The 142,904-nt window shown below is 43.8% G+C and overlaps 1 protein-coding gene across 3 annotated transcripts; it reads left to right on the forward strand.

The window, feature by feature from the left end:
- The first annotated feature begins 6,887 nt into the window (after window positions 1–6,887).
- CORO1C (coronin 1C) lies at window positions 6,888–112,938 on the forward strand. 3 transcript variants are annotated; one of them, XM_074295818.1, is made up of 11 exons: window positions 6,888–7,344; window positions 67,685–67,884; window positions 95,180–95,302; window positions 105,138–105,267; window positions 106,161–106,342; window positions 107,353–107,472; window positions 107,921–108,025; window positions 108,963–109,108; window positions 110,042–110,099; window positions 110,184–110,432; window positions 110,895–112,938. In XM_074295818.1, exons 1-11 carry the CDS (start codon window positions 7,008–7,010, stop codon window positions 111,012–111,014), a joined length of 1,770 nt encoding a protein of 589 aa, XP_074151919.1. In that variant the 5' UTR covers window positions 6,888–7,007; the 3' UTR covers window positions 111,015–112,938. The 3 variants fall into 3 exon arrangements, with proteins under 3 accessions (XP_074151919.1, XP_074151928.1, XP_074151937.1); XM_074295827.1 differs by lacking the exon at window positions 6,888–7,344 and adding an exon at window positions 24,940–25,079; XM_074295836.1 differs by lacking the exon at window positions 6,888–7,344 and adding an exon at window positions 24,973–25,075.
- The last annotated feature ends 29,966 nt before the right edge of the window (window positions 112,939–142,904 follow it).

Raw genomic sequence — 142,904 nt, forward strand, 5'->3', positions numbered from 1 at the left:
AGGGGAGGGGGTGGAGGGAAGGAGAGGAAAATTTGGAACAGAAGGGAGTGCAAGGGATAATGTTGTAAAAATTACCCATGCATGTGTACTGTCAAAAATGTTATAATTATACAATTAATTTTAAAAATTGGTAATGCAAAGAAAAAAAGAAAGAAAGAAAGGAAAAAAAAAACCCTATATCAGAGTGCTTGCTTTCTTGGGGAGGAGGAAGAAGACAAAAATTTGGAATACAAAGTCTTACAAAAATGAATGTTGAAAACTATCTTTACATGTATTTGGAAAAATAAAATACTATTGAGGAAAAAACATTTTTAAATGCATCTTTCTTAGCAGGGATGAGGAAACCTTCCCTCTATCCAATGCAGACTATTACCTGTCTTGTAAATTCTAATCTCAGGAAATGTAAGCCTGAAACAGGAATAAGTTCAATGACTTGCCCAGGTTCATATGTCCTGAGATGGAATTCAATCCTGCTTCTTCCCATTTGCAAATAGTCCTCTCTGCTCTGGTTCCCTTTTGCTCCTTCCCTTCTTTGGACCCAAATTCCTTCCTTTGTGGAAAGGGGGAGGTGATCTCTAGAAGGTCCTTTCAAGTTTAAATCTTATGATCCATTCAGTCCATTTTGTGTTACATCCTATCTCCCTTGAGGATTTAAAACTGTTTTCTCCAGCACCCATTTTTTTTTTCTATACACTTTCCTCCAGCAAACAAAGCCTTAACAATATTGCCTTTTATGCTGAGATCTGGGAAGCTGGCTCTGACTCATAATGGGAGCTCTCCTGGCAAGGGAACCAGATCCCTACTTCATGGACTCCTCCCCTTAGAAGAGACGAAAGGACATCAAGGAAAGTCAGGGTTCACATTTCAAGACTCAAAAAATAAAAACAATGAAATTCATGCTTCATGGTCTGATAAAAAGGTAAGATGGTTAGATGTGGAATCAAAACTCAAATTCCATTCAACTACTTTCATCCCTGCTCCCCTAATAAAATAGTCACTTTAAGGTTTGCACTTTCCACACAGAAGGACAAAGAAAGGTAGATCTGTGTTCAGGAAGACCTGAATTCAAATCCTGCCTGAAACACTTAGTTAACAAATCACTTCATTTCAGCCTGTGTCAATTTCCTCATCTGTACAATGGGGATAAAACAATCTCCCTCTCAGTATTGTTGTAAGGATCAAATGAGGTCATTCTAGTAAAATGCTTTACAGACTTAAAGTGTTATTAATTCTAGCAAGTATTAGTAGGAAATGAGCTTTATAGAATTTAAAGGGCTCTAGAAATATGAGTTATTAATGTTATTTTGTTTGATTCTTTTTATATCTGTATCTCATTCATTTCAAAATATATCCCTCCTCTTGTGTCAAAGATTTAAAGAGTAAAGTCAGAATGTGGATCAAAACATAGTATTTTCATCTTTTTTGTTGTTTGTTTTTTCTTTCTTGTGGCTTTTTTCTTTTATTCTCGATTTTATTTCATTTTTTTTTTTAACTCAGCATGATGAATATGGAAATGTGTTTAAAAGAACTGCACATGTTTAACTTATATGGGATTGTTTGCTGTCTGGGGTAGGAGGAGAAAAATTTGGAAGACAGGCTTTTGCAGGGTTGTGTTGAAAACTGCATATAATTGAAAAAACAGAATACTGTCAATTTAAAAAAAGAAAAAAGAAAAGTTTTTAACTAAAAAAAAAAGTGAGTAGAGTCAACATGCATTTATTTAGCAGCTGCTGTGTGCTAAGTGATACAAAGAAAGATAAAAGACTGCCCACACACACAAGTGAAAATCTAGTGAAAAAGAAAACAAGAACAGTTCCACAAAGCCAAACAAAACTATATTCTCTTCTTCCTTACTAAATTTAGTCATAATTATACAGAATTCAATTTCAATTATTTTGCTCTTTCTGTTTACATTGTAGGAGTTATTATTGAACCATCCATCAACATAAAGCACCTACATCACATTGTGTATGTAATGATCATTACATAAATCTTATATGTACAATAATTTCTCTTTTTATATGTCAGGTATTTGTATGAGTGATAGTTACATAAATGAATATAATAAGTACTAATATATTTTTCATGTCTCATTGCCTGACTAAAAACTGTTTATCACTGTTAAAAAGAAAACATTAAGCACCTACTATGTGTCATTATGCATATTGTTTTCCTAGTTCTCTTTCATTCTGTTCATTTAAGTCTTCCTGTGCTTCTCGGAATCTTTGCTTTTGTCATTTCCTTATAGTAAATTAATATTCCATTAAATTCATATATAACAATCTGTCTCACCATCCCCCAATCAATGGGCACTTCCCTTTCCCACCAGTTCTTTGCTACCACAAATAATTACATATATATATATATATATATATATATATATATATATATATATATATATCACACCACTGATCAAGAGGAAAGGCACTGGGAGCCATTGGGTCCAACACAGAACTTGGCAAAAAAAATCCTTCTGCATTCCCAACTTGAGATCAGCTAGACTTTGCTGGAACATAAATGGTGAGCAAGAATGCGTTTCCTCTCCAAGCAGTGTTTGCTTCTCCAGGATAGTTTTTACAAGAAAACTTGTTCTGATATCAAGTAGAAATTTGTCTCTTTGCAACCTCTATTGTTTATTCTTGGCTCTAACTTCTGGGTAGAAACAGAACAAATATAATCCTTCCTCCAGATGAATAGATCCCTTCAAATATCTGAAGACAGATATGTTCTTTGCTATTCTTCGGAGGGCATATAAATGTGGAGTGGTTCCATGAAGGGTCTTTGGCATTCAAGAGTGTCACTGATCCCGTCTATTAATTGTGTGCTAACATGATTAATAAAATGATTGTTATTCAGAAATTACTTCTTGAACTCTTTGGAAATAATCCTAGGAGGTAGGTATGGTTTTTTATCCCCATTCTACACATAAGAAAACTGAGGAAGGGAGGGGTTAAGTGACATGTTCAGAGTCACACAGCTAATAAGTGGACGAATCTAGATTTGAACTCAAATCTTCTGAAGTATTGTGTGAATAGTGAAGTCAATGATCCTTGTTAATTGCAGATATTACCTTGAGAGGAGAATATGAACTCCTTAGCTAGTTACTTAGAATCATAACATCGAAGATCCTCTCTCCCATTTTACAGATGAGGAAACCGAGGTCCAGATGGGACAAGTGACCTACCCCCAAATCACAGTAACATGAAAGGCAGGCTTGGAACCCTTTTGTTCTGAATCAAGAGTCAGATTTGCTACAAGATAGAGTACTAGAAGGCCAGGGCAGACATACATGCTATAGCATAGTAGAGAACATCAAACCTCCATATCAAAGCACATAATGTCAAGGCCAGGAGGGTACCTCAGAACCAAGAATGTCAGAGCTGGGAGAGAGCTTAGAACTGGGAATGTCAGAGCTGGGAGAGAACTGGGAATGTCAGGGCTGGGAGAGAACTGGGAATGTCAGGGCTGGGAGAGAACTTAACTGGGAATGTCAGGGCTGGGAGAGAGCTTAGAACTGGGAATGTCAGGGCTGGGAGAGAGCTTAGAACTGGGAATGTCAGAGCTGGGAGAGAGCTTAGAACTGGGAATGTCAGAGCTGGGAGAGAACTTAACTGGGAATGTCAGGGCTGGGAGAGAGCTTAGAACTGGGAATGTCAGAGCTGGGAGAGAACTGGGAATGTCAGGGCTGGGAGAGAACTGGGAATGTCAGGGCTGGGAGAGAACTTAACTGGGAATGTCAGGGCTGGGAGAGAGCTTAGAACTGGGAATGTCAGAGCTGGGAGAGAACTGGGAATGTCAGGGCTGGGAGAGAACTGGGAATGTCAGGGCTGGGAGAGAACTTAACTGGGAATGTCAGGGCTGGGAGAGAGCTTAGAACTGGGAATGTCAGAGCTGGGAGAGAGCTTAGAACTGGGAATGTCAGAGCTGGGAGAGAACTTAACTGGGAATGTCAGGGCTGGGAGAGAACTTAACTGGGAATGTCAGGGCTGGGAGAGAGCTTAGAACTGGGAATGTCAGGGCTGGGAGAGAGCTTAGAACTGGGAATGTCAGAGCTGGGAGAGAGCTTAGAACTGGGAATGTCAGGGCTGGGAGAGAACTTAACTGGGAATGTCAGGGCTGGGAGAGAGCTTAGAACTGGGAATGTCAGGGCTGGGAGAGAGCTTAGAACTGGGAATGTCAGAGCTGGGAGAGAGCTTAGAACTGGGAATGTCAGAGCTGGGAGAGAACTTAACTGGGAATGTCAGGGCTGGGAGAGAGCTTAGAACTGGGAATGTCAGAGCTGGGAGAGAACTGGGAATGTCAGGGCTGGGAGAGAACTGGGAATGTCAGGGCTGGGAGAGAACTTAACTGGGAATGTCAGGGCTGGGAGAGAGCTTAGAACTGGGAATGTCAGAGCTGGGAGAGAACTGGGAATGTCAGGGCTGGGAGAGAACTGGGAATGTCAGGGCTGGGAGAGAACTTAACTGGGAATGTCAGGGCTGGGAGAGAGCTTAGAACTGGGAATGTCAGAGCTGGGAGAGAGCTTAGAACTGGGAATGTCAGAGCTGGGAGAGAACTTAACTGGGAATGTCAGGGCTGGGAGAGAGCTTAACTGGGAATGTCAGGGCTGGGAGAGAGCTTAGAACTGGGAATGTCAGTGCTGGGAGAGAGCTTAACTGGGAATGTCAGGGCTGGGAGAGAGCTTAGAACTGGGAATGTCAGTGCTGGGAGAGAGCTTAACTGGGAATGTCAGAGCTGGGAGAGAGCTTAACTGGGAATGTCAGGGCTGGGAGAGAGCTTAGAACTGGGAATGTCAGGGCTGGGAGAGAGCTTAGAACTGAGAATGTCAGGGCTGGGAGAGAGCTTAGAACTGGGAATGTCAGGGCTGGGAGAGAGCTTAGAACTGGGAATGTCAGCTGGGAGAGAGCTTAGAACTGGGAATGTCAGGGCTGGGAGAGAGCTTAGAACTGGGAATGTCAGCTGGGAGAGAGCTTAGAACTGGGAATGTCAGGGCTGGGAGAGAGCTTAGAACTGGGAATGTCAGCTGGGAGAGAGCTTAGAACTGGGAATGTCAGAGCTGGGAGAGAGCTTAACTGGGAATGTCAGGGCTGGGAGAGAGCTTAGAACTGGGAATGTCAGGGCTGGGAGAGAGCTTAGAACAGAGGATGTCAGAGGTAGGAAGGGCCTTGGAACAAGGGATATCAGAGCTGGGAGGGGCTTTTTTTTTTTGAACTTCGAATGTTTCAATATAGGACGACAGAATCCTAGATTTAGCCTTGAAGAGACCCTATAAGTCTCTATTTGCATTTCCCAGACCAGTAACTAGGTCTGGGAGAGGCCCCCAAACACGCCCACGTGAAAGTATTAGGTTTGTACCCGGGAGCCCGGACCCCAAAATCCAACATCCTTTCTGACTGCGTCCCTCCAGTTCTCCCATTTAACAGAAAAGGAAACCGAGGCCCGGTGGCTCCTGGGAAAGGCAGGCCGTTGCAGAAGTAGCCGAAGCTCTCCCGGGTGAGTAAAGTGCTGGGGGAGGGGAGGGACGTGACCGGGAGGGGGGCGGGCAGCGGCTCAGCCGGGCCCCCCAGGGGAATCTCCTCGGGTGTCCGGCTCGGGGCTGTGGAGAGCAGGCTCTGGAGCCGGTGGAACCGGGGGCAGGACCAGGCTGGAAGTGAAGGAGAGAAGCCTGGAGGCCCCTGCAGGTTCCCCGAGTCCCCGTGAGGGGCTCACTCCCCACCCACCTCTGCACAGGCGCCACTCTGCCCCCCCCCCCCAAAGTCAAGGACACCTCGCACACCATAAAAGGCCCTGAGCCGGGAATTCGCTGCGCCGGAGAAGCCTCGGCGGGGGTGGGGGAGGGGAGCCCAAAGCACCCTTCCCTGCCGCCCCCCCTCCGTCCTGCAAGGGATCCCGCAGCCCTCGCCGGCTCCTCTGTCCGCTTCCCGGTGCGGCCACAGAAGTTCTGAGCAGCGGCCCCCGCCTCCTGGTGCCCGGGAACCCGGGGCTGGGGGCGCTCCCGTCGATGGCACCTGCCTAGTAGAGGTCACCCCTCATTTCCCCCTCTCTTCCTCGTTAGAGCTAAGCTTCAGTCCCGGAGTCTGGCGGGGAGCAGCCCCTCCTCACCCAGCACTCCCCCTCCGGGAGCCAGCTGCTACCGCTACGAGGAGGGGCTTGGGGGAGAGCCTCCCTCTCCCTCCTTACTCCTCCTCTTCTCCCTCCTCCGCCCAAGGGGCAGCAGATGGTCCGCCAGGAGCTCCGCGGCCACCCCTCCCCCTTTTAAGCACCCGGAGCTCCAGGGCTTCGCCCGGCGCCCAGAGGACCGAATCTAGGGGTAGAGAGGGAGGGGGTTCGGGGCCACCGCTCCTGTAGCCCCGCCCCCTCCGGGGATGCGCGACTTCGGGGCGTCGACCCGAAGCGTTTGGCCTTGACCGGCCCGGGTGCCCGCCTGGTGGAGCCTACGGGAGCAAAGAGAGGGTGCCTCCTATCCGTCCCTTAGCCACCTCATGCAGACCTCGGTCTGGCCCCCCCGGGGAGGCGCCCCGAGCGCTAGGACTCGGGCGGGTCCTAGGCCGGACGAGGAGCCCCCCGAAGCCTCCAGTCTGCTGCAGGTCTCCAGTGAGACGCTGTGGCTGAGCCGGCCCCTGAATTTCCAAGGGGCTCCCCGGCGGGGCCCCGTCGTGTACGTCCGGGAGGAGAGCGAGCTCCATGTGCACAGCCTGGCCGCGACCCACGAACCCGGTAGGCCAGTGGTGAGCAGCGCCCGGGGCTGCCTGAGCCGCCAGGGGAGCAGCTCCTCCGACGGGGGGCCGGACCCCGGCCGCCAAGTGAGCCGCCTGCCGTGCGCCCTGGCGGGAAACTGGACTCCGGAGCCCCGACGGCTGCAGATCTCTGTGACCTCCTCCGTGATCCGGGGCTCACAGAGGCAGCCAGAAGTGACCCCGCCGCAGCCTCTGGCCCAGACTGAGAACAAGCGGCTCACCCCGACGCCCCCTCCCTCGGCCTTGACCCAGGACAAACGAGTCACTTCGATGCCCTCTCTCCTGGTGGAGACCAGGGACGAGAGGGTCACATCGACGCCCTCTCTCTTGCCCCGAACAGGGGACGAGCGGGTCACATCGACGCCCTCTCTCCTGGCCCGAACCGGGGACGAGCGGGTCACATCAACGCCCCCTCTCCTGCCCCGAACCAGGGACGAGCGGGCCACTTCAATGCCCTCTCTCCCGGTCCGGACCGGGGACGAGCCGGTCACATCGTCGCCCCTCCCCCCGACCAAGACAGATGACAAGCCAATCAAAGTGTCGGACATGAAGAAGAACTTTGAGACCCCCGCAGCGCGCCCACCAACTGCACCCTTAGCCCGGAAAGGTGAGAGGTCGCCGAGGGACAGGGAGGGGTCAGAAGGGAGGGGTTACTTATCAGGTAAACGGAGGGAGGGGCTAAGCGGCTAGGGGGAAAATCATTGGATTTAGAGCTGAAAGTGACGGACAGAGAGCTTCAGGCCCGGGGTTCTTAACCCGGGCTCCGCGCTTCCTCTAGCTTTGGGCCCAGTGTTAGAGGCCAGGGGGAGGGGGGATGCTTTGGAGGATGCTTATTTGCCCTTCCTTGACCTGCAGTCTATGGACTGATTTTTTTTTTTAATATTCTGATAACTATATTTCAATATAATTGCTTTCTTTTGTCATCCCATGTATTTTATGCATTGAAAAACATTTTGAGGAGTCCATCGATTTCACCCATATTTCCCTGTGGGGGAGGGGAAGGAGGCGTGGCCATGAACCCAAAAGGTTATATCGTCCTGTTTCTGACCTCCCACTTTTTCTGGTGGAGGGAACGGAAGCCCGAAGAGGTCAAACTACACGGGAGGCAATTAAGTGAAGTAATTTGAACCCAAGACTTATCATCCCAAATCTTGGACTTGCTCCATTGTGCCTGATTGCCGAGAAAGGATGGATAGGTTAATAACTCTTTCTCCTTTAATCTTTCATTTCTCCTCATTCTTTTCTGGGAGTAGAATCCTCCGAGGTGGGAGGCGGGGAGGGGGAAGGGAAAAGGGGGGAGGGGGAGGGGGAAGGGAAACGGGGGGGGGAAGGGAAGGGCACTTTCTTCTCCATTCCTTAGCAAGTGGTCAGATTTAAAGGTTAGCTCTCTTTGGAGATTCTCCCCCTCGCCGCCGCCTCCACCTTGAGGCAGTTGATCCGAAGGCCTTTTATGTCCTAATGCTGAGGATACAAAGCTGAGAGAGACAGAAAAAGAGAGAGATAGAGGGGAGGGAGGAGAGAGGCAGACGGAGAGATAGGTAGAGAAAGACAAACACAGAGAAGGAAAGAAGGAGGGAGAGAGGGATGAAGGAAAGGAAGGACAGAAAAAGGGAGGGATGGAGGGAGAAGGAAGAGAGAAGGAGAAATCGATGAAAAAAAAAGCCTTGGACAACAGGGGAAGTGGAGTAAAGGCAGCTCAGGCCATTATGGCTGCTGTGGGACAAGTTTATCCTTTAAAAAATAAGAGCAATGGGGCCTAGCATACGAATGGTTCCAAAAAGGTCTTGAATAGACCGAATAGGGTTTTACTCTAAGTAAGATAATTGATTTCGACTCAATAAATCCTGGTTCTACCCCATGAATACCTCATGCTCCCTATTTACCTGGGCTACAGATCAAATGCAAATAAAGAGGCAAGTCCAGGTGTCCCTAGGTGTCAGCTGGCAGTAGTTACCTAGAGATTCACCTGGGCCTTGTCAGGTCACTGAGGAGTTCTCCAAATTCAGTTTCCAAAAACAGGGGCATCTGAATCTGAATCCTTCCTGAACTCTCAACTCCGTTTTAAAGTAACGTGCAAATCTAACGGAAAGCTGATCTTTAAGCCAGACAGCTCCATTCCATGAACTTCCTATTTGTCCAGGAACAAGTAATATTACTGCTTTGGTCTCAGCTTCCAAAGAAATAATTAGAAAATACTGGAGCAAGGTGTCTAAACTGCTTCTGGGCCCCGTTATGCCCTATTCTACTTCCCTTCCCAGCCCTGATATTCCTTGTTCTAACCCACATCAGTGGGTTGCAGAGTTGGAAAAAAAAATTAATTTAAAAAAAATGTTGGCAAAGAAAACAAAATCAAACTTCCCAAAGCTGTTCCAAGGTCCCTCTCAGCTCTGACATCCCCTGTTCTAAGCTCCCTCCCAGCTCTGACATTCCCTGTTCTAAGGTCTCCTCCCAGCTCTGACATCCCCTGTTCTAAGGCTCTCCCAGCCCTGACATCCCCTGTTCTAAGGCTCTCCCAGCCCTGACATCCCCTGTTCTAAGGCTCTCCCAGCTCTGACATCTCCTGTTCTAAGGCTCCTCCCACTTCTGACATCCCCAGTTCTAAGCTCCCTCCCAGCTCTGACATCCCCTGTTCTAAGGTCTCCTCCCACTTCTGACATCCCCTGTTCTAAGGTCTCCTCCCAGCTCTGACATCCCCTGTTCTAAGGCTCCTCCCAGCTCTGACATCCCCTGTTCTAAGGCTCCTCCCAGCTCTGACATCCCCTGTTCTAAGGCTCCTCCCAGCTCTAACATTCCCTGTTCTAAGGCCCCTCCCAGCTCTGACATCCCCTGTTCTAAGGCCCCTCCCAGCTCTGACATCCCTTGTTCTAAGGCCCCTCCCAGCTCTGACATCCCCTGTTCTAAGGCCCCTCCCAGCTCTGACATCCCCTGTTCTAAGGCTCCTCCCAGCTCTAACATTCCTTGTTCTAAGGCCCCTCCTAGCTCTGACATCCCCTGTTCTAAGGCCCCTCCCACTTCTGACATCCCCTGTTCTAAGGTCTCCTCCCAGCTCTGACATCCCCTGTTCTAAGGTCTCCTCCCAGCTCTGACATCCCCTGTTCTAAGCTCCCTCCCAGCTCTGACATTCCCTGTTCTAAGGTCTCCTCCCAGCTCTGACATTCCCTGTTCTAAGGCTCTCCCAGCTCTGACATCCCCTGTTCTAAGGCTCCTCCCACTTCTGACATCCCCAGTTCTAAGCTCCCTCCCAGCTCTGACATCCCCTGTTCTAAGGTCTCCTCCCACTTCTGACATCCCCTGTTCTAAGGTCTCCTCCCAGCTCTGACATCCCCTGTTCTAAGGCTCCTCCCAGCTCTGACATCCCTTGTTCTAAGGCTCCTCCCAGCTCTGACATCCCCTGTTCTAAGGCTCCTCCCAGCTCTAACATTCCCTGTTCTAAGGCCCCTCCCAGCTCTGACATCCCCTGTTCTAAGGCCCCTCCCACTTCTGACATCCCCTGTTCTAAGGTCTCCTCCCAGCTCTGACATCCCCTGTTCTAAGGCTCCTCCCAGCTCTAACATTCCCTGTTCTAAGGCCCCTCCCAGCTCTGACATCCCCTGTTCTAAGGCTCCTCCCAGCTCTAACATTCCTTGTTCTAAGGCCCCTCCTAGCTCTGACATCCCCTGTTCTAAGGCCCCTCCCACTTCTGACATCCCCTGTTCTAAGGTCTCCTCCCAGCTCTGACATCCCCTGTTCTAAGGTCTCCTCCCAGCTCTGACATCCCCTGTTCTAAGGCTCCTCCCAGCTCTAACATTCCCTGTTCTAAGCTCTTTCCCACTGTTCTAAGGCCCCTCCCACCTGTCATCTTCTGTTCTAAGGCCCCTCCCACTTCTGATATCCTATGTTCTAAGGCCTCCCCCAGCTTGAACATTTTCTCTTGTCCTAGTAAATATGCAAACTCCTGGAGGATTTGGAGCTGTCACACTTTTGTAACTGTATCCTTAGTTCCTGGTGATTACCTTGTTTTATTCTGGCATTGTAGTAGATACAATGCTGCTGGCAACCTCAGAGGATACCTTCATTCTTTCTCTAAGGGGAAGGATCCATGGATCATTCTCTTTTCTCTTCCCAAAAGAAATGATCTTTTTAGTAAGAACATTCTTTGATCAGACTAGTCAATCTCAACTGAGTAAGCAGATGTACCTCCTTGCACCCAAGTCATCACCAGAGCATTGTGCATCCTAAGAAATTTGTCCAAAAAGGTGGAATGATCCCAGAACCAGATGAAGATCCAAAGGGTCCTTCTCTCTCCTTTCTCTCTTCCTTCTCCCTCCATCTCTCCCTTTTTCTGACCTTCCTTTCCTTCATCCCTCTCTTCCTCCTTCTTTCCTCTCTCTTCCTTCTCTCTTTTTCTTTCTCTGTCTTTCTCTACCTATCTGTCTGCTTCTCTCCTTCCCTTCTATCTTACCCAAGAGGAAGGAATCGAATCCTATAGAGCTGAGCTAGAGCCAGTCTGCAGTTCAGAGGGCAGCCTGAGTATCGCCGGAGCTGTGGCAAAGAATAGAACTAGCCAAGAGGGTTCACAGTGAAGCTCAACACTAGCAGCCTCTCAGAGCAGGAGGTTAGAACTGTGGGAAATTCTGAGAAATGGGGCAGCTCCTTGCCCACTTCCTGAGTATACCAAACCCCTCTAGGAACTGAATTTGAACTCACCCACGAGGTCAGCTAGAAATAGATGGATATTAAATAAAGCAGCAAGCCCAACTTAGTACCCAGAGCCTAGAACTTTTCCTATTTGGGGGCTTGGAGTCACGTGGCTTGAATTTATAACTTTGCACACAAATAGCCTCCATCTTATGTGCTGCTTACCTCCAGACAGAAAGACGATAGACCTGGAGACGATTTGTTGGGTTGGGAAAGGTTGGGTTTTTATTGAAACAAATTAATTTCAAAAAAGATTTTCAAAGAAAAAAATCAAACTAATTTCCAAAAGCTGTGGGAATATTGGGCTTAAATGGGCTAATTAGTGCAACTTTCAAACGAAGGTGGTATACAAGTCCTGGTTGACATCAAGAGTTGATTGATGGATTTCATGAAGAAGTGTTCTTACTTAACAAAGTAATTAATTTAAAGTAGGAGGGGAGACATAACTAATTGAGTTTTGTTCAAGTTCAGATAAAGAAACTGAGGCATTGAGGCTTGGGGAGTTTAAGTGATTTACCCAGTTTCCACAGGTAATAAGCATAAAAGTGGTGTTATAATGGTATCATAATGGTACATCCTTGCTACATCTTAAGGTCCCTCCCAGCCCTGACATTCTATGTTCTAAGGCCCTTCCAGCACAGACATTCCCTGTTCTAAGGCCCTTCCAGTACAGACATCCCCTGTTCTAAGGCCCTTCCAGTACAGACATCCCCTGTTCTAAGGCCCTTCCAGTACAGACATCCCCTGTTCTAAGGCCTCTTCTAGCCCTGATATTTTCCCTGTTCTTAATCACCTTCTGATATTCCCTGTTCTAAGGCCATTCCTAGAATTGACATCCAGTGTTTGAAAGTTTGTAAAATTTCTATGTTCTGACACTTCCTCTTGATCCAACATTTTTTTGTGAGTTTTTGTTGTTTGTTTTTAAGACAGGATGTTTCTTTCTGGTCTTAAGCATCCTATGATTCCTTGCTCTAATTCTATGCTCCATCATTCTATGTGCTCCCTATCTGTCTTTCTTTCTTTGTCTCTCCTTGTCTCTGCTTCTCTATCTCTGTCTCTCCCTTTCCCTCCCTCTGTTTCTGTTTCTCTGTAAGATCTGAGACCTTGATCCTCCAAACATCTGATGCAGGAGGGCCAGGAGGCTTGGGAGCTGCCTCCTTACCTGCCTTTGGTATTTGGGTTGTAATTCCACCCTGTTTTCATCCCCAGAGCAGTCTAATCCCCTTTGAAGCAGTGTCTGTATTTGCATATGTGAAAAACACTGTCAGAAATGGAAGCCTCTGGGAACTGGGAGCAGATGGGGGTATGGGTAGCTTGGAGAATTGAGCTTATATTTTCCTCCGTCCCAGAATAATGAACGCTCCAGAGACATGAATGGCCCATGGGGTGGGGGTGGGAGAGACAAATGAGTGTCAGTTTCCTGCCAACAGATGGCTCCTCATTCATCTGGTCATAGACTTAGAAATGGAAAGGACCTTAGGGACCATTGAGTCCAACCCTCTCATTTCACAGATTCAGAAACCAAGGCCCAGAGTGGTTAACTCACTTGGCCGGAGTCACACAGCCAGTAAATATCTGAAACAAGATTTGAACCCGTATGTTTCTGGCTCTCAAGGCCAATGTCTTTCGACTCTGTCCACTACGCTGGGGTGCCCCCATTCCAGGACATTTATTAAATGTATTCTATAGACAGGGGCCTATGTTAGGAGAGTGAGATACACAAATAAATGGAATTATGTCTGCTTTCAGGAGGAGCAGAATGTCAAAGGGCAGGGCTTGGGGATCCCAAGCTGGAATAGGCAGTGATTATACTCCACAGATGGATGAAAGGACCCCGTTCTCTCCTCCTTGCCTTGTACTGGCAGGAGAGAATCCAGGGTCAAAGCTCAGCTCTGCCACTAATCGTGTGGCAAGATCCACGTAAATCCCCTGTGCCATAATGATGGGAGCAGTTTCAGCAGTCAAGTCAGAAAGACCAGGGACCTCATGCAAGACACTAGATCTTTCAGGCTTGGGCAGTTCTACTAGGACATAAATGACAGAGCAGGTACCCCCTAGCATTGGAAGAAGGAGGGACTCATTTTGAAAATCAGATGAAAAAATGGAAGTGATAGTTGTTTCTCTAGCTGGCAAATGAGGAGTTGGCCCTTTGTTCTAAGCTGTTCCTAACTCTGACTTTCTCTGTGTTCTAAGGTCTTTCTCAACTCTAACATCCCCTAGTCAAAGGCCTCTCCCAGCTCACAATTTATCTGTGTTCTATGGTTCTTCCCAGTCCTACCATCCCCTATTCTAAGCTCCCTTCCAGCTCACAATTTCTCTGTGTTCTAAGGTCCCTCCCAGCTCTGACATCTCTTGTTCTATGTCCCCTTTCAGCTCAGACTTTCTCTGTATTCTAATGTCCCTCCCAGCTCAGATTTTATACTAAGGTCCTTCCAAGCTCTTACATTCCCTATTCTAAAGCCCCTCCAGTTTTGACATCCCCAGTTTTAGGGCCCTGGCCTTCCCAGTTCTAAGGCCCTTCCTACCTCAAATGGAAAGAAAGAAGGAAGGAAGAAGGGAAGGAATTCTGTGTGTTACACTTCTGTTCTAAGAAAGGGTTTCAATCCACTTAGGACAATGGGGGCCCGAGAGGGATATTTTGGAAATAGAAGCTAGAAAGAACAGGGATTGGCACTATGGCAAGGGATGAGATGTTGGTCCACGCCAGGATTTTCAGCTCAGATAATCCGGTGACTATTCCAGAGTTGGAAGGGGATATGAGAAAGGGCAGTTCACAGGTTGTGTCTCTTATGATTCATTCTTTTTATAGATGAGGAAGATAAATCCCAAAGGGTGACTTGCTCAGGATCCCACAAATCAAAAGTGATCACAAAGAACCAAGAAGCTTGAGAGAGCAAAGGACCGAAGGTCAGTCTTAGGGTCAGGAAAATCACTGGAGCCGGAGTCCTGATTGCCTCCAGTTGCTCAAAAGCCATATACTTATGTTACTTTGAGTGAATCATTCACCTTCTTGGTAACCCAAAACAACTCTCTAATTCAGTTGAAGTCAACACACATTTATTAAGCACCTACAGTATGCAAAACTGTGCTAGGTACTAGGGATACAAAAAAAAACCCAAATTAATCAGTTCTACTGACATATTCTGCAGGACACTCAGGTGAAGAGAAGCACAGATGGAGGGAGATGCCATACTGGGTGCTCCACCCTCTGGAAAAAATAATTCCTTAGGACAAAAATAAACCAAAATGAAATAAAAAGAATGGGATTGAGCCAGTTGCTCAAAAGCCATATACTTATGTTACTTTGAGTGAATCATTCACCTTCTTGGTGACCCAAAACAACTCTCTAATTCAGTTGAAGTCAACACACATTTATTAAGCACCTACAGTATGCAGAACTGTGCTAGGTACTAGGGATACAAAAAAACCCCAATTTAATCAGTTCTATTGACATATTCTGCAGGACACTCAGGTGCAGAGAAGCACAGATGGAGGGAGATGCCATACTGGGTGCTCCACCCTCTGGAAAAAATAATTCCTTTGGACAAAAATAAACCAAAATGAAATAAAAAGAATGGGATTGAGCCAGATAGTCACTGAACTGCCTTTCTTCCTCTGGTGACACTTATGAGGGTGATACACTTTTGAACACCTTTGAGTTTCCCTGGTAGAACCCATAGCTTTTCCCCACATTCAGGGACTTTGTGTAAGAGCTTGAAGTATTTGGGAGCCCAATCCTCCTTTGGTACAATCGCTTGATCTAGAGCAAATAAAACCAGTCCTTCCTCCCTCTGATGGAGGTAAAGGGGGAGATCATATCCCTCTGTTCAAGTGCTTTAGATCAGGTGAGGTTTTAAAAAGAGAAAAAGAGAGAGAGAGAGAGTGTGGTAAAATCAATATTTGGCTTTGGAAAGTGAGCATTAATAATAGCCTTGAAACCTGGAAAACCTGAATTGATGGGTAATTATAGTGACCTGAGCTTGACCCTGAGTTAGAGAGGAGAAAATCCACCTCCTTCCTTCCTCTTTGCCGAGATGTGGTCCGGTGGGTGCTTAATAATAGTATGTGTGCTCAAAGACCTGAGTGGGTGGCTGAGTTTGTAGGATTTCCATCTTTTTTCTTACTTTTTAATTCTTTGCTACAGAGCCTGAGGCAGGCTTTCCAGGGTGTCCCCAAAATCTTAGCACAGTTCACTTATCTTTTTGGGGAGATACCCTATATTTGGTGATGGAGAAGATAAACTAGCAATTCAAATTCAAAAAGGGGAAAATAACAAAAAAGTAAACTTGGAGCTATATTATTTCAGAAAAGAGAAATAGTATCTTGGAAAGGATTGACATGGAGTTAGGAAATAGCTGCGTTCATTTTTACCTCTGTCACATTCTAGATCACATTGTAATCTTGGGTAAATTTGACTCTTCAAAGCCTAATGTGGTACAGAAAAATGAATGCTGCCTTTGGTGTCCCAGGAGACATAAATCGTGAGCTGGAAGAGATTTTAGAGGTAGTTCAGTGGCTAGCAACCAAGGACCTGGACTCAAGAGGAAAGACTTAAATTCAAACCTAGTCTCTGATCCTTACTAGCTAGGTGACTCTGAGCAAGTCATTTCATGTCTGCCTCAGGTTACTCCTCTATAAAATGGGGATAATGATGCACCTACAGCCCAGATTTTTGTGTGCAGATTGTGAGATAAAATTTGTAGAGCACTTTGTAGACCTTTAAAGGGCTCTATAAGTTCTAACTATTATTATTAAGCCAACCTTTTGTGTAACGTGCTCTCCTGGCAGTTACAATTACTAGTCTGTCCTAGACCCACCAGAGTACCTTTGACCACTGTCCTTTGCAGTGTGAACTCTACCCGGCTCGCCTCTTCTGAGGCCTTCAAAGGTCTCTGGCCACAATCTCTTGAATCTGTAGCTTAATAACCGGTAGCGCACTCAAGAACAACCACGTGTAATCTTAAAAGCCTTTATTATACCTACTCACATAATGCCCTGACTTGATGCCCTGACTTGTTGGTTCCCGAGTGAACACCTGGTCAGAAGACCCATGTGTTCACTACCAAAACCCTTACCTCTTTTGGCTACCCATCTTGGCTTGGCCACCCAGGCTGGGGAGCCAGGGTGAACAGCACGAGGTTAAAGAGGGCGGTTGCTGCCTGCAGTGGGCTTACATAGGGCCTGTGAGGTCACACACACAGCCAATCAGCGAGAGAGTCACCCATTACAAAACTATCTCAATATGGCCAGGATCCCGCCCAAGGGCAGTCCTAATATCCACAGAAATTATTTCCCGGCCTCAATCTCCCGATGCACTGTGTCCTCCCATTTAAAGGGCCCTTACACTTTTGGATCTAGAGAGGTGACTAGTGAGGTGACTAGATGTGTCCCCAGAGATGATTTTTGAGATCTAGAAAGGTGACTAGTGTAAAGTCATCCAGTCAAGATCCTTTGATTCCTAATTTTTCATTGTAATCACATCTTAGAAGTCAGTAATATTACAAATCAGTGCCTGATTATTGTTTTTCCTGATTGTTAAGACTTAAGAAAGTGTTAATCTTGCAGATGAAACTTGAAAGTTTGTGATGATACATTTTTCCTTTCTAGGGAGAATGTTATTAAACTTTGACCAGCTAACCTTTATCTTACTTACTTCTTGATGGAAGATGCAGATTAGTGAGTGATTACAACAGCAAAGGAACCTAACTTGTTCCCTTCAGTGCTCTCTCCCTCTCTCCTCCCCTCTCATTTTACCCAAGGATAAATTTAAGGATAAATCTACTCTCCAAGAAAGGAGAGTAAATTATACACACAGCTAATTAGTGATAGATCTAGGAATAAAAATCAGATGTCACAGAATCCCAGAAGCTGAGTGTTAGATAGCACCTCAGCCTCCATCTTGTCCAAACTTGACCCAGAAAAGAACAATTCTGGCAAGTGTTCAGTTAGTTAATACGCATTTATTAAGCACCTATTAAGCTGGAGGCTGAGCTAAGTGCTGTGTGAAGGGGAGTGTCAAAAAAAAGACAAAAGACAGTTCCTGCCTTTAAGCTGCTCCATTCAAAGGTTCCATATTTACAATTAGACGGCCTTCCTATTCAAATCTTTCTTTTTTTATAGAGAAGTAACTGAAACCACATTTTAAGTAGGAAGGGGGAAGGCAATAAACACTTATTAATCACCTACTATGTGCTGGCTTTGAGCTAAATTCATTATATCAATTCATTTGGTCTTTAGGATAACCCTGGAAGATACTGCTATTTTCCTACCATTTTATAAGGTAGATTTCAATTCAGCTCTTCCTGATTCCAAGCCCAGTAATCTATTCACTGTGCAACCCAGGGAGGACAATATATAAATAACTATGTACTAATAATTGTGTAACTAAATAACTGTGTAACTATGTACAAGATAAATGCAGGATGATTTCACATTTATAATTGATATTATATTGTTTACTTTTTTCAATGGATTGGGGTGGGGCTGGAGAGAGCAAGAGAGAATTTAGAACTCAATTTCTTTTTTGAAAAATGAGCGTAGGTGGGGCAGCTAGGTGGCTCAGTGGATAGAGCACCAGCCCTGAATTCAGGAGGACCAGAGTTCAATTCTGGTCTCTGACACTTAACACTTCTTGGCTGTGTGACCCTAGGCAAGTCACTTAACCCCAGCCTCAGGAAAAGAAAAAAAAAAAAAAAATGAGCGTAGGGAAAAAAAATTCCATAGAGCAAAACAATTCATTTAGAAACTCAATTGGACACATACAAAAAGAAGTAAAAAAAAGCTAATGAAGAAAATAACTCATTAAAAATCAGAACTAAACAAATAGAAATGAATGATTCATTGAGACATCAAGAATCAGTTAAGCAAAACCAAAAAAATGAAAAACTAGAAAAATGAGTGTAGGGATAGCTAGTTGGTGCAGTGGATAGAGCACCAGTCCCAAAACCAGGAGGATCTGAGTTCCAATCTGTTCTCAGACATTTAATATTTCCTACCTATGTGGCCCTGGGCAAGTCACTTGACCCTGATTGTCTCAGTAAAAAAAAAAAAAGCATAAAAAATTTTTTTTACCCATCCAATTATAGTTTACTTATATAAATTCAATTTAAGTAAACAAATACCTACTAACATTTCACAAAGTGCAAGGCAATGGATGCTAAGGATATGATGATTTTAAAAAGTTGCTATGCTCAAGGATCTTGTATTCTTTATTTATTTTAATATTTTTTTATTAAAAATAATTTTTTAAAGAGCTATGCAGGAATAGATTGGAGGCAATCACAGAAGGAAGGTAGTAGTAGTTGAGGGTGTGCCAAGAGGGTAGGATTTGAACAGAGAGGAAGCTCTACTTCAATCCTGCTTGAGAGAGAACTCATCATCCCTTTTAGCAGTCGTGGCCATTTTGGACAGCTCTAATGACTGTGGGAAAGTGAGGCTATGCCCTTGCACAGCCCTCCCTCATTTAAATGCAATTCACCTGCATGGCATTGCCTCCCAGATGTCATGGTATTCTTCAAGAACAAACTAGCTTAAGACATAGAGCATAGAATGTTGGGACTGGAGTCAGGAAGACTGATCTTCCTAAATTCAAATCCAGCCTCAGATACTCCCTAGCCATGTGATTCTGGGCAGGTCACTTCACCTTCAGTTTTCCTCAGTTTCCTCTGTGGTAAAATGAACTGGAGAAGGAAATGGCAAACTTCTCTAGTATCTCTGACAAAAAAACCTCAAACGGGGTCAGGAAGAGCTGGACATGACTGAAAAAAATGACTGAACAACAGCAAGATTGTTAGGGGAAGCTTCCCCTTGACATCCAGCCTAAATTTCCATTTTTTTTTTTTTTTTTCTGATTTCAAATCCAGAATGTCTGTACACAGAATGTCTCCACACCAGTCCTACTTCCAGATGAAAATGGAAACATTCACACAAACATCCAGCTGTTTTTTATGTAGCGTTTGGCTTTTTTGTTGTTGATGGGACAGGACCAGGGTGTGTGCATGGGGGAGATTGATGGACATTTCCCGTTCTATCTTTCTGCTGCCATGCAGCCAAGGTCAGAGGGCCTTGTGAATTAGGAGCTTCCGTTGTCCAAAGTACATGGAGTTCACTGCATTGATTAGAAAGCCTCTTGGTGGTTGTGAGCTGCTCTGGTGCCTTCTATTTCCTGTTTGTGAGGAGCTGGGACGGTCTGCTGTTCACAGGGGAGAGGACTTGGCTGGCTTGGATGTCGTGAGCTCGGGCCAACCCAGATGCAGCTTCTGGGTCAAGGGCTTATGAGCCCAATAATGATAGATCCATGCATGAAAGAACCTTCTTCTTTGCCAAGATGGATCCAAACTGGAGTACCACCTGGCAGGGATTCATCTGAGTTTATCTAGAGTGTCATTTTTCGTATTGGCATTTATCAAACACCTTAGATTTATGTGGGATCTTCTTTTGGAATGGTACCAGGCCCTTAACTCCAACTCTGGCTGGCTTTTCTTTGGGGTTCTGTATCAGGTGTTAGGGAGGGAAGAAAACACCCCTCCTCAGGTGGAGGCCTAGAAAAGGAGGATGGGAAGAGCCTAGATCTGGAGCTAGAACCTTGGGAACCATGGAGTCTAACCTTCTGGTTTCAGAGATGAGGAGAGTGAGATGACCCAAGTGTCTGACCTGAGATGACACAGTTTGTTAAATTTCCGAAGGAAAATAGTCTCTGGTTCCTAAAACAAGCTCACAGTAGAGTTTGAGCAGGTGTTTTGTGAGGGAATATTATCCCTGCTGAATCCCTGAAATTGAGGAAGATGGGAAGGAAGAGGTGAGGGAGACAGATGGCACCTTCACAGTTACCTTAGGCCCCATTCTCCTTTTCCCTCAGAACTGACTCCCCCTTCTCCTTTTCTAGGTCATTTTTCAGTATTGGTAGTAAAAAGCAGAGATTCTGTGGGGTGAACACCAGACATGCATGACAAGTGAACAAATATCTGAGGTCTCTGGAATTTCATCCTGCTCTCCTGATGTGGAGACCCTGACCTGGGGCAGTACTGCTTGGCCTTTACTCTGGCTCCAGTGGGATGTTTATTTACCCCCATAGCATTCCTTTAGAGATAAAAATTTCCAACCTAGAAGTCCAAGGATTGGTCCCTTTTATGGCAGGGGGAGGGGGGAAATATAATATAACAGAAAGAGCTGGATCTGGAGTTTTGTTTTTGTTTTTGTTTTTTTTTTTTTTTTCCCTGAGGCTGAGGTTAAGTGACTTGCCCAGGGTCACACAGCTAGAAAGTGTTAAGTGTCTGAAACCAGATTTGAACTCGGGTCCTCCTGAATTCAGGGTTGGTGCTCTATCCACTTCACCACCTAGCTGCCCCAATTTGGAGAAGTTATAATCTTGCCCCAGACACTTCACTAAGTCACCAAGCTTCTCACAGGCTTAGTCATCTCATCTGAAAAATGGGAATAATAATAGCATCTACTCCACAGGGTCCTTCTGAGCATCCAAGGAGATGATCCATGTAAGGCATTTTGCAAATCTTCAAGTGCTATGTAAATGCTAGCTAATATTATTATGATCTGTTTATATTTTTCCCACTCTGGAGAATATAATCTCCTGGGAGCTGGAACTAGCACAGCGCCTAGTTAAACTGGATTGAATTCCCTTTAGTGCAGAAAAAGGCCGTGGGGAGGTTTTTTTTTTCTCTCCTTTTTCTCCTTTACTTGAGGCAATTATTCTTCCCTGCTTACAAATTTTTCACTGGCTTAGCCACCATTGCCCATGCCCAGGGCATGCTGTACTGGAGAGCAATGCAAAAAAATCAATATTCCTGCTAGTGCATTTTTATTTTCCCCTGAGAGTTTCCAGGCCCTACCTCCCGGCGCTCCCCATTTTGTTTTCTTTCCTTCTGGGGGCTTGCAGTTCCTTCTGATTTATATGGTTTCCATAAATGTTTTAGTAGAAGTAACTGACTCCTTTTTTTCAGATTACTCATGGCAAAACGGGGATCATGGCTTTCTTTCCTAGAGAGAGAGAGCTGGGGGTTTTGGAGAAGGTCAGCAAGCATGTCAGCTTTAGAAAGTGTTCATTCTGCCCATCTCCACTCTGGGTTGCTGAAGCTTGTGTCTGGCTAGAGCATCTTGCTTGTTTGTCTTTGACGCTCCAGCTTACAGAGTGGGAGCGGGACCCTCAGGGGCCTCCTTGCCAACTGTCACTTCTTCTAAGTGTTTCCTTCCTCCCAGTTGCAATGGAGGCTTTGCTGGGAGGCTGGGAGGCTGGGTGCTGTTTCCGCTGGTGTGGCTGATTGTGCAATCTCTTCCTGCTCTCTCTGTAAGTAAGCAGTCACTCAGCTGACCAGCTGATGAGGTGGCACTCTGATCCTTGGGCAGCCGCCAGAGCCAGGAGTAAATCACCAGAAACGACACTTATGTCCTAAAATTAGGAGTGAAAACATCTAACTGAGCCTTTCAAATACCATTGCCATAAATGTGAAGCAGGTAGCCTGGAAGGGTCAGTAAACGTTTATTAAGTGCCTGTTATGTGCCAGCCACTGTGCTAAGCGCCAGGGATACAAGGAAAGCAAAAGACGGTTCTTATCTTCAAAGAGCTCATAACCTAAAGGGAGAGGTGACAGCAAACATTTATTAAACACCTACTGTGTGCCAGAACTGTGCTAAACCTGGGATAAGAGGAAAGGCAAAAGATAGTTCTTGTCTTCAGAGAACTCATAACCTAAAGGGAGAGGTGACAGCAAGCATTTATTAAACACCTACTGTGTGCCAGAACTGCTAAACCTGGGATAAGAGGAAAGGCAAAAGATAGTTCTTGTCTTCAGAGAACTCATAACCTAAAGGGAGAGGTGACAGCAAACATTTATTAAACACCTACTGTGTCCCAGAACTGTGCTAATCTGGGAAAGGAGGAAAGGCAAAAGACAATTCTTGTCTTCAAAGAACTCATAACCTAAAGAGAGAGGTGTCAGCAAGCATTTATTAAACACCTATTGTGTCCCAGAACTGTGCTAAACCAGGGATTGGAGGAAAGGCAAAAGAATTCTTGTCTTCAAAGAACTCATAACCTAAAGAGAGAGGTGCCAGCAAGCATTTATTAAACACCTACTGTATGCCAGAACTGTGCTAAACCAGGGATTGGAGGAAAGGCAAAAGACAGTTCTTGTCCTGAAGGAGTTCACAATCTAGTGGGAGAGATGTCAGTAAGTAAGGATTTATTAAATGCCTACTGTGTTCCAGAAAAGTTCAAATCGATCTGTGCTCTCAAAGAGCTCACAATCTAATTGTATAGAGATCGGAATTGTAGATTTGGAACCAGAGGATTAATTTCCTATGTTACATTGGGCAAAACACTTAGGGGGGGAGGGGTTTCAACTACATCTCTAGGGTCACTTCCAGCTCGGAATAGAGTATCTTTTAAATAAAATTAATAAATAATACATCAATAAAACCAACATCACAACATGAATCAATAAATGGTAAATTAATAAAGTGGTTTTTAGCATTTTAAAAATTTCCCTAACTTTTCCAGTATAATTGGTGTCCTTTGTGATCCTCAGTATTTTATTTTATTTTTTTATTTTTATTTATTTTATAATTATAATTTTTTTGACAGTACATATGCATGGGTAATTTTTTTTTTTACAACATTATCCCTTGTACTCCCTTCTTTTCTGAATTTTCCCCTCCTTCCCTCCACCCCCTCCCCTAGATGACAGGCAATCCTATACAAGTTAAATGCGTTAATAGTATATCCTAGATACAATCTATGTGTGCAGAACCGAATTTCTTATTGCACATGAAGAATTGGATTGGGAAGGTAAAAGTAACCTGGGTAGAAAGACAATAGTGCAAACATTTTACATTCACTTCCCAGAGTTCCTTCTCTGGGTGTAGCTGATTGTGTCCATCACTGATCAGCTGGAAGTGAGTTGGATCTTCTCTGTGTTGAAGATACCCACTCAGTATTTTATTTTGGGCCTTAAAAACCATCCTTCTGAGAAGGGCTCCGTGGACTTCACAGACTGAACTATGATACAGGGGAGCCTAAGAGGCCCTGCTTTAATTAATGATTAGATGGGGGTTAGCCAGCGCCGCCAGCCCAGAACAGGCTTTGGCAATAATAATCGGCTCTTATTAGGTCCTTTAATGCTCACCAAAGGCCTTGCGTGGAGCATCCCTTTTCAATCACAATCCAACCCTGGGGATGATCTAGGGAAGGCCCTCTTACAGATGGGGAAAGGGTCAGCTTTTGCCCGTGGCCAAAGAGCAGCACAGGAGAGATTCACACCAGGCTTTCCTGCCTCTGACGCTGCAGCGCACTAGAGCGCTGTAACTGTGCCCTCCTCTGAAGGCCTGGTACAAAGCAAGTCTTCTCTACTTTCAGAGGGATTACAGAGTTAGAGGATTTTTAAATGTCAGAGGTGGAAGAGACCTTAGAAATCATGTTTTGGTCAGTCAAATCACCTACAATGTGCCAGGTTCTGAGCCAATTGTTGGGGGTACAAAGAAAGGCAAAAAAAAAAAAAAAAAAAGAAACCTCCGGCCCGGACGTCCAGGATTTGATCTCGCGGGTCTGGTCCATTCCCCCTCACGTTTACTGAGGCTCAGAAAAAGAGACCTCGCCCGGGGGCACAACTCGGCCAGGCGGTGTGGTGCAGACGGGATTCCGAGCGGCCCGGTCACCCACCCCCCTCTTAGATCGCGGACAAAGAAGCTGAGGGTCAGAGAGAAATCAGGCCGCCCCGACCGCAGCCGGGATTTATTTTCCAGACTAGGGGAAACTGAAGCTTGATTAACTTGCTCGAGGTAACACATGTAGCAAAATAAAACCTTGAAATTGACCTCTGTTGCTTCCGAGAACCCCTTTGCAAGGCCGCAGGTGGCTCGTTTTCTCACATTTGAACTCGGGGGTTCTACAGATCCAGAGCCCTAACCACTGCGCCCTCCAGCTGCCTCGTGGGAAGGCTGGATTCAAACTCTCGGCTTTTCGGGCACTTTCCCTCAGAGTGGGGAATTGCTTCTGGGAGCCTCGCAAAGGAAGAGGCGGCGGGGCGAGGGGGGGGGGGGCCTCCCGGTTGCCCCAGGCTGCAATTAGAGAATGAAGAGGCGGGGCTACAGGGAGGAGTTTGTGGAGGAGTGGGCGGGACCCTGAGAAGACCGAGCGGACTCAGGCTAGGGAATTTCGGAGGGATTGGGCGGAGCTCCACGGCTCTGGGCGTGGCCTGGAACTAGAGGGAGGGAGGACGGGAGAGTGGGCGGAGCGCATGCGCGCTATTATTGGCAAGAGCGTGGGGAGGCGGAGCGCGGCCTGGCTCCTCCCCGTCCCGCGGTCCAGGGGCGAGGCCAGAGCGGGCGCTGCTCCGTCCCGCCCCCTGCTCTGGGCTGGGCGATCTCGGGCTAGGGCGGTGGCCCTAGGGGAGGAGGCGGGGCTTGAGCTGGCGCTGCCGGGCCTCGTCCCTCCCCTTGGGCCGGGCCGGGGGCGGGGCCGGCCGCCGAGAGGGGCGCGAGCGCCGCCGCCGGTCCCGGCCCCGCCCCCGGGCCGCGCGCATCCCCGCGCGCCGCGCCGCGCTCAGTGCCAGGCGGGAGGCGGCAGCGGTTGGACACTCGCTCGTCGGCTGCGGAGCTTGCGGGACTTGGGCGGCGGCGGCGCCTCGGGCTCCTGGCGCGGGCACCTCTAGGCAGGTGAGCCGCGCGGGCTGCGGAGGGGCTGGGGTCGGGGAGTCGGGCCTGGGCGGGGCCGCCCGGCTTGCGGCCGGGGGGTGGGCGCAGGTGGGGCTCCGCGGCCGGGGATCGGGGGGCCGAGCGGGGACGGGGGGGTCCCCCCTTCCCGGCCCGCTCTCCCGCCGCTCCCCTCTCTGGGGGGAAAGCTCCTCACTGCCCTTCCCCCTCCCCAGCGCCTCCCCCACTTCCCTGCCTCTCTTCCCTTTTCCCAGCCTCCCTTCCCCCTCCCCATGCCTCCTTCCCCTCTCCAGCCTCCCTTCCCCCTCCCAGCCTCTTCTCCCCCTTCCTGGCCTTGCCTTCCCCCTCCCCAGCCTGCCTTCCCTGCCCCCCCACCTTCTACTCCGTCCCCAGCCTGCTCTCCCTCTCCCCAGACCCCTCTCCCCTTCCCCAGGCTGCCCTCCCCCTTCCCACCTTCTCCCCTCCGCCTAGCCTCCTTTCCAGCCTCCATCCCCCCTCCTTCCCCTCCCCGACCCTCCTTTCCTTTTTCCTTTCACCTCTTCCATGCCCTCTCCCCTTCCCTTCCCTTTCCTTTCTTCCTCTCCCCCTTCCCCCTTTTCCTATTCCCTCCCTTTTCCGTTCTCCTTCCCTTTTCTCTTGCTTTTTTCCATTCTTTCCCCCTCCCTTCCCCTGCTTCCTCCACCTCTTCTCTCTCCTCTCCTCCTTCCCTTCCTCCTTTTTCCCTCCCATTTCTGTACCCTCTTCTTTCCCCCTCCCTCTCCCTTTAACCCTTTCTCTTTTCCCTTCCGTTTTTCCCTTCTCTCCTCTCTTTCCTTTCTTCCCCTTCTACCTTTCTCCTCCTTCCAGCTCCCCTGTAATAGCTCTTGGTGCTCCTGCTCTCCTCCCTCTCCCCCCCCTCTCCATTTCTCTTCCTAGCTTCAGTGATTTGAATTTGTTCAGGGAGGCAGCTTGACAGGCTCAGCAGAACCTTAGGAGAAAATGGGGCCTTTCCAGGCCTCAGTCCCTCCTAGTCCTTTTTGGGAGGTTTGGAGCCCTGGGAGAGGAAACCCGCTGAGTGTGCGGTGTGCATCTCTGTGCAGCACACACACTCCCCCCCTATATTTGGCTTTACTGTGGGCCGCCCATTTCTGGAGGGTATGGAAGGGCTCAGCATATTAAAGAAAGGCTCTGGCTTGGTTGGAAGCAAATTGGGAGGGGTAAGAATTAGGCAAACTCCCTTTTTTTTCTGCACACATTTTTTTTTTTTTTTTAAGAATTAAGTTTTGGGCTTTTTTTTTTTTTTTTTTTTTTTTTCTTTTACTCTGGTACAGGGGGATGATATTTACTAAGGGTAGGAGTTCTATATAAAAAAAAAAAAAATTAGATCCTTTTATGGTGTAGACTTCATGCCTGAGACCACATTTGTCTTCTCCAAATCAGTAATGGCAGAAATCTTAGGCACTCTAAGAATGAATTTCATTGTCCTCACCCTCCAGATCACTCACTCTCCTGACACCATTTAATATAATGGAGGGGACACAGCTAATATAATAGAGGGGGGAATGATTAAGTATAGGCTGCTGCTTTGTGCTGTCTGCTCAATTGCAGTTCTTGCATTCCATATTCATCTATATTCACCCTAAAACTAAAAGGGGAGGGGGTGGGGGGTGGTTTCTTGATAATCCACAGACCTATTTCAAAAGAAAGTGACTTAAGGAAAGGTTTTATTCTTTTGGAGCTATGTGTGGCCTCGATTCCAGTGATTGTGGGAATATCGGTGAACAGAATGAAATAAAACTTAATGTGATTGAATTGCAAATATTTAACTGAAGTATTTTATCATGGCTTTTTTTTTTTTAACAGATTTTTTTTTAAGTGGTTTAAAGGTCAGATCCATTTGTTATAAATTCAGAATAGAGTCTTGATTGCTTGAAGTAAAGTCAGACCTTTTGGATTTTAATCGATTGCAGAAATACTGCACGTGATAGCCAATTTTTAATAATCATTTTGTTAAATCGCATGCTGATTGCTTTAAGCAGCATTTATGTCTATCCCTTGACGTATAGTTTGGGGTCAGATTTTTAGCAAATAGCCTTTCTAAACGCTGTTGGATTTTTATTTTTTATTTTTTTTTCGTTAAATCTTCATGCTTACTGCATCTGTCACTTCTGGGATCTGCTCCAAGCATGAGGTGGAGATTCACTCTAATGCCAGTGAAATGGAATGCTCAAAAGGAAGGCTAAATGATCAGTTCCTACTTCTATAGCAAGGAATGTAAAAAAGATGTTATTTGATAGTTTCCTAGATGCTAATTACTTAACATTTAAAGCATATGTGGGGCTTTTTGGACACAGTTTTGTCTCTCTCCCCCCCACCCGTTTATCATGTGAAGATGAATTTGTGTTCTTCTTCAGAGCCTGAAAAACCTTTCAGTCCCATTTGGTGATCTCAACCTATGCCACTCCCTCTGTTTAAGAATGCTGTCTCATACTTGAGAAACAGAGCCTTTAAACCCCAAGAACTATTTTCTAGATGAAAGCCTTGAAATCTTTATAAATACTTCAGCACCTCCTAGTACCTTGGATGCTCAGTAATTGCATCTCTCAGGATTTTCCTTGCCCTAGTTCAGCTCAGATCCTTCACAGGAACAGAGGATGATTCCATATTTCCTTTTCCAGGCTCACTTTGTACTTTGGTTAGAAATTGTTTCAACCTTTTAAATCACAGCCTCATCAACCCTTTGAGATCAGAAGCCAAATGTGAACTTCATTAGGGTTAAAGGAGGCTTCAAATTGGTTCATTTTAAGGCTGTGCCGGAGAGGAGAGCTGGATACGTACCCTGAGGGCAGTGGACGTCACTGACTATTACTAATGAATGAATAAGCCACCCTTCTTTCTTAAGGTTGAAGTGGCTTGGGTACTGGGCCCGGTTTTCTTGCCATTTTCTGCCTCCCACCTCACCAGCCAAAACCAGCCCTTGGGAAAAAATCCTTCAGATGCAAAAACCAAACACGTTAGCATTTTCCCTAGGTCGGGGAAGCGGATTTATCCAGGTGTTTTTCACTTGATCAACAGCAATGACTGGCTCGGAGCCTGTATTAGGGCAGAGTGCCAGGGAATACATTGAATGTGACACATTTCAGTGACTAAAGAGAGGCGTTTGTAGATGGCCGTCATCCAGGCCAGCACTGGGGTCGCACCTGGTCTTATCTCCGAGCCTTTTCAGGAGGGATGGAAATTGGATTTTGCAGGGGTATATTTTCTCTTTGGGGGGAAGGAGTGGTTGATTTAGTCATTTCGAAACCATTTTTAGTGTTTTGCTTTATTTTACTTTTTCTATGGCCTATTTTGAAATCATTTCGAAACCATTTTTAGTGTTTTGCTTTATTTTACTTTTTCTATGGCCTATTTTGAAATCATTTCGAAACCATTTTTAGTGTTTTGCTTTATTTTACTTTTTCTATGGCCTATTTTGAAACCATTCGAGAAAGCCCAGAACAACCTATTATTCTTGGGAATTCTGAGAAGCAATTTGGCTTCTTTGGGGTCACATTTTCTTCTGATGGTTCCAGTCCATTAAAGTGATTGGATACCCAGTGTCCAACGTCATTTTGGCAAATTGGGCCCGGTGAATTTTGGGTATTTTTGGAAAGCTTCTTTTTCTGATGGTTCACTAGTTTTGATTGTGATCATACTTAAGGACCCCATTCTTTCTGGGGGTGGGAGGGTGGGGGGTGTTGATGAGTCCTGGGTGTGAATTCTGTCTTTAATATTTCCTGTAGGGATACTCTTGGGGCCATCTTTAGATTTGGTTTTGGAAGGATTTTGGAGGCTATTTAGAAGGCTTCTTAACTTGTGGTTCATAGATGCGATTCTTTCATTTATTTTTATTTTATTTTTTATTCATTCATCTATTTATAAAATAATTTATTAATTTTTTTCATAGAAGTGATTCTTTCAAAAACATTTTGATAATAGGATGACCATGGGCAAGTCACTTAACCCTGATTGCTTCGCCAAAAACCAATTTTTAGAAACAATGACTTCAATATAATTGGTTTCCTTTGATATGATACATATTTTATTTTATGTATTTTGAACCCTTAACTTTCACAGTGGGCTGTGACACCAGAACGGCTAATGATCTGATTTAGACCCACCTGAACCTGAAAAAGAATCCTCCACAGCTGATTTGACACAGCTGTCCAGCCTTTGGTTAATTGTGACCAGTGAGAGGCAGCAACACATTGTCTCCCAAGATAACCCATTTCGGTTTTGCTTCCATCAAACCTGAATTTGTCTCTTTGTACATTGCTCTCCTGGATTTTCCCTCCCCCCAAGTTGCTGACCTCATGCTATAGGTTCAACTTCCTGGTTCCTTCAGCCAGTTCTTATATAGCATGGACTTGAGGCCCTGTATCATCCTGGTGCCCCTCCACCGAACGGTCTTGCCCCTTCCTAAAATATTCCAGAAGCAAACGAGATGCCTTCCTGAGCCTATTTTCTTCATCTGTAATGAGCATCATAGCATCTGTTACACTTGACTCTCACGGTTGTGATGAGGAACCAGTGAGAGATCACGCGTGTCATGTGCGAAGCATTCTGTAAATGCTGGGTTTTGTAGCATCATGATGATAGACCTTTAGGGCTGCAAGGGCCACCTCAGCTCAACATCCCCTCCATTTGATAGCTGAAAAATTAGATGATAACACAGTTAACCCGCCAGGCTCCAGCACCCAGCAGAATAAGGGGAAAATGTCTTTTTTCTGAACCGTGAAATCTTAGCCCTCCTCCTGTCAAAACTGAAGTTGAATGGCTAGAGGATTATATGGGGGAAAGCAGGGAAAACCTTTTAATATGAAGAAGGGGGAGAAATGCGGGAAATGGGGCAGTATATTAGGCATGTCTGCAGTGCATCAGTAGGCCCAAAGGAAAAAGGCTTCTCCCAGACAAATGGCTCCAACTGGGAACGGACATGCATTTTAAGATCGTGGCAAAAGATGGACTCTGCTGTGGTTCTGCAGGAAGTGGCAGCATGGGAGAGATAGTTACACTTGGGGTTTTAATCACACAAGCTTGGTCTGAAGCCTAATATAACCCTGGAGAAATGCAGGCTGGCTGGTAGTGATATTAGGTTCTATGTTCACATCTTTTGTTGAATTCAGAGGAAAAGCTTCAGTGGGAAGGGGTGGGTAGACCCTGTTAGACAACCAAAGGTAGGAGTGCAAACATAAAATAAACTTGGGGGGGGGGTGAGTGGGATTGCCCGAGTACATTTTCCTTTTTCTGTAATGACTCATGTATTGTATCACGTGTATATAAATATTTTTAAGTGAAGGGTTGGACTCCCAGAATGCTAATATGGAATGAGATACTCTGATCTAACCCTTTAGTTTTATATGTATTTGAGAAAACTCAGGCCCCAAGAGCTGCTGCTTGCTTAAGGTAGACAATTAGCCTGTGGTTAAATCCTGGACTACAGGTTCCTGTTGGCCCTACCACTTAGTGCTCTGAAAATGTACCACACTGTTTCTTAGGTAGAGTCGATTCCTTTATATCTTTTCATTAATTCATCATGTGCAGTTTGAATCTCGGTATACTTTTTTAGCTCCCCTCTTCAGAGCATTCCCAGTCCTGGTTCACCTGCTTTAGTTCCTGTCTTTCATTCGGTCGATAATTTTTAGAAAATGACTATATTTTTGTATTTCATTCTAACTTTTGATCCAGATTTTCAAGAGATTTGTTGAATTCTGAAGAGAGATTATTTCAGAAATTCTTTAACATTGAATGAAGACTGTAGATTTTCTCTTACAGGCGATCAGATCAAACAGATATGCCAAATTAGTTTTTTTAATTAATTAATTGATTTTCAGCACATTACTTTCTGAATCATGTTGGGAGAGAAAAATCAGAGTAAAAAGGAAAAACCATGGGAGAGAGAAAAAAAAAAGCAACCAGAAAAAAAGAAGGGAATATAGCATGTGTTGCTTTACATTTAGTCTCCTTAGTTCTTTTTCTAGATGCACAAATTCGTTTTAATGAAGTATTTCCTTAATTCCATATTCTGATCACACACATAGATGGTAATAATTGCAGCCTGTTTGTTACTTAAAGGACTGATGATATTCTTGTGTTCTCTTGAGAACCTGTACAGCTTTAAGATATTATGTGGTTCTTGGATCTCTTTTTAATAGTGCTTGGCAGTACTGTGTCGTATTGATAAGAAAAATATATCAGAACTCAGACAGGAGCAGCTAAAGTCCAGTTCTCACAAACTATACCAGACATAATTAAAACCACCAGAGATTAGTAAAAGATGATAATTGGTTCAAAGCTGGACCAGGCTGGCTCTCCAGGGACTCGGACCAGACTGTGCATAGGAGCACTTTGAATCCAGCAGTTTTCGCCAACATGAAATTGAATGTGTATTTCCAGATCTCAGCAACTGTTGAGGTTGACCAACAAAGCCATAGCATTTGAATTATTCTGAATAATTATAAACACAGACTTAGGTACAGGAAGCAAAATGGTGACATGTGACTTCCAAGTTTGTTTTTTTTTTTTTTTTCCTATTCAAAACCCTAGGAGTAGCTTAAAACAATTCATATTTCCTCTCTTCCAGCAGACTCTCCCCCCCCAAATAACAACAAAACAAAATAACAACAGTAGTTTGGTGTCACTTTAGTGTGGAGAGTTTAAATGAGTCTTAGTGTCTAGGAGTTATTTTTCATTTTTCCAGAGATAGGCATAAAATAGGATTTTTGTTAATAGGTTTTTGTAAAGTAAAAATTCATTCTCTATTTGCTTCCATAGTAAGATAAAAACCACTTACATTCCTTTGTATGATCGTCAGACATTTCTGCTTAAAGATCTTAATTCCTTTCATTCTCAGAAACTTAAAAGAATGGGAAGCAATTTATTAATTAAAAATACAGTTATCCGATGCCCCATTAACATTTCATAGCAGTAACCATGCACACGTGTGTTGTCAGACTTTAAGTAAATGGGGGATCTCTTAGGAAGCCCCTATCCCTTGCCCAGCACCACATTGTATTAGCTTTGTGGTTAATTCCTTTGCTGTTTGCACATCCGTTTTTCTTGGGACAACAAGAGAGAGTGGAGAGCCTCTCCGTGCTGGTTTCATCATTTTAAGGTGGTACTTGAGGAAATAACGTATTGGCTGTTTTGGACATGCACAGCGTTCTGTACTGGGGGGCCCTTTGCTACATGCAGCGTGCCGAGTAGTAGTGTTCCTTAGTCTTTGGATTAGACCTTTTGCATTCCCCCTCCTCACGGCCTACTTTCCTTCTTTACTCTTTGAGCTCTGGAAAGTAGTAGAACTAAAATCTTTGGTGGGGCCGAGTTTAAACAGATCTCCAGTGGCTTTTGAGCTTTTCCCAACACTGTCAGTTTGCCGGTCGGTATGGCTACAGATGAAGCAGCTTAAATTTGCCGAATTAAATTGTAAAGTTTATGGAATGAAATTACATGCTTGTCTGGCAAAGTATGAACCACGTGATTCTTCGGTAAAGATGGACATACTAGAACCCAGATGTAGTTACTGTTTAGTAGGCAACTTGGATAGACAGTGACCCCTCTTGTGTGAATGGGTGCTAAGCCACCAATTTCATAAGCCCATTGTTGAAGACTGAGAACCATTTCCTTTTGAAACCATGTTGGCCCTGGCGGGTAGAGTAGGCTAGGCCACAGGAACTGACTTTACCCCTAATGAGGTTGAAATCTCCCCCTCACATCTAAAACATACATCAATGTTGTACCTTCTGATGGGGGGAGAGAGAAGTTTAATTACAGCATCAACCCTTTCCTCATAGACCTGCCCATTTAGTGGAGGGATGAGCCATACCCTGACACTTTACACAGTGTCCCAGAATGAGAGCGTGAGAAACTTGTCAGAAAAGTGCCTTGTGATTTGCCAAGTGAAGGAAGATGGCCACGAGTGATTAGATTTAGGAAAGCTTTATTAGGCAAGGGGAGTAGCATTGGAGTGAGGAACAGGCAGAAGGCCATTTTGGGAGTGTGGGGAGGAGGCAAGGAATCTCTCTGGATCCCTTTGGTGGAATACATAAAAGATTGAAATAAGAAAAAAGGTGGGAAAGTCGAGCGGGTGCCAGATAGTGGAGGCTGGGCCAGGAAAAGGCTGTTCAGTTGTGGGTTTTTTTTTTTTGGTGTGTGAATTAGTGAAATTTGGGATCCTGTGGCCCATTCAGCACAGGAGCCGCCTCTGAGACCTTCAGCCTTCTGTTCTAGATGTATGGCTGGTCCTAGACAGAATTTTGAACAGGCCAAATTTTTCTCTTTGTTAACCTTTCCACCACCTGTCTTTTTGTGTCCTGGTATCTGCCACACATTCCCAGAAAGCTTCTTGATCTAAAATTACCCAACTCTTTCCCCCTCCCTTTCTTGCTTTCTCCATCTTTCAGACTCAGAATTCTAGCAGTAGAAGAAAGCTGTTTAGGGCAATCTATACCTGAAGAATTCCCTCTACAGCAAACAGTGCCGATGACAGGGAACCCATTGCTAAGGCAACCTCTCGGTCTGCTCAGAAGTAGGCTGAACAGAAGGTTTTTTTTTCCTTCCTATCAATCAGACCTAAATTTGCTTTTTTTTTGTGGCTTCCACTCATTAACCTTAATCTGGTCCTCTGAGACCAAATAGAATAATTCCTTCCACATATCCTTCCTTTAGACATTTGAAGACAGTTGTCTCTCCCTTTTTTACTTCCTCCTCCTCCTTCCCTTTTCTAGGTAAACATCTGCAATTCTTGCAGCTGATTCTTATCTGACTTTGAGCTAAGCCCTTTAATATTCCGGTTGTTCCTCACCGAACACTGCAGCTTATCAATGTCCTTTTTAAAATTTGCCACCCACGACTGAACCTACAAGGCCAGATGTGAAATGACCCAAGCAGAAGACAGGGTAATCACTGCCATATTCTTGGGTGCTCTTGGATATCATGTCATACTATTAGCTCATTGAACTTGGGGTATACAGGTTCCCCCCTTCCCCACCCCTGAAGCACTCACTTTCCTGGAGAGCTGCTTCTCAGTTGAATTCTATACTCGGTTCCCCTTTTCAGCCAACTCTAGTGCTTCCCTTTTACCTCCAGGATCAAACATAAAACCCCCAACTTAGAGCTGCTCTTCCTACTTTTCCAGCCTGACACTTTCTTTATTCCCCTCCATGGACTCTGTGATTAGTGACACTGGCCTCCCTGCACTTCCTACTGGAAGACACTCCATTTCATTTCTCTGCGTTTTCCCTGGCGTCCCATGCCCGGAATGTTCTCTCTTCTCATTTCTCCCTCTTGGCTTCCTTAAACTGTCAGCAGAAGTCTGCCTTCCATAAGTGGCCCTTTTCCCAGTCCTCTTTAGTACCATCCCTTTTAGATTACTTCCCAACTAGCCCTTCTGTATCTTTGAACATCATTTGTATGTTGCTTCCCCATTCATCTGTGAAGTCTTTGAGGATAGGGACTGTCTTGATTTTCTTTGTATCCTCAATCCTTGATACAGTTCCTGGCACATAGAAGGCTGTCCTCGCCTTAGCTTGACCCCTTGAGTCAGGCATTTAGACCTGGCATCTAGGTTTAAATCCATCTGATTTGTGCTGTCTTTTGCCATGTACTCCATCTTTTCCATAAGAACTGAATGAAAGGGGCAACTAGGTGGCCTACTGGATAGAGAACCAGCCTTGAAGTCAGGAGGACCCGAGTTCAAATTTGGCCTCAGACACTTAATGCTTCCTAGCTATGTGACCTTGGGCAAGTCACTTAACCCCAACTGCCTCAGCAAAAAACCAAACCAAACCAAAAAAAACTGCCTGAAAGACTTAAAGTGCTCTGTTCTGAATTGGTAAATTGGCAGAACCCATTTTGTAGATTTACGGGCAGTAATTATCAAAAAGGAAATAAGGTTAACCTGATGGGATTTTGTCTTACTGGAAGTCAGGCTCTTTAAAATCAACACATTTGATTCCTACTCCAGTCTTGGGTTATTCTAGAATTTTGTCTGGAATCTTAGTTGAGCTCATTTTCCTGTGGTGGCAGTCCTTTTTTGAAAGTCAAAACATTATTCTTCTCTAGTCATGCTCATGTTTTCTCTCATGTTTTCCATGATCCCTCAAAGATCCCTAATGATGGGAGCTCAATAATCCCATTTCCAGTTTTTTTTCCTCACATATTGTAAAAAATTAGCGATGTAATAACAGTTTCACTTTAAAAAATGCAGACTTTGCAAAGTGTTTGTTTTGGTTTTTTAATTTTATTTTTTATTCATAATTTAAGCATTGAAAAAGAATATTTCCATATATGAGGCAGAACAAAAGAGGCCTGGATGTGAAACTAATTCTTCATTTCATACCCCTTGCTTTAACATTGGTGAACATTCTGTGTGTTCTTTCAACTGGCCTTTTTGGACTTCCTTTTGTTCCTTTAGTGCATTTTTTTTTTTAAAGAGCACTTGTGGGTTATTATTTCAGCCTCCCCTCATTTCCTTTCCCTCATTAAAAACCAAAAGAAAGGAAAAAAAAAAACACAAATCCTTATAAGAGGGGTAGTCAAGGCAGATTAAAGCTTATATTGTGTCCCAAAATTTACATCTTTGACCCTAGAGCCTATCATCCCAATGTCCTCAGGAGCTGGACTTGGTTTTTAAGTCCTTACAAATTTTTCTTTGCAGTGATTTCCTTGTATACATTCTTTTCTGGTTCTACTCCCTTCACTTTGCATCAGTTTATATTCCCCATATTCAGAATTCTCTTACATTGGCTTGCCTTTGCTTTAACCTCCTTATCTGTTTCCTGAATTTGGACTTTGTGCTCTGCCTTTTGTTCTGAGTTAACTGAGTTCCCCTGAAGGCCTCCACTTCCTGGATTTTTGCAGTTGAACACTGGATATTCTGGGTCCTTCATTGTTCTTGTAGCCCCAGGCTATGCTGTCTTGGTTTTAGTGCCTCTTGTAGCTTTCTTTCTTTCTTTTCTTTCTTTCTTTCTTTCTTTCTTTCTTTCTTTCTTTCTTTCTTTCTTTCTTTCTTTCTTTCTTTCTTTCTTTCTTTCTTTCTTTCTTTCTTTCTTTCTTTCTTTCTTTCTTTCTTCTTTCTCTCTTTCTCTCTTTCTCTCTTTCTCTCTTTCTCTCTTTCTCTCTTTCTCTCTTTCTCTCTTTCTCTCTTTCTCTCTCTCTTTCTCTCTCTCTCTCTCTCTTCTCTCTCTCTCTCTTCTCTCTCTCTTTCTCTCTTTCTCTCTCTCTCTCTTTCTTTCTCTCTCTCTTTCTTTCTCTCTTTCTTTCTCTTTCTCTCTTTCTCTCTCTCTCTCTCTCTCTTTCTCTCTTTCTCTCTCTTTCTCTCTCTCTCTCTTCCTTCCTTCCTTCCTTCCTTCCTTCCTTCCTTCCTTCCTTCCTTCCTTCCTTCCTTCCTTCCTTCCTTCCTTCCTTCCTTCCTTCCTTCCTTCCTTCCTTCCTTCCTTCCTTCCTTCCTTCCTTCCTTCCTTCCTTCCTTCCTCTTTTTTAATTGGTTTTTATTTTTCAAAATACATGTGAAGATATTTTCAATATTCACCCTAGCAAAACCTTGTGTTCCAAATTTTTCTTCCTCCCCTAGACAGTTAATTAAACACGTGCACTTCTTATAAACATTTCCACATTTATCATGCTGCACAAGAAAAATCAGATTAGAAGGGGGAAAATGAGAAAGGAAATAAAAGCAAGCAAGCAAACAACAAGAAAGGTGAAATTACCATGCTATGAGTCATACTCATACAGCCTTCTCTGTCTGGATGTGGATGGGTTTTTATCCCTCTTTTGTAATCTCTTTGGGATACAGGCCCAGTAGAGACACTGCTGGATAAAAGGGTATGTACAGTTTGATAGTCCTTTGGGCACAGTTCCAAATTGCTCTCCAGCATGGCTGGATCATTTCACAACTCTACCAACAATGTATTATTAGTCTTTCAGTTTTCATCCTTGGGGCTTTCTGACTCCCTTGGGCTTCCTCCACTCACTGGCCTGAGACACAGGGTCTTATAGTCTATATGCATCGATGCAGCCCTCGTCTCTGGCCTCTGCTATTTATTGTATGTACAATTCATGCTCTTTTTATGTTTCTCTGGAGGGAGAGGAGTAGTTTTAAAAAATGTATTTTTTTTTTAATTTTTAAATTAATTTTATAATTATAATTTTTTTGACAGTACATATGCATGGGTAATTTTTTTTTTTCCCCAACATTATCCCTTGTATTCACTTCAAAGAATGTATTTCTTACTCATTCATTGGTCAGGTACAGATTTCAGATTTTTGCTGGAATGGATTGGAGTGGGGTGGGGATTTCCTTGGTTCAAATCACCTACCTGGCTAGAAATCTACAGAGAATGTTTCAGTGACATTGGTGGTCTTTTTGGGGGGCCAAAAAGTCATTTTCCTTGTCTTGAATATAGTCTTGAATCCTTGTTTTGGTTTTTTAACAGAAAAGAAACTTAATACAACATTTGAAATATTAAAGTATTGCTATGTATGGTATACTGATTCTTTGGGAAATTTATTTACTTGGCTTATTTTCTAACTTTATAACATGCCCTACACCTGGATCTGTATTGCAAAGTAGATGTTTTGGTAGTTTAGTTTATTATTCCAGTGATAGTTGATGGGGACCTTAAAAGGTTTCAGGCTTTCTTTCTTTCTTTCTTTTTTTTTTTTTTTTTTTTTTAATTTGAGGCTAGGGTTAAGTGACTTGCCCAGGGTCACACAGCTAGGAAATGTTAAGTGTCTGAGATTAGATTTGAACTCGAGTCCTCCTGAATTCAAGGCTGGTGCTCTATCCACTGCGCCACCTAGCTGCCCCTCAGGCTTTGTTAATCTAAAAATAAACTAAAAAAGATGGACAAATGAAACACTTGTATTGCTCCTTTGAATATTCTACTTGATATGAAAAAATTGGCTTTAATAAAGAGAAAATGTCATCTTGCAAATTGCCTGTCTTTATTGTATTGTAATATTTGGAGCAGTAGTGTATATTTCAATAGCCTGTGTACGCAGGAGTCCCATTTCCTCTCTCCTTTTGTTTTGTTTTTGTTTGTTTTTTGTCTTTCTTTATATAAATACCTGCTGTGTTTCCAGCCTGTTGATGAGGCATGAGATAAAAGTCTACTTTAGGGAAAGAGCTTTCAAATACTGTTGCAGGTTAGAAAGCATTTGTATATTTTGTATCTTGTGGTTGGCTAGATTGTTAGACATATATGGTGATGAGATCATTCCGTTAGAGTTTAGTCACATTCTGCAGAGGGATCAGTTACTAAAATTGGAAGGTGAAAATGTGTCAGAATTATCCTTCAAGAGAGCAGCATGTTTTAACTGGAGTCTGGATTCACATCAGGGATATCAGCAAGTGTCAGGATCTAAGAGTATCTTGATGGCCTGGAACATTGGGCTCAGTCTCATGAGGTAAAATTTAAGAAAATTTTACCTTAAATTACAAAATATCGGCTTCACAAGTCGAAGATAGAGGAAATGTGGCTAGATAGTAGCTCTGAAAAGGATTGTGGGATTCTTTGTTTTAGAAGGCTGTGAGCCTAATGTCATTTGCTCTGGTTAGCCGCCTTCTGCAGTTCTGGACTCTCTCCAGGGAAAGGGACCAGCGTGGCGAAGAGCCTTGTGTCCATATCATAGAAGAAGGTTTTTTGTAAGGCATGGGGATGTTTAACTGGGAGAAGTCTATCTGAGAAAAGGCTATCTTGTAGAAGAGGAATTTTTACATAAATAATTTTTTGAGGGGTGGGGTGGGCTGGGCTGTGGAAGCTGCAGAGAGGCTAATTTAGGCTTGAGGTTCAGAAGGGTTTCCTGCAATTAGACCTGTGTCTAGGCTGTCACTGGTGGTCTTCTCCTAAAGTCCATGCTCTTTTTTTTTAATTTTATTTTTTGAATTAATTTTATAATTATAACTTTTTTTTTTTTTTTTTTTTGACAGTACATATGCATGGGTAATTTTTTTACAACATCCCTTGCACTCACTTCTGTTCCGAATTTTCCCTCCCCCTCCATTCCCCTCCCCTAGATGGCAGGCAGTCCCAAACATGTTAAATATGTTATAGTATATCCTAGATACAATATATGTGTGCAGAACCGAATTTCTTGTTGCACAGGAAGAAGTGGATTCAGAAGGTAAAAATAACCTGGGAAGAAAAACAAAAATGCAAACAGTTTACACTCATTTCCCTGTGTTCCTTCTCTGGGTGTAGCTGATTCTGTCCATCATCCATCAATTAAACCCATGATCTTAAACTGTGGATCCTATAACTGAATAGGGATAGCGAAATTACGATTTATCATCAGTAAATGTTTGATTTGCGTGCTTATTTTCTATGCTTCTATGCTTGGAGTCATGTAAAAATTTCTTCCATGGAAAAGGGTCAGGAGTTTAAGAAGCCCTGTCATAGAGGTTATAGATTACTATTTGTTGTAAAGATGGTGATTTCCTTTGTGTCTGGATTGACCCAGATGGCCACTGAGATTCCTTCCAACTCTCAGGTTTTGTGATTCTGTATCTTTAAGAGAAGGCAGTTTATATCAGATTTGTTGTGGTTGCTATGGAAACAAATGGGTATAAATATTATTATTCCCCTGTACCCTACAAAGCTATTGATGAAGAGAAGGGGTTGGGTGGGGGAGACAGGGACTTTGGCTCAAATAAAAGAAAATAAAACCGAGCAAAGGCTTGAGGAGCAGGAAAACTGATGCTTGGGGAAAATACCCTTGAAAGGTCTTCCTGTAATAATATTAGAAAGTGATCTCACCACTATTTAACTCTTAGTTCCTGCCTCCCAGCAGGACAAAAGGCACTAGGAAATATCCGGGAAGGAAAGCAGCCAGGACTTGGCTGCCCCCTCATTAGTTTCCCCAGCCTAAGCAGGGGAGAGGACTGCTTGTGGGCATAGGGTAGAGGAGTTTGGAATTACACTCTGCCAGGAGCCAGGCTCACCAGACCTCGGACAGCGGACACGAGCCAACAGGAGCTTCGTGGCTACTACCGCACCGCAGCCTTGTTCCAGGCCCATTCGAAATCAAATGCTGTGCCAGAATCACCTGTGAACTAAGGCAGCATGTCTGCTTCAGGATGTACAAAGGAAGTTTCTGACCTCAGGAACCTTCCAGATTAGAATAGCACAGAACAAAAGAGAACACAAGAAAGAAAATCGGAATAGGGAGACAGCATGCAGAAGTATCATATTGGGAGGTAGGGGGTTCTTGGGTTCCAGTTTTGGGTCTACCCATTTTACAGTTGGGAAAACTGAAGCCCCCTCCAGAGGTTTAATAAAAAGTAAATAAAAATAATAAAGATAATAAAAAAAATTTAATAAAAATAAAAAGCACATGAGTGGCAGAGTCAAGGTTTGAACGTGAGTCTTTTGATTAAAAACCAGTGCTCTTTGCATTATATCATGCAAAGATTCAGAAAAGGGAACAGTCAGTATGGATGGGCTGGAGTTCTCAGGAACCTAAGCTGAACCTTAAGGGGTAAGTGGGTAGGATTTGTTTAGGTGAAGAGAAGAGCTGGCAACATCTGGGGCATGGTGCTGGTAAACTGAAGCATCCTTCCCCAGAGTGCTTAGTATCAGGACTCCCATGAGCCTCAGTTTCTCTTCATCTCCTGCCTTTCAGTCCAGGATGGGCATCCCCTAGCTTCTCTCTCTAGGGCTTTTCTAGCTCAGTAGTTTCTCCCTTCTCATGCCTGTATGAACCTTGAAGTCTTCAGCCCTAACCTCAGATCTAAATTCCAGTCCTTATTACCAACTGGATATTTCTACATGTCCTTCAGGCACCTTAAACCTCAACATGTCCCATACAAAACCAGGTTTTATTCCTCTCCTCCCCCTAAAATAGTCCCTTCCTCTGTTTCTTTGAGGGCATCAAAGTGCTTGTACATGACCTCCTTTTCCAAATTCCGGAGTCATCCTGCCCTTTTCCCAGAATCCTCTCCCAGTCAACCCCAGTATCCAGTCAGTTTCCACAGTCTTGTCCATTCTGCCTTTATAGTCCTTTCACATCTGTCTCTTTTTTTTCCCCTCACAGCTTTGGCCCCATTGCAGACTCACTCATTCTTATCTGAACTCTTACAATGGTCTCCTACTTTCCATACCTTCCCTCTAATCCATCCATTATTCATTCCTAAAACACAAATCTCACCATATCACCCTCTCCCCCTACTCAAAAGTAATCAGCGGCTCCCTCCCCATCCGGTCTAGGATAAAATACACCCTCCCCAGATTTGTATCTAAGCCCCTCTGCAGTTGACTTCCACCCTTTTTATAGCCTTATTCCAGTTACAATGAAGAAGAAAAATAAGAGGAATGGATGTGGGTGCTCAGAAAACTTATCGGGCTCCTAAAGAGATTTTCAAAGATGGAAGCAGGGCAGGCACCAATACCAAAAACACCTTGGTAGAGAGCCTTAGGAGCACCTCGGCCCAGAAGGAATAATAAAAAGGAGATCGTGATTTTTCTCTATTTTGAAATTTTATTTGATTTTATTGAAGAAAAGGAGAATTAAGGTTTCAGGAAACTGCTATGTGGGTGATGGTGATCAGGCTGATTGTGATCATTAAGAAGGCCCAGTTGCTCATTTTTTTCTGCCTGGGAGAATGAATGACCTTTGGACTGAAAAGAATGAAATGAAAATGGCTTATAGGGAATCGGTAGCCGAGATAAGCTCCAAGGTTGTAAAAGGACTTGGACGATCTTAAGGAGTCCAAGTTATCCTGCCCCAAGGTATCTTGGAGGTCCTGAATGAACTGGTACGTGCAGGGGCAACTCACTGATAGGACAAGATTATGGGGAGATGTAGGGCACACCTGGAAATGGGGCCAAGGGTCTCGGAAGAAAATTCAAGGCAGCAAACTATTGGCAAGTGAGCTTGACTCAGATTCTTGGCAGAATTTTAAGAATGGTGATTAAAGATGGCGGTGAAACTTGTGAGAAGGGGAGGATTCCTAAAAGCCCTCCTGGTGTCAAGAACCCAAATCCTGCAGACTTACAGGCTGGGCCTTGTTGGTAGGATACAAACGGGGAATCCGGGACATGGTCTAGTTTAGACAGAATTTATTGAGATGTTTTTCAAAGTCTTTTTCTGATGAGGCATTGTGAAAGATGAAGAGTGTGGTCTAGACCAAAGCTTCTTAAACTGTGAGTTATGTAACTGAATATGGGGGCTGCAAAATTATGATTTATTATCAACAAATGTTTGATTTGTTTACCTAGTGTATATACCTAAATACCTGGGGCCAACTTCAAATTTCCCAGGTGGAAAAAATTAAGGAAGCCCTGGTCTAGACAAACCCGTCGATTGATTTGGCACTGATTGGCTAAACTCAAAGAATAGTTTTTAGTGTTTCACTGTTAGCTTAGCAAGTCTCCAGCAGAGTGGCTCAGTGATCTGTTCTCATTCCTGTGTAGATCACCATTTTTATCAGTGATTTGGTTAAAGGTATAGATCTGATCATCTGATTTGCAAATTATTCGAAGATAGGCCAAATAGCTATCAAGTTGTATGGAAATTAGGATCCAAAAATACATTGATGTAAGATTAAACTCCTTTTTTCTTTCTCCTCCCCCCAACCCCTTTCGTCTAGTCCCTTAACTTTTGCCTCAAGAGAAGAGAATTAAATTAAAGCTCTCTTAAGGCTCCATTCAGATCGAAACTGTCAGTCTTTGAGGTTTAGAAGCTGAAGGTTAATAGAGGCAAATGCAAAGCTTTACACTTGGGTTCAAAAAACTAACATACTCAGAGGAGGCAGTTTATTGAGTGGAATTAGGAAATGGAGAAGTTAGCTATGTAGGAGGGGCGGTGGTTCATGGAAAGTTTTGAAGACCTAGAATGAGAAACATTTGTCCACCATTAGCCTGCAAGCATTTATTGCTGTTTGATGGGTGATACAAAAAGGGGCAAGAGCACAGTTCTGCTCTCAAGTGCTCCCTATTAATGGGGGGAAAGACTTGAATTTAACAAAATCTTTATTAGAGAGGTTTAGAAGCAAATAGAAAATGGTGGGGCGGGGTTGGGCCTGGGGAGAGTGAGAGAGCAAGAGAGCACAAAAGGCCTCTGCCCCAGCAGCTGAGACAGTAGAGAGAGTTGAAGCAGATAGAGCAATCAGAGCTGCTGCAGGAGTCTGGGCCTAAGGTGATTAGGGCCTGTTAAAGCAGATGAAAGCTGTGTGAGTCAAGAGAAGGGGCAGACCTTGGGGAGGTAAGAAATGAGAAGTGGCCACAAACTGGGTATGTGGGAGAAATTCAAATGAAGGGGCAAGAATGACCTCGGGATTGGGCAGCTGAGCTGGCAGGGGGTCGGTGCTCTTGGAAGTAATGGAAAGTAACATAGAAAAGAGTTCTGGAAGGGAATACCAAGTTATTTATTGGGCAAAGTGTGTTTGAAATGCCTCTTAAACATCCAGTTTGAGGTGGACAAAAAACAGTGATGCAAGACTGAGCTCAGGAGAAGGGGATATTATATAACCTGGCAATCGTCTGCAGGGGTGATGATTGTGTATGGGAGCTGAGATAGAATGAATGAGAAGAGAAGACAAGAACTATGACAGAGATTTCGGGGAGACCCATTAAGTCATGAACTATGAGCAGTTCACTGTCTTCTGCCTTTATTTATATCTCTAGTGCATTCTTAATACAGTGACTGACAAACCAGCGTACTAGACATTAATAAATGCCTGACCTGCATTTATTAGAAGAAGAGCCAGCCAAGGAGACAGACAGGCAGTCAGGCAGGTGGGAGGAAAACCACTGCAGAGAGCAGTCATAAAACTGGAAAGGGCTGGAGTATCCAGATCCCACAGGGTCCTAGACAATTGAGGTTAAAAAGACCTTTACGCCAAAGAGGACATGACTTCAGGCAGGTGAGGACATGACATGAAAATGAATTGGATTGAAGTGAGGAAGGGCTGTGCAGTCACCAGCCTTACTTTCTCCTCCAGAACCTTCTGGGTACGATGGACAGATAGAGATATGGATGAGTAGAGGTGACCCTGGGGGTGGTGGGAAACTTTGGCCTTTTTAAGCTAAAGTCTTTAACAGATCTCTCTCTCTCTCTCTCTCTCTCTCTCTCTCTCTCTCTCTCTCTCTCTCTCTCTCTCTCTCTCTCTCTCTCTCTCCCTGCCTCCCTCCCTCCCTCCCTCCCTGTCTCTCTCTCTCTCTCTCTCTCTCTCTCTTTTTAGTTAAAGCTTTTTATTTTCAAATATATGCATAGATAATTTTCAACATCCACCCTTGCAAAACCTCGTGTTCCACATTTTTCCCTCCCTTCCCCCAACTCCTCTCTTACATGGCAGGTAGTCCTGTATGTCACATATGTACAATTCCTTTCTCCATATCTCCACACTTATGCTGCACAAGAAAATTCAGATCAAAAAGAGGAAAAAAATGAGAAGGAAAACAAAATGCAAACAACAAAAAGGTGAAAATTCTATGTTGTGACCCACACTCAGTTCCCCACAGCCCTCCCTCTGGGTACACATGGCTCTCTTTGTCACAAGACCATTTACAGGATTACATTTTGACTTAGAACAATGCCTTTTCTATGGTAAACTGTAGTAAGAATTGAGGCAAAGAATGGCCATTTTTGCCTAGTCAAAAACAAAAATTCACCTAAAAATCCAATCTGGGAGGGGAAGACCCTCAGGGTTTGTGGTTTCTGGGTCAGTCTGGGACCAGTCAATGAAAGGTGGGGTGATTTAGGTTTTTGGCTTGGTCCTTTAAGAAATAAATCTAATCTGTAAACTTCTAAGATACCTTGAGAGAGTTCAGGTATGAAGGAAAAAAAAAAAGATTTTATATGCTTTGGGTAGAGTACTCTCAGGTAAAGGTACAATGGAAGGAGGAGGGGGGGGGAGAGGAAGGGATTTGGAGAGAAAAAGAAAAAAGGTAGGGGAAGCACCTCCTCTTAGGAGTTATCAAAGAAGGGACTGAGAGATCAAAGGTCATGGCAAAAGGGAATGATCAGACCTAGTAGGGTTTTTAGTGTGTTGGAGAGATGGCTTGATAGTGTTTGCAGAAATCAGAGGAGAAGCCCCTTGATGGGGATGGGGAAAGATTGACTTTGGGGACTGAGGCATATGCTGGAGAAATCAGGAAGATCCAGGATTGAAGGGTTTGTGAAAAGGGCCACCTTATGAATGAGGGAAGGCTTCTCCGTCATGGAAGAGGGAGCTTACTTCAGTGAAATGTAAATAAAGTTTGAAAATTGATAAGATAGTTGCAAATGGAAAACTGAAACTATTCTAGGCTAAGATCCCAAATTGGGTTAATGGTAGCATCTGATGAGTCTTGGCAGTAAGGTTTAAAAAATATACAAAGAAGCAAAAGTGGTGGGATCAGCATGGGGATAACCTGCAAAAATTTTGAACTTGTAACTTTTGAAGAGTCACATGTGCACAGAGTTCAAATTCAGGTCTCCAGCATCTGTCTTCATTGCTCAGCAACATTTTCTGATAATGTTTTAAAATCTTCCTTGTCCTTAGGTGAACTGATGCTTGGGTGAAGCAAGTAGAAAGAACCAAGAGAACGTTGTATACAGTAGCAAGAACTGTGATGGATTTAGCTCTTCTCAACAATGTGGCAATTTGAGGCAATTCTAATAGATTTAGGAGGGAAAATCCCATCCACATCCAGAGGCAGAATTTTGGAGGGTGAATAATAGATGGAAGCATAGTATTTTCCCTTTTTTGTTTTGAGGTGTCAGGATGCTCTCTTTGGAGTCAGAGCTTTGACCTTTGATTCTCAGAATAACCTGGGAGGCAGGTGCTATTCTCATCACCCCTTTTGTGGCTGAGGATACTGAAGTGAAGTGACTTGCCCAGTTTCTCATAGCTAAGGGTCTGAGGCTCGATTTAAACTGCTCCTCCTGACACCAAATTTAAAACTCCCTGCATTGTGCTGCTAAGCTATCTCTGTATTGGAGAGGACCTGGCTTCAAATGTAAGCTTGGCTTTTGACTTTGGCCAAGTCATTTTACCCATAAGTCCTTAATTTCCTCATCTCAAAAATGAAAGAATTGGACTAAATGATGTTCCCCAATGACTTTCCAGTTCTGAATCTTCAAACCTTTTCTTAGAGGAGGAAGCTGAAGTGGTTCCTGGTCAAAGCCACTTTTGTCCACATAGCTTGTATAAATAGCACAGCTCCTGTCAGAAGGGAGGCAGTGCTGTTTTCCAGAAAACCTCCTGGCTTTTTTTCTCTTAAACCTGTGAGAGAATCTCCATTGGCAGTGAATAAGATTATATTTTGGAAAACATTGAATTTGGAGTGAGAGAAATCCAGTTGTTACTCCGTCACATCTCTTTGTGACCATGACAGGCCATGTCACTTATACATTTCCTTAGAATCCTGGAGATCTGGATGAACTTAACCTTTCAGGGCTTCCTATACCTACTTTATCTTTAAAATAAGGAGGTTGGTTTAGATTAATTTCTCAAGGCCCTTTCCATGTTGCCTAGGAAAAGGCTGGGTTCCACATTCTTACGTGTACTAGGAAAGTTCTCAGCTTCTGTGACACAATAACATTTGGAAAGTTTGGGGCATTAATTTATATTTTAAGTGCATAGTTTTCTAGAAAATCCTTGTTTTTGTTGTGTGTGACAGTTTGAGTCTAAGAAACTTCAGAAGTGAGGATAAGTTCTCAGCAGTGTCCAAAGCTTATTATTTGTACTCCACTCAAATCTTTTCAGTGTGAAACCACTGGCTTTCTTATGTGGCATAGTAAATCTTTATTTATTTAGGTTAATGCTGCCCAGTCTACTTTTTTTTTTTTTTTTTTTTTTTTAGGTTTTAACCTGGAAATTTTGCTGAAACTTTTTTTTTTTTTTTTGGGTCTTGATATAACAACATATAAAGAAAATGGATTTGTGGCAGTCAGGATTGCAGTTTTAACAGACAGATCCTATTGTTTTATAATGGGAATTTTCCTTTCCTCCCTTCTTCCTCAGAAAGTGACCTGCATTTGTTTTTTGTTTTTTTTGTGTTGATTTTTTTGTTTTTGTTGTTTTTTTTTTTTTTTTTTTTTTTTTGTTTTGTTTTGTTTTGTTTTGTTTTGTTTTTCTTTCCAGTTTTCTCCTGGAGGAGGTTGCAGATAACGTCTTCAGTTTTATTTCTTTGGCTAAACTGGTGTGGCGTTTCCCTTATAAAAAGCAGAGCTAGCCTGTGTCAGGGGTTAGGAGTGATAAAGTATTTATTTGGTAATGAACTTGTCTCTCCCAGCAACAAGTTATGTTATTGGAGTTTTTAGTCTTTTGTAAGCACAGGGGAATGTAAGTTAATAAGATAATATTTGGAAAACTTAGTAAAAGGCATCAGATACATATACCTACAGGTATAATACACAATATGTATGTATATACATACAGTTTTGTTCTCAGTTAAAATGGTCATACTTCCTTCCAATGAGCTTAGATTTTTTTTTTTAAAGTAGAATTGTCATTTTTATTATATTAGTTTGGCTTATCCATGAGCACTTGCTATTCTTCCAATTCTTCTAATTCTTTTTTTTTTTTTTAATAGTTTTTATTTACCAGATATTTGCATGGATAATTTTACAACATTGACAATTGCCAAACCTTTTGTTCTAATTTTTCCCCTCCTTCCCCCTCCCCCAGATGGCAGGTTGACCCATACATGTTACATATGTTAAAGTATAAATTAAATACAATATACATATACATGTCCAAACAGTTGTTTTGCTGTACAAAAAGAATCAGGCTTTGAAATAGTGGACAATTAACCTGTGAGGGAAATCCAAAATGCAGGCGGACAAAATTAGAGGGACTGGGAATTCTATGTAGTGGTTCATAGTCATCTCCCAGAGTTCTTTTGCTGGGTGTAACTGGTTCAGTTTATTACTGCTCTATTGGAACTGATTTGGTTCCTCTCATTGTTGAAAATGGCCACGTCCATCAGAATTGATCATCATATAGTATTGTTATTGAAGTATACAATGATCTTCTGGTCCTGCTCCCAGTGAGCTTATATTTGAAGAGCAGAAGTTGTTGCTTATCAAATAAGGAAAAACTCCCTTTGGGCTCTCATTCACGTTAGTTCTATGGCCAACAGTTTTTTCTAAGCTGGTTTCCAGTCCTTTAGGTTTGACTAAAAACTAAAGGGGGTTTGGTGTTTACCAAAGGCTTTCCTCACCACCATCCTGGGAGATGGGAGTTAAGAATATTATGCCCAATTTTATGGATAAGCTCACTTTTCCTGAGCTTATCCATAAAATTGCAAATTTGGGATTAATCCCAAGTCTTCTGGTCCTAAATGGAATGCTTTTTTCTTTTGGTTTAATTAGCACTTATTCAGTGAAAGCTGTCACAGTGAGAGGCAAAGGTGGGGTAGAGTGCAAGAAAGCTGACCTAGAAATATTTAACAAAATAAATAAAAATACCTTGGGACATAGATCACATTAATATGTGATTTTTTAAAGTCAATGTGAGTTCCACATGAGTACCACCAGTTCTATTGAGTTTGAAACCTAAATTAACTCATCATAAAGATCCTTTCCATGTCTTACATTCAAGGGACTGTGCCAGGTGTTGGGGGCACAGCGATGAAAAAGCAACAGAGTCTTCTGTCCTCAAGATGCTTAGAATTTAGTTCAGGGATAAGAAATGTGAAATGATTATTGCAAAATTTAGAATGTGTAAGGACCTAAGAGGCTCGCCACAAGCAGAATAAGCACGCTCCAGAAAGTAAAGTTGCTTGCTAAGTGCGTGGCTTCGTGCAGAAAGTAGTATCTGAGCTGGACCTTCAAAGAGCCCTACATCACATCTGTTCTGGATATGGGACCAGACTTACCCAAAAGCATACAAATGTGGGAAAAGGTTGAGTGAAGAGTTTGAACGGCAGAGGGATTCCTTTCCCAGTGATTGGGTCCCTCTGATGACTCCTGTTTGCTGTTAACATGTAGCTGGGCAACACCGGAGCATCTCCTAAATGATGTGTCCAGGCACAAAAGGGAGGGAGGGAGTTCCTGTCCACATTTTAACAGAGGGAAATAAATACCAGGGAGCAGAGTTTTGTTCTTGAAAGCCACAGGGATTATAATTGGACCTGTTGGCCAATCCATTGTCACCCACTTTTCAGAATTAGAGGTAGTGTTTATTGAGTCAGAGGTGGGAGGTAGCAAGGTACTTGGAGACCTCTAGGGTGGAGGTACACGAATCATAGTTTGGGATTGGCTACATGGGGGCCTTCAGATTTTTAGTACAAGTTTCCTGCTGCTCAGTGAGCACTGCCAGCTTCCATACTGAGGGGAGGCAACCCCTGCAATCTGGATGGAGGTTATTGTGGTGGGAGCTGGGTAGAGAAAGTAAATGGAGAGTCTATAAATAGCTGCTCCATCAGGACCTCTCTTTGGGACAAACCTGGCCCTTGGAGAGCAAGATGTGTGGGCCCACAATGGAATAGGAAGAGAAAAGCTGTCTTCCCCATGCTTCCCAAAGCCCGATGCCATCTATTTAATTTAGTCTTTATTTTAAAAAAACCATATTTCCCTGTTAGAATTCTGGTGATGCCTTTGGTCTTTAGGGTTGCCATTTCTGAATGCATACCATAGCCCTGAATTCATCCTTATAACAAAGAAAAACAGAGCTAAGCAAAAAGGCCCTGTTACGGTGCCCACCTCCAGACCCATGTTGGAGAAACCATCCATCTAGAGCTAAGTGAGATCCAAAAGTGATCCACATCCAGGCCAATCCATTGCTTCATTTTATTGAAGGGGAAAATGCATCCCACAGAAGGGAGGGATTTGACCAAAACCTGGGGCAGAATTTGAATTCAGGTCTTCCTGATTCTAAGACTTCATGAGATGCCAGAGAGATGGTCCTGGAAGTAGAATGAACAGGACAGGAAGATGAGGAAAAGGGAGAAATCAGGTCTTACCCGGGTGGGGATGGGGAGAGGGGCAGGTGAGATCAAATCAAAGCGCTGGGGAAATTGGGAGGAAAAGATTTTGTGAGCCAGAATGAGATTTCAGTTTTGGACCTGTTTGCTCTCTTGCCTGGATACTTGAAGTCTGATGTCAAAGCAGAGTGGGGCTGGAGAGAACAATTTAAAAAATATTCATAGAAATGATTGAAGCCCTGGGTGTGGATGAAGTCTTCCTGGAAGAGAATGTATACAGCTAGAGAAGGGGCTCTGAGGAGAGTGAAGGGGTGCCAGTGGTGGAATGTTACAGTGAGTGAGTGAATGACTAAGCCTCTAATAAGCGTTTCATGTGCCAGGCATTGCTCAGACGAGAGAGACAAATGGAAAAGTGAGCAGTCCCTAACATTTTTTCTGTTGTTATTCTTAACTTGATTAATATGAACGAACCTGGTCATACACAGTGACCAGAAAAGAAGCTTCTGGGACACCCAGTATGCTGCTTGTTGTCAAAGTATGTATCACATAAGAGATATATATATATATATATATATATTAGTATATACTATATATTATGTATTGATATCAAAGTTCCTTTTGTGTGTCTCCATTTTCATTTCTCCTCAGATCTTTAAAAAAATTCGTTTCATTGAAATGTCCTCTTCCTCCCTCTTTCTCCTCCTCCCTTTCCCAACTCTGCCCTCCTCTCCCCACAATGTAACATTCTAATGGAGGAAGAAAACACATATAAATATGGGAGTGTGGTAAGGGAAGGGACTGTTTGGTGAGTCATGGTCATAGGGGTGATGAGTTGATTCTTCTGCCCTTTCCAGGAATAATGGAAGTAGTGATTTGATTGCTGGAGCCAGAGTCAGAAGTTCAGGCCTTCTGGTCCTCATTCCCTTTTAATTAAACTATTGCTTTCCCCTCCTGTTTGCAGAGCTCCCTGCTGGGGCAGGGGAGAGAGAGCCAGGAAGAGCCAGCTCCCAGAGTTCCCTTGTTGTTAGGCTTACGAGGTGAGTTCTCGCCTTGTCACTGTCCAGACAACCTGAGTTCTCACCTGGTAATCCTAACACTTTGTGGCCTCTGACTCTTTGTGGCAAGTCTGCCTCATCTGTAAAATGGCAAACCACTCCAGTGTTTTTGCCAAGAAAACCCCAGTTGGGTCACACAAAGAGCTGGACACTGAACAGCGATAACCCTGCTTCAACCCCCTTTCACTTCAGTCCATCCTCTTCTCCCCTATTGATTTGATCAATGGTCATATGATCAATGATGATAATAATCAAATATTGATTTAATATTGATTGACCTCTTTTTTGATTCCAGAATGAAATGAAATCTGTCATTTAGAACTCCTCACTACCTGAACAAACCCCTTTGCCCTATCTTCTCACCAGTTACTCCGGCGGGATCTCTGTTGTCCCTCTTACTGGCCTGTTTCGTGATGCTACACCCTCCCCCATGATTGGAATTCACTCATCACTTCCTGCTCTTTTATCAGTCAGTGAGCATTCTGTGTCTGACCCATGGTTGCCTCCCTGGTTGGAATTTGGGCCTCTTGCTGGCCAGTACTGTTTTCCTCTGCTTTTGAGGATGCCCAATGGAGACCCGATTCCTGGTTCTAATGTAATGAGGAAAGGGGCACAAGGAGGAGAAGGATCATTTGGCCTTGTGGTCTGGGGCCCGCTACATTTAGTAGCTTATTTGAATTTGTTCTCACTGATGAAGATTAGAATGGGAGTTTCAGAAATACTTCCACAGTTGGGAGCACTTTTTCTGAATATGACTGAAGGTAAAAGAAGTGGGCAAGGGAGACCGAGAAAGAACAACCAATAAGTAGAGTAGTGGAAAGGGCCTAGTTTCAAGTCCTGAAATTTGAAGTTAACCCTAGTCTCTCTGCCTTTCATTTTGTAACTGTCAATGTAGGTGAGTCATTTTAACTCAGATCCCTCCTATCCAAAATAGATGAAGTCTCCAGACTTTGATTTCCAAGTAGCAGAATGGAGCATCAGGTAAAACCAGGAAGCCTTCTCTCATTCTCTTTGACCTAACCAGCAAATCGTTGCTTCCTGTAGAGCATGTGTAACTAAAAGTGCTTGTACATTCTGCCTCTTAGGTCTCTGTTTCTCTCATTTACTTTTGTCTCACTTTTTCTCTGGAATTCTTTATTCCTAGATGGGAAGCTTTTAGAACTTTGAATGTCCTAGTGACTTCATTTCACAATAGGAAAAAAAGACAAGCCAAGAGTCATTATAATTTTATTCAGGAAGAAACAGCTGTCTTTGAGCCAGGCAAACAAACAGTGATGAGAACTGTAAGTTCTAGTCCAGTTATACACTGTAATCTTCAGTGAATTGTTGATAAGGAAAGTAGGTCGTCAGTATAGAAAGAGGGTTTGTGTTTCTTGACCACTGTAGGATGAGTGTAGTGAAATTTTTGGGTTACTCATGATTGTGAAAGGTCTACATTTGTTGGGAACATTTTTGAGGATTATTTTGGAACTATGAAGGGCCTTTTTTTTCCTTCTTTTTTGAAGTGGAATTGAGAGATAGGGCTTTGAACAGAGGTTGACATCCGAGGCAGTGCTATAAAGAGAGAGCACAAGCATTTTCCAATGCTTTGGCAATGTTGGTAGTTTTCCCAGGAGCCATCTGGATCAACTTTCTGTCCTGAGGATTCTTAAAGGAGCTCCTTCAGTGAAGACTTGGGGAGAAGTTGCATAGGAAATTAGTGGCCACTGATAAATTGAAGATGTTCTATTGAATTTAACATTTACTCTTCTATGCAAGATAACGTGATGCAATAGAAGAGTGGTTCTTTTGAATTATCTTCTTCCCTGCACAAAAATTTTTCTGCCACTCGTTAATTTAAATGTGTCAACACACGTTACACCTTGAAGTATCTCTTTTAATATAAATATTTGTTTTATATATATATTTAAGTGTCAATAAACATTTCTGTATGTTAGGTGCCAACCAGCACTTTGCTCATGTGCAAATTTGCATTTTCCATGAGAAGATAATTATAATCAGATTTTCTATGCCATTCTTTTCTTAAAATTCCTATTTTTTGTTTCTCTGTCTCCTGCAATTCCATTCTCCCTTGTTAGAATACACGGGAGCCACCTGACAGTGGCTGCTGGAGATCCAACCCAGAATGGATCTCCTCTTGTGAGAGGATGGTACAAGGAGACTGAGAGGCAGTTGCTGTTCTCCGGCCTTGCGTTATCTGACCTCTCTCCTCTTCCCTCTGCCTTCAATTTATCTCATTCCCAGTCTGCACCACCTGTGTCAGCAAAGGCTGCCTTGCAACTCCTTCAGATGCTATGATCCGCAGCTGTGGAGTCTCCCAGAGAATTGACCTGCCCCTTAACACTCCCTTTCACTCTCAAAAAGCCATTTTCTTATAACAAAAGAGAAGAGAAAAACAGTTCAGGAAAAATAAAGCAATGTCTTGCTATGATCCAGTGCAAGGTCCTTCCTTTGCCATAATCCCTCACTCCCCACAAGTGGGGAGATGTCTTCTCCTCTATGCTATGGGGCCGTAATTGGTCATTAGAATTTTGCATTTGGTTTCCATTGTTCTGGTGGACTTTTTTCCATTTACCTCATAATTATAGTGTATTTTTTACTTTTGCTCTTCAGATTCTATTTTGCATCAGATCTCATAAGTTTTTCCATGCTTCATTGTACTCAGTGTGTGCTTACATCTTTCCTTAGTGTTTATTGCTTTTGGAGAGTTTTATTTCAGAAGTTGGGTCATTGAATGTTAGAAAGGGCCTTGGAAATTTTGTGCATCATTTCTGTTGTTTTCCATGATTGGTATTCAGGCTTCTTAAGGACTAAGGACTGTTTAAAATCTTTTTTTTTTTTTTTTTTTGGGGGGGGGTCTTTTTATGAGATTGGCACATAGGAGCTTAATACATACTTATTGATGATCTAATTTTCTCATTTTAAAGATGAAAAAGTTGAAGTCTAGGGATGAAATATTTGGCAATAGCAGAAAGAAATATCGATTGGAGATGAAGGACTTGGATTTAAATACTTGCTTTGCCACTTACAGTCTGTGTGACCTGAGTAGAGCAGTTTACCTCTCTGAATCTTGGGTTCCTCAATGTAAAGTGATAGCGATGTACCAGAGGAACTCACAAGCTCATTTCAGCTTAAATTCTGTGATTTGCCCATAGTCTGTGAATGATTGGCGGCAACTCCTTTGGCTCATGAACTTGGGGTCCCCTTTTTTTAGTCTGCTGTTTTTTCCCTCCCTGTTCCCCCCCCCCCCCCCCCAGGCTGGGGTTAAGTGACTTGCCCAGGGTCACACAGCTAGGAAGTGTTAAGTGTCTGAGACCAGATTTGAACTCAGGTCCTCCTGAATTCAGGGCTGGTGCTCTATCCACTGTGCCACCTAACTGCCCCTCCCTCCCTAGTTTTAAATTTTGTGAAAGAGATAATTGATTTTGTGACGTGATCCTTTTGTCTTTGGGATCTCTTGATCTTTGGTGTTTTAGCATTCGTGTTTATTTCAACTTATTAGTAGCCATTTAAAAATTTTAAGTAGCTGATCTTTAAAAAAACAATTTGGTAAATAAATATTTTAGGTAGAATCGTGGCATTTAGAATTATTTCTTTTATGATTTTTTTTTTTAACATATTGCTTTGGCTTCAGTTTTTTGTTGAACTAGGAAGATTCAACTGAACTTGGGGAGATTTTCCCCACACTCTTACTGAGCCTCAGTTTCCTCACTTATAAGATGAAAAGTTACCTTTTATCCTTCCTAGATCTGATATTCTATTCTTTGTTCTCTAGGAGCCTCAATATGTGTTGATGTTTTATTTTCCACTTGTTATTTGGTGCTTGTAAAATCTTGACAGCATTTCAAGTATTCTAAGAATTTGGCTCAACTTCACACAGGAAAAACTAAATGGATGAAGAATTCATCTTGTCCAGACTATATACCAGTGTGTGTACAAGTGAATGAACAAACTGGGGAATCTGTATCTTAGTCAGAAATTGCACATGGACCATGAGTTGGGTCCAGAATTCAATAGGAGAGAGTTGCTGAGTTGCCCTTGAGAAATTGCAAAGTTCTTTGAATGATCCCAAGCTTTTCCTTGATGTGAAGGACTTTCTTTTGAATTCCAGTATTCTTTTGGTGAGGATGTATGGTTACAAGTCATGGGACATCACAGGCTCTGATGCTTTGAAGTGGAACATCACCCAAAGGGCAAAGGAGAGGCTCATGATGGACAGAAACAAGCTGTAGCACCCAAAAAAACAAGGCCTTAGGAGGGACAAGGGGTCTAAAGGTTATACAGACAAAAGTCTGATCAAAAAGAAGCTTGAGTAGTCCTATTGGAAAGCGTGGTGAATGAATAAACAGTGGATAGAATGTTGGAGAAGATGCTATACTGACAATTCAGTGCCAGGGTACCATGAGAATGACCCACAGCATGTTGACCCTCATGTTGAACTTTTGGGCAATACCAATATGTGGATGAATAATCATAAATGGTTCAAAATCTGTTTTCTCGACAGGAATGCCCACCTCTATCTCTATGAGGTGACAGATCCATACGAGCACAGAGATATTGAGGCACCTCAGGGTTCTTCTATTGGAGTACTAGGTGACTGATCTTTTGTGGTGAGCATTGGTACTTAGATGCAGAGGTTTGATTCTTTATTTTACCATAGTTAAATACTTCATTCCTGTAGAAAGCTGTATCTGTAGTGGGAGTGAAACCTGGGGGCAGCCTCCTCTCTCCTTCCTGGTCAGATCTGTTCTCATTATTGAAGAAAATGCTGGATTTGATGTTAGAGGACTTGGTTTCAAAGCCCAGCTCTGCCTCTCCTTTCTGGTCTTTCATTTCCTTCCTTGTTTCCTCTTTCCTTTTTTAGCTCTTTCTGTGACTCTGAAATGGTACTTGCAAGGATTTAGAGCAAAGGAAGAAAGCTTTCTTTCTGATGTTTCTGTGATCTGACAGTCATTAGAATTCCCAGGGCATGCTTCCTGCTTGTGGTGGTTTATATGAAATACTCTAGGTTGTGCCTTCCTTTCTTTTTTGCTACCAGGAGACAAACTGGAAATATCCCACATGAGGTTAGATTGAAGCTTCCAACTTTGGCATAAAATGTATGTGTGTGGAGAAGACATCCCCAGAAGAACTTTGAAAAGGTGGTTAAAACATTTTTTTATTTCCAAATTTGCTTCCTCCCTGCAGTTGCCACCTAGTGAGAAAGCAAGCAGTGTAATATAAATTATACATATGAAATCATGAGCAACATATTTCAATAATAACCATGTTGCCAAAAAGAAAAAAAAAATCAGTTTGCAGAGTTCATCAGTTCTCTGGAAGTGGATAGCATTTTTCTTCATGGATATTTTGGAATTGCTTTGGATCATTGTACTGATAAGAATAGCTAAGTCTTTCATCATTACCATATTGCTGTTAATTGTAGATAGTGATGATCTTGGTTCTTCTCACTTCAATTTGCATCAGCTCATATAGGTCTTCACAGGTTTGTTTGTTGTTTTTTTTTTAAACCATTCTGTTCATTCTTTCTTATAGCACAATAATATTGTATCACAATCAACTCGTTTGGCCGAGCCTCAATTGATGAGCATCTCCTCAATTTCCAGTTCTTTGCTACCACAGAAAGGGCTGTTATAAATATTTGTCATACACGTAGATCCTTTTCTTTTTTCTTTGACCTCTTAAGGTCAAAAACTAGGGCCAAACCTAGTGGTGGTATTGCTGGGTCAAAGGGTATGCATAGTTTTATAGCCTTTTGGATGTATTTCCAAATTATTCTCCAGAATGGTTGGACCAGTTTACAAGTTCATTAGTGTTTCATATTTGAGAAATGAGACCTTTATTAGAAAAACTTGCCATAAAAATTCTTTCCCACTCTTTTGCTTCTTTCTAATTTTGGCTGCATTTATTTTGCGTGAACCTTTTTAACTTCATGTAATCAGAATGATCTATTATACTTCCTGTGATCCTCTCTGTTTAGTCATAAACTCTTTATGGATAGATCTGAAAAAAATCTTAAAATTTTCATTTTCATTTTTACTTTTTATGTGGTATAATGATTGAAAAAGAAGATGGGGAGAGTATGTGATGAGTAGATGATCCTCCCCCCCCCCCCCAATATTCTCTCACGTCAGGAGAAAGAGCCCCTTAGCACAGCAGAAGACCTCTTATTATCCAGGCTGCAATTTAAATTGTGGGATGAACCATAGACATTGAGGTACCACCATATATTTGAATATTGGTTGACATGGTATCTTTGGCACTGGGGTAATTGAAGACACTCCAGTCAGATTTAGATGTGGATTTCAATCCTGACCCAGCTTTTCAGTACTTGTGCCAATCAGGCAAAAACCACCCTCACTGATCCTCAGGTGCTTCACCTGAAGGATAAAAGACATGGATTAGAAAGAACTTTAAGGTTTCTTTTTTCTAAGGCTGGGGTTAAGTGACTTGCCCAGGGTCACACAGCTAGGAAGTGTTAAGTGTCTGAGATCACATTTGAACTCGCATCCTCCTGAATTCAGGGCTGGTGCTCTATCCATTGTGCCACCTAGCTGCCTCCACTCTAAGGTTTCTTGCAGCACTAAATTTGTGATCCTAAGCAGAACATTTCCATGTTTGTTGGGATAGTGATGCTCTTTGGAAAGTTTTTTGTTTTAGAATAAGAAGATAAATATAATATTAAATTATTATAATATTATATAATTATAATATACATTATGTATATTACAATTATATATGTTATATAATTATAATTATATATATTATAATAAATAAAGAAAATGGTATGCATTAATCCAGCAATATCACTACTCCAGCAAGACCATTTCCTCCCTGTGGAGCAGCTCAAAGGCAAAAGAGGTCCTAAATATAGGGAATGCTAATGGTAAAGTAGGTGTCCATCATTTAGCAAATGACCAAACTGTAATTCAAAGTAACATGGGAGAATTTTTTGAAATGATGAAGTTTAAAGTAAATAGAACTAGAAGAATAATTTAATTTGGCTTCTTGCCCTTTTTTGTATTGTGAGTGACCCTCACTATCAGGCTTCTGTCTCAGAAGATTCTTATTTATTTAGCCTTCATTTTATTTTATTTTTCTCATTAGTATTTTGGTTTTCCAAATACTTGGGAAATAGTTTACAGCATTTTGTTGTTGTTGTTGTTGGTAAGACTTAAATTTTTCTCCCTCTTTCCCTTATCTCCCCCCATCCTAAGATAGCATGTAATCTGATATAGGTTAAATAGGTACAATTCTTTTAAACATTTCCATAATTGTCATGTTGTATAAGAAAAATCAGACCAAAAGAGAAAAAAACCACAAGAAAGAAGAAAACAAAAAGGTGAAAATACTTTGCTTTATCTACATTCAGTCTCCACAGTATTCAGAAGGTTTTTATGTGCACAACATTTTCTTAAAAACCCTGTAATTGGAAATATTTGTCAAAATATTGCTAAGATCAGCTCAGGGACATCAGACTAAGCACTCTGACTTACATGATGACCAGGAAAAACGGAAAGGAGAATAACGTAGAAAGATTTTAGAACTCGGAGTGCCCTGATCACTTCAGAGCATTCATGGAGGAACATGCACCCAGACGTCTCTGGAGGTTCTGAAGAAAGACCATTTCAGACTCTATACATACATTACTTTGTTTAGCTGGACTGTGTTACTAGGTAGGGTTCTGGAGAAGGTCATTAGGAAGAAATAACGATGGCTTTTTTTAAAGAATCCTCTAAGAAAAGTATCATTAAATATAATCTTTTTCTTTTCTAAGATTGGGTTTGCTGAAGGGCTGTTTGGCTTGAAAAGCTCTTGTTTCCACCTGGGGCACATTTGCCCCTCCCAAGCCGGCTCTTCCCGGCTCCCCCACCCCAACCTCTTGAACCTCGTGACATGGTGATTATTGTCCTGCACAACCCCACTCCACCATCCAGAATAGTCTTAATGTATGTAGTCTTAGCATATTTAAAATTCCACTTTCGTAAATTAATAAATAAATGTTTCCTTGACTTTGTGTTTCCATTTAATGAATTTACAATTCTGTCTAGCTTTAGGAGATTTGCCTCTGTCTTCTCTTTAGCCTAAGAAATGTTAGCTAGCCAGTTAGACCAACCTCCTGCTTTCCTCTTGAATCTCTTTTTTATCCCCTGGTGTGTGGTACGGAAATGGTGAGGGGTCACCATTTAATAAAAAAGCTGGAGAGAGCTCTAGAGAAAAGCAAAGTTTATTGTACATTCTCGCGAGAAGGGCGTCCCACCCTTGGAGCAGACCATCCAAGAGAGGAAGCGTCTCCTGTGGGCAGGACAGCCCCTTTAATCCCTAACGCAAAACACTCCCTCCCACCACTGACCCTCATCCTCATTGGCTGAGAGTCTTACATTCTAACCGTGAGATCGGCCCATGAAATTGAACTTGACCAATAAATACATAGTTGCCCATATTTGGCTGAAATAGGGAGGAGATATCATGAGAGGGGAACGCAATTATGACCTTGCCTAGATGTTCATAGTCCTTCAGGCCTACTCAAACTCTGAAGTAGATGAAGCTTTACTTGATTTTCACAACTGTCTTGAAAGATCTCACCTCATCTCATTCACTGGGATAAATAATGAGCCATTCAGCCACTGCTTCCACACCTCCACTGACCAGGAGGTCTGTCCCTCTCCAGCTCACCATCCATTGTTGTACAGCGTGGACTGGTAGAGGTTTCTGAGAGTGCATCAGTTTAGGAAAGGCGATCATGTGGAGAAGGCTATGAGCCTGGAAACTGTGCTGGAGGGGGCCCTGCCGAAGGGTCTGTGGACAAGGCTGAAGGACCCTGAAGTATGCCTTTAGCCATTTATTTGCAGGAATGTTCCATGGCCTAGGGTGAGGTTTTGCCTGTTCTCTGATCCCATGAATATGCAGCCCTTCTCTCTGTTGATTGTCTCCAGTTTATCCTGTCTCTCCCACTGGGTGCTGGGACTGTCTGTCTTTCTTATTTATACTGCCAGCATTTAGCATAGTGTCTGGTACAGGGAAAGCCTAATTGCTTGTTGACTTGTTTTGCCCTAGAGGTAAGTATGGGTCAGTAAACATAAACTGTGCCAAGCACTGGGCATAAAAATCACAAGAAGACAGTCCTTGCCTTCCGGGAGCTTATAATTGAGGAAGACTTAGGTGGTGGTTGTCCTTCATCCTTGAAGAGGACCAAAGTGACCTCATTGTGTTAGACTCTCTAGTACGGTGTCCAACTGTGACCGATCAGACCAATTCGAGCTCAGAAGGCTCTGCCACACATAGTTCATAGGAACATCTGGGGTGGATTCTCTAACTTTGTGCATCTCTAGTTTTTTCTGAGCTAATTCAATTCGGCTTTGCTCCTGGAGCACAGCACCTTCTCTGAGGAGGGCACAGCATGCCAGGTGGTACTGTGTCAGTATGCCATGTCATACAAACAGTTCTAATGTTCTTAGAGACCTTGAGAGTTCCCTTTAATTGCTTTTTCAGACCACCTTGTGAGCACTTGCCATGTTTTTGCCAGCGTATATTTGGCGAACAAGGTAGCCAGCTCATGGAGTTGTGCTCTCTGCAGTAGAGGTAGCATGCTCGGCAGTTTAGTTCAAGAAAGGACCAGGTGTCTTGTCCTGCCAGCTGATCTTCAGTCTTCCTGAAATGATTCAGACTGATGTTTACAGAGCTGTCAGGCTGACCTCATTATGCCTTTCAAACCTGGACAGTCTACCAGTGCCATGTCAGGAAACCAAAGTACTTCCACTTGGGGAAGACTGGGCCACACCCAAAAGAAAACTGAAAGGAGAGAAGGGGGAAAGGACCTCAAATAAATCCAAAATGAGTGCAGCCCTGTGGAAAGTGAGGCCGGGCCTGAGAAGTCTCTCCTGAGGAGTACAGGGCTCTGCCCTCGGCGTCTAGGGACAGAAGGCCCTGATTGGACAATGCAAAATGAAATTGGCCCTTGATAAGTTCACTTTGTGTGGTATTACTGATAAGGCTCTGGCTACCAGCCAAAGCAATCCGTTTTGGTTTAAGGTTTAGAAGGATCTCCTGATATTTTCGAGCTGGGGCAGGTGAAATGGGCAGCCTCTGGCAGGAGGGGATGCTCGGGCTCTTAGGTTTCATGTTTCCAGGCAGAGCCTCTTCTCAAGCACGTTGTCACTGATTTCTTTTTGAGCTACAGGTTACTCTGTGTCCCCGAGGTCTTCCATATCTGACGTTGCGGGATTCAGTGTGATTCCTTGTTGAGCCAAAATCTGCCTTCTTGGAACTTCCACATATTGGCTCCGGTTCTGCTTGTCGGCGCCAAGAACTCTTGGGTTTCACTACAACTTCTGTGTTGTAGTTTCTTTATTTGAATGATGAGGATCCAGACGTCAACTACCTGACAGAGTTCCCTGGCTCAGATGTGATAATGGAATAATAGCAGTTTTACATTTACTTCACATTAAAGCTTGCAAGCTTTTACATACTTTTCATACATACATATTCTTAGTGTCCCAGAGAAGTTGGTGCCATGACTGTCTTCATTATGGATGAGGAAAACTGAGCCTGGGAGAATTGAAAAGGTTTGCTCAGGACTGCACAGCCCTGACTTAAGTGTCTGAGGTAGATTGGAATCTGGCTCTCGATGACTTCCAGTCCTTTTTTCTCGATGGGAAAATATTCTGTCTCATCGTGTTCTTTGCTTCTTGACTCAATAACAAGTCAGATCTTCAGATCAGTTTTTCATTGTAGAGATCTTAATGTTTATACACACTTGCTCTGAGTGTACAAAAATAAGCCTCCATTTTTAAAGTGTTTTATAATCAAAAGGGATTAGTCCTGCTTGTTTTTTAAGAAGGGAGTATGCATTTTTTCTTCTTTAGGCGATTTGGGGTTTATCTAATGTAACTATTGACCCAGTCTCTCCTTTTAGCCTGCTGCTGTGTGCTGTTGAATAATTGAACCTTTGGAATAATCACATGGATGCTAAGCAGGATTTTGCCATTAGCCGAGGAGTTTTCCTGTGTGGGTTCCTAGCAGGATGCATTTCCTTTGTAATAAACAGACTAAAAGTTCTCAAAGCCCCAGAAGTACATCTGTTTGAATCTTTAGATGGATACATTTTTGGTTAACAGAAAAATTGGTGAAGCTGTGGACATGTTTCTGCTCCTTGATGGAAATGGAGAAGGAAGAGAAGGAACTTAGATATGCAGACATCTGTCATCAAATGCTTGCAGTTTCTTTGGTGCAGTATAAAAGAAGACAAATCACTGTCTTGTCCACATATGTTCTCCCAAAGCAAGGGTTTCTTTCTTTTTTTTTTTTTTTTAATTAATTTTATAATTATAACTTTTTTTTTTTTGACAGTACATATATGCATGGGTAATTTTTTTACAACATTATTCCTTGCACTCACTTCTGTTCCAAATTTTCCCCCCTCTACTCCCTCCCCTAGATGGCAGGCAGTCCCATACATGTTAAATATGTTATAATATATCTTAGATACAATATATGTGTGCAGAAACAAATTTCTTGTTGCACAGGAAGAATTGGATTCAGAAGGTAAAAATAACCTAGGAAGAAAAACAAAAATGCAAACATTTTACACTCATTTCCCAGTGTTCCTTCTCTGGGTGTAGCTGATTCTATCCATCATTGATCAATTGGAACTGGATTAGATCTTCTCTATGTTGAAGATATCCACTTCCATTAGAATACATCCTCATACAGTATCGTTGTTGAAGTGTATAATGATCTTCTGGTTCTGCTCGTTTCACTCAGCATCAGTTCATGTAGGTCTCTCCAAGCCTCTCTGTATTTCTCCTGCTGGTCATTTCTTACAGAGCAATAATATTCCATAACCTTCATATACCATAATTTACCCAACCATTCTCCAATTGATGGGCATCCATTCATTTTCCAGTTTCTAGCCACTACAAAAAGGGCTGCCACAAACATTTTGGCACACACAGGTCCCTTTCCCTTCTTTAGTATTTCTTTGGGATATAAGCCCAGTAGTAATATTGCTGGGCCAAAGGCTATGCACAGTTTGATAACTTTTTGGGCATAATTCCAGATTTCCAGATTGCTTTCCAGAATGGTTGGATTCTTTCACAACTCCACCAACAATGTATTAGTGTCCCAGTTTTCCCACAGCTCCTCCTACATTCATCATTATTTTTTCCTGTCTTAGCCAATCTGACAGGTGTGTTGTGGTATCTCAGAGTTGTCTCAATTTGCATTTCTCTGATCAATAGTGATTTGGAACACTTTCATATGAGTGGAAATAGTTTTAATTTCATCATCTGAAAATTGTCTGTTCATATCCTTTGACCATTTATCAATTGGAGAATGGCTTGATTTCTTATAAATTAGAGTCAGTTCTCTATATATTTTGGAAATGAGGCCTTTATCAGAACCTTTAACTGTAAAAATATTTTCCCAATTTGCTACTTCCCTTCTAATCTTGTCTGCATTAGTTTTGTTTGTACAAAAGCCTTTTAATTTGATGTAATCAAAATTTTCTATTTTGTGATCAATAATGATCTCTAGTTTTCCTTTGGTCACAAATTCCTTCCTCCTCCACAAGTCTGAGAGGTAAACTATCCTATGTTCCTCTAATCTATTTATGATCTCATTCTTTATGCCTAAATCATGGACCCATTTTGATCTTGGACCCATTTTGATCTTATCTTAGTATCTGGTGTTAAGTGTGGGTCCATACCTAGTTTCTGCCATACTAATTTCCAGTTTTCTCAACAGTTTTGGTCAAATAATGAATTCTTATCTCAAAAGTTGGGATCTTTGGGTCTGTCAAACACTAGGTAAAGCAAGGGTTTCTTAACCTTTTTTTTTTTTCCTTTGTCTTAAATTCTTTTGGCTGTCGGTCCACAGAGTAGAATGAGTATGATTATAGCGGAAACTAAATTTATCGAAATGCAGTTATCAAGGTATTTAAACAACAAACCAGATGCATGGTCCCTGATTTGTAAGAAGTAAGGACTCAGCATCTAACTTGGCTTGGGTTAGGAGGTACAGACAACCAGGGTAGCAGCTCTGCTGGGGAACAGCTTTGGGAACTCGAGACAAGGCACTTCCCTGATGCTGGTCCCTGTAGAGGGAGTGGAACAAAGCTAATATCTTAAGGTCTCTTAGAGCATTACTGATATTCTCCTGGATTTCCGTCAATGCATGGAAAGACTATAGAGTGTCCCGGAAATGAAAAAGGCCTATCTTGAGTCACTTCTTCTGGCAATAGCAGTTTCTTTGAGGAAGTTAAATCATAAAAACTAGTTTAATGTGTAAAGGCAGAGTCATTTAGATGCAGCAGCTTCTCTTGAGTAAAAATGCTTAGTCTTTTTTCAGTTTGTTTCTATACATAATTTCTAAAGACTGAGGAAACTGGTGACAAAATTTGTAGATTAAAAAAAATCTTTATCTGAAGGTAAAATAGGAACAGGATTATCTGCTGGTTTGAAATTGGTGATTCCTGGATGTTCAATATTATTCTCTTTCTTGACTTCCAATATTATCTTAAATAATAAAACTCTTAAAAGCCAACAATTTTTAGTTTTCTTGACCATCAAATTAATGACCTTTCATTAGTGGACTTATTAGAACTTGCTTATCTTTTCTGTTTGGTTTTATTTTCCTGGAGAAGAGCCAAATCCAGATGGCCTTGATCCAAAGCCAAGTATCATTCTCTTTGAAATGGAAATTGGTGCCAGTAAATCTCTCTAGCTGGTGTTTAATGTACAAGATTCCTATAGAGAACAGTAAGTGGGGGTAGGCGACCTCAGTGTGTACTTTGTGTACCATTCTTTAGATTGAATTAGGTTTCTTAATTTTAATTAATTGGTAAAAATGAGGGCGATCTTTTCGAATCTCTTTTCTAAATAGAAAACAGAAATTGAATAGAAAACCATGGAAAGACCCAGTTGGACAATTTCAAGTTTGAGACAGTGCCTGGAAAATTGCAAATGGAGAAGGCTATTGTAATTACTCAGAACATTAGCTTGTGTGGGTTGAAATGGTTCTGTCACATCCCCAGATCTGCCAGTTTTCTGGATTCCGAATTTTTTGTTTCCCATTTGTAGCACTTTTAAAAAAAAATTAGGGTTCAAGTTTGGAGAAATTTGCCTCATTCATTGCATGACCCTGCTAGTTTAGGGAAAGTTGAACTGGACTCTTGGGAAGCCTCCTGGTAATCAACTCTTGCAGCTAAAGATTTCTAACTAAAAACAGGGAATCTCCAAAATGAACTCTCAGATGGGGTCAGTTTCCTAGCAAAGGGAGGAGTGGGGAGTGTTCCATTCTTTGCATGCATGCATTTTCCAGTTGGGGGTAGTTCTCTTTGCCTTAAAAGTTATTAGAGTGCTCTATTCTAATGCTCAGAGGAGGCAATCCCAAGCTTGGTGAAGGGCCCATCATGCTCTAGTCCACATTTCTTTCCTGTGTGAACAGAATGCTGCTGTCCCCTCAGCATGGACCATTTCTCTTCTGGGTTTCCATTGGTGCTTTCTCTCAGCGATTGCCATTCTCTGGTAGTTCTTATGTGGCCTGAGCAACCTCATTGTGCTCCTAATCATTGACAGCACCGAATCCCCCAGAGACCATACTGAGGAAGTGTTCCTGATAACTGGAAACTGTCCCATGGGTGTGCTGTATTTGCCCTGGGGGAGAAGGCCTCTCATTTCTGACTTCTCATTGTGTCAGCTCAATTCTTGCCTGTGTGATGAGAGAGTGCCTCTTCGGCAACTATGATGGCTGTGAAATGGGAAATTAAACAGAATTGCCAGTGAAACCTGACAAAAGCTAATGTCCATCCAGCATCACGCCTGATTTCAGCGAAGGGGCTGATGGCCACAGAACCCCAGCTCCCCTTTTGTACCAGACCTGTCTGTTAATCGACTCTTTTTGGAAGGCTTTCTGTAGGAGGAACCTGAGGATCCTTGTGAAAGGCGGGCTGAGATCTAAGGTCGCTTGTCTGTGATGAGGGACCAAAGATGTCCCTTCTCCTTCATTCCAGGAGGGCGCCTGTACCTCATGGAAGGCCCGACAGCAGCTCAGAACTGACTCTTACCATGTACCCCTTGCAGTTGGGGTGTGTGGATGCATGCAGGCTTTGGCTTCCTGCAAGTTGGTCTGTTTCCCTCATTTGTGTTTCAGCAGTGCTTTTTATTAGAAGTCATTTTTTATCATGTTTAAGTCTATAATTGCCATTTTTTCATCTTTTGAGTTTTGTCTGACTCTTCATAACCCCATTTGGGGTTTTCTTGGTAGAGATATTGAAATGGTTTGCTATTTCCTTCTCTGGCTCATTTGACAGATGAGGAAACTGAGGCAGATAGGGTGAAGTGACTTGCACAGGGTCACACAGCTGGGAAGTATCTGAGACCTTGATTTGAACTCAGGAAGTTGAGTCTTTCTGACTCCATCCAGGTCCAGTGGTTCTGTCCCCTGCAACACTTGGCTACCAAGTACTTAAAATATATGATGACAGTAGGCAACTTTAAAATCCTCTCATTGAGTGGCTTGAAAAAAGCAGATATTTGGCTCCTTGTCCACATATCTGTGGCTACAGCCCAGCCTCATGCCACCGAATGGAGAGGACCTGCTTTTGTACCCGACTCCGAATTGAGACACTGAGGCCTGGATGGAAATATCTGGTCTGCTTTAGGATGCGCCTGTATGGTAGTCTACTGAAAAATCTCAAAAGAGAATCCGAAGACCTATTTCTGCTTAAGAAGCCTGGATCCCAAGTGTATACGTGTGCCTTCCTAACCTCCGTCATTGTCTTTACTTTCTCTTATTGAAAGGCAGCTTTCTCCCCTTATCCCTTTCATGGGAGTGAGTGAGTGGTGGGAGTGACCAGATGGAGGATTTTAATTTTATGCTTTAAAATTTTTTTTTTAATTTCGTTTTTGATTTCTTATTAATCTAGCTTCTATGTAAGCCATTCTCTTCATTTTATTTTAGCCAATAAAGGAGGAAAGACTTGTTTTGACCAGCCATTAAAGAAGTGAAATGTAGATTTAGGCCCTTCTTTGTCCAGTCATTCAGGGCCCAGCTCCAATCTTATTCCACCCCACACAGTCCTAGCTCCTCCTCCTCTGAGCTGCCACAGCCCCTGAATCTAAATCTTTTAATCTCTGTTTTTCATGCTTTTCTTTTGTCTGTCCAATTTACCCATAAGTGATTTAGAGCTGGACATTTGTTATGCTCATTTCTGTCCTCTGACATTTGGAGCTCATTGCTAGGCCCATGAGGGAGATCCTTAGAAACTTGGGGTAGGAACCCCTGACCCTCCAAGGGCTAACTCAGGATGTGGGAGGCGGGGCAGCCACAGATCTCCCCACCTCCTTATTTTCAGGTTCCCCTGGATTCTTTCCTCTTTCTGATCCTCTCTAGGGTGGTGTTGCTGGTGAATTTTCTGGATTCCAATTTAGAAAATGCTCCCTTGGAGATGACTTTCTCTGGCTTATTGCATTTTCTAGTGAAAGAAGTTTAGGTGGCAAGTTGAGCAGTTTGTGAGCGTAAGGAGAGATTCAGTCTCTCCTCTTTTCCTCTCCTCCCCTCTTCTTTCTCCTCTTCCCTCACCTCTTCTTTCCCTCTGCCTCCTTTCTTCTCTCCTTTCCTCAATTCTCCCTGGCACTTTAGGGTGCTGACTGACCAATGTGTACCCCCTGTTCTTCCTCCACAGACACCATGAGGCGAGTGGTACGACAGAGCAAGTTCAGACACGTTTTTGGCCAGGCTGTGAAAAATGACCAATGCTATGATGACATCCGGGTCTCCCGAGTCACCTGGGATAGCTCCTTTTGTGCGGTCAACCCCCGATTCGTTGCCATCATTGTAGAAGCGAGCGGGGGCGGGGCATTCCTCGTGCTGCCCTTGCACAAGGTAGGTGCCCTTTGGATCATCTCCTGCTCTGACCTAGGTGGGTCTTGGGAGATGATATTTGAAGTTGATTGAATGCTGAGAACTCTAGATGGGTGCCATGGTGCTGATGGATGAGTTCCATGCATTTTGGAAGCCACATTTGCTTTCCTACGATAGAACTAACCGTTGAATGCTTTATTGAGCTTTGTTCTAGAGATGAAAACATCTCCTTATTGAAATAATGTTTGAGTCTGAGGAATATTCTGCTTCTGTTTCTTCTGCTTTTCACAAATGTTTTTCTTTTGGACTTAAAAATCTTAAAACATTTGGATGCAATAAAATCGAGTTGGACTTCCTCAGACTCGTCAGCATCTTTTTAGGGAGTTCCACAAAGGACAAAGGATAGGCTTCTTTTTGAGAAAGGAACCAACACTTTGTTTTTTAAGTATTAAAAGCTGCCTCGGAGATTGTAGTTTTTGTCTTTATCTGTTACTGTGAGGCAGCGAGGAGCCACATTAAAGCGGAGAAACCTGGTGCTCATTTTAATCCAAGTTTGTTTTACACTTTCCAGACCTCCACCATCCTTTTCTTCAGAGGCAAGGCGGCTTTTGAGAAAGTTTTTGTGCATTCACGTGGACAATTGCTGACATTCAGAGCAAGATTTATTTTGGCTTCCACAGTTAGAAACAATGAGAGAATATTGAATGATGGAAGAATTAGTGAAGGAAAAGAGAGCCAAGGAAAGATCTCTTGAGGATTTTAAGGGGAAAAAATGAATTTGCCATTTGAGCTGCTGACCTTGAGCAGAAATGTCTACTTGTATGTTGAGGTTTTATAGCCTATGGAAAGTGGGAAAGTGAATTTTAGTGGAGGGCTGGTTGTCTTGTAGAGAAATGGAGATTTGGAGTTGGGAGCAAGATGATCCCTAAGTGGAAGGACTTAATGCTATCACCATGTAAAGGATTTTGTTCAGAGGTATAGCTCAAGTGAGTTACACAATGGAGAATGGCATTTGAAGGCTTGATCTTCGATTTTCCATTCCATTTGGCCCATCTTTCCTAGAGAAGTTCAATTCTGCTATCTAAAACAAGATGCACGAGTTTGACTTGGTAATGCTTTGCTGCATGAAATCAAGCCCCAGAAGGATCTCTGCAGAAAATGTTCTTTTGTGTGTTTTTCACGTGGAAAATTTCTTAAGAAGCTAGGATGTTGGTATTGCACCCAGTAGTCTCAGTTAATGTTTTCAAATTTGTTGAGGAGCTAGAGTGGAGAAGTCAGTCCACAAGGCAGTTGGTGCTGCAGGACTGCAGTGAGAATATGAGTGGGGGTTCTTTGTATGGACTGTGGCTTTCTTATTGCCCTGGTGTACAGCCTGTCCTGGAGTGTTAGAGAAACATGCAGAGACACTGGATGTGGAATCATCTGCGTGGAAATGCTAATTGAACTGGAGCTGGGGAAGTCTACAAAGTGTTATAGAGATGAGAGGATACAGCCCAGGACAGAGCTTTGGGGGGTATTCACAAATAGAGGGAATAAAGGCACCATTAGAAAGCAGTGCTGTGAGCTCCTGTTCACAAAAGCTTTCAAACAGATGTAGAAAATATATGAGACTGAATCTTTTTTTTTTTTAATTAAAGCTTTTTATTTTCAAAACATGCATAAGTAATTTTCAACGTTCCCTCTTGCAGAATCTTATGTTCCAAATTTTTCTCCTCCCCTTTTCCCATCCCCTCCCCTAGATGGCAAGTGATCCAATATATGTCAAACATGTGCAGTTCTTCTACATATTTCCACATCTTGTTGCACAAGAAAAATCAGATGACAAAAGAGGGGAAAAATCATAAAGAAAACAAATGCAAGCAAACAGCAAAAAAGGTGAAAATATTATATTGTGATTCACACTGAATCCCCACGGTCCTTTCTGGGTGCAGATGGCTCTCTCCATCACAAGACCACAGGAACTGGCCTGGATCACCTCATTGCTGAAAAAACCCAAGTCTATCAGAATTAATCATCGTATAATCTTGCTGTTGCTGTATAGAATGCTCTGGTTCTTACTTCACTCAGCATCAGTTCCTGGAAGTTTTTCCAGGCCTCTCTGAAATCATCAGATCTTTTCTTATAGAACAATAATACTCCATAACATTGATAAATCCTAACTTATTCAGCCATTCTCCACCTGATGGGCGTTCACTCAGTTTCCAGTTTCTTGCTACTTCAAAAAAGAACGACTACACAGTTTTTGCACACATAGGTGTCCTTTTCCCTTTTTTTGTGATCTCTTTGGGATACCGGCCCAGTCATGGCACTGCTGGATCTAAGGATATGTACGGTTTGATAGCCCTTATGGCATGGTTCCAAATTGTTCTCCAGGATGGTTGGATCAGTTTACAACACCAAGAGTGATTACTAAGACTGAATCTTGATGGGAAAATCTTGCTATGAGGCAATTGTTCCGTCTAGCTGGTCATAGGGATATAAAACATGTCTGGGGGACAGGCATCCCTGGGGATGGGCCAAGGGCATGTCCAACATGGAGCACTCTGATACTCCAGGATGTGCACCAGGGTAATAAGAAAACCACAGTCCATACTAGGCATCCCCAAACTCATACTGGGATACTGCAGTGGGGATAGGTGTGAGCTGGCAGTTTTGTCATCCACTATCCAGTTTTACCTGCTACCCGAGGGAAATTCATCCTGAGTTAGGGAGGCACTGAACTGTGGAGAAAGGAGAAAGTTCAGAAGCCAGCATCAATAGCAGTAGTATTGTAGCACAGCAGGGTCCAACTTGCTGAATCTAGCCCTTCCTATGGAGGAATAATGAGGACAGAAGTCTCAGACCAAAGGGGAAGCTACACTTCTGTTACTGAATCAACAAAGCTTTATAGTTGGCTGATAGGAGTTGAGTCCAGCAGTTTTCTTCCAAGAAGAATAGAATGACTCTAAAACAGGGGTTCTCAAACTACGGCCCACGGACCAGATGCGGCCCACTGAGGACGTTTATGCGGCCAGCTCGGTTATGGCAAATGGGTTATGGTGGAGACAGTGTGAGTTTTTGTTTTACTATAGTCCGGCCCTCCCACAGTCTGAGGGACAGTGAACTGGCGCTCTATTTAAAAAGTTTGAGGACTACTGCTCTAAAATATCTACAAGCAAAAAAACCTCAGAGAAAAATTACAGCTTGAGCACATTTAGTCAAATAGAATCCTTGGAAGAAATGAAGCAAGGATTTTGTAAAAGAATTTAAAATTTTCATTTATAAATACTTGAAGAAAAAATTGGAAAATAAGTGAGAGTTATGGAAGAAAGAATTGGAAAGGGGAGCAACAGCTCATCAAAGGAGGCATAAAATCTTGTCCAGACAGCAAATCCCTTAAAATTAGAAAGAACCAAACAGTGACTCTGGAGTGACTCCAGAGTTAAAAGAAATATTTAAAACAAAGTCAAATAGCTGAAAAACTAAAAGAATATATAAGATATTCCAAGCAAAAAACTACTGACTAGGAAAAAAGATCAAGGAGAAAAAAAATGCAAAAAACATTGAACTATCTGAATGCTGTGATGGGGAAAAAACTCCCCAAAACTAGACACTGTTTTGAGAAATTTAAAAAATAAAAGCAAATTAAAACAAAAAACTTGTTTAGCACTTTTAGAAGCATAGGGCAAAGTGGATGTAGAAAGAAAAACATTTCAAAATCAATACTCCTGGGAACATCACAGTCAAAATCCAGAGTTTCCAGGTCAAAGAAAAAATACCGTTAAGTAGTTAGAAAGAAAGTCTTTAAGGCCCTGAAGAGTGACAGGCAGGGATTACATATTATATAGCAGCCACAACTTCCTAGGAGAGGAGAGCTTGGAATGTGATATTCTAGAAGGCAAAGAATATGGGTATTAAACACTTAGTACTGTGTGGCAGGCACTGAGATAGGCCCTAGAGAGTTAAAAACAAACTCCTCAGATTGCTAAAGAAACTAATGTGTGCAAACAAAGCATTTTTAGGGGGAAAAAAAGGCACTAGAATTAAGAGGAGTTTGGAAAGCCCTTCTAAAAGATGGAATTTAAAGGAAGCCAGGGAAAGCAGTAGGTGAAGATCATGAGAGCAGCATTCTAGGTATGGGGACAGACAGGGAAAATGCCTGCACATGAGGATGATGGAGTGTGGTGTTTGAGGAAAAGCAAAGGATGCCAGTATCACTGGACCAAAGCATAAATCGTGGGGTAGTAAGGTATAAAGGAAAGTTATGAAGGGCTTTAAACAGGATTTTGTATTTGATTTTGGAGATAATAGCGGATTACTGGAGTTTATTGGTAGGAGGTCACATGGAAGGGCCTGTACTTTAGGAAATCACTGGTGGCTGAATGGAGGATGGATTGAAATGGAGAGAGACTTGAGGCAGGGAGAACCATGGGCAGCATAGTCTAGCCATGAAGGGATGACAGTCTGCATCAGAGTAGGAGCTGGATCATAACGGACCCAGCAAAAACCCCGTAGCATTTAGGGGGGACAGTGATCCTTCAATGATATTGTAGACTTCCAAGAATTCCTAATGAAAAGACCACAGCTTGAATCACAAGTAGTTGGGACAAATGAACAGCCAGCAAAAGAAACTGAGGCAATTTTAGATTGAGAGGAGAGCCAGGAGATGCTGTGGTAAGAACGTATGACAGGAGATGTATCCTGAAGAAGAAGGGGGTCTGTGAGAAAAGGCCGTTCGTTAGCTCTGGCAGCTGAGAGCTCATTGGAGAAGGCGGTTGCAATGGAGTGAAGAGGTGGGAGGCTAGATTGCAGCCTGGGGACTAATTATAGGGGATTTCTGCTTCAGGTAGGGGTTTGTTAAGAAAATCACTGAAACCATTCCTTCTGTGGCTCTATTTGGATTGGCTCTGCTGGAACGCTAGGGGCTTTCGCCACCTGGAGAGAGGAGGTTCTTTCCTTTTCAAAGTACCTGAGAGTAAGTCTTTATGGTGTCCATTCCCTTGCCCTTTTTAAGGGCCCAGCGATCAGAAGCTTGTTCAGAAGGAATATACTTGTCTTAGAGTTTAGGCATTTGGACTTTGTTTTCTCTGGATATATTAGATGGTGATACTATAGCAACACATTCCTCATGATCACCGCACGTGACCTCTGTAGCTATTAGAGGCGGCGGCGGGGTCGAGGAGCGAGAGCCTGAATGGGTTTCTTTGATGAGTCCATCTGCCAAACTGCCAAATGGTGCTGGAGGAAGTCACACTATCATGATGAGTCTGCCACAACTCATGGGATCTCTTTTCAATTAGGCTCTCAATTGATAGAGCAAAGAATCCTTTCTTGATAGTCTGCCACCCTTCCCCCACTCCTTACCCCTTTTCTCCTCCAACTCCCAGACATCTCCAAGTTGGAGGAAATAAAAGCTAGGCTGCCTACCCCTAAACCCGCCTCTGCATCTCCACCCTCTGAGATGTTCCTCACCTTCCAATGCTAAATTTACTGTCCAGTATCCTCCTCCCTCATCTAGGGGCTTGAACACTGGCCATTCCCTTTCTGCCATTTTCAGTGACTTAGATGTACAGGTTTTTCTCTCTACAACATAATTGCCATTCCCTTTCCCCCTCTCCCACTCACCTTTGTTTGACCCTGCCATTCTTTTAAGTTCTCTTCTTATAGCTCTCCTTCCACTGCCAGATACCCACAAAGAATTGTCTGCCTCTGCTTCCTCACTACCATTCCCTTTTTATTCCTTTGCAGACTGGCTTCTGACATGCCCTTTACTCACCCACCAAGTTATTAAAACTGCTTCCTTCAAGGTAATAAGGGATCATCTTAATTGATTAATATTAAGGCTCTCCATCCCTCAGGTCATATTCTCCTTGAACTCAGTGATTTTTGAAAGGCTGAAATTTTTGAAACCCCTTACTCTAGCGGACAACACCCAGGGGTTTATGGTTCAGTAATTCAGTGAACTTTTATTTGGTGTGTGCGCGAGATCAAGGTCTGCATTTTAGGGATGCCAAGACAGAGTCAAAGTTGTCCTTGCCCTCAAGAGGTCGATATCTTCTCTCCTGCATTCTAGTTATGTACCGTGAACTATGATGGGGAGGTAGCTCCTCCTGCGGTGTCTGTTAGGCATTCAAAGCACGATCCAAAACTTGGGCATGTATTCTCCCTCGACCTGCTCCTTTTCTGGACTTGCCTGTTTTTTGAGATGACCGCCATTGTGGGATCATAGAATCACTGATGGAGGCTATCAGATCCCACTACATAAATTTGCAGACGAAGCAGCTGAGGCATGAGGGATTAAGGGATATGCCACAGGGATGTGAGAAGATTTGAAGCTAGGTCTTCCTTATGCCAATGGGGTCTGGTGCCCTCTTCACTCTGTTGTGTTGCCTTTCATCTTCTTCAGAGTTATCCTCAATGTCCTTGCCTCCTTACAGCCACTTCTTGCAGCCATCTTCTTCTCTTTACTCCAGTTTAGTCACCCCCAATTGATGTCTCCATTATCCCTATTTACCTTCCACACAACTTCCAAAGCAATCTTCCTAAAGTATGGTTCTAATTGCCATTCCCTTATTCCAACACCTTTTGTGGCTCCGCTTTGCTTGACATTGAAGGACCTTCCCAGTCTTGATTCCAAATGAATGATTCCCCCTCATCAGCTCTTTAGGAACTAGAATTCGCATCCCTCCTTTCCTTCCTCATCTTTTCCTCAGAAGCAGTCTGTCTTTGAAGCTCTGCTTGGATGCCTCTTCCTCTCTGAAGCACTCCCGATTGGCCCTAATGATTAGTGCTTTCTCTTCTGCCCCAATTTTCCTGATTCTAGGATCTTCAAGGGTTCCTGATTGTCTCTGGGATAAAACAAACTCCTTAACCTGGTATCACAAGCTTTTTTTTTTTTTTTTTTTTTTTTTTTAAACCTGGCCCAGCCTTCCTTTCCAGACTTGTTTGTTCTTAACTCCCCTTCTCATGCACTGTTTTAGTCTTAGCCAAATTGCCTTGCCCAAACTCCATGTTTGGCTCCCACTGCCATGTTTGCCCAGAATTCCCTCTAGTTGTTAGTGCTTTCTTCTCCAAATTAGCTTATGCATACTTGTCTGGGTATTTAAAGCTTTAGTTCTCTTGAATTGAGGGAAGGAAGAGCGACCTATATGTACAGAAATATTTGTAGCATCTCTTTTTGTGATGTCGAAGAATTGGAAATTGGGCCCGTATGTGTCTCCACTGGGGAATAGCTAAACAAGTTGGGGGATTTGATTGTGTTGGGAAACTGTTGTGCTGCCTGAGAAATGATGAGTAGGATGATTTCAGAAAAACAGAGAAGACGTATATGAAATGATGCAAAGTGAAGTGAGCCTAACTAGAAAACACAATAGTAGCAACTCTGGACAGTGATCACATGTAAAACACTTAGCAGCTACTCTGAAAAAGACAGCCATCCAAGGTAATTCTGAAGGACTCATGATGAAAAATCCTCCCCACTGCCAGAAAGAAAACAGATGATGTCCGAGTGCAAATTGAAGTATGATTTTTCTTTATTTTTTTCCTTGTACCTTTTTTTTTTTTTTTTTTTTTTGAGACAAGTATGACTGAAATTGCTTGCCAGGGGAGGGCCTGGAGGGAGGGAGAGAATTTGGAACTCAATATTTATTTTTTTAAAAAGGCACAAAATAAATAATGTTAAGGTCTAGAAATATAAACAAAAATATTGAATGGAATTGACTGTTATAAGTCCCCTTCCCTGTGGAATACAAGTTTTTTGAATGTTGGGACTTTTTCCTTTGTCCAAGATCTGGCATAGGTAACTTCCATAAATAATTCATTGTGTAGCCAACTGCTTGGAGAGATTCAAGTGGATCCTGGCCTTAAAAACCCAGACAGTGTGGACACTTAGACTCCTTAAGACCAGGAGACCCAAGATTGTGCACAAGCACTTCTGTGGTTCTGCGGTTTTCTTGGTATTGGTTTTCCTACCTTTGCTAAAGACCAGATTTCTGTTCTTGTTCATATGCTCCCATTGATAACTTCCACCCAAAGTAGTGAAGGCAGGCATTTTGCTTTGGCTCAGCACAGAAGCCTTTGGGAACATTATATACCTCTCTTCTTTCCCTTTGCTCCTTTCCCTCTCTCCCCTTTTCCTCCCCTCCTTGTGTTTTGCCCACTGAATCACCTTAAGATCACGGTTTTAGACCTTGGAGGTCCAGGCACTTAAACATTTAACACTTTTATAAGTTTTATATGAATAATTTTCATTGAATGAGTAATAATAGGTCTCCTGACCGTAGTTCTGATCTGTGGTTTTGTTTTGGTCATGAGGGATTTCTTTTTCTCCTGAAATATAGGTGGGGGCTCTTTTTTGTTTGTGTTTTGCCAAGATTGCAGAATCATGTTCCTCTGAGAATAAGCAGGTTTTCAGCCCCCTCTGGACTCTTCCTTGTTGGCTGGCAACATGTCTCTTCCTGCATGGAAGGTGGCTCGAGTTGATGATATAGGCCTGACTCACCACCGTGCTTTACTGAGGAGAGCAGATAGGGCAGCCTGATAGCATGCTGATCCTTCCACACCCTCAGACTCTGAGGAGACTGCTCTGGACTTTATGGTTCTGCCTGGAAAAGTACAAGGGCATGTCTGCTGTTCTTCCATGGCTGCTTCCTCCCTGGCCTCGGCTTTCCTCTTCCCTGCTCCCCCACCTGCCTGAGCGGGTCAGTATGAGACAGTAATGAGTCCTGTTTCTTAAGGTGCATTGCTAGAAAATCCATGTGAGTCATCTGGGAGAATCACCTCCTTCCTGACTGCTCCCTTTCTGGTAACTTTGGGTGTGGTATTGGCACCTGCCTCCTTCTTTTGACTCGTTGCCCCATCACATGTTCTCCGGACAGATCTGTGCCAGTGTGCAGAGCAGGCGGGAGCTCCTTTGCCTTCATTTATTTATTTATAACAGGTTGTCTGTTACAATCATTGAAACCTGTTTTACTGGTCTCTTAGAACTGTCCTTTCTGCTCATCAGAGATGCTCAGTTCTGACTGGGCTGGGGAGGAGAAGTCTGGCTGCAGCTCCCCAGCTTCTCTGAGAGCCTGATAGTGTGGGGGCCTCCTGTCCCACCATGCTTCCCCACTGCTGGAACCTACGGCACCTGGAGCCTGTTAAGGGCTATTTTCCAAAATAGCAGCAGACACTTGGTTAAGAAGTTTCCAGGGAGACTTATCATGAGGATGCAGAAGGTCTTAGAGCAAGAGGGAATCCCGTGCCCATGTGATAGAACTGGTTTCATATGAGTTTGTTTTAAACATTTGTTATAAGGTTGTAGAAAAACCTGCTTTTGTGTTTAACATTCTTTAAAAAAATTTTTAATAGTATTCTATTTATACACACAGAGAGTTTTCAACATTAATTTTTGTAAAATTCTCACTTTCAAATTTTTTTCTCCCTCCTTCCTTCCCAAGACAGCAATCTGATATAGGTTATACATGTATGTGTGTGTATATGTTATATATTTATACATGCACATGTTTTTTTAATATATATATATGTATATATATATATAAAACATGTGCATGTATAAATTATGTGTATATATATATTACATGTGCATGTATAAATTATGTTTGTATAATATGAATCCTTTTAAACACATTTTAATTTTTGATATGTTGTACAAGAAAAATCAGACCAAAAGGGGAAGAGGAGGGGACATGAGAAAGAAAAAGCACACACACACAAAGGTGAAAATGTATGCTTTGGATCCACATTCAGTCTCCATAGTTCTCTCTCTGGATGCAGGTGACATTTTTCATCCCAAGTCTATTGGAATTGTCTTGGATCACTTTGTTCCTGTTACTGTGTACAGTGCTCTGTTGGTTCTGCTCACTTCACTTAGCATCAAGTCAAGTAAATCTTTCTAGGCTTTTCTGAAATTAGCCTGTTCATCATTTCTTATAGAAGAAGAATATTTCATTATATTCAAATACCATAACTTATTCTGCCATTCCCCAACTGAGGGGCATCCACTTAAGTTTCTGGTTCCTTGCCACTACAAAGATTTTTGCATATGGCGTCCCTTTCCTTCTTTTAGGATCCCTTTGAGATACAGACTCAATATTGGTATGCTTAATATTGATTATCCATCCTATAATAATGTTTGTTTTGGAGATACGTGCATCCATCCATCTGTCCATCCATACACATGAACATGCATGCAGCCTTTCCTGCCTGTAAAATGAAGGCAGGGCCGTCTTTTTTTGTCTGTGGATCCCTGGTACTTAGTACTTTGTCTAGCACAGAGGAGAGATGTTTAACAAATATTCATTGATCAATTGAATTCAAATTATATGAACTGTTGCAAAATTGTTATTGCTGCAATGCTGCAAATTGTGTTTCCTCCTAGTAGGCCACATGCTTATGGGGTGGCTTAGTGCTCATCCTCAACCTACTTCCTCCTCCCAGTTCTTAGGTGTTCTTGGCGGGGTGGATGGGGGATCTTAGCTTGTTTTTTCTGGCTCTAGTATTAGGGATATTGGAGATGAAGGTGAGGGATAGGAGGAGTTGATTGGTAGTTATTTGACTGCTAATTAGGGCTGTGGAACAATAAAAGCAATATTAATGTTCCATGAAGAACTGTGAATGACTTCGCTTTTCTCAGTAATACGGTGATTCAAGATGGTCCCAAAGGACCAATGATAAAGCAGACTATCTGGTGATTGAATACAAATGAAGCCGGACTATTTTTCACTCTCATTTTTCTTTTCTTTTATTCAAATCTTGTACAAATGACTAACATGGAAATATTTTACACAATTATCTATGGATAACCTTTATCTTATTGCTTCCTGGCTTAGGGAGAGGAGAGAGAAGGATGGAATTTGGAACTCAAAACTTTAAATAAAGATATTTAAAAATTGGAGGAAAGAAACTAGAAGCTATGAAGTGTTGAGAGTCGCTGCTCAGCTCCCTTCTGGTTTCCAAGGGAGGAACGAGGGTGAAACCGGGCAAGAGCTGGGTAAAGTAGCCTTAGCCAAACATCCCGCCTGCTCCTTTCCAAGAGCCCTCCCAGCCTTGGCGGTGCACCCTGAAGAAGTGCCGCTTACCCCGAACCAACAGAGCATTTTCTTTGGGGAAGTGTGTCTGTAGTTTTGTTGTAGGAGCCACCCCTAATGATATACCTTTCACTTATCTCCCTAGGTCTTCATAATTTTAGGGTTATAACCTTTCAAGCATTAGGGACCCTTGTAATTATCTTGTCACTGCCCTTCTTAAGTGGGGTGTCTGAGGTCACCCCATAGAGGCAAGAGGAGAAAAAAACCCCAGTCTGCATTCCGTGCTCCCCACCCCCACTCTGCTTTTCCGAGATCTAGTCCCTGGCCTACCCAATGGTAAGTAATGTTCCTTCATTCTCCTTCACTTACAAGAAATTTTCCCCTTTATCCCCCCCCCCCCCCCCAACACACATCTTTGAGGAAGGCAGGGACTAGGGAGGCCCTCCCCCCCTTTCATAGAGAAGCAGCTGGAGAGGAAGGGGGACAGAATGCTCAGGCTTGGTGTTGGCTCTGTCACATGGACTTGACCCTGGTGCTGTGTTCTAGAAAGTTGGACCTGCTCCTTCCATCCTTTTTTTCCCCCCTGAGGCTGGGGTTAAGTGACCTGCCCAGGGTCACACAGCCAGGAAGTGTTAAGTGTCTGAGACCAGATTTGAACTCGGGTCCTCCTGAATTCAGGGCTGGTGCTCAGGGCTGCCCCCCCTAGCGGCCCCCCCCTTCCATCCTAACAAAAGTTTGTGTCTGAACTTTGAGACATTCTGTGGGGTCAGATCCCACTCTTTCCGGGTCACAGATCTCGTTCGTTCGTTCTTCTTGATGACAACAAATCTGGCACTATAAGGTTCAATAAACATTTTACAGTTTGGGTCTTCATATTATCTTCGTAATTGCCCTGAGACATGGATGCTATTATTTATTATTCTCGTTTTCTGATTGAGGAAACTGCCTAGCGGGGAGACCCTGGGCGTGTCACCTCACCCTGTTTGCCTCAGTTTCCTCATCTGGGAAGTGAGCTGGAGAAGCACGTGGCAAACCAGGCCAATATCGGGCCGAGAAAACCCCAAACGGCTCGCAGAGGAGGGCGACCCGACGATTGGTTTTATGGGCGCTGTTTTCGTGTTCAGAAGTGTCGTGAGAAAGGGTTGGGGGCTTGAATGAGTCCACCCCTCCCCCTTCGCCCAGGGCCCCAGAAGCCCGTCCCTTGGCTTCCCCAGTGCGGAGCCTCCTCTGGGCGGGTCTATGGCAAACCTCGGGGTCGGGGAGCCCATTTCCGGCCCTTTTGTAGGAGGGTGTGAAAACGGGGCGCCGAGGGAGGCTCGGCTGCGCCTCCAGGTAGCGGGGCGGGGCCGGGGCGCAGAACAATGACTACTGAATGATGACGTCAGCGGCAAGCGGGTGCCGGGCGCCTCGAGGTGCGCTTCCGAAAGGCTGCGGGGGCTCTCCTCCCCCCCCATGCTGCTGGCAGACCCCGGATGTGGGCGGAAGCGCCCGGCGGCGGCCTCGGGCTGCGGGGGTGGGGGGAGGACGACGGCCCCCTCCCCTCCGCTCCCTCGGGGCTCCCGTCTCTCCGGCCGGGCGCTGAGGGCTTCTGGCCCTGCTTTTTACCTTATATGGGCATCAGGGCTCGGAGGTTGTCCGCCCCGAGCCGTTTCCTCCCGCGCCTTTGATTGGCCGCTCTTGGCCCGGCCTTAGCGCTGGGGAGATCGGGGGAGCCCCGAGTCAAGTGCAGGCCGCCCGGGACCCTGGCCTGCTTTGGGCCTGTGGGCAAAAGCCTTTGAAATGGAAGGGCGCCGGAGTCCCGCCTCCCTCCGCGTGCTGGCTTGGCCCGCCAGAGGGGTGGGATCGACTCCCTCCCCCCAGGAGCGCTCGGGGCCTTCCTCGCTGCAGCTGCTCCCGGAGGAGGCCGGGAACCTGGCAGCAGCTGCTCCCTGCACGCGGGCCCCGCTTTCGTACTTTCCCAAATGCGGGGCTGCCCCCGAACAATCTCCGGCTTCCTTTTAAGTCCGCCCCCCAGCCGTCCGGTGCTTTAACACTTGCAGTTTTTCTGGCCACCCCTTCCTGGGGGGGAGGCCGCCGCGGCCAAGCCCCAGGGGCTCTGATGCGGGGAGGGCTCCCAGGGCAAGAATCCCCGGGCCGGGTCACTGGGGGCCGCTGGGCAGAGCCGCCCGTTTTCCTTTCCTGGCTTAGTACCGAACACTTTGTCTTAATTTCCTGTTTTTGCTGCAGTCTAGCTCTGTGGCCAGAGAGCCCGGAGAGTGGGGAAACTTTATTTTGACTGGGCTCCTCCTTTTTTATTCGGATTTTTGTTTGCACAAAGGCATCATATGGAAATGCAGTGTGTGTGTGTGTAAATAAAACAATGTGCAGGAAAATAGGACCTTCGTTTTTTCAGCATCAATTAAAGCAAGGAAGTTGGGTAGCTGGAGCTTTTATAGGTGCCTCTGAAAAATGGAGCCAACTTCTGGCACTTTCCTTTAAGAACTTTATGACCTGTCTGTGCAGTTGTGTAAATCCCCTCCCCCCTCCTCCCCTCCACCGCTGCCCCCCTGCTCCTGATCTCCGCCTCTCCCAGGAAACCTCAGCTGTGGCCCATGTTTTGTAGGGACTTTTCCCCTGCCCCTTTGCTTCCTTGTCCACTTCTCCCAGAACAGAGCCCGGATTCCAAGGTCTCTTCAGGTACCTCCAGTCCTGGGAAACATCACTGATTTGTCATTTACTAGCACACGTCATTGCCCGCGGTCTCTTCCCCTCCCTGGGCCACCCTCTGGGTGTCGCAATATTGGAGAGCTCTGGGGGGGCTCCTCACTCCACTGAGCAGATAGCAGCCCCCGGGGGCACCTCGAGGGTCGCCGGGAAGATTCGTTTTTCATGAATTCATCTTGCTGTGTCTTTCTGAAGGTTAATAGGGGGATTGTGTATGCAGCAGGGCCTGAGAGACTTGGTACTTTCACTGCGGAGCCTACAAGACTCCAGATTCCTAGAATTCAGATGCAACAGAGAGGCTGCCGCCGGATTTCTCCTGGTCTCTCTCTGCTCTGTTTTTCTCCTTCCCCTCCCTCTTCCTCCCCTCCCTCCTTTTCTGTCTCCCTCCATCTTAAAAGGAGTCCGGCTCAGGACTTGGTCCGCCAGCTTCGAAGGCATCAGATGTTACTGGAGCCTCACCCCATGGGCAGCCAGTCCGGATTTGCCCTGCCCGCACGTGGGGACGCTCGGTCGCTTTGGCTCCTGGGAGCAGCCCGAGAGCCAGCTCCGGGATTCTGCCTTTCTGGATTGAGCATGACCTTTGTCAGTATGAATAGTCCTGTAAGAAGAAAAGGATGTTGGAGGAGAAGGAAAATCAACTTCAACAGACATCCTTTTGACTCCTTTGAACTTGGTACAATGTGAATGGAGCCCTTATGCTTGAGTAGAAATTTTCTTCTTATTTCCGCAGCACATGTTGGCTTGCCATTCCCTTTGTGAGGACTTTAACAATTCCATACAATTTATGGCCCCGAACGGCAAAGGCTTTATTGTTGAGACTTAACAAAAGGCCCCAGTTTGGTGTATGGTTTAACAAAGTTAAGTTGAAATGGGGTCTGCCTCAGTGACTCTCGAACCGTCAGAATTTGTCAGAAAATGGGCCCAGTGGAGATGACTAGTTAAAACCCCCTCCAGATGGACCTTGTTCTGGAGTTGGGTACTGCCCAAGCACACGACGGTTCCTTATCCGGGGAGCTGGAGCATCTTGGGATTTAGAAGCAGCTTTGAGAAGTTCAGGTGCCAGTTGTTCATAACTGGGAAAAATACTGGGAGGAGAGAGGAGTTGTACCGTCTACAGAGAGGGATTTGTATCTTTTGCCAGAAGTAGCTGGGCCTTATGTTAACTGAACTCTACAGGAGACAATAAGCACAAGGTTCCCTGTAGAGTGAATACCAGGCTAAAGGGCTTGGAAGCTTTAATGTTCGCCCTAATGGGCTTGCCTTAAAAAAGAGATTTTTTTATTGATAACCTTTGTTTTTATTTGGCCTAGATTTCCTGTTAGGTCCTTCAGAATAGAAAAATAAATCAATAAAATCCCCTCTTGTAGGAACTTGTAATTGAATCAGTGCAGATATGCTTCTGACCTACTACTGTCTGGCAGCTTTTAGACATGGCTGGTCACTGAAAATTAACCCTTCATCCTGTTGGAATGAGCCGCCATGTTCCCTAACATCTTTGTGTTCTGCCTTGAAGATTGGCTTGGGCCAGTGATTATTTCTGTGGCTACCTGTGTGAGTTATTGCAGATATCAAAAAATAGATCCTAGCAGACCTTCCAGCGAAGAACCCTGGGGAATGACAGTTGCTATATATTTGTACTCTTTGGATTTAAAAAATGACTAGTTGCTGGTTCAGCGCAGGGCTCCCATGCAGCTGTTCACAGGTTGGAGAGGCTGTGCTGATTTATGGATGTAAATGGAAACAGCTGGAGTCTTTCTGTAACCTGCCCCTCAGCTGAAACCTGGCACCCAGAGTCCTCCGCAGATCTGGCCCCTGCTGTCCTTGGCTCTGCTGCTTCCCTTTTGTCCTCTGCAGCAGTCCTGTACAGGGTATCTCTGCCCTGTCCCATGTATGCCAGCAGGTTCCCTTCCTCCCCATCAGCTCGGGCTCTCCATTCTTAGCTGTCATTTCTGAAGCTGAAACATTGTCACAGTTCCACGGCATTGAGAACTTTCTTTTCTAGGTATAGACAGTTCTCACTTTATGCAAGTGGGCCATTCTGCAGATCTCTCTGTAAAATAATCTTAATCTATGCATTTGCCCATTGACATGAAGAAGGAGAGAAGAAGGGGGCCTACACATGGTTTAAAGACGTGTGGGGGCAGGGGATAGAGGAGCAAGAGGAGCAGTACGGGAGCGACAGAAGACGGATAACAGGACAGAGGGCAGAGCAGAGCAAAGGGCTCCGGCTTTGGGGCTCCATTCTTCTGCTCTCATGTGAAAGACTTTGGAATGATTGATTCTTATCTTTTTGCTTTGGGAGGGGCCTCCCGGCTGAGCCGAGGGACAGGAACAAAGAGGGAGCACTGTATTGTGCAGTGAAGTCAGCGTGGCTGTTTTTGGGACAAGACTTTCTTTGAGAATTCCTTACATAAAGTGCAATTATGTCAGGCAAATGTATGTAAAGTGAGAACTGTCTGGTTTTAGTAGTTGTGGTTGTGAGGAGGCTGAGGCAGCAGGTGTGGAATGGCAGAAATGCCCGCCTCGCTGGCAGACAGCGAGAGCTAATAGCTCAGACCCTCATGATGCCAGCTGCGCTTTCTGGGAACTCGCAGCTCCCTGCTTAACATCTGCACTCGGTTATGCCATCCCCGTGTCTGGGCAGCTTTCCTCCCCTTCCAACCAAAGGAAACCCCAGCTCTTGATAATGGTTTGTTCTCTTCCTATCCGTGATACCCTCTTAGTTCCCACTCTTGCCTTTATTTTCCTTTGTGGGCCTTGTTTGTGCTTTTGTAACTCCTGCCCCTCTGCATGTAGCTGTGCTTTGTTAAAGTATCTGTCTCTGTCTGAGAAAGTTGCTTAATGAGGTCTGAGTGTTTCTGAGTTTTCGAGAACTTTGAACTCCAGGGAGATGATTGTCAAAAAGTGACTGCCCCCTGCGTGCTACATCTGCTCTGTCAACAAGGACTGTCCTTTCCTACTGCTCAGCCTGGTGTTTTGTACACAGTAAGCACTTAATAAATGCCTTTTTGTCACTTGGCATCTTTCTTTTTAGCTACCTGTATTTAAGAGCTGTGGTCACTCTACTCAAGAACTGGAAGGGATCCCAGCCACAGATGTAATTATACAGACACACAGAGACACAGTCTCTCTCTCTCTGTGTCTCTGTCTCTCTGTGTCTCTGTCTCTGTGTCTCTCTCTTTGTCTCTGTCTCTCTCTCTGCCTCTCTCTGTCTCTGTCTCTCTCTCAATGTGTCTCTGTCTCCTGGCTGAGCAGCTGTACTGTTTAAGGCCGAGATGCTGCATGATCCGCTCCCCTCCTAAGATCAGGTTGCGGTACACCGGCCAGGCCACTGGATCTCTCTGATACTTCTTACAAGCTGGTGTTACTGACCTTATTTCCATTCAGTCTTGAGCTTCTTTTAGACGCTTTCTTGACTTGGGGCCATGTTTGATTATTTTCCTCCCTTTTTCAGTAGTGTATTTATGTTATGAAAGGTTGAAATTAAAAATGTGGTTATCTTAAAGAGGCCTCTTTTTTCAATGAATGCGATTTTTTTTTTTTTTTTTTTAGCTAAGAAGTAAAAATGAACCTGGGTGGAGGATTGCTACCTTGCCTGTGTATCATCTGTCAGCTGTGCCTCTGTGGAGCGGGGTTGTACCTTAGATAGCAGCTGGCTCAGAGCCCCTTGGAGGACCTTGGACGGTTTAGAATGCGATTCCTACGTGGAAAGGGCTCCTCTTCCCTACATCTGTGTGGAAAATCAGCTTGGGCTCCCATGCCAGTCATTTCAGTTGGTTGTCTCCTGAAAACAGCACTGGTCTTAATGGGTTCTCAGTCCTTTCCTTTTTAGGTCAGTTGTAAATCCAGGGCTGAGCGGCTGAAGTCATTTTGACTTGTGTAATTATTTTGTCTCCCAGGAGCCTTTACGTAAACCTGCATGTTGAAAGGACTTTGATCAGTGCAAACACAGTTCTGAGAAGCTGAAGGCTGGATCGCAGCCTCTTGCTTATATTCCCTGGTCAGTGGCTTTAGGCTACAGTAGCTGGGTGGCTGTGGGCAAGTCACTGAAGCTCAAAGAGCCTCAGTTTTCTGCAGTTACAGACTGAGGATCATGTTTCCTTGGCAAGTTCTTTTGAGAAAATTGTGGTAAGTAAGGCACTTTGTGGAGATAAGCAATCATGTTAGATATTAAAATCAGAGACAGCATTGGACTTGGAGTCAGGAAGACCTGAATTAAAATCCTGCCTTAGATGAATTACTAGCTTTTTGATATCAAGCAAGGCATTGAACTTCTTCTCAGCCTCATTTGCACATTTGTAAAATAGGGATGATAAAATAGCACTTGCCTCCCAAAATGAGTTGTGATGAGCAAGTGAAGTAATACAAAATAAAAATAAAATAAAGTGCAATATAATATAACGATATTTAATGAATATTTGCAGGGGCAGCTAGGTGGCGCAGTAGATAGAGCACCAGCCTTGAATTCAGGACGACTAGAGTTCAGATGTGGTCTTGGACACTTAACACTTCCTAGCTGTGTGACCCTGGGCCAGTCACTTAACCCAGCCTCAGGGGGGGGGGGGATAATGAATATTTGCTTTTAAAAAAATAATAGCTTTTTATTTTCAAAATATATGCAGAGATGGTTTTCAAAATTCACCCTTGTAAAACCTTGTGTTGCAAAATTTTCTCCCTTCTTTCCCATCCCCTCCCTTAGACGGCAAGTAATCCAATATAAGCCAAACATGCCAGACAAGAAAAATAGATAAAAAGAGGGGGAAATGGGAAAGAAAAAAGAACAAGCAAACAACAAAAAAGGCAAATTCACATTCAGTCCCCATAGTCCTATTCCTGGATACAGAAGGCTCTCTCCATCACAAGTGTATTGTAATAGACCTGAATCACCTCATTGTTGAAAAGAGCCAGGTCCATCACAATGGATCATCACATAATCTTGTTGTTACTATGTATCATTCGCTTGGTTCTACTCATTTCACTTAGTATTAGTTACATATAAGTCTCTCCAGGCCTTTCTGAAATCATCCTGCTGATCCTTTCTTACAGAACAATAATATTCCATAACCTTCATATACCTTATTCAGCCATTCCCATCTGATGGCCGTCCACTCAGTTTCCATTTCTTGCCACCACAAAAAGGGCTGCTACAAACATTTTTGCACACATAGGTTTTTTTCCCCTTTTTTGGTTCTCTTTGGGATATAGGCCCAATGGAGACCCTGCTGGGTCAAAGGGTATGCACAATTTGATAACCCTTTGGATGTAGAGGAATGCTTCCTTTCTTTTCCTTCCTTCCTTCCTTCCTTCCTTCCTTCTTCCTTCCTTCCTTCCTTCCTTCCTTCCTTCCTTCCTTCCTTCCTTCCTTCCTTCCTTCCTTCCTTCCTTCCTTCCTTCCTTCCTTCCTTCCTTCCTTCCTTCCTTCCTTCCTTCCTTCCTTCCTTCCTTCCTTCCTTCCTTCCTTCCTTCCTTCCTTCCTTCCATCCTTCCATCCTTCCATCCATCCATCCATCCATCCTTCCATCCTTCCATCCTTCCATCCTTCCATCCATAAAATAAATTAGTTTGGAACTGAAATGAAATTACTCTCTACACAAATGAGTCTACTTATTTTAGTGGGGAAACATTCTAAAAACCATTGCCAAGCAATCTACAAATACTCCTCCGAAGCTGAATCTTACTTTGCACTTGCTGGGTTTAGCCATGGAGAAGTTTGAGTAAGTGGCCAGGTTCTTCTAACATGTGCCAGTGGCTGTCTCAGGGGGGAGCCCTTTGGAATTTTCAGAATTTGCTGCAGATGCCTTAGTAGTTACTGGGTGATAACAAGGATTTGTCACGGGAGCTGGGTCATTTCCTTAGAGCCAGCTGTGTGGATCCATATCCTGGAGATGATAGTTTTCCTAGGTTTTGCCCATAGTGATTTCCTTTAGCTTGAGGATGTCCTAAGCAATTCATTTGCCCAATTCTGCATTTTCGTGCCCATTTTTTTGACTTAATGAAATGAAACCCAGTAAGGTAGGGCAGAGCTGGGCAGTAGAATATTTTGCATCCAGTTAGTCTATTCACTTTGTGACTGGACCATGTGATTCATTATAGGGAGGAGGTAGCATTGGAAAGAATGTAAGGAAAAGTGCTGAACGTTGGACGCTCAGTTTCAACATCTGTAAAATGGGAATCACAGGGCTTAGTGTTGAGAGGGATCTTAAACCTCATCATTTTCTAGATGAAGAAAGTTGAGATTTGGAAAAAGTGGTAGAATGAGGATTTGAGAAACAGGTTATAAAATCCCTGATCTGGAGCCAGGTAGGATTCCAGAGACAGTGAGAGCACACCATGGAAAAAAAAAAACACACACACACACACACACACACACTGTTCTACTTCAAAATGTCAAACCCTCCCTTATACTTGGGTGACCTGTTTTGAAGGGGTGGTTCATGCATTACAGCTCCTGTGGAGGTAGTTGTCCTTTGTTACTGGATTTGTGATTTGGAGCCACCATTTTGTGCCTCAGTTTTCTCATCCACAGAATGGGTGCTTCATTAAGAATGCCCCATGTAAGGAATATGAGATATAGCTGATTTTTTGTGGGTGTCCTTTTTACAGAAAGCAGGAATTGGGAGGACTGATCAGATCAATTACTCCATCAAACACTGTGGAGACATTCAGTTTGCATTTCAGATCCTTATGTCTCCTTTCTCCCTCCTCTCTTCTCCCCCCGCCCCCTTGCTTTTGAAATCTCTCCATCAACAAATAGTGGAAATAGTTTTTCTAACCCTGGGCCTTCTGTGTCTGACATGGCCGGCTGCCAATCCTTTTTAACTCCCCATTTCCTGGGCTTTTTCTTCCTTCCACAGCCTGGTGTAGACCAAAGTTTCTCAAACTGTGGGGTGTGATCCTTAGGGGGTTGTGTCACTGAATGGCGGGGGTCCCGAAATTCTGATTTATTCCTCAGTAAATATTTGAGCTGTAAACCTGGTTTATACACCTATATACCCAGGACCGCATAAAAATTTCTCGGAAAAGGGGCCATTAGTAGAAAAGGTTTAAGAAGCCCTGATTTTAGATGGTCCGTTCCAGTGTGGACTTTTATCCCAGTGCTTTGGTGATTCCTAGGAGGTAGAGCATAGGTGTCCGTTAGCCAAGGAAAGGATATCCAGGCCTTTGGTAAAACTTGGAGCCCTGGGACTTTGTGTTCCCTTTTCCCAACCAATAATAATTCTGCTCATAGTCCTTTTTGTATGTAAAACACTAAATATATTTTAGCAGAGGAAGGAGCCCTCTACTGGGCCTGGAAGACCTGAATGCTGTCATTCCTTTGCTTCTGAGGGATCTTGGGCAGATGACTTTCATTTATAAAAGGAGCTGAAGTGGGATAAGCTCTCCTGGCCTGGCTCTGCTGCATTGGACTATGGTCACCTTTTCCTCCTTGGGTTTTCCTAGCACTGTTCTCTCCTTGGCTGCTCCTCAGACTGGTGGAGCGCTTCCCCGTCATTCTCTTCTCTTTCTCTTCTAAATTATGATCTCTATGCTAAGAATATGCAGGTAACTACATCCAGACCAAGTCTTTCCTCACTCCAGTCCTGCATCACCATCCACTGAATATTCAAACTGGGTTATTTGGGGCATCTCAAACCTCAGATCATGTCAAAACTCAGTGTCATTTGCCAAAAATGTCACATGTCAAAAAAGGCTCGTTTTGGCCTCCAAATCTCTTCTTGCCAATGTCTGTTGAAGGCAGCACCATTATTTCAGGCTCCTAGGTTTGTAAACTCAAACCCCATCTAGTCCCTCACCAAATTGCTGCCCTTTTAACTCCACAGCAATTCTCCTCTCCGACCCCTTCTTGCTACATACAGTTATTGTTGCACTTAGTCAGACTCTCATCCCCTCTTGCTTAGACTCATTTCAGAGGACTCTCTCAGTTGGTGTTTATGCCTTTCCTTCCTTTAGTCCATCCTCCAAATGATTTTTCTTAATTACGGAGCTCACAATAACACTGTTAAACTTCAGTCACTTCCTGTAACCTCTAGGATAAAATGGAAACTTTGCCTTTAAAGCCCTTTGCAGCCCAGCCCCTGCCTATCTTTTCAGCTTCCCCTTCTCACATTTCAGCTTCTGTCTGTATTTTAGCTCTGCTGCCCTTCTGCCTGGGTTCCCATACTTTATTATGATTATTAATTTTATAATTTTTTATAGTATATATGCATGGGCAAATTTTTTTTTTTTTACAACATTATCCCTTGTATTTACTTTTCCAAATTTTCTCCTCCCTCCCCTAGATGACAGGCAATCCCATACATGTTACATGTGTTACAGTATATTCTAGATAACAATATACGTGTGTAAAACCAAATTTGTTGCACGCTAAGAATTGGATTCCGAAGGTTTAAGTAACCTGGGTAGAAAGGCAGTAGTGCGAACAGTTTACATTCATTTCCCAGTGTTTCTTCTCTGGGTGTAGTTGTTTCTGTCCATCATTGATCAATTGGAATTGGATTAGCTCTTCTCTATGTTGAAGAAATCCACTTCCATCAGCATACATCCTCCTACAGTATCATTGTTGAAGTGTATAATGATCTCCTGCTTCTGCTCATTTCACTCAGCATCAGTTGATGTAAGTCTCTCCAAGCCTCTCTGTATTCCTCCTGCTGGTCATTTCTTACAGAACAATAATATTCCATCACATCCCATACTTCTTTAAGATGCATCTCAAGCATCAGGCATTTATCCAAAGCAGAGGCTTCTGCCTTCCTAACAGCCTGGTTGTTATCTTGTATTGATTGTGGATATACTTATCCACGTATCTCCTATAGAATTTATATTCTTCAAGAGCAATGATTATTTCTTTTTTTTGGTGTTTGAATGCCAAATGCCTGGCACTAAGTAAGCCCCTACTGTATGCTTGCTAATTGATTGACTGTGGCAATTCCTTTTCATCCCTTTAGTTTTATGATTCTAATCTTACGGCCATGTCAGGTTCTTTGTATAGGTATTGTCCCTATATTACAGATAAAGTGCTTAGCTTTAATGCAGAACCAGGATTTCTAACTTCCAGGCCTGAGCTTGCCCCATGGTGTAAGTGTTTAAGCACAATTTGGGAGGGAAATGACTCATTTTGAAACAGACTTGCCCCAGGTGGTGGCAACTCCCTGGTGTGGAGACTTAAAAGATCTGTGTGGCATTTGGCCTTAATAAGGAGCATCCCTGGGAGCCAGGGCCACTATGGATTGTCAGGAGAAGGGCAGATCTGCTCTCTTCTGTGGTAATGGGAAGTGGTGTGGGTCAGAACAGGACCTCTGGTATGGAGGGAGAGATGCAGGGTTCTTCTCCAATGACTATCATAGAAATGGCATTTGTGTTCATTTCTAAAAGAGAACACATGCATTTTTCCCCCCAAGCCATTCATTCACACCACTTATTTCAGAAAAGTGGGCGATTTCTGTTTCCAGAGATATTCTCTGAGATACTCCAGAACTTATTTTCATGTAATAATAAAATTCATCCTTGGTCACTTGACCTTAACTTGTGTCCAGGGACCATGGCTGTGAGCAGACTTAGTCAGAACAAACTCATCTCTACACTATGAATTGGAGAGCAGTCTCTGACTTGCTTTGGCAGAACTGGCAGTGCTACTTCTGCTGCTTTGAAAAAGACCGAACTGGGTGAGTCTGGGAATTGAACACTGGTTAGCAGAAAGATGGGTAGTGTTCAGCCAGAAAGCCCAAGCTTAAACATTTCCCTTTCTAAATAATGCTGTCCAAATAGAAAATTGCTCATTTGTTAAAAAGAGAAAAAAAACAAACAACAAAAGAAATCTAACTTTATTTGATAAATTGTATCTGTTTTTCTTACCTATCCATTATTCAAAGGCCCTTGGTAAGTCTTGCCTCTATACCAAAGTACCGACTTAGATACTGGGAAATACAGAAAGGCCAGTTGTCGAAGGCCCAGCTTGTTTATCCTTGTGGAGCTTGCCAGGTTGGGAGAGAAACGGCTAATGAACGGCACCAGAAATGGTCGGTCAGGCTTGGATGATTGAAGGTGAGAGAAGGAAAGGATCATTGTAGAAGAAGGTTTGCCGATGGATTCCAGAAGCTCTTCAGGAGATCTGGGAGTTAGCCATGGGAATTTCTACTTCTAATCTGGGGATGGCCCCAGTTGACCTACTCTATTCCAAAGGTCTTGTCCCATTGTTTTATCTAGGAAATATGGCAGGAGGCAGAATCCTTTCCATTGCAAAAAGCCAGGGAACAGTTTGGGTCCTTAAGTGTTTCTCAAGGGAATGCTGCTGACGAACATATTTTGTGAGGTGAGGATTATCCATGTTGATTTTGCACCACCAAGGCCAGAGAGAATGCCCACCCTCACTTGGTGCTTTCAGATTGGTTTTTGATAGGATTGAGGATCGGAAGGGTTGGAGACATTGTCAAGGATGTCATTTTTTATATTAGGAAGTTTAAAACCTTGTTCAACGGAACTGAAATTGGTCAGAACTCTGTTCAGGACTTTCCAAAACACCAGATCTTCTGGTAGTTGGAGGAATGAGGGAAATGGTCTGAATCCAATGGAATTTCACATTTAATTGGGAAATGTTTTGCTTAAGAGAGCCACTTGTCGTGGAAAGATCACACAGGCTTGTGGAAGTCTGGAGGCCCAAGGCCTGGTTTTTGCTCCTCTTCCAGCTCCAGATTCTGTAGCTAGGTGAGCATTCTAGGAGCCTGCCATGTCATGCTTCTGCTTGGGAAACTTGCCAAGCCCATGTTTCAAATTGATTCTATGTATTGGATTGCTTTGTAAACTCTAAAGATACATAGAAGTTTTAACTGTAATGAAAATGGAAGACATTTTGCCTATAGTTATCTCCCATGGTTCTGTTGATTCAAAAGCACTTGTTTTTTTGTTTTTTTTTTTCCCCCCCTGAGGCTGGGGTTAAGTGACTTGCCCAGGGTCACACAGCTAGGAAGTGTTAAGTGTCTGAGACCAGATTTGAACTCGGGTCCTCCTGAATTCAAGGCTGGTGCTCTATTCACTGTGCCCCCTAGCTGTCCCTCGAAAGCATTTGTAATGTTAGAAGAAGACTGTGACCAAGGGCCTCTTTTTTTTTTTTTTTTTTTTGTCTTCTGGATTTAAAAACTCATTGTCCTGTTTAGTGGTTCATTACCTAGACTTGACAATAAATATGCAAGTTCAGGATACATTTCCCTAACAGGAAGTTGATAAGGCTTGCAGAGCTTGATTATTGCCTTTTTGAATTGGATTACCCCATTTTCTCCCACAATCAATTCAAATTTACATTCCCTCATCTCCCAATTACTCCACCTACCCCTCTGATCTGGCTGGGAAGGGAGAGTTTTAATGAGATCTGAATCAGCTTTTCAGGTAGTTAGAATAAATTGAGCTTCTGCCTCTCCCTTCCTCTTGGGCCAAGCATGGGTTACAGACCTCTTTTAAGATGCAAATAATTTCCGGGAATCTTGTTAACTGGCTTACCTTCATGTAAATTTGAGAGTAGGATTTGGGGAAGGGAGAAGAGAGAATGAAAGATTTAAACCCAGTCTCTTGTGGGCCAGAGGAGCCGGGGCCTGGGCAGACTGGAGGAGAACAGGGTAGGTCTTCAAGAGCTGAGGCAGTGCATTTTGGATTTCCTTCACAGGCTAATGATACACTATTTCAAAGTCTGATTCTTTTTGTACAGCAAAACAACTGTTTGGATATGAATACGTATGTTGTATTTAATATACTTTAACATATTAGGTTTTGGTAGACCTGTCATCTGGGGGGGGGGGAAGGAGGGGAAAAACTAGAACAAATGGTTTGGCAATTGTCAACGTTGTAAAATTACCCATGCAGATATCTGGCAAATAAAAACTATTAAAAATGTTTAAAAATTATTTCTACAAGTAAGCAGAGAATTTATATTTTTCACTATTAAAAAAAAAAGAGTTGAGGCAAGGCTGTTCCTTTTCCTTTCATTCCTCTGGGAATGGGAAGAAAGAAGAGAAGGATTTGCTGTTTTTTACTGCAGGCTTCTTGCGGTGAAAGGCTTGATGGCTCTCTTCATCCCTTTTGATTTACACTTGATGATAGCTTCTATTTCCCTTCCCCTTTAATGATTGTTATTGATGTTAAAGGGTTTTGAATTGCCAAGAAGGAACACCTCATTGTTTTGACACATTGCCATCTATTTGGAAAATGAAATATCATCTTTAAAAAAAAAAAAAAAAGACGGGAGCAGAAAAAGATAATCTGACCAGAAGATGGTCATTTTAAGTGTGTTGCTGGTGGCCTTTAGGAGTTAGTTACCTCCTTCCATCCTTTCAGGATGTTGGATACAAGGAAGAACCTCGACTGATCTTTGTAATCCAATGGCTAGAATTAGCTGTTTTAGCGTGAAGATCACTCCTATTAGGCGACAGTGTTCCTAGAGATGTCACATTTAAAACAAGAACATTGGCTTCGGGGGACAGATTGCCGTTTGAAGTGCCTTCAAATGGTGATGATCCTTTTTAGGAACATGAACTCGCTTCAGTCTGGATGAGATTTGACATCGGGTGATGAAGGACATCTCAAGTACAGTTCTTGGCCCATCTAACTGGCATTCTGCTGGGCTGAATTAAAAGAACAACATGAAACAGTCACATTTCTTTTTCACCCCTAATCAAAGCTTGGTTTTGTCTGTTTTTTGGTTTCTTTTGTTTTGAATTTCTTTCACCTGTACTTGTTCAAGCAAAAAGGGATGTCAGTTTCCAGAATCTTTTAATGTAAAATATAATCTGTTGTGACCATGCTTTACAATTTAGGTGATTTCAGAACTTGTTAGATGTTGGGCTCAGGTGTTTAGAGTGGTTTAATGTCATTGAGAGTCTCTGAGGATTACCCTAGAGATCTGTGTTCAAGTATTTTCTTTTAAAAATGTCCTCTCAGTAATTTAGGAAAAGGTACCGAATGACCTCATTTGGATTTGCAGGTGCCACCACGTTGTGGGTAGAGTGGGCAGATTGGGGCCGGGGATAGATTGGGAGATTGACAACCCAGGGGACAGCAAACTTGATGCTCTTTGTCAACAGCTTTCTACCGTTTTGGCACCAGAACCAAAAGTCCTTAACAACACTCGGTGAATTATAAGACACAATTCATATGTGCTTAACATCCACCTATACTAATTGTTTTTTGTTAGCTCTATGTGAGACGGTTTGATTTAATGGCAGCCGTGGTCTGTGGTGGTCCTTGAGGCTTTTGGCTTGAATCTCTGTTTGAAACTAGAAAGATTGGTCATATATCCGTGTAAGATGGGGCTCCCCTCGCCCTCTGAAGTCAAGTCCTTTTGGACACAGCTGTCCCTGGGGTAAAAACTTTGGTGTTCAGTCTCTGCTTTTTATTATGTCTTCATAGGAGGTCATAGGAACTTGAGGACTTGGTGAGGATAGTCATGGTTTCTAGTAGTGGGAGTTGCAAGTGCTCCTTCGCCACATCTAAACAGTGGATCTGCCTCAATGTTTACCCTGCCTCCTTTAATTATAGTTTTACAGGTTTGGGATGGGTAGGGCATGTGTACCTGACAGGAATCCAGAATAAAGAACAGATTTTTTTCTCTTTTGCCGCAGACTGGTAGAATCGACAAATCCTACCCAACAGTATGTGGCCACACGGGACCCGTGCTCGACATCGACTGGTGTCCACACAACGACCAGGTCATTGCCAGCGGCTCGGAGGACTGCACAGTGATGGTGAGTGTGGCAGCCAGGTCTGGGCCCTTCCACGGCCTTTGGGCCTCTGAAGTGGGTGACCTCATATTTTGCCTAATTATAATGTTGAGTAATGCCAGTCACTGGAGGGCAAGCGGGACCAGAGGCCCATTTAGGGACCCTGAGCCCGCTAGGAAACTCAGAAAGGACCTTCGGCATCTTTTGGTTCAGGTATCGCCAGGAAACAGGAAGGAAATCCAGAACTTTCAGAATTTCGCTTAGAGAGAGGGAGGATTCAGAGATTGTCACGTGGGGAAAAGAAAAGGACTGGATTTAGTTCAACAAATCATACCTGTAATAAAGGACCTACTGTGTACAAAACTTCACTATCCTAAGCTCAGGGGATATCCACTCAAATTGGTCCTGAGGAACTTAAGTTTTCTTGCTGGCAAAAGTTCTGAGAGGTGATTATGTGGGTATTGTCTGTTACGTGGTAGTGACTTTGCCTGAATTTAAAAAAAATCTACTTTTACTTTCCTCTTTCTAAAACTCATAATTTTAAGTGAATCTTTTAAGTTAGGGTGCTTGAGCAAAGGTTTGTTAAGAGCAGAGGTTAGATAGGAATGGCCAAGCTGGGCCAACTGAAATTCAGACCATCTCTGGGGGCTGACCCCTTCCCACCCCCCATCCTTCAAAAAGGGTTGTGGATGTGGGAACACAGCTGTGCACAGCGAGCGCTGTAGCACAACGCTGTTGGCGGGAAAGGCCTCGGGCCTGAATTAGAAGATCACGTCTGATGCCTCCCTGTTGTGCCATCTGGGGCAAGTCATTTTTTCAGGGCTGGATAGCATTCAGGCATCTTTACACAGGGTGACAAGGGTCCTGCAAAATATGTTGGTGCTATTGATAGTTTTCCTTCTGAAATAATAGATCACAGGCTTTTAGAAATCTACTTCCACCTCATGGTAGGAAAGGGCCAAAGGTGTGGAGGTTCCAAACTGAGGTCTTCTCACTTCATGACGGTGTTTAGTGGGACAGTTCTCACTCGATAGAGCAAACTTGGATTCTGAAAAGAAAAAAATCTCTGGTTCCACATTTCCGCAACTCCCATAGATCAGGCTTAGGAACCTTTCTTTCCACCCAGGGCCATTTGGATATTAATAACATTATTGGTGGGAGGTACAAGACTGTCATCTTAGAACTTAAAACAGTGGAAAGTTGTCTTTCCTAGTTTGCACCTCATCTAGCAAATGGATTTCACAGGACAGTCTCTGCCCCTGCCATGGAAGCATTGACATGGATGAGCTAAGCCAACTTGCTTATTTTATGGATGAGGAGCCAAGGCACCATGACCTCCATGGCTGGCTGGCTGGTGACCTCTTACCTCGAGGCTTCTGATACCCATGTGCCTCATTCTTTTTCTGTGTAAAAGCTAATTAAGTTTCCCAACTTTTTCCTGTTTTTTTCCCCCTAAAGGTCTTTTATAGCTCTAGGCTCCCTGGAGGTATATAAGCTACCCTAAGTTACTAGTCTGTGATTCCAAGACTTTTGTTTGGTGTCTGTCATCCCTCATACATTTCGCAAGCTCCTTATCAGTTTGCTGTCATTTAAAAAAATGCTTATTGGGATCATTTGGAGGAGCAGGAGCTTAGTAAGCTTCCATAGAAAGAAAGGTGGGTGTGCAGATGGGCTTCCGGGGGGGGGGGCCTGGAGTAAGGAAGATCTTTCTGGATTTTCATCCTGCCTCCATTATGGCAGCCATTGGGCCGCGACCTCGGGCAGTTTCCACATCCGGGAGATGGGGATCCTAATGCTCAGAGGGACCCACTTGCCTCAGAAGGTGGGTGACGTGTTCAGATATGGACCAGAAGTCCCCTTATTCTTTACATTGTGTGTATAGACCCACGTTTACTGATCATTTTATAGCCTTTACTGGACTCCGAAAAGTTATCCCAACTTTCCATTTTTCTACATGGAGTATTTCTTAGATGACTTCACCAGTAATGAAAACATGCAAACTTTTCATTTTGCAGGGGTCCTTTAGGCAGGGTGGTCTACCACCTGCAGAAAAGATTTGTTAACAAAAAAGGTTCAATATTTAACATCTATGGGACTACCTGCCATAGGGGGGAGGGGGGAGAGGGAAGGAGAAAGGAGAGGAAAAATTGCAACAAAAGGTTTTGCAATTGTCAATGCTGAAAAATTACCCATGAATATATCTGGTAAATAAAAAGCTATTTTTTAAAAAAAAGCTTATAATAATTAAAATTTTTTTATTCATTCTATTTTTAATTTATGAAATAAAACAAGCATTTCCATAACAGGGAAAAAAAAAGACGATTGTACATGACATTGCAAATCTGTTATGTGCAATTTGGTATTCCCTTTTAGATAAATAATAATGTTGTCATATAAAAAAAAAAGAAAGGAAAGAAAAGAGGTTCAATAGAGGTGGTCAGGGGTCACAGGGGCCCAAGCTGGAGGAGAAATTCCACTCTGCAAATACTGGTGAGGGCCGATGTCCTGCTTCTCCCAACGGAGATTTGTATGATTCAGAATTTTGCTCTTGCATTTGATTTTTGATGAATTCCTTTTTTTTGTTTGTTTGTGTTTTGGTCTGAAAAAGTTTCATTTTTATTTTTAGCCATCACACTAAGTTCTCTAACTGAATTACTTAGAAATCATATGTTCTCATTGCTGTGACCACAAAAAAGAAAGTTTGTTGCTTAATAGTGGAAATAAATACTTTTTAAAATGAAGTACTTAGATGTTTCTTCACTGGCCTTCAGAAATCTAGAATTCCTGAAGAGATGAGGCCCTCAATTCACCATTGTGTTCTTTCTTGCTTTCCAAGTCTATGCTCTGTAGCTTTATTTTAATTAATTGTGAAAACATGTGATCACTTTTATCTCCATCAAAAAAGCATTTACTAGACCCATGTGCTAAGTTGGCTACTGGGTGACATGGCCGATAAAGCCTGTAGTCCAGAAGACCTGGCAGCTGTGTGGTGCTGGGCAACTCACTTAACTCTATTTGCCTCAGTCTCCTCACCTGTAAAATGATCTGGTGATCCGGTGTCTTTACCAAGAAAAACTCACACGGTCACGAAGACTCAGAAATGCCATGGGACTGTGCCAGGCACTGGAGATGTGAAAGCAAAAGATTGCCCCCTCTGCTGCAAATTGTGGTCTGCTAGGGGACTCTCAGGCCCCATCTTCCCTCAAAACACGGGGAGGGGAGGGTGCCCTGGAACACAGGCTCAGGCCATTCTCGCCTCGCCCCCAGAGCCCCCACCCACCTGGCCTGCCAAGGTGCATTTTTCTCTCAAGTCTTCTGAAGTTTGGAGAGGCTCACTCCTGTGTTCACTCAAGTATTTGTTAATAAGTCACATGAATGTAGGACTTTGTGGCTGATAAAAGGTTTTCCTCACATTTTTAGAGGGTTTTAAAATTTACTTGGCTCTTTCTCCACAACATAAGCCTGTGAAGTGGACAAGTGAGTAGGTCCTTGGTAACCGAGGAGAGCAGCTTCGCTGGATGAATGGGAAGCCAGACCAGAGAGAGAAGCAAGTGGAGGCATGGAAAGGAATCCGGCCGGCCAAGGGAGAAGAGATAAAGAGTGATGGGGGGGAGGGGGAGCAGTATCGGGAGCCTGGAGTCAGAAGGAGAATGAAGATTAATGACAGAAGGAAATGGATCTCGGTGATCAGCCTCAGTTTTCTCCTACGAATTAGGTAGTGTTTCTTGAGAGGAACTGGGGGAATTCTGGGTGCTTTGAGGAAGAATGAACAGGTCTGGAAAAGCTGCTGTGAGGGGAGAGGGAGATTAGAGAGGAAGGCATAAGGGAGTGCTTGGCAGCAGTGAGGGCCCAGTTGTGAATATCTGACCCAGATTTGTAGCTTAGCCAGTTAGCACAGTTTCCTGAGCAGAATCAGCAGGTGGTGGGAATCATCCAGGGTTGAGACATGGCCAGTTAGGATGTGATTTCTATACTTTCCCCACAGCTGTTCTCTCAGTCACACTCTTCTTTCCAACAAGAGATACTACATATAGTGGCAAGGACTTAGGAGGACTTGTTGGTCCTTACTCTCTGTCTTCTTGACCTTGAGCAAAGACTGCCCCCTGGGCCACAGTTTCCTCATCTGTAAAATGCTTGCCATTATCTGATTCTGTGAAAATCCCTTTAAGTGTCAACACAGTACATGTGATATACATGGCAAGTGCCACCAATAAATGTGGATTGATCATCTTGAATATGTTGTTATGTCACTGTTGAACTATTTCAATATTATTTGACAAGAACTAAAAATCCTGGAAATGTTAGAATTGACTCCCCTCAAAATTGTTTCCTGGAATAATTTTCCTTTATCTTTCATTTGTTGGAATGGAGAAAGGGACAGAAGATATACACACACACACACACACACACACACACACACACACACACACACGAATGACATTTCTCTTGTAGGCTTATTTGCAGCGGATATATCACGACTCCAGAAAATCCGAGTCTAGCTTTAGGGTCTTTGATTTCCCACATTCAAAGATATGGACTCACCTTTTGGAGGAAGAAATCTTTTGGGTTAATTTAGGAAAGCAGTGACTTTCTTTACACTTCTAAGAAGATTATGAGGTTAGTGGTTTCAAAAGGGGGCTGGACCACTCTGCAGCTGCGACAAGATGCCACATGTGTGGTTCACCAGCTTTCAAGATTGCTTCTTGCCTTTGCTTTATGTTTTAGACCTTCTTTGGAAGGCCGGCAGGGTTAATTTGAAATCCAGTGGCATGTTCACAATAGGTGATTTTTTTGGGAATGGTTCAGAGAGGAAACCAGAGTTTGTGTATGAAGAGGAAACCAAAGTGTGTGTGTAGTTGTGTGTGTTGGAGAAGGGGAGATCTGAACAGTTTTGGAAGATGTTGCCATTGAAGCAAACAAAAATCTCTTGAAGATCAGCCCTGAGGAGCCTTTCATGTCTTGCTTCTACTATTGCTTTGTTTCCTCCTCTCTGATTCCTCTGACCTTGGTAGATAAAGACGATAGTGTCCACCATGTCTAGGAAAATCTTAGTTATCTCAATAGATTTTTTTTCTTCCAGTTCCCTTTCTGCCACTTAAGATTGTTTTTTTTAAGATGGGACGTGAGTGCAGGCCAGTGACATAACAGACCCACAGAGCAATGACCCTGACCTCGTTTGCACTCTCCTCAAATGGCTAATTAACTTGGGCTTCACCAAAGTGGAGCAGACATTTGGCCTTGTGCTGGACGGAGCCGGATTCCGTATTAAAGACACAGAATCATGTGTTTGAAGTTGAAGCCGAGCTGGGGAGGAAATCCTGACCGTTCTCGATGCCCAACCTGAAGCTGAAAGAGCACACAAATGAACCAATGCTCTTGGTGATCTTTTGCCTGTATGGCTGCTTGGTGATTGTGCATGCTGGGGCAAAGATAAGATCAGATCCTATCTTTAAGGCGTTTCTAGTCCAGTACATATAAGACGACAGTGATGAGTGAGAAATATCCGAACTTAAATTCAGTAGAAGAGAAGAACTGGACTTGGGACTTCATCGGTCTGTGGTGCCCAGGCATTAAGTAGCTGCTATGCACCAGGCACACGGTGGGGTGAGGGCAGGGGTTCGCAACTACCCACCACGTGCTGCAATAGACCCTAACTTGTTTTTTGGCATGGCACATAATCGAAGAAGGTTTTTATATTTACAGATACAATAAAATTGTATGTGAAAAATGCAAAACCCATAAATTTGCTGCTCCTTGGTATTTCCCACTTAGTCTGTAATGTATAGTCTTAGTGACTGGCCTTCTACGCATTGAGAGGTTGCCCTGCACCAGTCCCAATCCGAGTGGGAGTTGAAGAAGCCGGCCAGCCCTTCCAGGTTCTGAGGCCGGTTCTCATGCTCCTGTGACAGGTTGCCTCTCAAGAAGTGCTAATAAATGAAGTACGTGACATAGTGGGGAGAATACCGGACTTACTGGTAGGAAGACAGGTTTGCTCTCCTTCGCTCTACCTCGGTTTCCTTATCTGATGTAGGACTTGCCTCACAAGCTTGTTGAATCTTAAATACGACACTAAATTTAGAGACAGCCGTGGAGGTGTCAATTTTTAACAGTTTCTCTCAAAAGCCTTCCCACTGACTTGGCCAGTGACCTGTCAGGGCCTGTCAAGTGATTGCCATCTCTCGCAGTGGGCAGAGGATGCTTCCTTGGTCTTTGCCTAAGGCTGACTGAGCACATGGGTCATTGTCCCCATTTAGGAGGTGAGGAAACAAGCCAGAACTGGGCCCCTGTGGTCAGCCCCAGGGCCTTGGGTTGTGTTTACTGTTGTTCCATGAAGGCTCTGCGTATGAGAGGAAAACGCCCAGGCCTCCATCATGAAAAGGGGAGTGATCGGTGTTTGGGGGGGTGGAATTCAGCAGATTCCAGAGTTTTCTCCCCCGAGATTTCCCTGTTAGCTCTTTCTGCCGTTCCTGTCTGAACGATAACCCCAGGTAACCCATTTTCAGTAAGGGTTACTAGAAATCCTCAGCAGCCGGCCCAGCCTGATCAGGCTCGGAAATGGAGACCCTGGGCAGTGTGGTCAAGGGGGCAGCAGGGCAGCTTCTTCCTGCACAAGCTAGCTGTTCCTGCCTCCTACAGCTGGAGAAGGGAAGTCCTTCAGAGAGATGATGCAGCGTGTGAGGCGGCTCAGCAGGCGGTCCCCACAAACGGGCCCCTTTGCTTGTTTGACAGAGACCAAGGAAACTCCTCCCCCAAGGGAACTGATCAGCTCCCTGGCGTCTGGTGTTAGGCTTGGTCGGGTCAGCAGGTCGGTCCCTGGGCCCCCTGCCCCCCTCCCCAGGGGAACACAAGGAGGGAGAAGCAGGCCCTCGTGGGGGTCCTCCTGAAGAGGAGAGAGGCTGAGGGGAGGGCATCAGAGGAGGGGTCATCAGGGAGATGAAGGTGGGCAAGAGCCTGATCTGAGCAGAGCCACTTCATGCTTCTTGTGTATCGTTTTCTTGTGGGTAGCTTTCTGGCAGCCTAGAGCTTTGGGCCTGGAGTCGGGAAGCTCTGAATTCAAATCCAGCCCCAGACAGGTACTAGCTGTGTGACTCTGGATAAGTCACTTCTCCCTGTTTGCCTCAGTTTCCTCATCTGTACAATGAGCTGGAGAAAGGAAATTGCACCTGAAATTTGAACTATAGGATGGCCTGTTGACATCCCCTTTCTAATGGCACTGATTGGCTGGATGGGGGAGAGGACTTCGTGGACATGGGCTGCTGTCTGGGCCCGTTGGCGCTCCTCGAGTGGGCTGGCTGTCGGTGAGCTGGTCTGGGGGCTCCAGGGAAGGTAACTGACCCCCAAGGGCCAGGGGGCTGCTGAGCTCTGCCCCGCTCGAACTTTCCTGTGACACGGTCCCTCCGGTAGTCTCCTTTGTTAAGCCTGTGGGCTCTGCAGAGAATGTTTCTGAAGGTAGAAAGGATCCGAGATTATCAAGGACGGGACGGCGAGAGGCCATGGGAGCAAGGTCTGGGTCCCGGGTAACGAGCCCGCTTTACCAAGCACTGACAGTCTCCAGGTCGATCCTTCTGGGCCAGGGACTATTTTTGAGTAATTACTTCCACCCCGAACAAAGAGCGAGACCCTCTGAGCCCGGCCATTGCCCAGGCCCACCTGGAGCGCGGCCCTCTCCCTTCCTGCCTCCAGACCAGCCTTTATTCAGCCTGCAGTGTGCATGGAGCTCTGCTGCCCCCTGCAGGCCACGGGCCACCACGACCGGGCTGACAGCCCCTGGCCCCTCCAGTTCTGAGATGCTCCCCAGGTGCTCCCTGGTGGTGGTGGCAGACAGTGTCATGTCCGGCCCACAAATCTCTGTGACCCCGTGCGTGCTTCCTCAGCAAGGACTTGCCCCTTCCTCCTCCAGCTCATTTTCCAGAAGAGGAAGCGGAGACCAATGGCAGGGTGAAGTGACCTGTCCACGGCCAAACAGCCCAATCACTTCCAGGTCCTGGTCTGCACCTGGGAAGGAGTCCTCCAGACTCCCGGTCCCGCCGCCTCGCCGGCTGCTCCTTCCAGCTGTTACCCTCATGTCCAGAAGAACCCGAGACTGGTGTCCCCGGGGCAGCACCCGTCCGAGCAGAGCAGGACGAGCTGGCAGGGAACTGCCCGCCAAGTTGATGAGGTTGTTACCTCGCAGCACAAGTGCTGGGCTGCAGGACCAGGGTCCTTTCTGTCCATCAGGCAAGGAAACGGCCTGGTTATGCAGCTTGTAAGCAGCAGGTGAAGAATCTGAGCCCAGACCTTCAGCCCTCACAAGACACTGGTCTTTATGGCCTTTTGGCTCAGAGTAAGCGGCCTCAGGCTCCTGAGCCTCCTGAATCTCCTCATCTGCCCCCTGTGACAGGCAGAGGGACAGAGGCAGAGCGGGGGTGAGAGATGCTGCTGAACCGCCCAGTCCAGTGGTATAGAGGCTGCTTGCTTAGAGGAAGGGGGCCAGGGAGGCCGTGGCAGAGGAAAGGTCAAAGGGAGCCCTGTTTGGTCTCAGAGATGAGTGCCACGGGTGGCCTGTTGTGCAGCCTCCCTAGAATTTGTAAACAAAGAAATCATAGGAATTTTAGATTTTTTCCACATTTTACTTTTCTTTTTTCTTGTTGAGGCAATTGGGGTTAAGTGCCTGGGATCACACAGCCAGGAAATGTTAAGTATCTGAGGTCAGATTTGAACTCAGGTCTTCCTGACTTCAGGGCTGGGGCTCTATCCGCTGCGCCACCGAGCTGCCCCTTTCCCCCACATTTCAGGGGGAGGGACTTTTAAAAGTTCAGTGTTTGTGAGGCAGTAGTAGCTTCAGAAGGGTGCCTGGTACAACTGTCACCTAAATACCTGATACAGCAAGGCCGCAGAAGAGCAGGAATAAGCCTAAACCATCAGCGGGGTCTTCCTGGGGCCCACACACACTTCATGCTACACTGCGTCTGTCTGTTTAATCCCCACAAATCTGAGATCAGTGTGAGCTTGGAAGAGACCCCTCAGGAGACAGGTGAGGAAATGTGGGCCTGGGAAGGGTGACCCTATGCTCGCTCAGTCACTAGTGTACAACCAGCAGAACTAGGCCTGGAACTGGGTTTCCTTGTGGAAGAAAAATGACCTGCCCTCCTCCTCCTTCCTTGTGGTGGCAGCGACCCTGGATTCTTGGAGACTGGGGCGACTTTTCCTAGTCCAGTGCATCCATTCAGTCGGCTAGGGGTTATTAGGCTATGCTGGGCTGAGCTGTAAGTACTTCCGGGAGTGCATCTTCTCTTAAGGACTTCAGAGCGTGCTCTCTTGGCACCGGGCTGGCTGCAGGATCTTCCACTCTCTCAGCTGGAGCAGCGGCGGCAATCTGTGCCCCCCAAGGCATCGGTAACCTGTCGGTGCCCAGGCAGTCTTGGATATTTCAAGAATCAGATGGGAAACTCCTTGAGAGCAGGGCCTGGTTTTCTTATTTCTCTCTCTGGCATATTTTTCACTGAACTGAAATGTAAATAAACCATACATGTATCCGTGGTAATCGTAATCTTTTGGCCTTGTCATACTGCTTAATGTTAACTAAGGCTGCACAGTGTCACATATGGTGGGCCGTTATGTGAGACGTAAGGGACTGGGGCCTTGTCCTCCTTAGTCGTCCAGCCCCGGCCTCCAAATGTGGAGTCCTTAGCCAAGCAGAAAGCTCTCAGGTGACCACCTGACCAGTATTGAAAGGAGCAGGCGGAGGCCTGGGTGCTTTCACCGGCCACATCCAGTCCCATCATTCTTGCCGTGTCGCGTCACACTGGGAGGGAAGACTGCAGCCTCGTTAGCCATCCGGTGCATTCTCAGGGTCTCTGTTCCTTTTTGTCTTGTGCAGGTGTGGCAGATCCCAGAAAATGGACTCACCCTTTCCCTGACTGAACCCGTGGTGATTTTGGAAGGCCATTCCAAGCGAGTTGGCATAGTGGCTTGGCATCCAACCGCACGCAATGTTCTGCTCAGCGCAGGTAGGAGCGTCCTTGCTGCCAGTTCCCTTGGCTGCCCTCTGCGGGCGTGGGGCTGCTGAAGGCTCCGTGCCCTTCTGGCAGAAGGCTGGCTCTTTTCTTCAGTTCCTCCCCACCCAGACCTCTGGGCCAGGGCTGAGTGTTCACTTGCTGTCATTGAACAAAGACCACCCCCTTCTGGTGTCTTCTTCATTGCTGCCACAGTGCCCCCCTTAATTTATAATATGTCACATAGCGGGTGTAATGTACTGGTTGACAGTTCTAGTCCTCTCAAATTAATTTGGGGGTTCTTGCCCATGTCAGTTTGCTCTTCCTTTCTCTGATTGAAAATAAGATCCATTGTGAAACAAAACGTAATTTTTTTGTCTTGCGTTCGTTCTTAGAAGTAACTGATCCGCTGCCTCACTTGAGACTTTACCGCTGATGGCGAGATCCCCTTTCCCTTTGCTGAGTGGCTTCCAATAGTGGTTCAGTCTCTGCTTCTTTTCTCTGTAAACAAGTGCGCGCACACACACACACACTCTTAGCATTCCGGCTTTTCTTTTACTCTGAAGATGAAGCTTGCTTTCTCAGAAAACCTTTAATCATTCAAGAAATCTCCAACTGAGTTGATGAAAACATTGGGTAGTTCGAGGGTTGCTGGCTTCTCCTTCCCCAAAATCCTTGTTTATCTGTTGGTTTTGAGTCCTGAATAATCAGTCCTACAGAATTAGAAGAGCTGGAAAAACCCTTAAAGAGACACCATCAAGTTTACACCCTCCCTTTTACAGTTGGGGAAATGGAGGCCCAGAGCCTGGTGATGGAGCCCTCTCCTTTTCGCTTCCTTTGACCCTTCCTCTTCTGCTTGAAGCTTCCTTCACGTGTGTTCCCTCTTTAATGGAGGATGTTTCCTTCAGGTTGTGATAATGCCGTCATCATCTGGAACGTGGGGACGGGGGAAGCCCTCATAACCCTGGATGACATGCACTCAGACATGATCTATAACGTGAGCTGGAACAGAAACGGGAGTCTCATATGTACAGCTTCCAAAGACAAAAAAGTGAGAGTGATCGACCCCCGCAAGCAGGAGATCGTGGCTGTGAGTATGGGGGGGGGGCATGTGCCAGCCTGCCAGGGGGTACACACAGGGTTCAGAGCAACCATCCTTTTCCCCCTCCCCTGCTGTTTTTGATGTGACATTAGTCAGTTCCCATCATTTCCACTGCCTAGTGTAGTGATGGCAGCTACGGCACCTGTTGTCAGCGTAACGTAAATGGAAAAACCCTCCTGGTGCAGCTGAGCCGTCCTGCTGGGGCTTGCAGGCTTTATCTGGAGCACCGTTCCACCTCCTGGCTTCCCTTGGGCTCCCTCTCTGCCCACTCTCTCCTCACAGCTCAGGAAAGCCTTTTGAAGGAGTTATTCATGTCTCTCTTTTTTTTTTTTTTTTTTTTTTTTTTTGCATTCTAAAGTCACCCCGCCTCCCCAGTGAAACTCCCCACCCCTTCCCTGCCCCCTAGCCCTGCCTCCAGACTCCCAGTGGGAGGGGGCCTGGCCTTGGTCTGTACTGTCCCATTGTTTCTGTGGTCTTGGAGGGCAGCCTCGCTGTGCTTACCCCGTCCTAAACTCGGTTCCTCACTCTGCCAGCGCGGTGACCTCCTGTTGGTCACCTTTCCAGGTCACTGTGCACCTAGCTGTCCCCTAACTGAGGACCACCTGCTCTGACCATGTTGGTCTCCGTGGGCCCGCCCTTTCTGCCTCTGACCCCCTGAGATCCCGGAGTCCAAGGGCGGGAACAGTCCGGATGGTTCCCCGAGGGGTTGGTCTCATTAGCGCCAGTTTTGTGACCGTCTTCCCATAGTCCCTCTGTCCTGGGTTAGCATCTTTGCCACGCTGTGGGGTGAAGCAGAGTGAGCCCTGCCACCTGTGGAGGAAGTGAGCGGGGTTGCCGGCCCCGGGGCCCCGGGACAGGTCCCCGTTTTTGTACCTCGGCTGCTCGGCCTTCACTAGGCCCTGTGCAGCAGCCGCTCCTCAGGGGCCTCCTCCAGCCTGGGGTAGGTTGGCCGTCTCTTGGAGGCAGGGTCCTGATTTTTCTTGGTGAATGTGTTTCAGGAAAAGGAAAAGGCACATGAAGGAGCTCGGCCCATGAGAGCCATCTTTCTAGCGGACGGCAACGTCTTCACCACCGGTTTCAGCCGCATGAGTGAGCGGCAGCTCGCTCTCTGGAACCCGGTAAGACCCTCCCCAGGTCCCTCTTATGTGTGTGTGCTAAGTCAAGGGACTGGCAGCCCCCCTCCCCCCAGTCCCCTGCTTCTGCCCCACAGCACCTCTAGGGCATACAGCAGGTGCTTATTAGAGCTCTTTACTGCAGAAAACTTTAAGAGCTGAGTGGAAGAGCCCTGCCTGCCAAGGCGGCCGTTCGCTTGTGCTTGGCGGCCATCACTGAGGAGGAGCTCCCCACCTCCCCAGCAGTGCGGCCACCCTCCCACCGGGCACACTCCCACAGGTCAGACTCTGTTGGAGATGCGCCCATGCAGGCTCCTCTCAGAAAAACTGAGACCCGGAGAAGGAAGAGGGTCCCAGGAAGGGCCCTGTTCCGCCTGCTTGCCCCCCACTCTGCTCTGGCTAAGGGGTGCCGGCCTCAGCAGCCGCTGTTAACCTTCTGCCCATTTATTTGCAGAAAAACATGCAGGAGCCCATCGCCCTTCATGAAATGGACACCAGCAATGGCGTCTTACTGCCCTTCTATGACCCTGATACCAGCATCATCTACTTATGTGGGAAGGTAAGCAGCGCCGTGGGTGTGGGGCAGGGGGAGTGTGTGTGTGTGTGTTTGGGGGGATGATGGTGCTTGATCTATCCCTGAAGTGCTTCTCCCCCCCTCCTCTCTTCCCCCACCAAGTGCTGGCTAAATCTCTGGAGGAAAATGCCCTTTCTCCCTTCCCATGAAGCACGTGGAGGACACTTTCTTTCCAAAGTGTGCCCTCCCCCCAAGAGCACAGGCCCTTACTCTTGGGCTGGGGACTCCCTGTCTGGTGGCTCCGGTCCCTCTTCTCTGAGTGGACAGCCAGAGGTCCAGGCCAAGCCCACTAGGCCCTGATTGACTCAGAGGGCATCTGAGCAGGGATTGTTTCAGTTTGACCTTTTCCTCCCAGATTTTGAATAATGCGCTCATGTGTTCCTGTATTTGACTGGTGAGAGTGCTTTACCTCTTTTCTAGCCTTAGTCGCTGAAGGGGCTTCACCTCAGTCTGACTGAGACACTTAAAAGCCCAAGGCCTCCCCCCATTCTAGGCTGTTTCCAGGCCTTCTGATGGCTCTCTGGCCATGGGAGCCCAGTGGCTCTGGAGGGGAGCGCGAGGCAGGTGACCTTGCCCCCGGCCTCTCCACTTCAGGCTGTGGCGTCACCTCCCTGATGTCCAGGGGCTCTTCGGAATTCTCTCATTTCCCCGCCCCCTTTGGCCGAACAGAATCCCCTTCCATGTGACCAGCCTTAATTGCCATTTTCTTTTTTAAAAGACAAGAAACGTGTCCCACTCTTAAACGTCCCGTCCCGCGGACTAACAGTCTGTGTGGCCGCTTCTTCTGGGGCCTCCTCGGGGCTGGCCCGCCCGCCAGGTTAGCCTGATTAGCGGGCCTGAGCGGGGCGCTTTTGAGCGGGAGAAGAGGTGCCCTTGGCCCTCATCTGCTGACGGGGACGATGTCCTGTTCTTGCCCTGGCAGGGTGACAGCAGCATCCGCTACTTCGAGATCACGGATGAATCCCCCTACGTCCACTACCTCAACACTTTCAGCAGCAAAGAGCCTCAGAGGGGCATGGGCTACATGCCCAAGAGAGGGCTCGACGTCAACAAATGTGAGATTGCCAGGTAAGAGGCTGCCCGGGCTCAGCCCCCACAGTCCCTGCCCGGCGTCCGGCGATTTTCTTTCTTGTCTAAGTTGAGTTAATCTCACGTGAGGATTGTGCTTTGCCCCGCTGGCCCTCGGCAGCAGTTCGCCGAGCATTGGTGCAGAGCGCTGGGCCGGGCTCTGGGCTGAGCCGTTTGGAGTCCCATAGAGGGACCATTCTGTCTCACTGCTTCATGCGTTGTGCTGCCCACCAGCTGCCCTTTTGTCTTCTTAACTGGGGTAGAAATTCAGCCAGATAGGAGAGAACCAGGCTTGGAAGCAGGAGGGCCCTGGTACGGATCTGGCCTCAGACGCGGGGGTGTGACCCTGTACTTGTCACTTCATCTCCATCTGCCTTAATTTCCTTATCTGTAAAATGGAGCCAGTAGAAGCATCTACCTCCCACAGTTGCTGGCTTTTGCAGACTTAAAGCACCAATAAAAGGCGGCTATTTGAATAAAGGGGGCTACTACCTAGGTGGGTCAGGCTGGCTGGGAGCGTGGAGGACTGGGGGACTCAGTGGGAGGCTGTAACGAGAATCGCGTTTCTGGGTATGGGATTGTGAAGTGGCCTTTACCTCGTTGATCCTCCACCCTCTGAAAACCTCGTTTTCTTGCGCCCCCGGGTTTGACCATCCGTCAGGGCAGTTGCTGAGGGAAGCCTGGAGGTCTCTGGTGGTCAGGATGGAGTCGTTGGGGTTTCTTTGCTTGTGAACATCAGTAAAGCCTGAGCAGGCATGGGGCTCTGAAGAGATCCTGGACGTGAAACTGCAGTTCCCCCTCCCCCCTTCCATCTCTGGCACGGGGATGGCGCTGCTGCCAGCCCCGACTCCCTGCCCCTCCCGGCATGGCGGGAGCTCTGGGGGCACGGTCGGCCGCCCTTTCTTGAACTTCTTTCTTTTCCTTTCTTTGAAGGTTCTTCAAACTCCATGAGAGGAAGTGTGAGCCCATCATCATGACTGTTCCCAGGAAGGTAAGGAGGTTGTTTGCCGGGCAGTGGGTATGACAAGGCGGCCCTGCCTTGATGCTCGGCTCACCCACCTTGCTTCTCTTGCAGTCCGACCTTTTCCAGGATGACCTGTATCCAGACACGGCAGGACCGGAGGCCTCTCTGGAGGCGGAGGAGTGGTTTGAGGGCAAGAATGCCGACCCCCTCCTCATTTCCCTGAAGCACGGCTACGTTCCTGGCAAGAACCGCGACCTCAAAGTGGTCAAGAAGAACTTGCTGGACAACAAGCCCGCGGTCAACAAAAAGGGGGGCCTGATAGGCCCTGCCAAGGGAATGGCCGACGGCGTCGGCGCCATGGTGAGTGGGGGGGTCAACAGGCCCAGGGAGGGTGTGACCTCTGGGGCCGGGGGCCTGCCGCTGCTGCCGACGGCCACCCCAAGCTAGACCATGAGGGCTGGAAGTGACCTTGGGCAAGCCATAGAGTCCAGCAGCCTCATCTTACAAACGAGGAAACGGGCTGGCCTTGGTGAAGTGCAGGGTGGGGTCTTGTTGAACCCGGGCCTGACCCCCCCCAATGGGGGCCAACAAGAGACTCTTGGGTATATAGTGCAGGGTCCTGCCTCCAGAAACTCATTAAAAACGCTCCTCCTTCCAGTTTCATCCTAACTGTCGGAGCTTCCCCCATAATAGTCCGGTTTCCCAGGCCTGAGGACCGTGTTTTCATTTCTGTCTTGAACATCAGAGTTGGGGCTTTTCCCCACTCACGAAGTTGTGTTCCCGACACTCTCACAAGCTCCCCTTTGTCTTCTCCTTCCTTAGCAAAATGAAGCCAAGTTGGACGAGATCCTGAAAGAGATCAAGTCCATCAAAGACACGATCTGCAATCAAGACGAGCGCATCTCCAAGTTGGAGCAGCAGATGGCGAAGATAGCCGCGTGAAGGCCCAAGAGTCGGGAAGTGGGCGGGAGGCGCGGGAGGCCGCCAGCCATTCCCCGCACACGAGGGAGCCGCCATTTAAAAAGGGGAGCTTTTTATCAAAAGCCTTTCTGATGTTTTAAGTGTTCCGTGACTGTTTGTTGAACTTTAAAGAAACAAAAAAAAAAGTGCTACTTTTAAAGTTCCAGATATTCTGAATTTTGGAAACCAAACCATTCAGATTCAGTGTTGTGCCCAGCCTCTTTTTAGCATTATCGTTGTCGTTGTCGTTGCAGAATAGGGACCAATGGATGCCACGTCGCTCTTTAGAGTTTGTTTTTTTAAACTTGCCAAAACCAAAAGTAGCTTTTTTCCCTCTGTATTTTGCTACTTTGCAGTATTTGTGTGTGTGTATTTTTCCTTAATTTGAAAGGGACAGCACTGTGTATGTTTATAAAATGAAGATAAAATATTATTTTATATAAACATTCATCTTAGAACAATCAGAGCAGTAGCCACTTTGTGCTGCCCCGTCTGTGGCACGAAGGGAGTCGGGGAAGGACTTGGCGAAAGGAAGCCGGGAGCGGTCCGAGGGCGGCCTGGCCCGCCCTCCCGGCCTCCCCTCTGGGCTCTTGGGATGGGCCTCTTCTCGTTGCCCTCCGGGGAAGCCGGCAGTTCCCCCTTCTCCGCCTCCCTCCTGCTGTAGACGCGGGGCAGGTTGTCCCAGGCCTCGGGCTCTCGGGAGGCAGCTCTGTCCAGACTGGCGCGGGTGCTGGCATCTTGACCGTTTCTTACTTGAAGCATCATGTTTTCAGGTTCGGGGCTAGTGCCTGGCAGGCGTGGGTGCCCCAGGACAAGGACGTGGGCGTGCGGTGACCCTGCGCTGCCTGCCCAGCCCTTGGGCACCAACCACGTGAAACTCAAAAGGGGAGCATGGATCCTGTAGTCTTGACTTTTCTGTTGTTTCCTGTCTCGCTCTGATGCCGTGCCAGAGGGAAAAAAATTGTCTTTCCACTAACCGAGCGCCCTTCCCTTTGCTAAGTCCACACATACAAGTTACTGTACTCAGGGCCCCCTCCCCCTGCATTTTGTTCTCCCTCCCTCCCTATTTCAAACAGACTTCCCATTAAGCTTCCGAGATCCGTGGAGAGATGGTGCTTGATGCATGTGGGAGCGAGTGGTCTGTGACACGAGTGAGAAGTGGCTGGATCCGCTGGGGCGCCTCCTCCTGCCCTTTACCCCTGCCTGGGGCTGCCCTTCCCGTCCCCCTCGCCCTGCATGCCTGCATGAGCCGGCACACTCAGCCTTTCCTGGGGGGCAAGCCTCGGGGCAGCGGGGACCCGGGCTCTGTTCATCTGTCTCATAGCGTGGAGAGCAAGGCTTCTGCGGAAGGACTGAGTGTCTCAGGTTGGACCTGGAAAGTCTGCTGGTGGGGTGGAGCTTCGGGGGCCGCTGGTGGGGTGGGGACCGTGGGAAAGGGTCGGGGCGGCCCCGAGCCTCTGGCCCCCTTTTGTACGGAAGTGGCTGATGAGGTGTGTGAAAGGGAAACAGTCTGTGGAGCGACTGGGGTGCGCAGAGGTGCGTGCTGTTTCCGCGACCCTAGTCTGGTCCGATTGGAGCACGGGCCCGGTTGCCCGCGCTGGGGGGGTGCTAGAAGGAACGTGGTTCTGAGGTGCGAAGAGGGCAAGGAAAAGTCACTCTGATTTTCATTTGTTGCTTGTGTCTTATTTAAGTGAATGGATGCCTAACTAGGCACAAACAGTCAGTGCCTGAAGCTGGGGGGCGGGAGGGGGAGTGCGCGGGGATGGCTGGTTGGTTGTTTTCTTAAGTTGTGATAGCCCAGAGGAGAACCAGTGAATTATTCCACGATCGGCTCTTATAGAGCGGCCATAGTATTCTGTCAAAATATTTGCTTCCATTTTCAACGATAAAATCATTGATTACAAAATTGTCTCCGTGTTTATTTCCTGCCCCTGTCGTGATTTTTGTGGCAGCTGCCTCTGGTTCTGTTTCACGAAGCAGTTCTCGGGCTTACGGTACCGAGAGCGCCGGCTGCAGTGTTCTCTGCTAAGGGAAAGTATGAGGGAGAAGGGAGGGAGAGAGAGAGAGAGGAGAGGAAGAGGGAGGGAGAAGAGGAAAGGTGACAGGGAGACAAGGAGGAAAAGAGGAGATCTCGTGTGTGTGTGTGTGTGTGTGTGTGTGTAGCAAGATACAGTCAGCAGATATCACATGGTGGCTCTTTGGACAACGGGGTGGGTGGGACTGAGACCCGGCCTGGAAGCCCTAAGCGGCCAGTGCCCAGGGCCTTGGCTGTGAAGGCCTGATCTGCTGCTCTCACCCTGATTGCTCGAGAGAGTTCTGAGGGGACAGATGCAGGGTCAACCCTACTTTGGTTCTACCTTCTGTAAAATGAGGGACTGGACCTAAAGTTCAAGCAAGGATCCAGGGAGAGGAGGAACATGGGAGGTCGCATAGTGCTGCAGAGGATGCTTCACTGGGCGGGCCATTTTTCCTCCTTGGCCAGCCAATGCTTTCTGTGCAATCAGAAAAGAATTTAACAGGACCCCCCACCCTATTTGTCTTTGGTTTGATGGGATGGATGGCAGTACAAATGGCTACTTTGGCCCAAATATCTGTGGCTGCCTGTGCCAGTGCGGGCGTGAGTGAAGGGTCGGGCAGGACCGCTTGTGCCATTTGTGACGCTCTGAGGGTCAAGTATGACCGAAGGTTGGACCCGGTTTGGAGCCCAGTTGGTTCTGTGCCAGTGATGTTTTCCTCAGGGAGACTGCTCGCCATTCGCGCCAGACGGTCAGGCAGCCCTCGTCTGGGGAGCACTTCCATGTTTTCAGGTTTACTTCCCTTGCTATGTTTAAAGTCCCCCTCTATTAAAAGGCTGTTTGGCCAGCACTTCTTGTGTTTGCTTTTTAGGAACCATTGGTTCCAGACTGTGGCCCAATGAAGGCAGTGAAAGCCCTTGACTTTGCCCCCCCATTTCCCCCCAAACTGATCATTGCTATAGGATCAATCATAGGCTTTCCAGGAGTTCCCTACTTCTCCTCCCTCCTCAGAGAGAGATTATGATGTAGGGAAATCGGGGCTTAGAGAGGGGAGTTGAACTAACTTTGGCAACGGAAGCCACACAGGTCAAAGGGACTGATGGGATCAGCAAGGCGATGGCTTGGCTGGCAAGGGAGATGGAGGGAGGGAGGGAGGGCTGGGCAACATCGTTTCTCTCCTCAGAGCCACGTGGGTCCGGTGGCCAGGTATACATCAGCCCCCAAACCCCCGGATAAATGATCAGGATCTCCCACCTGGACAGAGTAGGAGAAGGAAGTTAGTGCAGCCATGGCCCAGCTGGAGCTGGCCAGTAGGGTCTGCTTCCCTGGGGGGCAGCAACCCATTACGGATTCATCCAAGAGGAGGACCAGTGACCTCAGAGGAGCTGAGTGTCGGGACCAGGAGGTGAATTCCCGAGGCTTCCGGCTCTTTTCCCTCTGAAGCAGAGGCCCACAGGAGGTGACGGCTGAGAGGTTTGAATGCAATAGAGAGATTGGTGGGGATGGAAGATGACGGGTGCCAGTAAACAAGAGAACCTTGGAATCCAGTGCGAGGAATCTCAGTGTGTGGCACAGAGACCTGAGAAATTTAGAACTTTGAGGCACGTGTTAAAATGGAAATTGGGGACAAGAGAGGCTTTCAAAGAAGCCGGATGGGTAAGGTAAAGAATTCTGGCCTGAATCCCATCTGTGGCATTGCCCGCGTGATCTTGGACCAGTCCTTTACTTCCCTTAGGCCAGGCTCCCCCTTTAAAATTGTCAGGGGGAAGTCAGAAATGGACTAGGTGATTTCTAAGGTTCCTTCTGGCCTTGTGAATTTGATACCCAAGACAAAAGCCTAAATTCTAGAACAGATCCTACATATAGGGCTGGGGGGGGGGGGGGGAGACTTAGAAAATGGAGCCCACACAAAGGGACATGAGGGACATGAGGTTGCACAGCAGGACCGGCACCTGCTCACTCAACTTGCCACAGGTTGAGTAACTGGACTGGGATATTGGCTTAGATATAAGTGGGAGAGTAGAACAAACAGGATGTGGGGCAACAGATTTTCGGGGGAGACTAGAGAGCAGGGTTACCCAGTGGCCAGGGAGTTAAAAAACAAGATTTGTGAGAGGAGGGATGGTGTTGCCATCTCTGCTCTAACTTAGAGGAGAAAAAGGAATCCAGGCGCTGATGCTGAAAGGTCAAGCCAGTCAAAAAGAGGAGTTCCTAGAATGTTACAGGAGAACGTCCCACCAAGTCCACGTGGTTGGTTATTGCTGCGGAACAAGTCTACCACAATGGAAATTATAGAGATAAAGCCTTAAGTTTTATTGTGCTTAAGCACAGGTTCAGGATTCTGAAAAATAACTGGACAAAGATTGGAATTTCCGATAAGGCTTTATAATGAAAAGGAAGGTAGGAAAATAAATTTTTAGAAATTATTAATTTGTTCAGACTATACAGATTTATAATCCCATGTTTTCCTCAGTGATTTTAAAGTTGGAACAAATTAGGAAACAGTGATTTAAATACTGACTTTGCAAAATATTAAATTTACAAAACTACATGGCTACATTTCAATGAAAAGGGCATTTACTTGTCACAACCAAAAGCTTGATCTGAAAAATTTTTCCACAAAAAAGATGATGCTGAATCCTCCTCTTTTCTCTTCTCAGTAACCTCAAAAGCCTTCCTTTTATTGTATCATCTGATTTTAGCCAAGTGCGATTAATATTAAGAGGAAACAAGTTTCAGTTATCAAATGTCCTGGAGGAATGGCAGTGTCGATGTTGAATAGAAGGAAAAGGGAAAATTATCATCACAGACAGCTCTAAACCGAGCTGCTTAAACTGGTTTGCAACCTCCTGTGGAGTCTTGTAACTGAAAATGGGGATCACAAAATTATGATTTAACGATTTGTGTACCTATTTTATATACCTATGTGTCTGAGCTCACATCAAGTTTCTCTGGTGGAAGGTGTCGTGAATGGAAAAAGTTTTAAGCTGTGATCTCAACTAGAGCTAGAAAGCATAAGAACCGTGACCAATAATCACTTGTGTGTGTAACGTGTGACTCAAATTAGTAAAACACATTTCCATTTCTCACCTGCTTTTTGAGGTAAATATTTACAGGGCTGTGGCCTCAGTTTACAAGTCAGGAAACTGGGGCTCTAGATTGTGACGCCCAATTATAGTCATGCAGTGTTGGAGGAGAGACTCAAAAACAGATTGACCAATTACTTTGGGTGGGAGAGTCAGAAGAAGAAAGCTCTTAAAAAGAGTCGACTCGACGGAACAAGTATTTGGTGAGAGGGAGTCGGAGGACTGTGGGAAAGCTTTTTGCAAGCTATTTGGCACAAATACAAATTTAATAAAGATAGTACTTCCTGTTTGTAGGAGGCTTACAGGTAAATGTACATTATATTTGATAAGTACAAATACCTTTTATATTATTATCTAGAACCCCTGGAGATAATGACTGAATATAGAGACTGCCATATCATTCCTGACTTGTCTGTCCTTCTAGTCCAGGGGATGGAAAAGGGGAGAGTGAAGTGGGAGGGGGAAATCATTTCTTGTTATTCTGAGTTGGAATTTCCCATGATGCTTTGATCCCTTAGAAGCAATTTCATAAATTAGGCCTAAGTGTAATTTTCATAAAACTAACTTTCAGATACTTTAGATTCAATTGGATTTTGTGAGTTGACCTGGAAACCGATGTAAGACATTGTTTCTGTGGACAAAAGTATTATTATATTGTTGAGCCCTACTGTGTATTCCTAGAAACGTGCTCAGCATGGGAAGATGGAAGTTAGAAAACCACACAAGTACCTGTAGCGTGCTAATCTTGGGGAGGGGTGTTGACAAAAAATGTGAAAAGGCAGCCATTGCTCTTCAGGAGTTCCCAGTTGTAATGAGGGAGGCTACACGTACAAACAGTGTAGACAGGTTAAAGTTGGAGATAATAATTCGCAGTTATAATGAGGGAGACTACAGGGTACAAACAGTGTAGACAGGTTAAAGTTGGAGATAATCAACCGTTCCCAGTTATAATGGAGGAGACTACATGGTACAAACAGTGTAGACAGGTTAAGGTTGGAGATAATCATTTGCAGTTTTAATGAGGGAGACTACACAGTACAAACAGTGTAGACAGGTTAAAGTTGGAGATAATCATTCGCAGTTATAATGAGGGAGACTACAGGGTACAAACAGTGTAGACAGGTTAAAGTTGGAGATAATCAACCGTTCCCAGTTATAATGGAGGAGACTACATGGTACAAACAGTGTAGACAGGATAAAGTTGGAGATAATTATTCGCAGTTATAATGAGGGAGACTACACGGTACAAACAGTGTAGACAGGTTAAGGTTGGAGATAATCATTCGCAGTTATAATGAGGGAGACTACACGGTACAAACAGTGTAGACAGGTTAAGGTTGGAGATAATAATCAATTACTGGCATTAGAGGGAATTGGGAAGGCTTCTTGAAGAAACGGGATGTCCAGTGTCATTGGACTATAGCATATGCAGAGCTCTGGGAAGAAAAGGTGAGAAGACTGGAAAGGTAGAAGGGGACTGGGTTTTGAAGGGCTTTAAAAGCCAGAGAGAGGACTTTCTATTTGATCTTGGAGGTGAGAGGGAACCACTAGGGTTTATTGAAAAGGGGAAGCAACAAAATCCATGTGATGATCCAAAGAACTAGGACTAAAGTATGAGCAAACCACAGGATCGTGTTTCATAGGAGTTATAAGGAAACATAAGAGGTCGTTTAAGATGTCCAGCAAGGACTCATTCAGATCTTTGTCTTTCCAGTGACTCATAATGGGAGGCCCTTATTAAAGGTAATAGTGAATTGAGACTCAAAAGGTAAGGAATTTTTTTGAATCCAGGTTTCAGATGTCTGCTGATAGATATTATTATAGGATGTATGTTATTTAGTCATAGAAATTTAAAAGAGGTGCAGCTAGGTGGCGCAGTGGATAGAACACTGAAGTTAGGATCTGAGTTCAAATTTAGCCTCAGACACTTAATACTTCCTGGCTGTGTGACCCTGGGCAAGTCACTTAACCCTAATTGCTTCAGGAAAAAAAGAAAGAAAGAAAGGGAAAAAATATTACAAGGGGAAATTCTTCCCAACGTAGAGAAATGGATTGTTGGCTTGGACACCGTAAGAACCTTTGGGGAAGCAGCTATTCCATTGGAAATTCTGTCATCAGAGGGGAAAAACGAGATGTAATTTTGGGTATAGGTTTGAGAAAAGCAGATTTCAAAGTGTTCTCAGTTTTCAAATCTTTTGAACTAGTGACTGATGCTTATTTTCTGCCTAGGAGAAGGAATTGAAAAAGAGAGGGCTTAAATGGTAAATAAAGAGATATTAAGAGAGCACATTGTTCCCTACTCTTGATGAGTTCAATTCACCAAGCCCAAAGAAAAGCTCGTGGGACTGATGGACCATAGTCCATAGCCTTTGAAAGGCTGCCAAAACCTGAGAGCTGCCTCAGAATTGGAGGCAAAAATGACAATACACAAATGATAGGCTGATAAACGTGCCTTCGATCCATAGCCTGACATAAAAAAATGAGCCTTGATCCCCAAAAAGCCAACAGGGCTTCATCAAAAACAAGATACATCAGACTAACTTTGATTTCTTGACCCATTTCTTTCACTCAGTGATCCAATATCATCTATCTAGATTTTATTTTATTTGTATTTATTTATTTATTTTGAGGCTGGGGTTAAGTGACTGGCCCAGGGTCACCCAGCCAGGAAGTATTAAGTGTCTGGGATCAAATTTGAACTCAGGTCCTCCTGAATTCAAGGCTGGTGCTCTATCCACTGTGCCCCCTAGCTGCCCCCATCTATCAAGATTTTAGCAGACATGTTGACAGTCTTTTCTTCTAACTAAACAGTCAGACTCAAGGAACAGACATTAACAGTCCATCATCAACAGGGCAGGAAGCGGATGCCCCAGTGACCTGTGATTTTGAACACTTTTATCAAAGATTTAAATCAAGGTACACATTTATTCAGTCGTTTTCAGTCATACTGGACTCTGTGACCCCATTTGGAGGTTTTTTGGGACAAAGATACTGCGGTGTGCCGTTTTCTTCTCTAATTCATTTTATAGATGAGGAAACTGAGGCAAACGAAGTGAAGTGACTTTCCTAGAGTCATATACTTAATACATGTCTGATGCCAGATCCTGCACTCCATCCGCTGTATCACCTAGCTGCTCTAAAGGTACAAATGGTCTATACCAAAGGATATTGCTATAGGGGGGAATCTTAGAGGATGCCCCCTAAAGTGCCTCCCAAACCAAGTCCCAGAAATAAGGAGAATGTTCTAAACGTAGGGAGTAGGCCATCAAAGGGCTTTGAGTAAAATGATGTGAGAGTTGTAGCTTAAAATTCACCTGTCAATGGTAGGAGAGTTGTGCTGAGGAAGGAGTGAAACAGAGGCACCAGTGAGGATAGGAGGGCCATGGACCCCGAGTAACAATCTAACCTTTTGACACTGATGAACACGGCTTGTTTGTAAATCAGCTAGTTGACATTATTAGCCATCATATCACCCTGATGGCAGAATAATTGTCTTCTTCAATCCTTACCAATCAAAAAACTAGAGAAAAAGGGAATCATGGGTCAGCTAGAATACTTACAGTCAATTTAATTCAAAAAGCTAAATCAAAAGGACTATATGAGTCACAAAGTCTGATGATAATATTGGAGAACCTACTGTACCCACCATCAGCTGGGGAGAGAGGCAGGAGGAGGCAGCATGTGCTAAGCCAGCCAAACAATCATCTCCTGGACTGCCATCTTGCCTTGGATCCTAGATAGCCCAGGATCCTGGGTGTGAAAGCCTTTGGAGTCCAGTGTCAAATGGTTCAATATCAAAAACTAATAAACTTTTATCAGTGGAAATGAAATTAAAGAAAAGACATTTACATCTTTGCTGCTACGCCCCAAGGACCATGGGATCTTATCCAAATGACTTCTTAAGCAGTGTCTCCTCCATTGGGATGTGAGTTCCTATATTCCCAGTCCTAAATACAATGCTTCCGCTAGAGTAAGTGCCTACTTAATACTTTGTGATTATTTTGAATGAATAAAGGGGGGGGGGGCATTTTAAAGAGTAGAAGAGAAATAGTAAGATAAGAAGACAGACTTTAGAAGTGATTAAAACTTAAAACTTTTTTTTTAGAAGGCAAAAAAAAAGGAATAAATTGTAAAATTTGTTTTTAAAAGGGAAATTAAGATGGAGAAAATGCAATCACGAGAAGTAAAAAAATCATTCAAACCTATACATATTTATGCTGGTAAAGCAGATGATTTAAAAGAAACAAAAATCCCAAATAAACAGAAAACAAGATACTTCAAATCAGTCACATATAAATTAACTACAAAGCAAAGGGGAAAGAGAACTGGTTCAGAGGGATTCGTAGGTTTATTCTCAATCACTGAAAGCCTAATTAATGCCTATATTGTCCAAATTAGTTTCAAAAAACAAAGAAATGTCCAAAAAAAGATGAAAGAACCTAAAAAATAGTATTGCTAACAATTGCTGATGTAAAAATTTTAAATCAAATCTTAGCAAAAAGCCCCAATCGTATTTCCTTCAATGTTACTCATTATGGCAAAATTGGATTTATACCATGGATCTAAGGATAGTTTTGCATTTCAAAGGCAATTTAGTTCTATTAAAAATAAGCCCCTCAAGCTACGATATCAAAAGATACAGAGAAAGCTTCTGTGCTAAAACAAAACCGTAAGGCACGGGCCATATAAAAATAAGACATGAAATACTCTATAAAACTTTAGAGTGGCACTAGGAGTGTTATTTGTAAAAATAACTTTCTCAAACAAAGGAATAAAACACGAACGCCTCCTTTCTCTAGTTCTTTGATGTGATTCTAGAAGAGTTCAAAGAAACCCGAGTCAACCATAACTACAACAAAGGGAACATAAAATTAATCTGATTTTCAAGTGACAATGATTCTCTTAGAAAAACGCAGAGTTAGGAAAGAAATAGCTCAAGACAATATCTTTTAACAAAATAGACTGCAAAAGTAAATCTAGAAACATGGTTAGCATTGCTATATCATAAAATCCAGAGAAAATAGTAAAGGAAATCTATTCAGATTAACTACAAAATGTATGTATAATATTCCTTATGGACCAATGCTCCCAACTCCTAATAGTTTCTGATTGGGTCTTCAGGGGGCAATTGACTACTTTTCTCTAGGAATCCTGGGTGCTACCTTGAGCTGGAGGGAATTGTCTAACTCATGAGCCCCATTGGGTGTGCTTCCATTGATAATTCAGAAAAATACAGTATTGGATAGAGTTCTAAGCTTGCAGTTGGGAAGACAGAGTTCAAATCCAGCCTCTGATAGCTGTGTGATGTTGAGCAAGTCACTTAACCCATTAGCCTCCATTTCTTCATCTGTAAAATGAGCAGGAGAAAGAAAGGGAAAATTTTCCAGTATGTTGGTCAAGAAAACTCCAATGGGGTCATGAAGAGTAGACACATGACTGAAATGACTAAACAGAAGCAAAATAACTAAGAACAATTGAAAATATTCTCCCCCAAAGTCTGGGACACAATCTTCCATATGTAGGCAGCCAGGTACTCCAGTAAATAGAATGTTAGACCTGGCAACCCTAAAGATCTGAATTCAAATTCAGTCACAGACAGTAGCTATGTGACAGTGTGCAAGTCCACTTTTATCTGCCTTGATTTCCTCATCTATAAAAGATGGATAATAATAGCAACTACCTCACAGGACTACTGCGAGGACAAAGTGCTTCTAAAAGTACTTTAAAACATTAAACTACTATCTATTATAAACATTAAAAAGTACACTAAAAACATTATTATTATTATTAAGTATTATCTATATAAGCAATAAGCACCCAGACAGTGCAGGGAGAGAAGACCCCAAGTTTGAAAATGTGTGGCAAACAAAAAAAAAAATGCTGAGTTGAATGGAGGGCCTTTCTCCTTTAACAAAGTTCCCACAAAATTCTGGGGTGTAGTTCTGTTTGACTTTGAGGTTGAATGCTTCTGTAGAATCAATAGTGCCTCATAGGAATAGTGCTCCCCAAGTTATTTTTCATTGGTACATCTTAGTTTGTTCAGCCCCTGTTACTGCTGGGAGCCTGCTAACAGCTCCCATGGGACATCCAGACCTTTTAATTCAAACCCAAAATTTGTTCTCTGGTCAAAGGTTGAGTGATGATAGTCTATGGTTTCATCCTCTTTTCTGCTCTCATTACAGATACAAGGGTTTGGCTTCTCAAAGAACTCCCAAAGTTTAACTCCTGTGGCTGAAATTCTTTCCCTAATACTGCCCAACCAATCCCAAAAGGTCAACTTATATCTTTGATTGATTCGTGCTTAGATTTAGCACTTGTTCATGTCTAATTGTTACTCCTTTGATTCTATCACTCAACCAAACTTCAAATTCTAAAATCTTGATATAAGTTGAGAATGGAAAACTAGACAAATGGAAGAGTTCAAAATAAAAAGAAAAATCGTAAAGAATTAAATTGAAAAAACCCAATACTTGACATATCTGAGAACATATTTTTATTTTATTTTATTTTATTTTTGCTGAGGCAATTGGGGTTAAGTGACTTGCCCAGGGTCACACAACTAGGAAGTGTTAAGTGTCTGAGATAAAATTTGAATCCAGGGTTCTCCTGACTTCAGGGCTGGTGCTGTATCCACTGTGTCACCCAGCTGCTCCAAGAACATAATTTCTTATATAAGAATTTTCTATTTGAAAAGACCTGGAAAAAAATTGACATCTAATACCATGTACCATGATAAGATGTATGACCTGAATATTAAAGGTCACACCAGGGAAAAAAATAATAAGAGAACAAGATCAAGTAGTCTATAATCATGACTAGAGGGAGAATTCTTAACCAAACAAGGGACAGAAACAAAACAATCATTTAATTACATGATATTGAAAAACCTTTGCACAAACAAAATCAATGTAGCTAAGATTAAGGAAGTCCATCAACTGGGGAAAAGTTGCTTGAAATATCTCAGATATTCAAGATTCATAGGGGAATCGACCCAAGTTTATGAAAACTAAGATAATTCCTTCATGAATTATTGGTCAAATGATATGAACATATATTTCTCAAAGGTATTACAGAATATTTACAGTTGTATAAAAGATAGTTCCAAATTACTAATGATAAGAGGAATGGACATCAAAATGCCTCAGCTTTCATTTCATATCCAGCAAGTTGGCGAAGATGACAAAATATGAGAATAAGATTAGCGGAGCTGTGCAAGACAGGTACATGAATGGAGAATGACTAAATGAAATTGAACTATATTAATATGTATGGAGTATTATAGATTTATAATAGAGGAAGATACAAACATTTATTAAGTTCTTCCTATGTGCAAGGTATTGTGCTAAATTCTATTTCCAGCACACCAAAATGCTTAGTATTTAATAAGAAGAATTCAAAGATTAATGAAAGTTTTACATAAATTAATATAGAAGGAAAGGAAGGAGAATTGGAATAAATAGGTCATACATCTTGATTTTTTCTAATTTTTTTTATTGTGACTTTTTATTTTCATGGTATATGGTGGATCCTTCATTCTTAGAATCCTCATATCAGGGAGGTGATGCCATGATATGCAAGTGATTTGGATTTGAGTGAGGGAGGACTGGACAAGGTCACCAGCCTTACTCTCTCCTCCAGAGCCATCTGGGTCCAGTGACCAGATATAGATCAGAACAACTGAAGATAACCCAGGATGCAGTGGGAAATCTTGGCCTTTTTAAGTCAAGGTCTTGCCCAGGTCTCAATTTGATTGTGACAACTCCTGTTTGGTGACTAAGCTAGGTAAGAAATGAGGCAAAGAATGGTCCCTTTTTAATTAGTTAGAAAAAAATCTGGGCGGAAAGATCCTCAGGCTTAGGTTGTTAACCATTACCACGTTTCTGCTACTTGTGAGTACTGAGTCACTCTCTCAACCGTTCCGCTCTCCCACAAATAACACCGGTCTTTGTAGCTCATCCTTTCATTCTAGATTGCCTTTATTTGTTTGAGTTTACCTTTCTAATTTAGCCACATATTTCAGGTTTTCTATTCCATCAAACATATATTATCTACAAATTGAGAGCCCACCGTGAGACTTAATAAGTCACCTTCTCTGTCCTTCATTTGGACATCCATGTCCATCTAGTACATCCATGAGGAGAGATATCTAGACCAGGGGATCTTTTGCACCAGGATCCATAGATTCAGGGGGTCTGTTTAATTTAGATGGCTGAAAAATTACATGCTTATTTTCACTAAACTCCAACTGAAAATTGAACATTTCCTTCAAGAATCTTAAAAATATGTTTCTGAGAAAAGAGAACACAAGGTTTTGCAAAGATGTTGTAAACTATCTTTGCATGTATTTGGAAAATAAAAATCTATTAAATTTTTTTTATATGTGTCTGAGAAGAGACCTACAAACTATTATGCTCAAGGGGTCCAAGGACAGGCTAGCAATAATTTATTTAAATTTTTTTTTTTTTTTTTTTTTTTTTTTTTGAGGCTGGGGTTAAGTGACTTGCCCAGGGTCACACAGCTAGGAAGTGTTAAGTGTCTGAGACCAGATTCGAACTCCGGTCCTCCTGAATTCAAGGCTGGTGCTCTATCCACTGCGCCACCTAGCTGCCCCCTTATTAAAGCTTTTTATTTTTCAAAACATACACGTGGACAATTCTTCAACATTACCCCTTACAAAATCCTGTGTTCCAATATCCCCCCCTTCCTCATGCCCTCTCCTAAATGGCAAGTAGTTCAATATATATTAAACATGGTAGAAATAGGTGTTAAATCCAATATATGTATACATGTTTATACAATTATCGCAGCAATAATTTATTGAGCACTTACTATGTCTTAAGCATTGGAATTATAAACATGAGCGAAAAGAAACTCGATCCCCTGTCCCCAAGGAGCTTATATTCTAAAGGGAGAAGATTCCATAGATTGTCTCCAAAAACACAAATTCAGAAGAAATGGGATCGGACCAGAACCGTAAGATCCAATTCACAATCTGTGATCTCACGAATTGATCCGTGATCTTGTCATCTTGGTGACTCCTTCCATCCATGTTTTTTTTTTATGCTGTGCAGTCATTGTTCATGTTCTCCCATAAGTCCACTAGCCGTCTGATCAGCATATCATTTGAAAAAAACCACAAACCACATGCTCAAAAGAGTCGTGATATAACAGCTCAAAAAAGCTAATTGTATTCTAGATACGGACAAGCTGATTCAAAGATTTTATTTTCTTTGTAGGTGTTATAGTGTTAGCTCTGAATTCAGAAGACTTGAACTATTTTAATGACCTAGAAAAAATAACAACAAAATTCATATGGAAGAATAAAAGGTCGAGAATTGCAAGGGAACTAATGAAAAAAAAGTCAGAGGAAGGTGGTCTAAGTGTACCTGATTTAAAGCTATATTATAAAGCAACAGTCACCAAAACCATTTGGTATTGGCTAAGAAATAGACTAGTTGATCAGTGGCATAGGTTAGGTTCACAGGACAAGATAGTGAATAAAAATAGCAATCTAATCTTTGACAAACCCAAAGATCCCAAATTTTGGGATAAGAATTCATTATTTGACAAAAACTGCTGGGAAAACTGCAAATTAGTATGGCAGAAACTAGGCATGGACACACATTTAACACCGCATACTAAGATTAGATCAAAATGGGTCCAAGATTTAGGCATAAAGAACGAAATCATAAATAAATTGGAGGAACATGGGATGGTTTACCTCTCAGACTTGTGGAGGAGGAAGGAGTTTGTGTCCAAGGGAGAACTAGAGACCATTATTGATCACAAAATAGAACATTTTGATTACACCAAATTAAAAAGTTTCTGCACAAACAAAACTAATGCAAACAAGATTAGAAGGGAAGTAACAAATTGGGAAAAAATTTTTACAGTTAAAGGTTCTGATAAAGGCCTCATCTCCAAAATATACAGAGAATTGACTTTAATTTATAAGAAATCAAGCCATTCTCCAATTGATAAATGGTCAAAGGATATGAACAGACAATTTTCAGATGATGAAATTAAAACTATTTCCACTCATATGAAAGAGTGTTCCAAATCACTATTGATCAGAGAAATGCAAATTAAGACAACTCTGAGGTATCATTACACACCTGTCAGATTGGCTAAGATGACAGGAACAAATAACGATGAATGTTGGAGGGGCTGTGGGAAAACTGGGACACTGATGCATTGTTGGTGGAGTTGTGAAAGAATCCAACCATTCTGGAGAGCAATCTGGAATTATGCCCAAAAAGTTATCAAAATGTGCATACCCTTTGACCCAGCCATACTACTACTGGGCTTATACCCCAAGGAACTACTAGAGAAGGGAAAGGGTCCTGTATGTGCCAAAATGTTTGTGGCAGCCCTTTTCATAGTGGCTAGAAGCTGGAAAATGAATGGATGTCCATCAATTGGAGAATGGTTGGGTAAACTATGGTATATGAATGTTATGGAATATTATTGTTCTATAAGAAATGACCAACAGGAGAAATACAGAGAGGCTTGGAGAGACTTACATCAACTGATGCTGAGTGAAACGAGCAGAACCAGAAGATCTTTATACACTTCAACAATGATACTGTATGAGGATGTATGCTGATGGAAGTGGATTTCTTCAACATAGAGAAGAGCTAATCCAATTCCAATTGATTAATGATGGACAGAACCAGCTACATCCAGAAAAGGAATACTGAGAAATGAATGTAAACTGTTATTTTTACCTTCTGAATCCAATTCTTCCTGTGCAACAAAAAAATTCGGTTCTACACACATATATTGTATCTAGAATATACTGTAATATATTTAACATATATAAGACTGCTTGCCATCTGGGGGAGGGGGTTGGGGGAGGAAGGGAAAAAAATCTGAACAGAAGTAAGTGCAAGGGATAATGTTGTAAAAAATTACCCATGCATATGTACTGTCAAAAAATGTTATAATTATAAAATAAAATAAAAAATTAAAAAAAAAAAAAAAAAAAAAAAAAAAAAGAATTCAGAAGACTTGGATTCAAATATTACCCTTGATGCTCACCACAGTTGGATGATTCATTTAACCACCACATATGATGGGAGCATTAAATCTAGAGGCTGCAAGGTGACACTGAACCTGGAAACATGAAGCCCCGAGTTCCAATTCTGCGTGACTGTGGAAAAATCACTTGGTTTCTCTCTGCTTTAGTTTCCTTGACTCCAGAATAGCCAGCTTCCTGGGCATTTTTGGATCATAGATTCCCAAACTTGGAAAGGGCCTCTCCTTGTTGTAAAGATCCCATAAGCTAAATAAATACTTGTCAAGTGCTTCACTTAGTGCCTAGCACACACAGTCGATGCTTAAAAAATGCTTATTCCTTTCCTCCTGGGTCTCAGTTTCCCTGTCTATAAAATGAGAGCGGTAACTATGTGGTCTCCGATGTCCCTTCTAAATCCAAGTCTACCACTGGTAGATGTCTTCCAGTTTCCTTGGGCCTCATGTGTAACACGCGGACTTTGGATGGTGGAGGGTATAAAACAATGTGGTTGAGGCCTCTGGGATACTTTCCAGCTCGAGATAGAGGAACTATCAGCTGGGAACGGTTTCCCCTAAAAGACTGTCAACTTCTCAAGGGCAGAAGGGCAGGGATTGTGGGTTTTTTTAACTTTTTTTTTTTTTTTCTAAATGCTGGTTGGTCGGTCGAATGAGCTAAATGTACTAACATGGCCCAGCTCTGTTCCTGCAGCAGTCTGTGTCACTTTTAAGGGTTGATGATCTGGAAGCTGTGTCCCAGTCCAGTAATGCTACAGATGTTGTAACAGAACAGAAAGAGCCCTTCCCATCTGAAAAAAGAGAAGTCTGTTGTAGCTCTTCATTTCGTGGAGGTTATGGGAGCTATTTCATTTCCTGGATTGCTTCGTTTTCCCATGGTAAATGAGAAGGATTTTTCCCAGAGAGAGGAAATGATATTGCCAGCTTCCTGCGCATTTTCAGATCAGAGACTCCCAGAATTGCAAAGGACATCAGAGGGGCAGCGGGGTGTGCGGTGGGTAGAGCATCCACCCGAGAGTCAGAGCACCTCTGTGACCCTGGGCAACTCACAACCCCAATTGCAAAAGGAAATTTTAATGACTCAGAGGCCATCTAGTTTCCCTACGTTTGGTCATCTGTCCTTCATTTAAAGACCTCCAGTGAGAGGACCCCACTGCCTCCCAAGGCCTGTTTCCCTTTTTGATGGAAGGCAAGTTTTCCTTATAGCTCTCTCTTCCAAAGCCTACTGGCACTGAGAAGTCTTGCAGAGGGCCTGGCTGGCTCTCTCTCTCTCAGGGTCCTCAGGGCTTATCCAATGTCACTGCCCTGAGTCTGCAATCCTGTGGCATTTGCCAGTGATTGGTGCTCCCCTGTCATTTGACACATTAACATCGATTAATTTTTCACAAAAGGATATTTAGTGAGAAGATACAGTGAGAAACAATATGAAGCATTTCCTCCCGCATCCCAAGGTCCATTTCTCATGGCTTATACAGCCTGGGTCCCTGTCAGGAGTGACATCAAACCCCGGGCGGCGGTGAGGAGGCACTGGTCCCTCCAAGTTCACCTTCAATTGTGCTGTGGTCACTGGGAAGATCTGTAGTATTCGGTTTGGCTGAGGGCAGCTGCTCCTCGGGACTGTGATGGGCTCTCCACAAATCCCGTCCTCCCTCCTCTGGCTCACTCACTCTTCCGCCATTTGGAAGGTCACAAGGGTAACCTGCTGATGACATCATCATCTCCATCATTTCTCTTTTACTCTGTCTCTCCATCTTCTCTCTCTGTCACTGTTTCTGTCTTTGTCTCCCTCTTACTTTCCCTCTTTCTATTTTCTCTTTCTCTGTCTTTATTTTTCTCTCTTCCTCTCTTCTCTCTCTCTCTGTCTCTCTATGTCTTTGTCTCTCTTTGTCCCTTTGTCTCTCTCCTCTCCCTCTCTCCCCCCCCTCTCTCTCTCTCCCACCCCTCTCTCTCTCTCTCTCTCTCTCTTTCTCTCTGTCTCTGTCTCTCTCTGTCTCTGTCTCTCTCTGTCTTTGTCTCTCTGTCTCTCTGTCTCTCTCTGTCTCTCTGTCTCTCTGTCTCTCTCTCTCTCTCTCTTTCTCTCTCTCTCCCACCCCTCTCTCTCTCTCTCTCTCTCTCTTTCTCTCTGTCTCTGTCTCTCTCTGTCTCTGTCTCTCTCTGTCTTTGTCTCTCTGTCTCTCTGTCTCTCTCTGTCTCTCTGTCTCTCTGTCTCTCTCTCTCTCTCTCTTTCTCTCTCTCTCCCACCCCTCTCTCTCTCTCTCTCTCTCTCTTTCTCTCTGTCTCTGTCTCTCTGTCTCTGTCTCTCTCTGTCTTTGTCTCTCTGTCTCTCTGTCTCTCTCTGTCTCTCTGTCTCTCTGTCTCTCTCTCTCTCTCTCTTTCTTTCTCTCTCTGTGTCTGTCCCTGTCTTTCTCATTTTCTCTCTCCTTTTCCCTCTGTACCCAGAGGCTCATAACATCCTAGCCTCTTCACTTGCACTCAGCCAGGAAGGAGAGAGACTCGGGTTGGGAGTTTTTGGTGCCTCTGCTCAGTTCTGGCTCAGCGGCCAGTTCAAGATAACTTTTCAGCCCTTCAATCAGTCAGCCAGGCCGTATTTCTCAGGGGCCCATTAAACCCCTGGAACTAATGGAAACAAAGATGAATGGAGAGCGAAATGATCCCTGCCCTCAGGAAGCCTACAGTCTTCCGAGGAAACAACAGCTCCTGATAGTGACAGAAGGGAAAGGATGCTGGAGCACCTGCTGTGAAGTGAGAGCAGCCCTGCTCCTTGCTTCAGCATCAGCAGCATCCAGGGTGGAGCTCACCAACTGTGTAGGATCCCCTGATCAGACCCGAGTTATTCTCCCATCAGGCCCAGTCTCCTCTGAAATCGCCATTCCTGGTCAGGTCCACTGGGCCAAACAAAGCAGCTTTTCAATACAATTCTGAGCCCCAATCTTTTCTTCTTTAGGCTAAATTTCTCTAATTCCTTCAATTCTTCCTCATGTGCAATGGACTGGAGGCCCTTCATCAACTTGGCCTCCCTCCCCTAGACATGTTCCATCTTTGGTCAGTCAACATTTATTAAGCACCGATTATATGCCAGGTTCTGTGCTAAACCCAGGGATGTTTAAAAAGTTAAAAAAAAAAAAAAAAGACACAAGAAAAGAAAAAAACAAACAAACAAAAAAGTCAATGTCTGACCTCAAGGAGCATACACTCTAATGGAGGAAGCTGAAGGCAGGAGGAAGATCTTAAATGGAGGCCTTTGAGCCCGTGACCCTACCCTCCAGTCAGATGGAGGATGTATCTTGTTAATATTATTGCTGAAACATTCACTTATTTATTTAATAGATAAACTGACCTCTAGATGGGAAGCACTCTGTGCTTGCTCACAGTCACACCACTGGGAAGAGACAGAGCTTGGGATTCAGACTCACATCTCGGGACTTCAAACCCATCATTGTTTCCCCAAGGCCACAACCTTCACTTTTCTGCTCTTTTAAAAGCAATTCAAGAGAGCTTTCCACTTAGGAACGGCTATGTTCTAAATGTTCCTTTATAAAACTAGATAATAAAATTTTTAGGGGCAGCTAGGTGGCGCAATGTGTAGAGCACCAGCCCTGAATTCAGGAGGACCCGAGTTCAAATCTGGTCCCAGACACTTAACACTTCCTGGCTGTGTGACCCTGGGCAAGTCACTTAACCCCAGCCTCAGGAAAAAAAAATCTGAAATTTAAAACACATTCCCCACTAGCCGTGTGTAAGTGCCAGCCTATGCTCATTCACATAATCATATTCAGTCCCTTACATTTAGTCCCATTATAAGCTGCTTGAGGAAAGAGACTTAAGTTTTAGCTTTGTTTCCCTAATATCTATCACAATGCCTGGCATATAGTAGGTACTTAATAAATGTTTATTGATTGATTGTCTTAGAAATTTTATAAAAATAAATAAAAAAGATCTGGAGGTCTTAGTGGATTATAAACTGAAAGATAGAAGTATGATATAATAACCCTCTCCCCTCCCAAAGAGGTGAATATTCTCCTGGAAAGGTAATGTGCTGTCAAGGATAGAGAGAGCAAACTTAGAAGCGAGAAATACTGGGCTTCGAGATAGTGGCTGTCAGGTCCTGGGCAGGACATTTTGTTTCTTGAGCCTTTAGGCAATAATCTGGGAAGGTGCTCTGTTAAAGCAAGCTCCCCTCTACTGATAACTTACAGATTCAGGCCTGAGCCTAAGATGAACAGTGTAGTCTTTATCATATACAGGGCAGTTAGGTGGATTGAGTGCTGAGCCTAGAGTCAAGAAAACCCAAGTTCAAATCTCCCTTCAGGCACTTAATCTCTGTCCTGCAAGTCACTCACCTGCCTCAGTTTCCTTATCTGTAATTCTCATTTAATATGTTCAATTTTCAGTAAAATTCTGACTACATCCCTGACTGACTACATATACCCAGATTTCCATTATCCTCAGGTGGGATTGCTAGGTGGCACCAGGCCTAGAATTAAGAGTTCTCTTTCTAAGGCACTAGTTGTGTGAACCTGGACAAGTCACTTCATCTTGTCTGCCTCAGTTTCCTCATCTGTAAAATGAGCTGGAAAAGGAAATGGCAAATCAGTCCAGTATCTTTCCAAAAAAAAACAACCAAAAAAACCTCAAATGAAACCACAGAGTTAGACACATATTATGTACAATGATGATGAAAAATAGCAATTATAAAGCACTTTACAAATGAGCCATTTCTTCCTACAACGAGTCTTGTAACAGTTCAGAGAACTTTAGGTGCCCCTCCTGTGGGCTGCTTCCTCTCTGGGCACTGGGCATGCCCTGGTCCTCCTGCCTGGCTCTGGAAATGCCCTCTGCTTCCTCGATTTCATCCACATTTGATTCAGCTTGGCTGCCCAGATCAATACCCAATATCTCCATGCTTGTTATATTCAATGGATCAATAAGCATTGATTAGTCAATCAACATTTATTAAGGGCCTACTATGTGCCAGGCATTGTGCTAAGCACTTTATAAATTATCTCATTTGGGATTTTGTTTTTCTTGCCCTCTCAATGGATGGGGGAGAGGAAATGGAAAAGGAGAAAATTCATATTGTTAAATAAATTAAAATTAAATTTAAATGGTATTTGGGGGAGGGAAAAATAAGCCCCCAAATATTCAATTTGATAGGTAAGTATTATTATCCCCATCTTAAAACTGGGGAAAACGAATTGTTAGCACTACCGTCTATCTACCCAGGTTACTTATACCTTCGGAATCGAATACTTAACGTGCAACAAGAAAAGTGGATTTACACACATATATAGTATCTAAGTTATACGGTAACACATGTAAAATGTATGGGATTACCTGTCATCAAGGGGAGGGAGTAGAGGGAGGGGGGGGAATAATTTGGAAAAATGAATACAAGGGATAATGTTGTAAAAAAAATTACTCATGCATATATACTGTTAAAAAATTATAAATAAAATTTAAAATTTAAAAAAAAACTGGGGAAAACGAGGCAGACAAAAATTATGAGATTTGTCAGGATCGCACAGCCGGCTTTGAATTTAGGTCTCCCTGACTTCCTGCTCAGCACTCTATCCACTGTACCACCCAGCTGCCAGGAAATGCATAAAGAACTGGGGAGTGTACATACGAAGACTGAAACCAACCCAAGAGATCAGGATGAGACGGCGCCCTTCCCTCTGAAACCCAGGCCCGGTGTCTGGTTTGGCTGCGAACGTGACGTCAGGCCAGGTGTCTGGTACTGATGGGGATGGATGCCAGCTAGCTCAGTGCAGGGGACCATCCTTGACCTTCCTCCCTCCACATCTTCCTGCCACAATGCAAAGATGCCTCCCAGGCCCCACTCATCGTCCTGTCTCTTCACTGCTCTACTCCTTTAAATGCTATTGCTTCTGAACACCTTCTTGTAGGCCTTAACCTTCCCCCTTATGTGAATGAATGAAGACATCACCATAGGCAGTGCAGCCAAAACACTCGGCCTCTGGGTCACAAAGATCTGGGTGCGGGTTCTTTTCTTGTTGGGTACTGGCTGGGTGACCCTGGCTCACTTAAAAAGGCAACCCTCTTAAGAGGCAGAGGCAGGGAAAGTACTGACCGATATGGGGTAGAGGGCATTCCCTCACCTGAAATTCCCTACAGGGATGAAAACACAGATGTGATTTGATTTTTTTGAAGGGGGACTTAGTCTCCCATTGCTATCTGTCATAACAAGCCACATTCAACAGGCTGAAAGAAAGGGAGACTCTCCTGCTGGATCTCTTTCCTGCTCTGTAGTCACCTAGGTCTTGATGAGTGACTGTGGCCAAGCTTTGGTTTCTTCTGCCTTAATTGGAAGTTGGCTGAGAAGAGCCCAAAGGGCCCTCTAGGTTCCGTCATTTTGAAAAGTCGCTGAGGTTCAAGTGGGCGCGTGGATTTGAGGAAGATGTCCTGGATCTTGTCCCCCCAACTTTGCACCTGCTGCCCCCAGCTAGCTTCAGCTCCACAGGACAAGACTCCCCTCCAGGATAAGGCCAGAATCTCTAATGTCAAGCCAATGAACACCTCTTCTGCCCTCTGATTGGAGGGCTGGGAGGCAGAGTACCAAACTCCTCCCAATGCCCTCCTTCATAGAGGGCCGAAACTGGACCCTCAGACTGATCCACTGTGCATCTGCTGGTCTGCCCGCTTCCAGCTCCGTGGAACAAGATGCTCCAGGCTGGCGGGGCACCCCCTGTTATCCCTTTCCCGACTCCCTTTGTGTCTTGTTTCTCCCCTTTAGATCAGAAGCTCCTTGAGGGCAGAATCTTTCTTTTTTTTTTTTTAACTTGTAACCCCAGAACTTATCCCAGTGCTTGACATATACTAAATGCTTAATAGATGTTCATTAAATTGGATTGATTGGTCCTTCTCTGCTGGGTGTTCCAGACTGGCTTGGAAGACGAGAAGGGGTCTTTCTAGAGATGAGAGGAACTTTTCTAAATGAAGAAACTGAGGCCCAAGGACATTAATCACCAGATCTGTGATTTCACTGGTTTAGGGAACTCCTAGGAGAGAAAACCCTCTCTGAATGCAGATTAGCACCTTTCCTATAATTAAATTCATTAAGTGACTGGTGGATTCCCTAAGCTCTCACAAGTTGTAAACGTCACAGTTAAGATTTGAACCCAGGACCCTGTACCATAGTGTTTCATGGGATCATAAATCTAGAGTTAAACCTAAGACACTGGAAAATCACCTTTTTTTTTTTTTTTTTTTTTTTTACACATGGGTAAACCGAGGCTTGGGGAGGTTAACTCTCTAGAGAAAGAAGCTGAAGATTTTTTTTGGCGCTGTAAGGGATGGAAGTAGGTAATGTGGTCAGGAGGCAGTGGAGGGATGTCTATAAAACTTGGTTGGGGAGTGGGGTGAAACAAATCCGATCTCTTGGTTGGGAGTTGGGGTTGGAAACGGGGAGGAAACATCTGGGAGGATGTGGTAGGACAGCACCGAAACTCCCACCCCGTGGGGGCTTCTGATAATCTTTCCTCCAGCTTGGACAAGCACAGGACTTTGTCCCAGGCCTGAGCCTTAGCCCCGGGATAACGAAGGCTATTGTTTCAGAGGAGGTTCTGATTTCCTCTCTGAGGAGTTGCCTAAATCAGTGAAATTACAGAGTGGGTCTCTGTCATAACTAACAGTAGGTACTGTGTTAGGCACCCCGTGTGTGGACAAAAATGAAATAATACCCATTTTCAAGAGGTTTGCAGCCTCAGATTTTCTTTTTTAAATAATTCTTTTTTATTCTGAACTCAGAAATACCAAAAAATGAGCATTTCCATGTCCTTAATTGAGGAAAAAATGAAGATCTCATGTGAAAACGCACATTTCTTATGCCTCCCTCGGCCTGTGTTTGCAGAGGAGGAGTGGACAGCTCGGGTGGACCACTGACTCGTCCCAGATCACACGACGCGTGAATGGCAGAACAGGAAGAGAAAGCGGGGCCTCTCTACCAGTGCTCCCTGCCATCTTCCGCCTTCACAGGATGTCCCTGCCACCTTGGGGATGCTCAGGAAGGGCCCAGACCTCAGATCTGGCCTGGTCGGATCTCATTAGGGATGTGATGGGTTTCAATCTGAGTGATGGAAGACTGAAAGGGGAAGACTGGGGGGAGCTTGGAACCCCCCCCCATCTTCTCTCTGCAGGGTCACAGAGGATTCAACATAAGGAGCTGCCTTGGCTGAGATCATGCCCTTTGGGCTTTTGTCAGGGTGACTGAAGCAGGGGAAGGGGCTGGGAACTGAGACTCTGAAGGGCCTCTGGAGCCCACATTCCCATTGCCTTCTGGCAATGTGGTCTGGATTACAGTCTTTAATTCCTCGTGAGCCTCAGTTTCCCTATCTGCAGAATGGGAATAACAGTACTCACACCTCAGGTTATGAGAATCCTTCGGAAGCACAAAAGCCTGGGTTTGGGGGAACCGTGGTCATTATTGTTATTTAGGGGTAGGGAGAAGGTCAGGAAAAGCTAGAAACTGGTGTCTGATTATTTTGAAGGAGGCTGAGAGTCCAAAGGGATCCAAGATACTGTACAGTTCCCTTCTCTTAACAGAGGTGTAGGATGTTAACCCATTAGGAAATAAGCTAAAGGGTTTTGGGTGGAATAGGGAATGGGAGTAGGGAATATGGCCAAAGCTAAGAGGGCAGATGTCCGTAAAACTTGGCTGGGGAGATGGAGCAAAGCAGAAATGAAATTTCTTGGTTGGGAGCTCGGTAGCTCAGTGGAGAGAGATGAATTGGGGTGGAGCCAAAATCATGGGGGTAAAGGCTGGCACTCACCCAAGCTCTCCCTCAAACCCCTCCAAAAACCTACAAATAATAACTCTAAATAGATTCCAGGGTAGTAGAGCCCATGGAAAGAAGAAGTGGAACTGTTTTCTCGCCTAGACACCTTAGAAGGTTTTTTTTAAATTTTTTTTAAATTTTTTTTATTTTTTATTCATTTTTCCAAATTATCCCCTCCCTCCCTCCACTCCCTCCCCCCATGGCAGGTAATCCCATTCATTTTACATGTGTTACAATATAACCTAGATACAATATATGTGTAGACACCTTAGAAGGTTGCAGGAAGGATCTGTTGCACCAGGCTAAGAGAGGGGCACAGTCAGGCCCTAGCAAACCTCAGTGGCAGTTTCCAGACCTCTCAGCCCATGACTGTAAGGGGATCAGATAATGGGTCAGCAGGAGATTTACAGGGTTCCCTTTGCTTGCACTAGGGACAGGATTCTACTGCAATATCTATGCTTGGATCTGGGTCTTAGTCTCAGTGTAACGGGAAGCATTAGCACAGAAGAGCTTGAAATTGTAGAGGAGCAGGGACTCTGGTCACGGTTCTAGGGCTGAAAAGAGCGCTTGTGGTCATTTATAGGCCAGAGTACAGATCTTAGATTATACTACCTGGGTGTAACCAAAAACCAGCAAGTTCCCAGAATTACCTCTGAAAATAGCTGCACAAAAAACCCTGAAACTTGCAATAGTGTCCTCTCCACTTGGGAAGCATAGCTTCATTGTAATATAGAGTTAAAAGTCAAGAAACAGGTCAGAGAATGAGCAAACAACAGAAAAAAATTCTGACCATAGAAAGTTATTGTAGTGACAAGGAAGATCAACACACACTCAGAAAAGGACAACATAATCAAAATTCCTGCATCCAAAGCCTCAAAAAGATATGAATTGGTTTCAGGCCATGGAGGAGCTTAAAAGAGATTTTTTAAAGTTAAGTAAAAGAGGTAGAGGAGGGGCAGCTAGGTGTTGCAGTGGATAGAGCACCAGCCTTGAATTCAGGAGAACCCGAGTTCAAATCTAGTCTCAGACACTTAACACTTCCTAGCTGTGTGACCCTGGACAAGTCACTTAACCCCAATTGCCTCAGGGGAAAAAAAAGAGAGGAAAAATTTGGAAGAGAATTATGAGTGATTCATGAAAATCATGAAAAAGTCAAAAGCTTTGTAAAGGAGGCACAAGTTAGGCGTATATATAGATAGGGCACAGGTGTGAGTTGAATATGAAAGGATAATATAAAATGATGAAATTAAGGAGTGAGAGAGGAATGTACTGGGAGAGAAAGGGAGAAGTGGGATGGTACAAACTATCTGACATAAAAAAAGGCAAGAAAAAGTTTTTGCAGTAGAGGGGAAGAGAGGATGAGAGAGTGAATCTCATCAGAATTGGCTCAAAGAGGAAATAGCATACACACTCAATAGGAGTATAGAAATCTATCTTACCCTGCAGGAAAATATACGGGGAATGGAATATGGGAAAGGGTCAGGGTGATAAAAGAGTGGGGTGTGTTGGGGAGGGAATGGCCAGTACCAAAACACTTTTGAGGAGGGACTGAGTGAAAGAAGAGAGAGAAAAATGGGGGAAAGTACAATTCACAATAGTAATTGTAAAAAGAATTTTGAAATAAGTTTCTCTGATAAGGCCTCATTTTTCAAACATAAAACCAAATTTATGAAAAATAAGAGCCATGCTGCAATTGATAAATGATCAGAAGATATGATCTGCATCTAAAGGGCTTTAAATTCATGCATATCCTGTCACCTAACAATACCACTACTTGGCATGAATGCCAAGAGATTAAAAAAAAAAAAAAGGAAAATGAGTATATGTACAAAAAATATCCCTAGCAACTCTCTTTTCAGAGAAAAAAAAAAAAAGGAAATTAAAGGGATGCCCCTCAGTTGGGGAATGGCTTAATAAATTATGGTATATGTTTAGGATGGGATATTATTTTTCCAAGGGAAATGATGAGCAGGCTACTATCAGGAAAAAAAAAAGCCTGAAAAGTCCTCCATGAACTCAAGCAAAGTGAAATATACTGTATACAAAGTAATACAAATGTTTTGGGATGACCAGCTTTGGTATTCTCAGTAGTACAATTATCCATGATTATCCTGAAAGATTTATGTTGGAAAATCCTATCCATATCCAGAGAAGGAATCGATTGTATCCAAATACAGTTTGAAACGCTCTCTTTCTCTCTTTTTTAAATTTAATTTTTCTTGAGGGTTTATATTTTCATTAGAGTGGGAGATCTATTTTTGTTTGTTTCACAACTGGTTTCTTAATTTTGGGTGGGGATGAGGAAGAGAACCTAGAACTCAAAAATTTGAAAACCAAATGTAAAACATCTTTTTTTGTTGTTGTTATTTTGAATGTGACTGAGGAAACATATTAAATAAATAAATAAAACAAAACACAAAAAAGAAGGCACCAAAAATACTGAAGACAACACCCTAAAATATAGCATAGTCCAAATGGTAAAAGAGGCACAAAAAATCAAAAGGATGAATTGGCCAAATGGCAAAGTTCACTGAAGAAAATAATTCCTTAAAAGTGAGAATTGAGCAAATGAAAGCTAATGACTTTAGGAGACATCAAGAAAACAAACAACATCAAAAAAATGAAAAAATAGAAGAAGATGTGAAATATCTCATTGGAAAATCAACTGACCTAGAACATAGACCTAGGAGAGATATCTTAAGAAGTATTGGACTGAAAGCCATGATTTAAAAAAAAAAAGAACTTCAACATCATTTAAAAAAAATAATAGTTTTTTTATTTACCAGATATTTGCATGGGTAATTTTACAATGTTGACAATTGCCAAAACTTTTTTTTTCCAATTTTTCCCCTTCTTCCCCCCCCCAGATGGCAGATCAACCAATACATGTTAAATATGTTAGAGTATAAAATAAATACAATATATGTATATATGACCAAACATTCAACATCATTTTTAAAGAAGTTGTCAAGGAAAACTGCCATGATATTTTAGAATCAGAGGGTACAGTAGAAATTGAAAGAATCCACCAATCACCTCTTGAAAGAAATCCCCAAATGAAAATTCCCAGGAGTATTATAGCCAAATTTCAGAGCTCCCAGATTGAGGAGAAAATACTACAGTCAAAAAGAAAGAAAAATTAAAATATCATGGAGCCACAGTTAGGATAATACAAGATCTAGCAGCTCCTATCTATATTAAAGAAGCAGAAGGCTTGGAAGATGATATTCTGGAGGGCAAAAGAGCTAGAATTACAACCAAGAATCACCTACCCAAAAAAATTGAGTATAAACCTTCAGGAGACAAAGATGGAAATTCAGTGAAATAGAGGACTTTCAAGTATTCCTGATGAAAAGACCAGAGCTGAATAGAAAATCTTATTTTCAAATATAAGATACAAAAGAAGCATAAAAAGGTAAACAATAAAGAGAAATCATAATGGATTCAATAAGATTAAACTATCTATATTCCTATATGAGAAAATGAAACTAATTCCTAAAACTTTCTCATTATTAAGACACTTAGGACTATACATAGACAGAAAGCAGAGGTGTAAGTTGAATGTGATAGTATAACTATCTAAAAAAAAAATAAAACTATGGAATGAGAAAGAAGAATGTACTGGGAGAAAGGAAAAGGGGAGATAGAATGGGTCAAATTATCTGACAAGAAAAGAGTCCTAAAAGAGATTTTTACAAAAGTGGAAGGGGAAATGGGGGAAGTGAGGAGGGGGGGGGCAATGAATCTTATTCCCGTTGGAATTGGCTCAAAGAGGGAATAATATGCACAGTTGGGTGTAGAAATCTATCTTAGCACACAGGAAAGCAGGAAATGAAGGGGATAAGAGAAAGGGGTTGGGGGCTGATAGAAGGGAGGGAAGTTTGGGAGAGGTAAAAGTCAGAAGCCGAACACTTTTGAGAAGGGACAGGGTGAAAGGAGGGAGAATAGAAAAAAAGGGGGGAAGGATAGGATGGAAAGAAATACACTTAGCAATAGTAACCGTGAAGAAGATATCGAAACAAATTTCTCTGATCAAGGCCTCGTTTTTCAAATGTATAGAAAATGGAGTCCAATTCATAGAAATAAGAACCATTCCCCAATTGATTAATGGTCAAAGGCTATGTATAGGCAGTTTTCAGGCAAAGTAATCAAAGCTATCTATAGTCATATAAAATGACCTAAATCATTATTGATGAGAAAAAATGCAGATTAAGACAAATCTGAACAACTACCTACACCTGTCAGATTGGCTAATATAACAGAAAAGAAAAACAATTTAGAACTATGCCCAAAAGTCGATAAAAACTTGCATACTGGGGCAGCTAGGTGGCGCAGTGGATGAGCACCAGCCTTATATTCAGGAGGATCTGAGTTCAAATCTAGTCTCAGACACTTAACACTTCCTAGCTGTGTGACCCTGGGCAAGTCACTTAACCCCGGCCTTAAAATTAAAAAAAACAAAAACAAAAAAAAAACTTGCATACCCTTTGATTAAGCAATATTACTTCTAGGTTTGAATGCCAAAATAAAAAGAAAAAGGACCTATGTATATGTACAAAAATATTTATAGCATGTCTTAGTGGTGGCAAAGAATTGGAAATTGGGGGGATGTCCGACATTTGAGGAATGGGTAAACAAGTTGTTGGATAGGGTTGTGATGGAATAATATTGTGCTTTAAGAAATGATGAGCAAAATGCTCTCAGAAAAATCTGAAAAGATTTTTTCACAAACTCATGCAAAATGAAATGAGTAGAGCCAGGAGAATCTTGTACACAGTAACAACGATATTGTATGATGCTCCACTATGGATAACAACTATTGTTAGCAATGCAATGATCCAAGACAGTTCTGTAGGACTTATAAGCCATCTCCAAAGAAAGATCTGATAGCACCTGAATGCAGATTAAAGATACTTTTTCTTTACTTTCTTTATTTTTCTTGTGTTTTTTTTTCCTGTATGACTTAGAAATATGTTTTGCATGTATAACCTACCTCAAATTGTTTACCTTCTCGGGGAGAGGAGAGAATTTGGAGTCAAAATTTGAAAAAATATGTTAAAATTGGTTTTACATATAATTGAGAAAAATAAATCATTAAATAAGGAAGAAATTATTATATTCCCAGAATCCATGTCTGTTAGGATTACTAAGTGAGAACTCGGGTTGTCTGGACAGTGACAAGGTGAGAATTCAGGTTTTCTGGACAATTACAAGGTGAGAACTCAGGTTGACTTGATAGAGGGGGCAAGCTCTAAATCAAAAGAAAGGGGGAGATGTTAGGATTACTAAGTGAGAACTGAGGTTGTCTGGATAGTTACAAGGTGAGAACTCAGGTTGACTTGATAGAGGGGGCAAGCTCATTGGCTGGGGTGGTTCTTCCCAGAAGCCCTTGCATTATCCCACGCCCATTCTCTGGGAGAATAAAAAGAGACAGCACTGGGCGCAGAGAGCAGATCGGCCTGGAGAAGGATAAGAGCTGGAGGAGATTCAGAGCCAGGATTCAAGAAGGAAGACTCTCTGCATTACATCAGGCCTGACAGGGCTCTCTGCAGGAAGGGAAGTCACTAATAAGGACAAGAGTTAACAGCAACTGCCTGGAGACAACGGTTCACTACAGGAAGAAGAATCTGTTGGAGAGATTTGAGTAGACACAGCAGATCTCTTCCCAGAGAGCGATCCGGCAGCTTCTAGAGACGACAGCTCGCAACAATTGGCGTCCACACGTGGGGCAAGGACATTTGCCTATCCTGACAAGAGGAGCTAGACCAGACCTTCACAATTTGGTGCCGTGTCCGGATTCCAGTGGAAAAGCCTCCCATCCAGATCTCAGTCTCTCTGACCCAGAACCGTGAGTAACGAGGAAACTTTGTTAAAGATTAAGTGAGCGTGCTAATAGATAAATAAGGAACTTAACTTGTTAAGGGCTAAACCAGGAATCTCTTATAGCTGAAATGGGGCAGATGTTAGCTATATTCAATCCCTGGACCTCAGCCGACTCATCCCCAGCCCCAGAAGAAACCTCAGCTCCACCCCCATTCAGGAGTGGTACTATAGAGAGTATAATCAAGATAATTGAGGAGCAGAGTTTACTTGTAACCTGGGTACAGATTGCTAAACTCTTGGCTGCATTAAGACGTACATCCCCTTGGTTCTTAGAGGAAGAAAAGATAGATGTAGATAAATGGAAGCTAGTGGGATATGAAATGAAAGAATTTCAAGCAAAAAATGGGCCTCGTTCAATTTCTGCAGAAGTATTTTATATCTACAACATAGTTCAATTAGCCTTAAACTATCAAGCAAGTTGTAGGAGAAGGAAAAGTTCTAAAAATGAACAGAGGAGGAAGTGTGAGGAAAAAAGGAAAGATCAAGATCTTTCCTTAGACCAAGAGGATTTAAATGAGGAATTATGGTATGATTCTCTTGAAGAAGCTTCAACCCTGCCTAGAGAACAGATTATTGACAGGCCCGCATCAACCCCACCTTCAGAGATGGAGGAAGAAAGAGGGGAAGAGGCAGAAACACAAACAGAATTGCCTGTGAAGAAGCCTAAGCCTATGACAAGATTAGAAAAAGCATTGGTTAAAGCTAAGAGAGAAGGACAGGATATAAGTGATTTTATACATGCATATCCTGTGATTGAAAATACTGACTCTGTAGGTAAAAAAAGGAGAAGATATGCACCTTTAGATTTGAATAAAATTAAGGATTTGAAAAAAGGTTGTACCCTTTATGGGGCTACATCAGCTTATGTCAAAATGTTACTAGATGGTTTGTCTTATGAAGTCCTAACCCCGAATGATTGGAAATCCATAGCAAGGACATGTCTGGAACCTGGAGATAATTTATTATGGCTTTCGGAATTTCATGAATTATGTAAAATTCAAGTCAGATGCAATTTGGACATAGGAGTTAACACACAATTCACTTTTGAGCACTTGGCTGGTG

The sequence above is a fragment of the Sminthopsis crassicaudata genome, chromosome 1 (genome assembly GCF_048593235.1).
Source record: "Sminthopsis crassicaudata isolate SCR6 chromosome 1, ASM4859323v1, whole genome shotgun sequence".
Classification (NCBI taxonomy): Eukaryota; Metazoa; Chordata; class Mammalia; order Dasyuromorphia; family Dasyuridae; genus Sminthopsis; species Sminthopsis crassicaudata.

What these genes read in the sequence shown, in the direction of transcription:
- CORO1C (XM_074295818.1), top strand. Translation starts at nt 7,008, where the DNA reads ATGCCCTCTCTCCTGGTGGAGACCAGGGACGAGAGGGTCACATCGACG. An exon ending in GCAAGCAGGAGATCGTGGCT is followed by an intron (nt 106,343 to 107,352) that starts GTGAGTATGGGG and finishes AATGTGTTTCAG; the next exon opens with GAAAAGGAAAAGGCACATGA. An exon ending in TCATCTACTTATGTGGGAAG is followed by an intron (nt 108,026 to 108,962) that starts GTAAGCAGCGCC and finishes TTGCCCTGGCAG; the next exon opens with GGTGACAGCAGCATCCGCTA.